Source organism: Microtus oregoni, unplaced genomic scaffold, assembly GCF_018167655.1.
Source record: "Microtus oregoni isolate MIOR12 unplaced genomic scaffold, Mior012 000038F_ref0000394, whole genome shotgun sequence".
NCBI classification, from domain to species: domain Eukaryota; kingdom Metazoa; phylum Chordata; class Mammalia; order Rodentia; family Cricetidae; genus Microtus; species Microtus oregoni.
In genome coordinates this window covers 20,615,458-20,759,636 of record NW_024543097.1, presented here as the reverse complement: position 1 = coordinate 20,759,636, position 144,179 = coordinate 20,615,458, and the positions used below count along the sequence as shown (strand labels likewise).

At 35.5% G+C, this 144,179-nt stretch overlaps 1 protein-coding gene across 1 annotated transcript; it reads right to left on the bottom strand.

Moving 5' to 3' along the window:
- Positions 1-40,044: 40,044 nt before the first annotated feature.
- St8sia4 (ST8 alpha-N-acetyl-neuraminide alpha-2,8-sialyltransferase 4) lies at positions 40,045-138,626 on the bottom strand. The gene is given in 6 exon segments (XM_041632005.1): positions 40,045-44,294; positions 88,349-88,642; positions 122,849-123,106; positions 132,030-132,161; positions 138,200-138,401; positions 138,404-138,626. Coding segments are annotated over 6 exon segments (1,362 nt in total). The 5' UTR covers positions 138,597-138,626; the 3' UTR covers positions 40,045-44,011.
- Between the last annotated feature and the right edge of the window lie 5,553 nt (positions 138,627-144,179).

Below are 144,179 nucleotides of genomic sequence, written 5' to 3'. Positions count from 1 at the left end.
TTGTGATATTTAAATTACTGCTACCTGAGAAGATAGAGAGAGAGAGAGAGAGAGAGAGAGAGAGAGAGAGAGAGAGAAATATTGTGTGTCAGAGACTATATCTATCCTAATTGTAAATAATAAAGAAATAAAGAGTTTACCTTCAGTAAAACATTTCTAAATTACCTACACAGATTAAAACATATATTGTAAGAAAACAATTGGGGCATTAAGCTAAATAATAACTAATTGTATTCCTTAAAGATTTAATTGTCTATGCCATTTAAAATGTTAAAAATATATTAAGTTGACATTTGTGGGTTTTTTTTTTTTTTTTGGTGGGGAGAGACAAATATTATTTTAAAAGGGATTGTTACATAAGTGCCTTTCTAGTTCCGTCTTTCCCCGCACAGCTCTAAGCTGCTTCCAGTGCCAAGTGGAACTAAGAGCAGACATCCTTTGAGGAAGAATCTCACCTTTAAAATAGAGAGATTTTTATATTATGGTTTAAGGTTTATGCATATCAAAAGGAGCTCTCAGGGTGTGTGATAAATTCTTGACATCCAGAATACTCACAGAATCTCTTGTCATTTACAGCTCAAAGCTGCTGCCTGGGGAGGAATGTTTGATAGATAACTCACAGTTTTTAAGATACAAGGTTTTACTCTGCAAAGATGTTGATTAAAACTTTAACATGAAGTTGATAACTTCCTAAAAGTATCTTATACTGCTACAGGGGGAATAATCAAGAAAATCCAAAGCATGCTTTAACCAATTGTTTTCAAGGAGACTGACATTTAAGGGAAGTCTTGAGAGAAATGTGCAACACATTTTAATATCTATAGAAACATATTTTTTCTAGCCACAGAAATATACTTTATTCTCAACCCTCATCTTTTGCTGGATGTTTCTCTGATGATAACAGGCCTAGGCACCGGTCTATGAATATAACAAATTATCATTACTAATTATTTCATTGCCTCTTTCTTCCTCCTCTCTCCCTCCCTCCTTCCCTTCCCTCACATTGCTCAGTCATTCTAAAGGCGGGTGGGGGGAAGGGTTGAAGAATCATAGAAATAAAACCAGAAATCAATGCAGAAGGCCATTATTGGGCTGAAAGTATAAATTTTAATATTCCATTCAAATTTTTGTGACTGCCAATATTTCTTAAATGAGGTTGGAGACAGGAACAGACTGTTACAAAAGATTTCATAGTAAAATGGTTGATATATTTAGCTCATATATTTAGTTAAGTCCTTTCTCACTGCCTTCCAAACCATTGGGAATGAATTCCTCTAAAACATGCAAAAAAAAAAAGTCAAAGTTTTTCTTTTAGTTGATTAAAATCTCTGCCTTATGTTTCAAACATTTTAGATAAGAAGGATATAGTCTGGGAAAAGAAAAACCGGTAGCTATCAATACATGATTCCTGTTGAACTTGGCCGATCTAACAATTAGTCCTCTTCATACTTTACATAATTTTCTGTTGCACAGCTAGATAAGTCAATTATTCTCCTTTCTGTTCTTCACCCACTCAGTAAATATAACAGTTTGTGTTTTGTAATTGTCATTTTGACTCATGTGTCAGTCTTAGATTACTTTAATTAGCAGAGGTGAATTCTGTCTATTTCTCAGCCTGAAAGCATATTTGCTCTTTGTTGGCCTATGCTTCATAATTTCATCTACTTAGTTCAGTCATTGTTGAACAAAATACAGAATCTATATGAGAGCTGCAAAATTCAGGATATGGCTCAGAAACTTAGGAGTGTTACTCAGAAACTCATATCTACCCTGGGACCTATGTGGTCTTGTAGGATGCCCCGTTAGAATCTTATGACATCTCTTTGTCTAAGTGTTTAAACTCTTAAAATAACACATTGTGGACAGTTTTCCCAAATTATACATAACATTAAAAAAATAAACGCAAAGTAATGGTCATAATCTCAGAATGGTTCAAGGCTGCATCAAACATGTGCTTGACTCTAATTTTAATTATTTTGGGGAAATAAATCATTTACAGAAAAGAATTCTTACAGACTCTTCACTTACTTCAGTACCAAGATGAACTCTCACCTTTTGCAAAATTTATGAAAAGGAGAACTGTTGCTGGCTCTGAGCAATGCTCCCTGCTCTGAGCGCCTGACACTGGCAGCTCACAGCGATACTTCACACAGCCGGCAAAGGATCTTGCCTAGAGCAATATTTAATGCAGAATCCTGAATCTGTCCAAAAATCTGATTTTAAAATATATGGTCATTATTATTTTTTATTAACAAAATAGACAAGGGGGGGTAAAAATCATTTTTGTTCAACCATTGTGTGTGAGGCATATGTGTGTGATGCATGTTATCTCAATTGAGTGTGTCAATACTTAGCTTTGTTTCAAAACATAATAACGTTTACATAGGAAGAAGTAGAGCAATTCGCTCCTAAGAGTCACAGTGAGAACCCTAGAGTTGAGGGTCAAGTTGGCTTCGTGTGCACAAATCTGAAAATTGCTTGGGACATGTGTTTGAATCCAGGGGCCTCTGGTGGGATAGTGCATGAGAGAACTCCAAATGGCAAGAATAATCTGAGAGTCCAGGTGGATCTCGCAGCTCAGATTCTTTTGTGCTTAGGACACTGTTTTCTCTTTCCCCAAGACCCTAGCACTATGAGCAACACAGTTCTGTGCACTGATAGGAAGAACTCTATTTCACAGTTTAAAAATTGTGACTGGTGTTTTAGAAATCACTGTTCACCTTCAGAACTGATTAGGTAGTATTCCAATCAAGTCAAAGAGAAACTTGATTTTGTATTTTAACTAATAGCCTCATCCTTGTTCCCAAACTGTGATATTCATAACCTTGGCTCCAGTGTCACATACTGCTTTCTGTGTTTTCAATTTGTGGGCCACCCATTCCTAACTATTGCCACAACCTGTCTGTCACTACGAACACTTTCACTTATCCAGCATCTTCCCGACAGGCTGAGAAGATGAGGAGTCTGAGGTTCTTCCTATCACCCCCTTACCCTCTGCTCAAACAGTATAAAAGTGCTAGTTCTAGTTCATGGACTTGGTGAGCTCCCAATAGATCAGTTCCACTGTCACACTGGGTGAGTGCACCCCTCGTGGTCCTGATTTCCTTGCCCATGTTCTCCATCCTTCTGCTCCTCAATTTGGATCTTAATCTGTTATAGAGTTTGAAGTCAGGGATGGTAATGCCTCCAGAAGATCCTTTATTGTATAAGATTGTTTTGGCTATCCTGGGTTTTTTGTTTTTCCATATAAAGTTGATTAATGTCCTCTCAAGATCTGTGAAGAATTTTGATGAGATTTTAATGGGGATTGCATTGAATCTATAAATTGGCCTTGGTAGAATTGCCATTTTTACTATGTTGATCCTCCCAATCCAAGAGCAAGGGAGATCCTTCCATTTTCTGGTGTCCTCCTCAATTTCTTTCTTCAAAGACGTAAAGTTCTTGTCAAATAGATCCTTCACTTCCTTGGTTAGAGTTACCCCAAGATATTTTATGCTATTTGTGGCTAACATGAAAGGTGATGCTTCTCTGATTTCCCTCTCTGCTTCCTTGTCCTTTGTGTATAAGAGGGCAACTGATTTTTTGGAATTGATGTTGTATTCTGCCACGCTACTAAAGGTGTTTATCAGCTGTAGGAGTTCTTTGCTGAAGTTTTTGGGGTCGCTTATGTACACTATCATATTATCTGCAAATAATGAAAGTTTAACTTCTTCCTTTCCAATTCGAATTCCTTTGATCCCCTTATGTTGGCTTATTGCTATTGCTAGAACTTCAAGCACTATATTGAAGAGGTATGGAGAGAGTGGACAGCCTTGTCGTGTTTCTGATTTTAGCGGGATGGCTTTGAGTTTCTCTCCATTTAATTTGATGTTAGCTGTTGGTTTGCTGTGGATAGCTTTTATTATATTTAGGTATGACCCTTGTATCCCTAATCTCTCTAAGACCTTTATCATGAAGGGATGATGAATTTTGTCAAATGCTTTTTCAGCATCTAATGAAATGATCATATGGTTTTCTTCTTTCAGTTTATTTATATGATGGATTACATTGATAGATTTTCATATGTTGAACCAGCCCTGCATCCCTGGGATGAAGCCTACTTGGTCATAATGGATAATTTTTCTAATGTGTTCCTGAATTCGGTTTGCCAGTATTTTATTGAGGATTTTCGCATCGATGTTCATGAGTGAGATTGGCCTGTAATTCTCTTTCTTGGTTGAGTTTTTGTGTGGTTTTGGTATCAGGGTAACTGTAGCTTCATAAAAGGAATTTGGCAATGACTTTTCTGTTTCTATATTGTGAAATACATTAAGGAGTATAGGTATTAGTTCTTCTTGGAAGTTCTGGTAGATTTCTGCATTGAAACCATCTGGACCTGGGCTTTTTTTGCTAGGGAGGTTTTTTATAACAACTTCTAATTCTTTGCAACTAACAGGTCCTGGTCTAACTTTGGTATATGATACTTATCTAAAAAAGTGTCCATTTCTTTAACATTTTCCAATTTTGTGGCATACAGGCTTTTGTAGTAACATCTAATGATTTTCTGAATTTCCTCTGTGTCTGTGGTTATGTCCCCCTTTTCATTTCTGATCTTATTAATTTGCGTATTTTCTCTCTGCCGTTTGATTAGTTTGGATAGGGGTTTATCAATCTTGCTGATTTTCTCCAAGAACCAGCTTTTTGTTTCATTGATTCTTTGGATTGTTTTCTGTGTTTCTATTTTGTTGATTTCAGCCCTTAGTTTGATTATTTCCAGTCTTCTACTCCTCCTGGGTGAGTCTGCTTCTTTTTTTTCTAGAGCTTTCAGGTGGGCTGTTAAGTCTCCAATATGTGCTTTCTCTGTTTTCTTTAAGTGGGCACTTAGTGCTATGAACTTTTCTCTTAGCACTGCTTTCATAGTGAACCATAGGTTTGAGTATGTTGAGTTTTTATTTTCGTTGAATTCAAGAAAGACTTTAATTTCTTTCTCTATTTCTTCCTTGATCCAGGTGTGGTTCAGTAGTTGACTGTCCAGTTTCCATGAGTTCGTAGGCTTTCTGGGGGTAGCATTGTTGTTGAATTCTAACTTTAATCCATGGTGATATGATAAGATACAGGTGGTTACTGATATTTTTTTGTAACTCTGTGAGTTTGCTTTGTGACCTTGATCTACCTTGGTTTTCTATCTGACATAGAGGTTTATTCACCTCTCTACAGGATAAATAACATGCCACACTAATCACTGGTCCAAGATCACTGATTTTCCTTTATTGTTTCTTGATCTTTCTTGAGTAGAGACATTCATCATACGAAGAATATGACATACTAATCGTGTTTCTATCTTTGTAATCTATCACAGAGATGGGCAAAGATGATCAGTAAACAATATTTTAGCGTGAAAATATGCATATATACTAAATTGTAATCTTGGGTTACTAGCCATTTTAGTTGTTAATATTGAAACTTCCTAGGGTTTATCAAATTATTTGAATTTGTGATTTTTTCTGAAATTAAAGACAATGAATAATTCATTAAAAATTCTATCTGACTTAAAAAGTGACACACCTGTAGCAAGTGATATTCCAAGCCCCAGGGATGAAACCTTACTTTAACATAAATTGCCTCTGGTAGTGGATAAATTCTGAAAAATAAATTTTAAATGGACAGCATAAGGACAAGAAAATTTTAGCTCACATGTAGACTACTATTTTGGCAGAGCGTAAGGCATAAGGTTTTGATCTGAAGCAATGCAAAAGCATTTGATAATAATGAAAGTTTAAAAGGGAGAAAAATAAGACACAATAATGAAATAGGAAAAAATTGTTTAACACTAGGGAGATCTAGAGCAATGCTATCTGATGGTGTAGAGAGATTATTAAAAAAATACCAGGTACTGGTGGCACATGCCTTTAATCGCAGTACTCAGGAGGCTGAGGCAGGCTGATCTCTGTGAGTTCGAGGCCAGCCTGGGTACAAGAGCTAGTTCCAGGACAGGCTCCAAAGCTACAAAGAAACCCTGTCTCGAAAAACCAAAAAAAAAAAAAAGTTTCTTAAAAACAAATAAGTAAATGAAGACAGAAACATGAGAAAATATTAAGCAGAGTAGAATTCCTTAGACTCAGCATTCATGCTTAAAGATCTTTACAACTGAACATGTGTATAAAAATAACCTCTCCTCTCCAAAATCTTGTTTATATGACTAATTGAAGTTTTATAGGAATAAATGTGACTGTTTACAGATCATTTAATGCCTGTTGGTTTTCATGATGTAGCTATGGCAATATAATATCTATGGAGAGGTATTCAGATACTAGGATTCATCTCACTTTCCCACACAGAAAAACTTAATGTGATTTCCTATGATAGTTATACTTTCTGTTACAATATGACTCTACATTCTAAAGTAAATAGATGGCATATATTTGAATGTTTGATTTATCAAGTAAGGTAAATTATTATTATTTCACAAGTCCCTAATTTGAGTTGCATTTTAGCAACTTTATTTGAAAAGCATGGGTGTTTTGGGGTAAAGTTAACAGAGAAAGTAGCCAACTAGGCTGGGGCCAACAAAACATTTGTTCCTAAAAGAAAAAAAATACTGGGACCTATTTGAGTTTTTTCTTCATTTAAATTATAATTTAGCAATACAAATGCCCATTAATATAATATTTATAGATAAACTATAAGGTAATTTTCTATAAATCATTAGAAATATAAAAATGAGTGCTAGAATTATAGCTTTTATCCATAGTTTAATCATCTATATGTCCAAGAAAGCAAGAACTAATTAAGATTCGTTTGTCTAGGTCACAAGTTGAGCAGAAGTGACCAGGGGAGTCATTTGATATTTATTAAGGTAGGAAGTTTTCTTAATTCATGCTACAACATTGGAAACAATATGGTAGCAATTTTGACTTTCATATCATAGAAAGGATGAGGGAAAGTAAGATTGCAAGATCTGTTGTTTTAAAAGTTTTAAAGCCCACAGTTATTCATAAGGTCTTTACTATAAATATTAAATAAAAAGAGAAATCTATTAGCTTTAACAAAAAGATGGGCTAAATCCAAACAGATTACTTCACAAATACAATTTATCTTATGTATCCAAAGAACGAAGGTAATTTCTTTAGATGAACTCTTCTTCTCTTAGGAGTTTTCTTTAATTGTTTCTGGTTTGATAGATAGCAACAAATGCAAAAAAAAAAAAAAACAATGCTAACAGCGGTTTATGAGAACTTCTTATAACCACAAAACAGTAATACAGCTTAAAAGGGAAGCTGGACCATAGCCATTTTATTAGCAGGTAATGCACTCTACTATTAAAAACATATCTAATAATTTGCCAAGATATATTTATTCGCCTTTAAAATTTGATGTTCCAGTACTTTCAGAACTTCAGGGCTTGTGAATTCAGTTAAGCAATAGTCTACATTAAATACTTTATACAAAACTGTGTACTAGGTAAATGTCAGTTAAGAGGACACTAAAACTTGACAGCTGGCCCCTCATGGGTCACAGTCTAGCGTGAAAGAAAGAAGTTAAGAGCAATTAACCATAAAGTAAGACATGCTGTATTAAGTACTGTGTTATGGATACAATGTGGCAAGAGGGTGGAAAAGAAGGAGGAATTCATTCTAAAGAAGAGAGAATTTACTGGGAGCAGTTTCTTTATTATATTTTTTCTCTTTCATTTTGCAAGCCCATTTTTTTTTAAAGTCACACTGTAATAAGTATAAGCACCAGATATCTCAGAAATACTGGAGAAGTCCTGTGTTTATGCCCATGGTGAGGCCTGAGTAGCACATGCGCTAGGATTAGAATACTGGCAGAGGGTAGGTTGAGGCTGAATGGCGGCACAGAGGTTAGATCGCGAACATTGGATATTACTAGAGGGAGTTTTCCCTGTGTCCTCTATGTAATGGGCACCAGCAAAAGGATTCTAAATGTGGAATGGTACAATCTAGCCTGAGCATGGGAAGGGGGCTTGCAGAGAAATAAAAGATTTCACAGAACAAGACATCAATCTGAAAAGATCAAGTAAAATATTATTAACACTTCAGTAAAATGTCATGCAGTGTTGTCAAAGCAATAAAAGAAGAGAACAAATTTAACAAATCAACAACTATGACTGACTGGCAGGGGGTGAGCTAGAGTCAAGGAAGAACAACGGAACTAGATTCTGTGAACGAAAAATATCCATTGAGAAGATCTAGGAAGTCAACGAAATACACCCAGCCTCACGAATGGAACCTGCTTGAAATCCTATGAAGGGAATGTCCATGGATTAGAAATAATGGAGTCTATCAATTATTTGTGAGTGACTGAACATTAGAAGCAGTGTGGGAGCAATATATTAAACTAAAAATGCCTGTAATCTATTACCAGGAATTTACACATAAGTGGTTAGGCTCTATCATGAATTGATCTGTCTGTCTCACATTGCTCTGTTTTCCTTCCTATCTATCATCTAGTTGCTTCAGTGATCCCAATCTGCAGCCAGATTCAACATCTCTAAAAGATGTTCTATCCTTTAGAGACTACTTTAATAGTCAATGTGATTGTGTTTCCTTTGCAAGGTTTCTGCACCTTGGCAGATCATTCTGCTGTCTCCACATGCTCTGGATCTCACCTCCACTCCCCCTTTTGACTGTTCTTCTTGTTTGTTTGTTATACAGAAAGATTATCAGTGCCAAAAGATCGGAATACTTGCTGTTAGATTTTGTCTTCTAAATGTAACAGGGATGTTGGACCTATGTAATCTGAAAACTGGGGTTACCTTCTCAATAGCGCCAGTTGACATGCCAATATGAAAGGGAAATTTTCCCAAGGCTCAAACTCCTAGATGAAGAGCTACAGGCAGTCACTGGTTGCTTAGAAAGATGAAATCAGCCTTCTCTTGGTAAGAGCTCCTGGTAGGTATCCAATCTCAAGTGGTCAACCCTAAACACATACAAATAAACCAAGATTAAATTGCATTCATATGTGTATGAGTGTGTGGAGTGTGTGTGTGTGTGTGTGTGTGTGTGTGTGTTTGTGTGTGAATTATAATTATAGAAGAAGATGTCATAATTTTTTTTACAGTAACAGGCATAAGAAGAATAGAAGTTTATGGTCATGTATGAACCTCTCAAAAATTTTTTAAATGGAATCAAAACAAATGGAAATAACAGGAGCAGATAATTCTGCTAATAATATTACATTCTTAGTAGTCACGTTCTATTTCTTTGTATTTCACTTCCTCGATAAAATACAGTTTTAATTAGCCTCTGTGTTAAAATAGGATTAAATAAGAATGACTATGAAATAGCATATTCAACTATTGTGTGGATTGATTACTGTGCTGGAGTGGACATTACCTTGGATATCTAGTGAACAGATATCTAATTATCATGAAAAGAATTAAGCTTAGGATGCAGATGCTTAGTAACACATTTGTCAGCTGTGAGTAGGCCTGTCATGTGATTTTCATTAAAATATATTGGAATATTAGTGAATCCCAGCTCGCTTAGGGATGGTAGAGGAACTGGTAACAACATATTGTAAGGCATATCCTAAAGGACTTTTTGTAATTAGTTGATAATTTTGAAGCAGAAGCAGGCACCACAATAGCATTAACAAACATCCTAGACATCTGAGCAGTCTCCTATCCTGCCCTGGTCCACACCAGGTAACTTACTCAACTGTAAAGCAGAGGTATTTGCTTACTGTCTAAACTCATCAAAAAGCTTAGCAGACCAGCAAATGACAACAATAAACATTTAACCATCCCTGAAACAAGAAATCAGAGTTTTCTACGTGTATGCATGCTTAAGTTAGGAGAGATGGCAGTCAATGAGTTTAAAGAAAAAAAGTATATATAAGGAAATAGCAAGACAGCTATTGGGAATCTTTCTCAAGGCAGAGGGGGTAATGAGCTCAGTGACTGGCATAGGAAGGGAAGTTGTAGCTTCTAGAGGCCCTAGAAGCTAATAATAACTGACAACCTTTAGTACAATTATCCTAGTGGTCCCAGAATCTAATAATAGCCGGCAACCTGTAGGACAATTAACTTAATGTGGCGTCTGGCTACTTGGAGGAGAAGTTGCCGGTGTTTCCTCAGGAGGCTTCCATGGTGGGCTTCTTTTGAGAATATCTCTCAGAAGTGAGTCATCTGGGTTCTACTTCTCTCCTTGGAAAGAGTTCCTAAGATCTCTTTCCTCACATGCTGAGGTCAGAGCTTTGCTGAGCGGACCCAGAGGACCTGAGAATTGTGGGACGGGAGAGATGCCCCACTCGCATGGGACGGAAGGGTATCCTCGGCTTCTCCACATTCTTAGTTCTGCTCAGACTTCAATTATTTACCGGAGGAAATCCAAAATCATGCATTTTAGCCCTTGATTAAAGAGAGGATAATGGTTTGTTAGAAAAGCCAGCTGCAGAGATTCCATGTGAACGTGGCGGCGGCTGCGCTGAAAGGTTTTGATTTGGCTAATCACTGAGGTCTTGCTCGAATGCTAACTAAGGAGCCCAAGCAGAACAAATTCATTCCTGATGAAGTCTAGCGGCCGACAACGTGGAATAATTTGAATCACTGACCTGTGAAATTTGATCAGGATGGAATTAAATGACTCCCGAAGTGAGCTGGCAAGTCAGTTTTAACCAAGAAAAGGCAGCTTAACCTGTGAAGGCCATCTTCTTCTGCATTCTCATCAGGTCTCTGCTCTCCGGGGCAATTTCCAGGCCCACATCATGAACTCAGGCCTCTTTGAAGTTAGGCTAGAAGACATGTCCTAGCGCTCTCATTCAAATTATGACACATATATGACTATATCATTTACAATATGTCTACCACTTTCTACGGTTCTCTTACGTTAGATCTGCTCTTCAGCATTGATTAGGATCTAATTAGGTCTAATTTGTGTGAAATATAATTTCTTCTCATTTCACCTAGACTTTACATCCTTGGTATTTTAAAGGGTATGAAGTACACACAGAAGAAAAGCTGGAAAACCACACAAAACTATCATCAGCCCAACATTGAACTACACTAAACCCAGTACAGAAGTTCTCAGTGCTGTTCTAATGAAATATATTGAATCATTCATGGCTGTTCTTTTAGTTTATGGGTAAGACAAGCAGTTTATCATTCTGACGACAGGGGAGGGTGGAATAAAGAAAATCAACACAAAGTAGAAACTTCTAAAATATCACATCACTACTTGTTGAGGTGTGATTTATACCACAATGGTGAAATACTTTTTCCATGGAAGAAAAAATTAGAAATTGTTATTTGAATATTTTGTCACTGCAAGTGGGATTTCTGAAAGGAAATGTTAATGTCACCTTCTACTGCATTGCTTCTTAGAAAGTAGTCATGATAGGTGGGGAAGTTTTGTGAGAATAATATATAGTGAAGAAATAGATGAAATTTAGATAACTTATGTGGTCATGCATAAGACGTGATGACGGTAGCTGTTTCCAAAGAAAATATGTAGTAAGGAGAACATTAGCATGGAAAATAAAACATATTATTGAATTTTAGAGAAATGAAGGAAATAAGAGCTGGGCATGGAAATGTATAACTTTAATCCCAGAACTCAAGAGGCAAACGCAATCAAATCTCTGCCAGGCAAATATGTCTACATAGAGAGTTCCAAGTCAGCCAAGGTTGAGAAGAAAACCAATGTCTCAAAATTTAAACTAAATATTTAAAAGAAAAAGGAATGAAAAAAAATCCTAAGATGTATGTGGTGATTTGAGAGAAAAGGCCACCAAGGGGAGTGGAACTACTAGGATGTATAGCCTTGCAGAGTAGGTGTCCTCTTGTTGGAGAAAGTGTGTCACTGTGAAGGCGGGCTTTGAGGTCTTAGAAATGGCCAAGCCACGCCCACTCAGACAGACTACTTCCTGTTGCCTGTAAGTCAAGATGTAAGAACTCTCAGCTCCTTCTCTAGTATCATATCTGCCTGCATGCTGCCTTGCTTCCCACCATGACGATACTGGCCTAAACCTAGGAAACTGCCACAATGAAATGCTTTCCTTTATAAGAACTGCCATGGTCATGGTGTCTCTTCACAGCAATAAAAACCCTAACAATGGCATTGTATAGATCAATAAAGATCATCTAAAAACTGAATTATTAAAATATTTGGCTTTTCAACAAACATAATATTATATATTGTTTATTTATATAAATGCTACCAATGCTTGAAAACAAAGGTAATGATACCATTTGATCTTGGACTCAAGCCCTGGATGTGTTCTATTAGTATGAATTCACCTTCACATCTAGTCATTTATACAACAAAACAGTAAACACTCTAATCCTAATATTAAAAACATTCTTCAAGTTCAAATAGATATCCTTTGAAACTGAGCTTATTCTAAACTATCTCAAAATCTTCTAGGCTGGAATGAGTTCAGCAAGTTTCATCAGGTAATAATATTTCCAATAATAAGCTCAAGATGAGGAAAAAATGCAATTAATGTGAAATAATCACTGCTGCAAAATGTAAAAAAAAAAAATACTAAACAGATTAGCTCATTCCATGGCTTAATCTAATTTATACTGTATTCTTTTAAATTTTGTTTTCCCTTGAAGAAGAGATGGCAAAAGAAAAGTGAAGAAAAGCAAGCCTTTTTATTAATTTCAATTCTATGATATCATAATGGGCAACACAAAAAAAATTCATCTGGGCAGTGGTTGCCATGCCTTTAATTCCAGCATTTGGGAAACAGAGGCAGGTGAATCTCTGTGAGTTCAAGGTCAGCCTTGTCTACAAAGCAAGTGCCAGGACAGGTTCCAAAGTTACACAGAGATCCTGTCTCAAAAAAAAAGCACATTTTCAGCTTTAGATATAACCTGTGTAAGAAGAAACATCATTAGAAAACTAATAAATTCTTGTGATAACAAACAATATATATTTGATGAATATATAGCCATTTTTATATTTTTTTGCAAACTGGCAAAAAAACGCAATTGTCTCCAGGTTTGAAATATGTGTGTGATTCTTGAAGAGTATGAATATGTTCCTCTTTATTTTCTGCACAGCCTTTGTTACTGAAACTCTGACTTCAGTATCCATGAACTTACATTTTCTTAGCTTCTCTGCTGACTTCTACCTTTATTCTCTTTCCCAGGTCTACACCACACTTCTGCTGCTTATACACAGTCAATTACCGGGCTTTATTTTCTCTGATGCTTTCATCTTCATACCTTCTACATACACACACAACTTGAAATTTTTCTTTTAATTTGAAGACATCACTCATCCTTTTATTCTTTCTTTCTAAATATTGGCAGATAGTCTACCAGTGGCTACTCCACTCTCCAGAAAAAAAACTAATTATTTTGTTTGGTTGGTTTTTGTTTGCTTTAATTTTTTTGTATGTTTTATAGAAAATAAACTGTTCTTTTCAATATACATACTAATCCAAGTTCCCACCCTCATTCCAATACACATGTCATCCCACCCCACTCTCTCCCAATCCTCAGAGAGGGTAAGGCACATTGTTTTGTGGAAGGTCCAAGGCCTTCCCTATTATATCTAGGCTGAGCAATATATCCAGGAAATCTGGGACACCATGAAAAGATCAAACCTGAGAATAATAGGGGTAGAAGAAGGAGAAGCACTTCAGCTCAAAGACACAGAAAATATATTCAACAAAATCATGGAAAAAAATTTTCCCAATCTAAAGAAGGATATCTGTATGATAGTACAAGAAGCTTACAGAACACCAAATAGACTAGATCAAAAAAGAATCTGTCTCCATGCCATATAATAATCAAAATGCAAAACATACAGAATAAAGAAAGAATAGTAAGAGCTGCAGAGGAAAAAGGTCAAGTAACATATAAAGGTAGACCTATCAGAATTACTCCTGACTACCCAATGGAAACCATGAAAACCAGAAGGTCCTGGACAGTTGTGCTGCAGATATTAAGAGACCACAGATGCTAGTCCAGACTACTATCCCCAGCAATGCTTTCAATCACCATTGATGGAGAAAACAAGATATTCTTTACAAAAACAGATTTAAACAAAACACATCCACACACCCAGCCCTAAAGACATCACTAGGAAGAAAACCCCAGTTCCAGGAAGCTGACTGCACCCACAAAACCATAGGCAACTGATAAACCACACACACACCAGCAAACCCCAAAGAAGGGAAACACGCAAACACTACTACTAAAAAATAACTGGAATTAACAACCACTGGTCATTAATATCTTTTAACATCAATGGACTCAATTCACATGTAAAAAGACACAGACTTACACAGGCTAAAAGAATGGATACCAAAACAGGATTCACTCTTCTACTATACAAGAAACACACCTCAACCTCAAAGATAGACAGTACCTCAGAGTAAAGCGTTGGGAAAAGGTTTTCCAATCAACTGGAACTAAGAAACAAGCAGGTGTAGCTATCCTAATATCTAACAAAATAGATTTTAAAGAAAGCTAGGTCTACCTTCCCTGTCATTTCTTTAGCATTGAATGTCCCTATGTTTTCAAATAAAAATTACATTCCTTACCATACCATATACTTATATGATGTAATACTTTAGCCTCTACCTTATTCACATCACTTGAGACTGAATAATGTATTTTCTTTTTTTTTCTTTTTTTATTGAGAAAAGGAGAAAAAAAAAACAAGTTTCCACCTCCTCCCAGCCTCCCATTTCCCTCCCCCTCCTCCCACCCTACGCCCCCTCCTCGAACTTGCTTTAAAAATTTCCATCCTTGGATGGCCTAAGTCACTTGACTGGAAATGAATAAGTATATTGGTGTAGGAGGTCCTTCTGTTTGTGTGTTTCTTACATTGGTTAATTAATAATGAAACTGCTTTGCCTGATAGGGAAGAACTTAGGTAGGTGGAGAACATAGAACTGAATTATGGGAGGAAGAAAGCAAAGTGAGAAAACCGCCAGGTCAGACATGCTGAAACTTTCCTGGTAAGCCATAACCTTGTGGTGAACACAGATTAATAGTAATTGGTTAAATCAAGATATGAGAGTTAGCCAATAGGAGGCTAAAGCTAATGGCCAAGCAGTGTTTTAGTTAATAGAGTTTCTGTGTAATTATTTCAGGTGTAAGCTAGTCAGGCAGCCAGAACAAGTGGCCCTGCTCCCTGTAAGAATATATTGATATATTACACTGACCATAGTCCTACATTAATGTCACATAGTTACAGCCATTCAAGCTAGCATATGATAAAATTATTGACTTTTTGCTCCTTTAACCCAGTCTGCACACAGTTTCCAAAACAAACACACAGACTTTATTTTTGCTTCACATACAAAGTCACTGCAATCTGCTCATGACTAATGACTTAGCACACCTTCCATGTCTTTCCTAACACACAGCTTTCTATTTTCCTTGTGTATGTTTTTCTATTCTGCTATCATGACTGCAATTAGAATGTATCTTTACTGTCGGTCTCTTTATGTATGTGCAATTCTCTTCTCTTTTAAAATTCTAAGATTTGATTGGATTCTGGTTCACACTCTCCTGTGATCACTACTTGCCCTCAGTTTTTAGTTTCTAAGGAACAGCGTAATGGTAAGCACACGTGCCCTGTTTACCAGCAATTAACTCAAAACAGGAAGCACATAATGAAGAATGTAGCATGAATAATAAAAACCCAGAGACAGATATGGGGATTCAACCTGAAGATCAGAAAAAAAAAAAAAAAAGCAGCCAGTCAGACCGAAATGTCGATCCTGCCTCCACGAATCCTCAGAAAGAAACTGAGCTGGGACCTGTCTCTTCCTGTCTTATATTCTTCTTCAGTGCTGAAATTAAAGGTGTGTACCACTATCACCTGGCCTCTATGTCTAACTAGTGTGGCTACTGGGATTAAAGGTGTGTGCCACCACTGCCTGATCTGCAAGACTGACCAGTGTGACTGCTTTACTTTATTTATTAAATACATTAAAGTTTTATTTACTAAAACACAAAGGAAATATCACTGAACAAAGGAAAGAGGAAGGAAGGGAAGAAGGAAGGAAAAAAGAAGGAAGTGAGAGTGGGAGGAAGGGAGAGATGAAGAGGGAGTGAAGGAGTTGAGGTTAAGGAAAGGGATAGGTAAGAATAGAGTTACCTCAAGTTTCTTTAATAGCTGGTAATTATCTCAGAATTGGATCAATGTAACTTAAATTGTATCATTACCTATAGTACCACCCCTTCAATCTTCAGTGGCGCTTCTCAAAATATTATTACTCCCATAATAATAATCTAGTGCTTTTTTTCTTCTCTATTGGAATTAAAAATTCCTTTTGTCAGAGACCATTGATTCATTCACTCAATATTGTGCCATACTCTAGGGTCTAGGAATAATGTTGACATCTCAAGTTTCACATCAATTGCTTCCAGTATAAAACACACAAGATATAAGATGTTAGTATTTATTTATAACCCAAGGGTATGTTCTATTTTTTATTCTAACACAATTAATAATGCCCTCAGATACATAAATTCATAAATTCAGCTACAGGAATTTTGTAAAAGTAAACTTTCAGTTGTTTATGTTATAATGCAGGTTCAGGAGATATTAAAAAACCCTTCCAAAGAAAAATCCACATAAAATATTCAGAGGTACAGCCAGTTTTTAGTATTCTGTAACCTATCATATAAAGTTTAAAATGGATAGCATGTTTAACAGTACACATCATAGAAAGTCACACACTAGTTCAGAAACAAATCAGACACACGTCAGTAATAGTGGGATAAGAGGCATGTTTTTTTTTTTGTGAATGAAAGAGAGGGAACTGAATGGCACAAATGTTCCCAAAAAGCTACCTTTCTGAAGCTTGAAAAAGCACTGTAAAAATGTAAGATTTCCTACTGGGTGTTCTGAAAGCTCTTTCCCTAGTATATGCATAGTTTGGAGAGAAGAGACAGGTCAATCAATATGTATGATATCAGAGGAGGAGATCATTAAGTCTAGCTAGAGTACTTGGTATAGCTCAGATTGTGGAACTGCAAAACTTCCTGAGAAGTATCTCTAGTAGATAAGTCATCCATGCTTCAGAAGGTTTCATTACTCAACAAAAACATTCAGAGCAGGCAAAACAGTCAGAGCAACACAATGTTAGAGGAATCAGGAGTGCTGTGTTCATCAATCTGTTCCCAGACAGCTGCTTAAGTGATCTGTCTATTGGGGCCATGGCTGTGTTGATTATACCGTCTATATATAGCCTTACTATCTCTACCTTTCTTTCTCCTATACACTGTTACTGTTGCTGAGAAGGAAGTATCCCAAAAGGTAGCAGTGATGCTTGTGAGTGTCAGGACAGTCAGGAAATGTCTGGGCTCTTGTCCACTGGTTCCCACTACAGCATGATTTCTTTTGTGTCACCATGCCAATCATATGAGAAAGAAAGGCTCAGTCATGGCAAAAAATAAAAATACAGACTTTGCACATTAAGTCAGCCTCTACCTCAAACATTTAAAGACGGGCCCAGGAAATGAGAATTCCTTTAGAGACCACACATCCAAAATACTTTCCCTAGCCTGGCCCTATTTAGACTCCCAGAGACTTAGTGAGCCAGAATTTCTCTTTGCTGTCTGCCTTCTAGTGATTTCTGCTGACATTGAAGTTCCTTTATTTCACTTCTTCTCTTAGTGACTCCTGATTCTAGCTATGTCTGCAACTATCAACAGTATGGTCCTTGGAATATCTTATAGTGAGGACTTATTGAGAACACAGTGATGGGGGAGAGTCTTCTGTTTTGTGTTAATTTCATTGGTTAAATAAAGAAACTGCCTTGGCCTTTTGATAGGACAGAAAAATTAGGTAGGCGGAGTAAACAGAACAGAATGCTGGGAGAAAGAAGCCGAGTCAGGCAGTCACCATGATTCTCCCACTCCAGACAGATGCAGGTTAAGATCTTTCCTGGTAAGCCACACCTCGTGGGGCTACCCACAGTATTAGAAATGGGTTAAAGCAAGATCTGAGAGCTAGTCAGTAAGAAGCTAAAGCTAATGGGCCAAGCAGTGTTTAAAAGAATACAGTTTCCATGTAATTATTTCAGGCATAAGCTAGCCATGTGGGATGGCTGGAACGCAGCCCCACTGCTCCAACTACTACAACACAGTTATCTCAGCTAGTGCCACTGTGACAGTCAAATGTCATTCTTTGAGTATATCAAAACGCTAAAATATTAATACCTCCAAAGAGAGGGATTGATATTTTGGTTCAAGTGAAATGGACTCCTGTACTTTGATATTTCCAACTCATACAACATAATTTCCCTCTCGTTTTCGGTTTTTAATTGTTTCTTATTTGTATTTCTTATTCGGTCTTCACCAAATTATCTAAACTGAAGATTTATTTTTACATACCTACTTAGTTAATCGTTTCTTACTAAGTTTCAAATAATAATTTAATAGTGAGCTTATTCGTTTTAATCCTCTGTATTATCAATGATTGGGCAGATATTACCAGTAAAACCTATTGCCAGAAATTTAATCCTATATCATTATTACAATAATTATTTCTAATGAGGAGTTCAGTGGATTATCACACATTAATTTTACTCACAATTCACATTACCTTTGTGTTAAATATTTTTAAGTGTTGGAAAAATATTAGCTTCTGGCATCTCAGGAAACATGTCAGCTTTTGGTTGACCCTTCTGTGGTAGCTACACCCTGAGCATGGGATTGAACCTTTTAACCTAATTATGTGATAAAAGCTTTCTGGGAACAGAATCACTCCATCCCTAAGGCATTACTAAGCAGTTTGCTCTCAGATGCATCCTGTGTTGAAGCTACATTTTCTTCACTAAAATCGCCCATTGAAGCCGTAAGTCTCTGATGCTCTGAGGTTTATGGTTGAAATGGTTGATGGCATTTTGCAGCTCAGTGTGTTTTTGTACATTGCAACCTTTGTCATGTTGTAACTTCACATGAAGGGACCAGATGGAGAGTATGTTGACCTCTGCTGTATTCTCAAAAATGATCAAAACAGTTCTCTCTGTGAGAATCGCATCTTGAATTTTCTAATTCTACTCAACTAAGCTACCATATGCGACACACTTCCCAATTACCTTTAGACTTGCAAAAACGCATCGCCAGTCGAGAACTAGCAGTAAGAAAAATGTGGTGTATGAAAAGAAATCTTTTTCACACTGCCCCTTGTTATTATGTTATAAAAACCCAGGCTTAAAATAGATTGAAGTAGATTTATCTTTTAATGAAAATCGCCGAGAGTTTGAAGTTAAATTTCTTATCTTCTTCTCATGCTTCCAGTGCAGAGTTGACCTTGCAGTACCATCCCAATGAGAACTACCGTGGCTTTTTGGACTGACTTACTTCACAAGCTGTACTTGAAAGAGAAACTGAAGCTAGCATGCCTCCTTTAAGGTTGCATTGTCTGGAGCTGTGCATGTTGGCTTTTGCAGAAGTCAGAGGGCAGGAAAGGTCAGGCAGAATGTGTAGGGAAATAAATTTTAAAAAGTAAGTTCCTAGGACAAAGCTAGGTGACTGGCCTGGCAAGCTCATGGGTCCATCTGAGCTACTTATGCGGGTCCTTAGTTGATATTCTCACTTCCAGGTACTCTCTGAAATCTACAGATTGGGTTTGTTTATGCAATTGACTTCATTATTCTCACTGCGTAAATACAGCCAAGCAGTGATGCAGCAGAACTCACAGAAACATGAATTCTCAGCATGCAAGTAGTATATAAACATTTCTTTGTTTTCATAGCAGGCTTGAGACACGTGAGTTGATCTCTCAGAACCTGGAAGCGACACGAGTAATTTCAAAACAAGATTCTCAGTTTAGAGTCTTATTCCACTCCCTCCTCTTCTTCTTCTCCTTCCTCCTCCTTTTCCCCCTCTTCCTCCTGGTCCTCCTCTTCCTCCTGATCTTTCTCTTTCTCCTCATCCTCCTCTACGTCCTCCTCCTCCACCAGTGAGGCAATGATAATTGAACCTTTCTTTTTCTTTGTTTTTGATTCATTTTTGTATGTATTTCAAAATCCATAAAAGAGAGAAGAGCTGGTGTTAGAAAAAAAAACAATGTGTTAGCAAGAAGTAAAAGGCAAAACAATTAAATTAAAGAATATGTTCAGCTAGCATTTTATAAACATATGTAAAAGACCACACAGGGAAAATACAGTAATGAGAATTTAATGTCAAAATGATTGTAATTTTATGCCTAAATAGACTCAACACAACCAAGAAATATGTTCACTTTAATTAAAAACAGAGGCATTTTAGGAGCTTTCTCCAAAATTTCATAGACCCTGAAACAAATCCCTTTCTAAGAACAGTACTTGATGAAGAAACATGAACCCCAAAGCAGCAATGATGCTCTTTGAAGCAAGGGATAAGGGTTGTCTTGGATCTTCCCTCTTCACAAAGGTAGAAAATAATTGTAAGTATATTATACAGTTCTTCATATACTGGAGGCCACATGCAACAGGCTAAGAAAGTTGATTGCCAATAACTTAGGGAAGCACGTTTTATAGTTACTCAAATGAAAGTCTTTCTGAAATTCTGCCACATAGTTTTTAAGGATTTTGTAGAACAGTGAAGGAAACTGTGATGTTTTGAATAAGAAATGTTCCCCATACTTTCATGCATTTGAACACTTGTTCCCTACATGGTGGCACTATTTCAGGAGTTGGGGCCTTGTTGCAGAAAATATGCCACTCGAAGCAGACTGAGAATCTAAAAACTCTTGCCCTTTTTATTTCACTGTCTATGCTCTGTGTTTGCAGTTCAAGATGTGAGCTCTCCTACTGCTGTCCCAGCTACCATGTTGGCCACTTGCTCCCTCATAGTCTCTACCACCGTGGACTCTGTCCCTCTGGACCATATGGCCAATAAACTCTTTCTTCTGTATGTTACCTTGCTCATAGCAGTTTAACACAGCAACGGGAAAGTGAATAATACAAAAACAGACTTGCTTAGATATGCTTATGCAAGACTTGCTTATTATATTAAGGTCTTCTCATTATCACTACTTCCTGCATTAGTTTCTAAGTGCTTTACAAAAAAAGTTAGAGGTCATAGGATTTTGCTAAAGCTACATAGTACTACAAGTAGATGAACCTCAAAAATATTGTAATATTAATTGAAACATATAATATGCTTGATCAATTCCACCCCATTCCTTCCCTTCCAATTATTTTTCCAATTATCCAATTATTAGTCCCTTACCATATTTCCCTTTTAAACTTCATGTGTTGTCTTTCCTTCTTTAATAGTCACTGAGCTTGTTTTGTTTTATTTTTCCTTTCAAAAAAATATTATTTTTGATTGAAATAGAATTATATCTGTTTCCACCCTCTCTTTCTTCCTTTTGACTCTTCCCAGCATTTATTATTCAGAGAATACTAAACAGGCAGGAAAAGCCATAGAAACCAAAATATTATGAAGTATTCTGGATAATAGTTTTTGCTAGAATTGGTTGTATACATGAGCAGAAGACTGACAATATCCATGGACATGCTAATTCATGTAGAAGATGGCAATTTCATGAGGTTCTACTCATAAACAGAGAACTAAAGGCACCTACTTCTTGCTGGGAGATTCTTATTTGTTCATCTATTTTCGTCTGTTTATTTCCATTGAGTTCATTTAGTATTTCATATTTGTGCATGGCTGTGGAGTCATCATCTAGAACATGGGTAACACTCCTCCATTGCTTGTGGGAATGCAAACTTGTACAACCACTCTGGAAATCAGTATGACAGTTTCTAAAAAAATGGTAATCAACCTACCTCAGGACCCAGCAATACTGCTCTTTGGCATATACTCAAATGATGCTCAATCACACTACAAGGATTTTTGTTCAATTATGTTCATAGCAGCATTATTTGTAATAACCAGAACCTGTCAACTGAAGAATTAATAAAGAAAATGTGGTATATTTACTCAATGGAGTACTACTCAGTGGTACAAAAAAAATTGAAATCCTGAAATTTTCATACAAATAGATGGAACTAGAAAAAAGCATTCTGAGTCAGGTAAGCCTGACCCAGAAATATAAACTTATAAACAATCGAATCTAATCGAAGACCCCGATTTTGATTCACACACCTATGAACACCTAATTTTTGACAAAGAAGCTACAATTATAGAGTGGAATAAAGAAAGCATCTTCAGCAAATGTTGCTGGTATAACTGGATGTTCACATGTAAAAAAAATAGATCCATATTTATCCATGCACAAAACTTAAGTCCAAATGGATCAAGGACCTCAACATAAATCCAGCCACACTTAGTCTCACTGAAGAGAAAGTGGAAAGTAAACTTGAAGGTGTGGGCATAGGAAGACCATTTTCTAAATATAACACCAACACAGACACTAAGGGCAACAATTAATAAATGGGCACTCCTGAAATTGAGAAGTTCCTGTACGGCACAGGACATAATCACTAAGACAGTACACTGAATGGGAAAAGATCTTCATTAACCTACCTTGGACATTGAATTCTTAACCATTGAGTCATCTCTCCAGGTCAAGATTATTTTACCATCAAATATGGATCACTTTTGTCTCTTGTTGGAAGTTTTCACCTGATACTTATTGTACATGATGTACCATAACAATTTTGCTCTTATCTGCAATTTTCATAAAAAGAAGTCATCCTCTTTACTTTCCACCTGGAGGTATTTTTGAAGCTATGCTGAACACATTGTAGACATTCTAAGGCTTTGTGTTGTATTTTCTTTTATATTTTAATCTAAAAACTGTACATATTTTAGTGTGAAATTTTAATCAGTTTTCATTTAGTAGAATTATTGATCAAAATTTATTAGTTAATTGCTTTTTTATTGTTTACGTATACCCTTTATACTTCTTCTTTTTTATCTTTGTAATTACTTTATTTCCTGTAGTACTCTTTTGATCCATTGCTCTTTATAATCAGAGTATAATTCATTTTATAGCAAACATGAACGTCACTTGAAGTATTCTAAAAATATGGCACTTTTAAATGATAACAATCTAACTTCGTTTTATATAATATCTCTAGTTTTTTAGATTCCCCTTCATAAATTAGATTCTACATATCATAGCATTTTATATTAAAAGTTTCTTCAATAAATCATAACTATGTTGGTTTTACTTTTTGATGTTTTACTATCATGTTGGGGGACATGTATGACTTCATAATTATTGTGTGCCACACAGAGTTTAAAATACAGAATATAGTTAAATTAATAATTGTAGAGTATTCTGGGTTTGACTGTATGCTTGGTGGTAAATATCATGTTTCTGAATGCTTTTATGTACGTAATTATTATCCTTTTTTTTCCTTTATTTTCAGGATTCCCTTACGCATTGCTTGTAATGTGAATTTAGTAGTAATAAATCTTGCTTATCCTACATGTCATTGCCACTTAAATTACTTTATATCATGAAATTATATTTATAAATGTTCCTGTTTGAAATGTTTTATTTTCTTCATATTAGTCAAATGTATGGAATCCTTTCATCATACACCCTTTAAAACTAAAATAATCAAATTAAAACTCAAAAATATATTAACCACAATGATCAGAGCAGGCACTGAACATTTTGTATTTATACACCTGCAGAATCATATATCATCCTGATCAAATTTAATCTGCCTCTGTTATTCCCTTCAGAAGATCTAGAAAGGGATTACTTACTTCTATGTGTTATATGTCTAATTTTAGGAAAGAAAGAAGAGAGAATAAAGTTGAATAATTGTTATTTTGCCTTATTTGTGTAATGATCTAAATCTCTGCAAAACCAGAAAGCATGTGACATATTGTTGTTTCTATAAAAGCTTTTACATGATAAGCAAAACCAACTTCATGGCACCCTAAAAGTGTTAAGGATACTGGTCACCGAGAAAGCATCTCGTAATCTTGCATGAAAAGCATTAATGCATGGGAAAATAAATCAGTTCAATTATAACATAAAAGTATGTTTGTAATCACCTGGCAAATGAGTTTTAATTGAAAATTTTTTATAAATTTCTTAAGGGAATATTCAATGTTGCAGTAAATTTCAATGTATAAAATCAAAAAACTCTACTCATAAATAAAGGATTTACAGAGTTAAACGTAAACCACATAACTACCATTTCAATCAATTTGTCAGTGGCCAAAATTAAGGCTTGAATTTTATGGTAATCCTAATCCTTGATTTAATTTTTTTTCTCTCAGAACTATTATATTTTTTCAATGTGTGATAGATACTGAAATTCAATATGTAGTTCAATGAATAAACCCAAACTTTCTCTTCTAAGGGAATTAGACATAAGTAAACTATTATTAATGTGACTAGTACAGTAATGAATATTGGGGAATAGTGGGATAAAATGAGAGGGGGTAGTTTAACTTCAATATAATGTTGAAAATCTTACTAAGGAGGACATATTTGATCAAAGTACAGAAGATAAAGACATGAACCATGGAGACCTTCAGGGGTGGTACTAAGGAAGACAATAGATATTCAAGGGCCCTTTGGCAGAATCCTGACTTTTGGAAAGAGTATTTTGGAAGCCAGTGTGTTGCAGTGAGATAAAAATCAGTATGTGAGAAGCTCAGGTCTTGCATGACTTTGGTTAGGAGTGACACTGTATAAGTGACTTAAGTAACCCAATCCACGAATCTGTAGATTTCATTTCATGTCACAGTAACTCATTGGAGAGGTTTACTTTTCAGCATGAACTCAAAACAAGGGCAAATCCTGGAACTTCAGTTTGCCTCTTGAGCAGTGAAGAAGAATGTAGGGTCGTATTTTGTCATAAAACTTTATATATTGCCAATACACACGAAGCAGATAAAAAACAATGGCGATAAAGTGCTGTAGTTGAGTGGTAAACTATTCTAAAATGCCTAGATGTGATTTTCATCATGAAAATTCTCTCGAGAAGTTTAAGTGTGCAGAAGGCTGATAAGCACAGTGGAAAGCTGAATATGGGAGCCCAATGCCTTATCAGCAGTTCTTAATCTCAGCCCAGATCTTTAGGAAAACCTTCAGGCCAAGGAATAAAATACCCTTTGACAGTAAAACTCAGAACAAGGAGTCTAGACCTACCAATTTTCTGAGCTCTGGGAGTGTGCATTTCAGGACAAATGCCCATGTCCTATTGCTGCCAAAAGCAGAATTTGCTTCAAAGGAAGTCCATGATAGTAATTTCAGAGGCAATTATATGTTCTAATCTTTTGTAGGCTATTATGATTCAACATGCATACAAATACATGCAGAGATACACACTAAAAATGGAAGTAGTTTAATTTAAAATACACTGTGAAATGTTATGTTCTTTTCAGCATTGCCTGGGTATCATGCTCAGATCCTCATTACTTAAGACAATTATTTATCATATTTAATAATTGAGTCTTTAAATGAATAAACACATAGTATTTCCAGCTTTGATTATATGTTAGAGAAAATATCTACTTATAAGGACTCAAAAATTTGATAATACATCTTGTTAACATTAGTTTGATTTCCTCTTTCAAGGTGCAAGTTTTCCTGGTTATATTTGCAGATAATTTCTATTATCAATCTATTTGTATAACTTTGATTAAATTTTAGTTGTGGGAGTTGGCACTATTGAAAGTAGACTGAATGAAATATTCAAGTCATTTGTCTTGGGAATAAAGATGAGGTAGAGACGTTTTGGCCAAAACTACTTCATGATTAATAGTCAATATATTTTCACATTATTATTAAATCTAAAACAAAATAAACAATATATAATGATAAACTTCAAATGTTCATTATCATTTACTATCATTTTTAGGTAAAATTAAGAAAAATCAAAAACTTCAGTTATGTCATTACCAATATTAAACCTCACTCTCTTTTCAGAGATGTATAATTTCTAAAATATGTGAGCTTTGGAGTTGATGATGAAATAAATCATTCACCTAAAAGTATCAAGCATTCACCTTATTCTATATGGTTTAATAACTGGCATTTTAGTCACAAAACTTGTCCTCACAAAATATGGTTTATATATCTAAACTATGCGCAGGATTATGAATCAGACAGATAACTGTTAACAATAGGTCTGGACAACATGGTGGGAGAAGAAAAGGTGTTGATCCTGGAAGTAATACTCAATTGCCATGTACGTCAGCTAGACTATATGCTGGGAGTGGGTATCTGGAAGGATGTTTTAACTTAAAGAATTTAACCAGAGGCAATAGTGAGATTGTGGAACACTAAAGATCTTAAGTGAACTATGGACAGTACATAATGCTCAGATGTGATGAAATTCAGAACAGGTAACTGTGGAGTACTGGGAATGTATGAGAAGGGAGGTCCCCTGTCCCTCCTTGAAAAAGATCATAAACCTTTAAGGAGCCTTACAGTTTTTCCTCTCTAGAAGCAGGCCATGAGTTTCTAATTGAAAGGAATATTTTCTATTCTCAGACATCTTATCTTTCAAAATATTATGATGAATAAAATAATAATCTGAAAAACTGTGTTGACCAAGTTTCTCCTGTACTCTTTGTAATTACTTGTTGATGCTTCTCCATGATTGACCATTCACTCGTCACCAAACCTAAGCATGAAATTCAGTTTTCTTTATTTATCTGAGTCTTCATTTCTAAAGGCTACTATGTCACATGACATATTAAATATACTTAATGCATGTTCTCTTATTAATCTGCCTTTGTTGCAAGGTTCTCAGGTACAAATCTGCTTAAGGGAAGCAAAAAGCAACTTATTCCCTTATAGCTTATAAAGTTAGGCACCAAGAAACACAATTAAAGAGACCAAAACAAGTTTCTGAGAAGTGATGGACACGGAGTAACATAAAACTACATTTAGATCTATAATAGCTATCATTTAATACAGTCAGGGTCCTTGTCACTGTGCTTGTATTTATCCTTAAGATAGCCAGTTTCCTTTGGAACAAATAGATTTCAATTCTTGCAGGGAGAAAAAAAAATGCTTACCTAGAGTTTCAACCTATAATTAACAGAACTTTTTTTCCTTGAGATGTGCAGGTGCGTAAACGGAATTCGTTTTGACCCACGCAGAGAGATGGGTGTCACATCTGGAAAACTGGTAGCAGGGTGTCACCAGAGAAACATTCTCTAATTTGAGTATTCCAACAGAAATATATTTTGAAAAGGTTTATTCATGGACTAGAATATCAAATAATAATTTAAGAATATGAGCATTCATAGATTACCATGCAGAAAGATAATTATAAGAGAAATATCCAATAGTATATGATGAGTCATAATTCTGTTTTTATTCACTGTAAAAACATGTAAAATAAACCACATATAATTGAAAAAATACAAATATGCTATTTAATACCAAAGAAAATTGAGGGCTCGAAATTCTACCATGTTTTAATTACATGTTAATATTTCTACATTGTATTGGCTAAGTCATTATAGTTTTATATCTAGTTCTTTCAATGCATTATAAAACTTTTCTCAACATTAGCATTATATTCTACAAATTATTGAATCTCAGCCTTGTCAAATACTACACGTTTTGATAGTATTACTTTCTGAGGTCACAGAGGAAGCAGTTGGAGCTAGGAATTTTCGTCCCCAGTTGGTGCTCTGTGGAGGTTAAAGAATCTTTGTAAAGTAGAGCCTGTGGGAGGAGGGACACACTGGGCTGCGTTTGAGAGTTGATAGCCTTGCTGTGCCTCTGGTTTCTTCTCTGCTTTCAGCCTGTGGATGAAGATACGATTGCTTTGCTAGCTTTCTTCTCTGGCTGTCTGATGTCGTGTCACCTCTGCCTTCACGAACTATTTATCTGGAACAATAATCCCAAGTTAATCCTTATTTCTATAAATTGCTTTTGTCAGGTTATTTTACCATGGGAAAATGAGTGAAAAAGCTGATTTCAAGGCAGACCTGTGGTCTGTTTCTGTCACTTGCTTATGCATATCTTGGTTATATGTAGTGAAGGTGCTCCTAAGCTACCTAAGAGATCTATGTAGTTCTTAAAACGTGCTGCCCTTAGTTAACATGAATGTACTTCAGAAAAAAGACACAAATTCAATATTTGGGAAGTTAATTCCCTATGTATTCGATATGTATTTTTTTCACTTCCAGGACCTAAATTTGATGAAGAAATCTCCTTTGTTAGAAAGTTTTACCTTTTTAAAGAATTGATCTGTTATATAGGTAACTAAGTAATTAGCCTGATCCACACATTTTTGCCACTTTGATAAACATATATATACACATATTCACACATACACACATAATCATTTGTAAGTATATTCTATATACACATAATATATAACATCTATCTACATATAATCACCTACATAGCAGTTAGATCAGTTTTTTAAACAGGCAAATTTTCTAACAAAGGTGATTGTTTTTATGAAAATTAGGTCCTGGAAGGTAAAATTATACATGTATGATTTTATGTTTTATATATATTATATGAAATATATATTATATACAAAATATATTAATATATATAATGTGTGTTAATTGAGGTTATTTTGTTGTTGATTTTTAGTGGTATTTTTTGTGTCTCAGCTGTATTTTGTACTTTAACAAGAAAGGCTTTGTATTTCTTTGCACAGTCTCCTTGTTATATTTGTTATCTTTCTTAATATATTAATTCCTGTATTTTCCTTAAGTTTATGATGTTGGATATGAAAAATTTAGACTTCTTATATCATGGGATATTTTTCTTTTTCCCTTAGTTGTGGAGGATAGTTCTGCTGGGTATTTTAATCTATGTTGGCATCATGGTGTCTAGAAGTTGGAATGTATTGCTCCTGGCAACTCTGTCTTTCAAAGTCACTTCCACTGACAAATTATTCTCTATTGTGATGGGGTTTCTTTTATGTGTAACTTCTTGTGTGTTCTTTCTTTTTCTTAAGGCTTTGTTCTGGATACTTATTGTTTTAATCAGAATATACTTTGTGCTTTTCTTGCAAAATCTTGTCTATTGTTTGCTCTGCATGTTTTTTGTGTCTGTGAGGTTGTGTCTTTACCTCAGCTTGGAAAATTTTTCTTTTATATTCTTGTTGACTATCAGGTCTATGTCATTGCCTTTTGTTTGTTTTCTTTCCTTGATGTCTTTACTTTAAAGGTTTGGGCTATCATAGTTTCCCATATGTTCTTTTCCTGTGTTCATTTTTAAAATTTCATCTCTTGCTTATTTGTTCTAGAACCTGTGTCTCTGAGACTTCTATAGTTTAGTTGATCTATTCTACTTGTAAGACTTACCTCTAAATTTTTCAGTTATGTTGTTGGACATTTAATTCCATCGTCATTTCAATAGGAGTTCCCTTCAACCCTCTATCTCTTCATTGAATTCCATTCTCAAATCCTAAGTTAATCTTTGTCATTATTATCCACTTTAAGTTTGTACTTTCTTGGGCATCACTCGGATATTTATTTTTCTTAAATTCTTTCTCCTTAGTTACATTAAGTGTGTGTGTGTGTGTGTGTGTGTGTATGTGTGCTTTCTGAAAATCCCTTGATTTTTTTCATGAGGTTATGACTGTTCTTCTAATTCCTTATTCTGGGATTAATTTAGGTAATTTTTATTGGCAAATATGTCTATGGTACTGGCATGTTTTGGAAAGAAGACACTATTCTGATAATTGACATTGTATTTTTCCCATGAGAAGTTAACATGTGAATTTTTTATTAGTTCTAAGTTTGATATAGATGCAACAGTTTGGAGCAAAAGATAGGATGTGTATGTAATTTGAGAGCAGAATTTGCAAATGGTGTAGGTGGAATTAAGTCAGGTGGATAGAAAGGACTGGGCTGGTATACAGGGTGTGTGCCTTCCTCCAATCATGGAGACATAGGTGGAAAGCCTTGATGTGTCATGAGGTAGGAGGCCATCTGTTAGGTAGAGGCAGTGTATGTCCTGGTACAAGCCTAGAGAAAGCTTTCCGGGCAGACAGGGGAGACCAGACTAGGTCTGGACACTGGATATGGTACTGAGGTTAGATATGGCATTTGGGGAGGGTAAATGGAGGGGAGCTCAGACAGACTCACCTGGTTTGACATAAAAGGATGTATAGGATCTGGATGGATGGAGAGGTTGGATGTGGTGTGGGAGGGGCTTGTTTATCTGGTCAGGCGGAGTGAGTTTTGGTGGAAACCTAGAAGCTCCTTTCAGGACAAGCAGGGGTGATAGTACTAGGCAAAGGACACTGGATAGGGTACCCATGCTGGATCTGGTGACTTGGGGAAGGTCAGGTAAACTCACAAGGCTAGTTCCTGGAGAAGTAAGTGCAGAATTTTGGGATGTGGGGAAGTTGGATGGGGCATCACAGGACTCTATGAATAAATTTTTTTTAACAGGTCAATTCCAGTTTATGCCTAGAGATATTTGTGTATCACGTACTAAGAACAATGAAATGGAGCCTCTTTCCTGTTAATTAACATTCTTTTGAATTTCATTTCTCATCTACCTACAGCACCAATTGTAATCTAGATTCTTTCGAAGCAGGCATTGCAATCGAGTTTAATGCTAGCTTGATGGGGCAATAATGCCAGTGAACTATAAAAGGAAGAAGAACGACTAGACAGAAAGGAGTTCCACACTCTAATGGAGGTTTCAGCTAATATCACGAAGATATAAAGGAGCTCAAAATGTATGGAGTCTACTTAAATTAGCTTACATTGACACTGATATAGAGATTACATATTTTAGTCTCAAGCTATTACTGAGTCTGGGAGGTCCTGATATTTGGCAAGACATCTCTCTCCAGGTGAGACAAATCTTAAATCACTGACAAATGTACCAGTCCTCTACGATGACAGTTAAGTGGTCCTATTTTCCTCCTAAGGTTCACAGTCACATTAGTCATACTAATTTTTTCTTCTAAATGCTTAGTGCAATGATGAACCATCATCCTTGGTTCAGCTACCTACCTCTCTCTCTCTCTCTCTCTCTCTCTCTCTCTCTCCCTTACATCAAAATTTCTATCAAAAACAATTGATGCCAAACTTCTGTTGTGCATCTACTATCTAACCACATCTCTCCTCAGTTACCAACAGTCCTAACTTCTGTGTGAATAGCACCTCTTAAGTGGAGTGGGTACAAGAGTTTTCAAGAGGTCTCACTGGTTTCAAATTTGCTCAACATTGTGGTACCTCAATATTTGTGAGGGCTTATCTTGATTGTCCACTGAACATGTGTGGAAGGAATAGAATTATTGCCTCCATAATATTTGCTTGTCTGCATGAGCGTGTTACATATTCTTGATTTCTTATTTTTTTTTTATTTTTTTTTATTTTTTTTTTTCTATTTGATTTAGGAGGCTCCAGTCCACTCTGGGCAATACTATCCCTAGGTATAGGTGGAACTGAGCTGTATAAGAAAGTAGATTGACATGATTTGGGGAATAAGCCAGTAAGCAATGTTTCCGTATGGTTCCTGCATTCATTTATTGCTTGAGTTCTTCCCTTGGTTTTCTTGGTGATGAACTGTTATTTAAAAATATTTGGTTAAATAAGCCTTTTCATCTCCAAGCTGCTTTTGATCAGAGTGTTTGATCATAGCAGCAGGGCACAGAGTAGAACAGCATATTATTTAAAGCACTTATTTTCTTCACAAGAAATTAAAAAAAGGGAAAAGAATGAGAAAGGAAAAAAAGAAACAAGTGAGATTCCCAGTGTAACCTAATTATTGCTATGTTTGAACAGGTAATATCAGGCTTCTCTCTATCTTCCCACCCAATTGCCCCGTTCTTAATTTAACACCTCATTATTGTTGCCATTCTTTGTTCTGTTCTCACTACTCGGTACTGTTGGTACCGCTTACTGGTACTTTTCCATAATTCACTGTTCTCTCTTTCTCTCCAGTCATCTGACTACCAGCTACTCATCTTTGTGCAGTATCTACTAAGATCAGATAGAAATGTCTTCATTGATAGTTTTAGTTTACTAATTTACAGTCTCCTGTGCTCTCTCTTCATAAACAATGAACAAAGTTTCCTTGTTCTTATTAATAAAGACACTTATTTTATTTATGAACTCCTATGCTGGCGAGGAGGGAACTATGGATAGGTCAAACAGTGAAGGTTCCCTCTTTACTCCAGATGCTGAATGGTCAAACTGCCAATGCCTCTAATCTGTGTCTGGTTCCCGAAGATGATACAAATACAAACTCAACAACTTAGATGTATGATGGAATGAGGGAAAGTGGATTATATTGAACCATTCATGTTGGAGGAGGTAATAATTAAACCTTATCAGAACTTATGATTCTGAATGACAATTTTATATATGAACATAATGCAACTGCAGGTTTATCATGCAAGTGCTTATAAAACCTCCAACTCATTGGAAAATGGTTCTATATTTTATTTGCTAACATAAATGGACAGTTTCTTCCAAGCAGGGAGAGGCAAAAGGGTATATTACCTCTGCTGTGGAAAACATTTCTCTCTTAATCAACAAAAAGTGTGCTAGCCTAATGTAATGAAATGAAGTCCTAACTGCTCGGCGGAATGATAGATCATGGTCAAAACATTATGCATGCTTACAAGGATGTGCTTTTCAGTTTGAATAAGCATTTTACGATCAGCCTCAATATCTAGTTTCAGTCTTACAAAGTGGATAAAAGTACTGTTTACTTATCTTCTGGCTACTTTTGATAATTTCCGGAAGTTCGTTTCTTGCCTTCACAATTCAAACACTATTAGATTGAATGGTCTGATATTTTTTCAAGACACACAATAAATATCTCGCTGAAGTTAAATCTAAGATTGCAGCTTCATTAAACTGTGTTTCTTCATGACGGTGAGCCATTAGTCAAGGAAAAAGAGTTCTCATCCTGGCGGAGGTCAGTGACACCGATGGTAACAAGAAGACAGTTTACATTGTGAAATGCTTAGAGGGGAGAGTAAGACTGAATCCCAGAAGGTTCATTTAGTATCTCTTGGTGACTCGTTCCAGAAATAAATCTTAGTTCACAGTTGCGGTAATCGATGTCTAGAAAATTAAAATACAGTAACTGGTCAGACTCTTGAAGAAGTGTGAGATCTCAAGTGTGTGAGAAAAAAAACAGGGTGAATAGTAACACATTCAAGATGGTTTGTCGATAATGGGTTTATCATTTTTAAAGAACCATCTTTAGTGTTCTGTTAGTTTGACATGCTTGTACCAATTTAGAAAGTTGGTTATTAGATTAGATTTGGTAGAAAGAACAAACCTATTGAAAAAAATGCCTTAAATTTATCATTCGGGAGCCTGAATACTGTTTCCTTTCCCCTGACTCACCTGAGATCCAGAAACTGTCTTAACAAACATAAAAGAGTAGATGGTAAGAACCTCTTAAAATTTACACTGGCAAAAAGGCAATTGAGATATTTAAGGGATTATCAAAAAATATCTAATAGAGGGTGTAGTCTGATGAACAATTTGTTGTCTCATTCCTTGCATCAAAATCTTATTACAAATCTCCTTCACTTATTCAAGTAAGACTGAATCCCAGTACACAGAATCAGACAATTTAAAACATTTATTTATGTGGACTTTATCTCATATCTCTCAGCTTTTCCTACCTCTTCATTTTATATTTTAAGGGACATTTGTCAATTAAACTATCTTCCTATAAAATCTTTCATGCTATATTTTAAGTGGAACCTAAAAAATAGAAGCTTATTTATTTATTTGTACACTTTTAATACATTTTATCTTATTTGATTTTGCTCTGGGTGTTCCTTAATCTTTCAAACTTTACAAACCTTTTAGAACTGATAAGATCATTAAAGGGAAAATATATAGCTCATTTAAATCAATAAAAAATCAATAAAGGTATATAAATAGAAAAAGGAAAAAGATTAGTGTGGTCTTCTACACACTTTAGAGAACATATGTAAGAACATTTACATAAGAGAAAGAAACATTGCTTTCCAAGCCAAAATTAATAATCAATTACTCCTATTCTATATTCTGAGAGTTTGGAATGGTGGATTTTAAAGCTCAGTGTCTTTATAAAATACCACTTTAAAATTACACAAGAATAATTAAAAAATATAAATTTTGTTGGTAGGAACCAATAATTTTTTTAACGGTACATTGTTTCAAGTTGGTAGCATAAAATATATACTAAAGTGGTTATGTTGAAACTTGAATAATGGATAATTTCAGTAATGTTAATTATTTTGATGGTAATTCCTTGTTTTACATTGGACTTTGATTTTATTTAAACTTAAAATTCAAAAATTAATTTAGGAAAGTAAAGTGAGGATGGAATATGTATTTTTTTTTTATAAAGAGAGATTCAGTCAGATTGCAGTTCTTTAAACTAGTAGCTATTTCTTTTCCAAACTCTACCACTTATAATAATGGAAAAACATCCACTATTTTCTTCTGTGTTAACAAAATATCTTTTATCCTTTCTCTAGGATCTTGGCTTCTGCCCTGGGTATCTCAAGCTTCAGAGGATGTGCAATGCATCTTTCCCAGAAACTCTGGTCTTGCTATACTAGTCTTAGATTGTTTCTGAAGGTTCTTAGTTTCTTGATTTCTCAAATCAACTGCCATACTGTTGATGATCAGTATTCTATGTTTCTTGTTATTTCAACAACTAAACTAAAGTACACATACAAAACTGTTATTATGCCTTTATTGATGTAATCCACACTTACTGAATGCTTGTTATATTGACTTAACCCTCACTGAAACAGCACTGGTCAGGAAATACAACTAATGCTTAAGAGAGCATCTCAGAGTGTTATTATACCATAATTGCTGAATCAATATAATAATTCTGTAGATTAAGTAGTTTTTAAATTTTTATGGAATGAAGATTTGCAAATACATGCATTGAAAATTAGTTGATAACTCTTAGAATGAATATATGTTAACAGAGTCTGTAGAATAAAATAATGCCCAGAAAAATATCTAGCTTTTTGATACCCTAGAGAAAATAAAATTTAGAATTATTAATACAGACAAGTGTTAGACTATCACAGAAAAACACAAACATGACTTAGACTACTAACACACAAAAATATAAAGAATCATTTTCTTTGAGCTAGGATTTATATTTTGAAGATATTAGTAAATAAGATCTTAAAGTTAGCATAAAATTTTATTAAAACAAAACAGCAATAATAGACCTCGACATAAAGGGAAAAACTTTATACAAATTTCAACATACTTGTGCCTGATGAATATCACGTGAACAAGCCTACATCAGCCCTGTTACTGTTCTAAGCCTATGAGTCAAGGATCTGTTTGTATAGAAGGGCCTATGTCCAAGCATAAAGATTAATTAACACAGAAGCCAGCCCTGAACAGTACTGATGGTAGTGATTTTTCCTGGAAAACATCTGCTCCCAGCTGAGTGTGTTTGTATCTAGGCAGCACTAGCAGATGTGCTTAGATTCAACCCATCTGTGTGGTGTTGAGAGCCTGGGGCTGAGGAAGCAGCGCTGAACAGAAACTGGAGAGTGAGCGTACTGGTACTGTAAAACACTAAATTGTAGAAAATGCAAATTAGCACCTAATAGAAACCTAATCTGTCCTGCAATAATACTGTTGCCTTAAGAGTTGTGATATGTGTATATAAGTTAGCATGAGCAATAGTTGAGAAACAATGCTTAATAATGGGATTCTTCATAAACGGGACTCAGTCAGGAACAGTTGGTATTTTTCATTTTGTTCTTTTAAAATTTGAAAATGGATTCTTTTCTTATGCAATATATCCTGTTTCTAGTTCTCCCTCCTTCTACTCCTCCCAGTTACTCCTCACTTGCCCACCCCTCCAGGTCCATTCCTTTTCTTTCCATAATTAGAAAAGAACAAAATTATAAGAGATAAAAACCAAACATGACAAAACAAAATATAGTAATATGAAATAAAAACTATCATATCAAAATTGAACATGATAGTCCAATTGGAGGAAGAGTTCCAAAAGAAGGCACAAGAGTCAGAGATCCACTTTTTCTCATAGTTGGGAGTCCCATAAAACTGCTAAGCTATCAAATAAAATATATACTCAGAGGACCTGGTGTAGACCCATGTAGGACCCGTGTTTGCTGCTGCAGGCTCTGAGAGATCATATACATCTTACTTAGTTCATTCAGAGGGTCCTTGTTCTCCTGGTGTCCTCCATCCTTTCTGGTTTTTCCAATCTTTCTGTTTCCTCTTCCATGGGATAATCTGAGCTCTAAGGGGAGGAATTTGATGGATAGCTCTCATTTAGGCTATCTTTCTGCCAAGACTATCTTTTTGACTGTGGGTCTTTGCATCTGTTCTCATCTGCTACCAGAGAATGCCTCTCTAATGATGACTGCATAAGGCACTGATCTATGAGTATAGCAGAATATCACTAGGAGTCATTCTATCGATAATTTTGTGTATTTGGTTTTGCATAGATCTCGGGGCTACGTAGTCTCTGGTTCTTAGTTACCCAAGCATTGTCTGTCTTGAGTCTTGAATTCCCTCTTGTGCAGTGTGTCTCAAATCAAATCAGACATTGACTGATAACTTCCATAAGTTTTGTGCCACCATTTCCCTAGCATACTTTTCAGCAGGACAGATTTTTAGGTCAAAGGTTTTGTGTTTGGCCCGGTGCCCACATTTCTCTCTCAGTAGCCTGTAGAGCAAAGTATCAATTTTTGTGATTGTTATTGTGTTTTTTTTATTAGTTTGTTTTGTTATGTTCAATAAATGAGAATAATTTATCTTACAAATATAATTCAGATAATAAATTAAAACATTATTAAGAGAAATGCCTGGTTTTTGAGAAAGCAAAACACTAAGTTAACTTGTGGCTAGATGATAATTTGGAGTGTAAAGCATTTCCTGAGAAAGTAGGAGTTTACAGACTTGATACACAGAATACTTGTTAAGAAGTTGTGCATGATAAACCTGCATTTGTACTTTCAAATCTGGGGAGACATAAACAGGAAGATTCCTGGGACTCTGTGGTGATACAGTCTAGCTTAATTTTTGAGCCCAACTTGGTGAGATCCTCCATCTCAAAAAAGCAGAGCATAGCCATGATAAATGACGCCTGGAGTTATCCGTTGGACCCCATACTTATGTACACACACTTGTACATACATACGCATGCATCTATACCCAAACAAATGTACACACATGTTTTTTCTTGCATTAAAATTTCATGGTTGATGTTATAAAAATAATTTCAAAGCTAATATAAATTATTAAATATTATCTGACTTCTGAAACTAAAAAATACAGTTTTCTGTATTGTAAGATACCAGTTCTTTTACTGTGTTACCAATTCAAATTTTTCTGAGTTTTCTTGGAGAATTACAGCATATTCATTCATAGAATTGGATTTGGAGAAACATATCATGAATTTCTTTAGCTTAATGAATACTTTAGAAATTTAATATTGGTGATTGTGCCAGAAATCAGCAAACTATCAGAAATCTGTAATCTGAGAGCAAAGAAATAAATTAGCTGTAATCATACCAGCATTCAATATTTTCATTGAAATTAGACATATTGAATATTTGAGTGACTATTATCTTACATTTCTTAGAATTGAAAGTAGCCTTATGTCTATTAGCTGATGAGTGGGAAATCAAAGTTGGTATTTGTAAAATTTGATATTATTGAAGTATTAAGAAAAATAAAATTATGAAATTCAGAGTCAAAGGTATAAAAATGGGATAAAAAAAGATTCTTTTCTTCCTACAGTCAGGTCCTACAGACCCAGAAGGATATGTATTTATTTATCATTTGCTGATGTTAACTTGGAATCTTCAGATATGTGTGTCAGTGGGAATTAGTAAGGAATTACAAAAGCAAAGGATTTTCAAGGAATGGAAGATAGAATGTACTAGCACAAATAAAACAAAGGAAAGAATTAGAGAGGGATCGTTGAATTTGGTTCAAGGGATAGAAGGCCAGTTAAGAAGAGGACTGGAAGGAGACACAAATAGCGCAAAGGATTTTTGGGAAAGTCATCAGTTAATCTACTACTGTAGAGTTTCCAAATATATTTATGTGTGTGGGGGGGTTGGTATTACTTTAAGTGGAGTTTCCCTTAATTGGGGTGAATATGCTGAATACTATAAACGAACAGATAAAAACCTCAGATTACAGGCTCAATATAATGAATATGTTGACTCTTTTGGAGTTGTCCATTGAGGTTCCAAGAACTCCAAACATCATAGATTATAGACCTTTGGTCAAGTTCTGCAAATGCAATAGAAGAACATATCACTGAAACCTCAAATATTTGAGTCAGAGAACATGCAAAATCTAAGCTTGTGCTGATCTGGGCACTTCATGTCAATCCTCTACTTCCCTATCCATAAAATTTAACATGCTTTCATTCTCACTCATCAAGTCTAATTTGTACTGATGGCATTTTCTTGGAGGTGTGGCTTTCCATTGAACCATGCTCGACTTATGAGGGGCTAGACCTTTAGAGGAAACTGATTCTCCCTCAGCCAGCAGCTACCAGTCAAGAGTTGCTTGCCTTGGAGTAGGACTTTGGGGTAACATAGTGTCTAAATACTGAACTTTGGTCTAGCTTGAACTTGCACGGATCTTAAGCTTGATGCCATAATTACTAAGAGTTAATATGAGCGGCTGCCATGCTGTGTCAGAAGCATCTGTTTTCTTGTAGTCGTGCACTGCCTCAGGCTCTAAGATTCCTTTCCCGTCCTCTGACACAATGACCCCGATGCTTTAGAATGAATGACTGTGACACAGATGTCCTATTTATGCCTGAATATTCTGCAGCCTCTTCCTCGCAGCACATTGACTAGTTGACGGTCTCTATATAGATCACTGTGTATTGTAGAAAAACAATTTCTAACAAAGGACATGACTGCTAGTGATGTAAAAAGCTTTGCTGAGGAGAGGAAAGAAACAAGAGTCAAGAGAGAGAGTAGACTGTGGAGTCAGTGAGTTCAAGTCCTGGTTCTCTTACTTTTGAGTACTAGATGACATCGCATAACTATTTAAAAATATATGTCAAATTTGAATATTTGTAGTACCTATGTCTTATACTTTTTCTTCAAGTTCTGTCCACTTAATATGTATAAACTAGTTGGAACAGTATTTTGTTTGACTAGTGGGCAATTTAAGTACTATTAATATAAGATAGATGAAAGACAAATTGGCCAAATAACTGGTAAGATACTATAAGTGTTTATTTAGTCTGTTTTTCAGTGTAAGTATAATCCATTGCAAATTAGTTTAGGTTTTTCTTTAGCTTCCTAGTTCCTCAGAGTATATATCATATTATAATGCTGTATTTTCCTGTGTGCATACTGAAGCTTGGTGAGGGCATGCTGTTCAGTCACTTGCAAAGCTAAACAACATACGAAATAGAGTGATGATATGCTGGCTAGCCACAATTTCAGACACTCAAATCTATTTTAAATTAAAACACACATTAATATTTGACTGTAAAAGTAGTACTTTTTCCAGCATGATGTGCTTTGACCATATCTCAGGAGCACATAGAATAAACATTATTTATGATACTGGAAAATAAATTTAAGTACAAAAGCATCCAGAACAAATAAAGTGACCTCTCAGCTTATCAAGCATCTCTTATGATTCCTTGATGGAGTCCTGCAAAGATTCAAAATTGTAGAATGTTGAAAGGGAAGTCATAAAATTACTTCTAAAGTGTTTTACAGAAAAGAGAGGCTATGTTTGAAAACATAAATTTGAAAGTTATTGAAAGGTATGGAAAATGCTTTAAGTAACTAGTCCTTCCAAATCATCTTCAGGAAGTCAATAAGCAAAGGGTCGCGATTTGTAGATGAATTCACAAATCAGCAGGTGGCCCTAGAAACTGTTGTATGTTCAAGTCAAGGAGCACACTAGCCATGGACATTAAACCACACAGCTATATTTGCTAGTGCAAGTGTAAACCCGAAAGAAATTGCAGTGATCTGTGTTGTGAAATGTTCCAGAGTCAAAACCACACACAAAGTATTCCACCCCCAAACTGTTAAGGACTTCCCAATATTAATGTTGGTATGGCAATTACTCATATATCCATGAATATTTTTTAAAACAAATGTTTAGATCAATAATTGATCAGTAAGGCTGAGATGGAGAGGTTCTAAGCAGTAGTAAAGACTTCATAAAATCAGCCACCTAAACATTGGCATGTGAAGGGAAATCGAAGGCGCAGATAACAAAGATTAGAGGAAAAATTGAAAAAAAAGTAATTTAATTTATTTTACAATTGTACAAATGCTAAAGCAAGAATAGATAATCACTATACACAAATGACAGGGAACAGTGTTGAACAGGATACCTACCGAAGAAGCTTTATCTTCCCATTCCACGGATGGTATAAGAAAGACTCAGTAGCAACGATCCTATGCAGCAGAGCTATCTGTAAACACATTTTTCCTTCCTGCTATATACATTTAAAACGCTTGTGCTTTCAGCTACACAAAGAAACAGGATTTCTTAAAAGGTGCTACGTATTGGAGAAACACATGGCCTAGACCCACAATCAGAAAAAATTGCAATTTAAATACATTGCCAGCTTGAAGATATTTTTTTTTCTTTACTTTTGTTTGGAGAGATTTGAACATACTAGTCTCTTTACTATTACTCTAGGAAAGAACATATAATTTAGCTATAAAGTAGGTCTTCCTTAAAGCAGAGTAGTAAATGAAGTCTCAGAAGAACTTCTCTTTTTAAAGTGGGTCATGATCTCCAGGGAAGATCACAGTGCAGACCCTGAAGATATGTATAACACACATCAAGTTGTGCACATATTACAGACTCAGTGTGTACACACAGATATACATATATAACATGGTATATATGCATCACACATGTCTATTTGTACTATATAGATATATTTATAGCACGTATATAATAAAATATCTATTTCTAGAAGGGTTGTATTTGGAGTTTGTTTATCAAATACAAACAATGACCTTTACCTGTTTTTATTAAAACCTTGGTATATTGACAACATTTAATGGGTAAACTTCCAACTTTGTAGAGATAACAGCTAACTATACACAACGTTTCCCATCCCCCTTCCAAAACTATAGATAGTCCTGACAGGTATCACATGAAAACAACTCTGGGAACCAAATATCACATAATGTGTGTTATGAATAAAGTGGCACAACTAGAAAGAAAAAAATCACTGCTCACTCCTTCTTCAGTAGTAGCTGAGGAACTTGTATGTACACTACCCTCGGCACTTCTTAAATAAAGCATTTCTGTAAGCATATATGTAGAAGTTTTCAACAGCAATCCATATACAGTTCATATGATGTACAATGCATGAAGACATTCGAATGCCCAGCACTTTCCCCCAGAAAGAAATTCTTCCACGGTAGTTTCGTTATTCCCATGGGCTGCATCACTGGATTGGCCCTGATCATCTGTTACTGATTCACATTTTCTTCCAGCAACTTGCTATTAAGTACAGATCATACTGAATAATAATAAGAAGAATATTTCTGTGGTCTCTTCATGTCAATAGCACAGTAGCAACCATGTGACCTCAATGACTGCGATATATCACAGTCATTTGCCTAGGCCTTCCCAGGTGCATGACTAAATCATGAAAAAGGAAAGAAAACATTAAAGCTGTGGGCATATCATATAAAGGAAAACACAGATACTTCAAGTATATACTTATAATTTGATTTTGTTATGATCCCTCAGGCCATCGTGTGTGTGATATTGTAACTCTTTTCCTCGCTTGAACTATTAGCCTTCATCGCTCTCTGCCTTTTCCCTGTAAGAAGGCCGTGATGGGGACCGAAGTGTGAGGGCGAATGCAAAGGTGTATGTTAGAGAAGAAGTGCTCTCACGCGGCATTTCCACTGTGAGCACTAAATACCTTCAAATGAATCCGCTCTTCTGCATTGAAAGTTCCCTGAGATGAACAAAAGTAGTTTTCTTTCAAATCTGAAGCCCTTTGGATGCTGAACATTTTCCTAACTGGGCAAGCGTTTAGAGAACACAAAGTGTGGGTGAAGAATCCATGTGAAGACGTTGAAAAGGCACTACCCAATGTGGCTAAGGGATGAACAGCAATGTAGGGAATGGTGGATGGTGTGGTGTGTTTACTGGGGACTGAATGTTGTTTAATCATATATTTCTTCTTTCTGAAACTGCAGTCAAAAGGCTATGTTGCTGCTTTCAAATACATACTTTGAATAAGTGCCAAGTTGGTATATCCTTGTTAAATTAGACTTGTGACTTCTAGATTTCTATGGAATTCATGTTACGTGCTGCTGGGAATACTTATCTGCACAGAGTTCAAAGTAAATTTTATGTTACCCACTTTTCAATTGTCAAATAAATTAGACTTTCAATAGGCATTCATATAACATGTATCTAATACTTTCAAATTTTCAAGTAGATAAGGATTTTAATGACAAAAGCATGTTGAGATTATCCATAGTTTTTAAAAATCTTCCATATGCACTCAGTTTTGTTTTGTGATAGATATACAGATTCTCAGAAAATGTTCTTTTTATCCTGAGATTCTGCAGATTTTTAAAAGCAATAAAAGCTATTATTAAAAATATTGGTAACTGCAGTACTGTGACAATTCTTTTCCATAGTATGGATACATATATGTATACTATATACGTACATTTCCCCTACTCTCTTCATTCATTTTGAGATTGCCTGTCCTACAAAAAAACAAAACATTCACAGTTTTCATACTATTTCTGCTTTCTTCAGAGTGCCTTCCCCAAGAAACGAGAAGTCATATGAAGTTGCTGTGGGCCAAAGCAGAAGTGAGACCGTAGCTTCTGCTTTCAGAAGAAACAGAAAACGGGCCCACCGGTCACTTCAGTCACGTATCTAATCATTCTAAATTACCCCATGAATAACTTTATGTTTTTTTAAAATGAAGTAATAATGGAACTGTACTTAACTGCAAAAAAATAATAATCCTTGCCGATTGAATTCATTTTAAGTGCACAATGCTGATATATTATTATTAAACTGCTTTGAATTAACCATCTCTTCTGAAAACAAATCTCAATTAGTCATGTTACTTTGTAGAGAGAAATCTTAAAATTGTGTTAAGTGGTGCACATTGATCTTAGCATCTGAATAACCAGGATGATATCTCAGAACTAGTAGTAACATCTCAGCTATACCAACCCAACATTTATTCTACAGGGCAATGTGTTTCCACGAAGATATTAGAAAATATCAAAGGTATAAATTAAAAGGATTTGAATTTGAAATTTTTTAAATACTTAGAGCCAAGTTTTATAGCAACGATGTGATCATTTTAATAATATATCCCTTTAATGTAAGGAAAATGGCATACTGTGTAGGAACATGGTTTAATCTTTGGTACCAAGAGCAACTTTGCAATTTTTAAAATATCACTCCTTCACAATAGTTTACTATTATTGAGTGCTATATTTTGGCTGGTACCTGCCACACCATTGATACATAATCCAGAGATTTATAGCTGTGCAAAACAAAACAAATAAACAAAAATTTGGTGTGATTCCTGCTTAAAAAGCAAAAGAATTTTAAAAAGGACTGTTTGATGTTTATTTTCCCCATCTATCTGTGTTTCCCACTTCTATACCTCAAATAAATTTCTAAGCACCCTATACCCCAACCAAAATAAGTTTCAGAAGACAAACACAAACACAAGCAGAACCTAAACACGATCATCATTCTCAGTGTCCTGACTAAAAGTTCCCTCCAGTTTCTTCATCTCATGGATTTCATTCTTTGAACTCGTTCCTTCTTCGATGTGGTGAGTAAGGATGCTTTAATTTCCCAAGCGCCGAGTCGTCTCCATGGTTCCGCTTCCAGTGTGCTTGGCATTACAGTGGCTGCTCCACAGTGATGAACGTATTCGCTTTGTTAATTAATGATGAGTGTACTGTTGGATCTTGTAAACACTACTGAAAATACATTCAAACTGTATTCTTCGTGGAAGTGGCACTTACAAGGACCCTTGCAGTCAGAATATTTGCTAGCTAGAGCACTTTGCAGGTATGTCATCAGCTGGTGGTGGGTTCACACGGACTTCCATTTCAGTTATTCAGTCAGTTGGTGGAGGCAGAAACCCAGCCTTGTTTTGGATCCTGTTTCTAAATCTCCAGAAGCATCTTTAGAAAAAAGTTTGCATCCAGGTTTTACCCTTCAAAATGTGCTTTATTGCTTCATGCACTTCCCCGTGGTCAGTTTTAGCGCGCCCCTGTTGTGCAGCACATTCAATGTTTTAAATTCTAGTGGCATTCGGTGAGGACTGGCGTTGGAAAAGTATCTATATTTTAAGTCGTCATAGTAATGGTATTTGACAGCTTTTCCATTCAAATCCTTAGGGAAGGGCCAGAAGCCATACAGGTGAATTTCATCACAGAATCTGGTAGCCAGTGTGTACATAAGGAGGCCTGTGCTGGGTCTCTTGATAGGAACTTTGTTGGTCAGCCAGTAACTAGGGGAAACAAAAACAAAAGTAAAACAGAAGAAAATGTACAGTGGCATATAATATATTCTATAGAAATTACAGCCTATAGCAAACAAAATGCACATTTGTCAATAAACTTTTCAGTGATTAATGCAAGTAGTGTTTATGTACTTAGAAAAATTTATACTTTTATGGGTTTTTTTTGGTATTTATTATCTAACAGATTTTTGAGTCCATAAAAACAGCCAGAAGACTAAAAACATAGGTTATTTCTGTTCTATAATACCCAGTTCTAGATTGATTAGGGATAAACATTTATTCAATATTCAGAGTAGAATCTTCCAAGAAAGGTATAAGTATCACTGCAGAGGCACAGCATTAAGGACCCAACTTTGACTGTCAGCAGTCACATTAAGGCCTGGGATGGTATGCAGAGATAGGTGGATCTAGAGTGTCACCTGTCACCTTGTCAATCCTGATTGGTGAGCCACGGGGCCCAGAAGTCCAGCTAGAGACATATTAAGAAGAAGAAGGAAGGGAAAGAGGGAGAGATGGAGAACGGGAAAAAAGATGTACAGACAGACAGACACATACTCACGCACAGGCACAAACAGAGAAAGAGAGGGGGAAGGGACATTCTTGAGAAGCAGCACCCAAACTGACCTTCCGCTTCAAACATACACATGAACAGCCTCAAACACACAAAAAGAGCCAAATGTACGGTTAACTGACTTTTTCAACTCCAGTCATAAAACCGTATTTTAATCATGAATATTTCTTTACCTCAAACACACATACACAAACACACACACACACACACACACAGAGAGACATGAGCAATAAAAAATAAATCTAATTTTATAATAAACTAATAAAGAATTCATTCTTTATATAATTTATACTTTCAAATTTTTTATTGATAAAATATGTTCCCAGACAACTTCTGTTTACTCCTACCCCACCTTTTTATTTCCTGCCACTTCTGCCACCTATTATTCCTTCCTATAGGTCCCTTCCCACATTCCTGCCTTTTTGTTTTATTTTGTCACCCTTGGTTTTTAACCAGGACTGCTGTGGGACCATAGTTTCTTTTTAAATAGGTAAATGCATCTCTACATTGAACATTTTTCATAACATTAACTGGTAACCACAATAAAATGCTTCAGAATGTTCAGATCCATTGTCAAATTTTGCTGGCCGTAAACCCTGCAAATCCGCAGTTAACCATCACCTTTAGTAGGAAGGGAGTTTCCAACGCTCTGGGCACACTCATTTCCTTAAAGAAAATGGTGTCATGAGAAAAACAACCAAAAGGGGAAGAGTGTGACTGTCCTGTTACTTTAAACTGGTTTTGCTTAAAAAACAGTATACTTAATATATGTATGTTTTTAATTATTGTCTTCACTATCATCTCAAACTTTGAGAAATATCCCTGCTTTCCAAATGTGAAGAGGTAATTTTAGATACTGCCCATTGTTTCTCTTACCGTGTTACCTTTGGATTTTATGCATTATCTTCTCCTTTTAGAAGTTTTTATTTAATTTTAAAAGTATTATGAGTGTGTTCATTTGTTGTTTTGTTTTGTTTGTTTGTTTTTTGCTTGATTTGCCTGCATGTATGTCTGAGTATTACATGTATTGCATACATGTTTAGTGTCAGTGGAGGCCAGGAAAGGGCATCTGAACCCCAGAAGCTAGGTTACAGACCGGTGTATGCAACCAGGTGAGTGCTGACAATTGAACACAGGTCCTCCTGAGGAGTGGCCCATGCTCTTGACCATGGAGCCATCTGCCTGGGTCTCTTTGCAGACAATTTAATGAAATGGTTCATAGAAGTTCAAATAAATTTTGAGTACTGACTATGAAAACAATCAAAAGAAATTAAATGCTATTTTATCCCAACAGCTTATCAACATAATTGCTTTCAAAATTGACCCAAAACATGCAAAACAGGGAAGACATATCAGTCTTGTTAGTGTCTTGACTTTCCTACTTTTTACTATTTATTTCAAGTATGATTGGTGTGATGGTCAATCATCAGCTCCAACTTACTGCACTTCAAATCCCCGAGGACACTGCTCCAACCCTTTCTGGTCTGTTTGTGAGCATTTCTGGAGCAGACTTCCTAAGTCTGGAGAACTCATACCTCAGCTGGTACTGCGCCATGGGCTAGCAATCCACAGAGAATAACGGGGAAAGGAGAAGATGAGCAGATCTCACGCTTTTCCCTTTCTCTGCTTCCTGAAACCTCATGCCATGAACTGATTTGCCAAGTCTTCCCTACCATGGTGGACCCCTGAAACCATAACTCAAATGAATCTCCCCTTCTTTAACTTGTTAGATTATGCTGACTGAAAAATCGATATAATTGGTCTTACACTTTCTGCTGTTTCTTTGGTGGTGGCATTTAACTCAGGGCCTTAAATGTGGAAGGAGACTATTTTAGCACAACACCCAGTTCATAGAAATTTATGCTTTTTTTAGGTTTTTTTTCATTTGATAAATGCCAACTCTAAACATTTTGAGATATGTAAAATGTGTTGCAAAGTTATATCATTACAGCTGTGCATCCCTGTTTTCAAAATATATGAGTTATAAATATTTTTTAAAGGCAGACTATCTGGATCCTCTTTTGATCAAATAGTAGATAACCAAGTAAAACTCATAGCCTATGTGTTGTTAAATTCATTCAGGAACCAGAGTGAATCTGCTATTAAACCTTAATGTGACCCTTTAAGGAGGCTGGTTATGAGTCTCTGTGTGTTCTAGTAAAGCAGAGGTTTTACACATGGTATGATTATCACAGGAAAGTTTAGATGATTTGAGAATCGTCACAGTGGTGAGGTAGTGAAATTGGTAGTTTTGAAAAGATGCCTGTGTTATTTACAACTGCCGAAGTGAAGCTTAGCAAAGCCAATGCAAAGTCAATCTGAGCAAAAATATTCCCATCAATGGTACTGATTGCAAATGTTTGGCACTACAATAAAAGTTCTACGGAATCATTTCTAAAGTGAAAACTGTATTACCAGCAGGAAATAATGTAGTAGTTTACTATTTTTGAGAATTCATGTCCTTCTTATCAATAAATATGTTCTATTTTATAATTCATAAGAAATCCTGGAAGTTCTTTAACTATTTTTGGGCAAAAATATATGAGAAAAACTATAAGCCACATGATTGTTAAGTGCAATGTCAGCAGGAAATGCTGAAAGAAAATTATCTACCTAAATGGTTCAAAACAGGGTTAGAGGTATATGAACATCCGAAAATTTTTAACCCAAGGATTTCTTAGTAGGACACTACAGAATATAATTGAAATTGTAGCAAAGAATCCTAAAAGTGTGTTTTATCTGGAAATAGTTTTGGAAACTTGTAATCCAAATAAATTAATTTATGCAGTTAACAATGTAGACTTAATAATTTAGCATTAGCAATGCTAATAGAGAAGCAACTTCATTAGTAAGGCCTGGCTTCCTAATGAAGGCACAGCTATGTCTCTATTTCCTGTCAATTATAAATAGAATAGCAATGAACATGGATGAAGAGCAATGAAGCAGGTATTTATATAGTAAGATGGACAATCCTTTGGCTATAATTCCCCAAAGTGCTGTAACTGAATCATGTGGTAGTTCTATTTCTGGGTTCTTTTCAGCAACCTTCATATCACACTGAGGTCTATAGAGGTTGTAGCAGTTTTCACTAGCACTGAATGACTGTTCCTTTTCCCTCACATCCATGCCATCCTCTGTCCTCATTCAGGGTTTTGATTCATAGCTTTTCATCTTAGTCATTAGGAAAGATGAATTTTCAATGTGGTTTTAGTTTTGATTTTTGTGAAGACTAAAAATTTTGAACACATCAAATTTTTTAGCAGTCTGTATTTCATCTTTTAAAACTCTCTGTTTAGTTCTATGCCCCATTTGTAACTGGATTGTTTCTTTTCTTGATGATTAGTTATTTATAGTCTAGACGCTAACCCTATGTCAGATGTATAAATGATAGTGCTTTCTCCCATTCTGTAGGCTGCCTCTTCACTCAACTGATGGCCTCCAGAGAGAACTAACGAAACAGGAAGGGTTGGTTAAAGAATATGTGGACTGGGAGAACCAGGCAGAGGAGGACATATGGAATGGATAAATAGGTAGAAAAGGAAATATGGGACAGATAAACTAATACTAAAGAATTATTTTAAGTGATATGAAAATCTAATGTTATAAAAGCTTCCTATAATACATATATAAAATAGACTGAGAGAATGAAATAGTCCTCTAGTGTGATGACAGTACCCCTATAGACACAATAGGCCAAGAAATGAAAAGCCCAAGGTGAAGGAGTGGGTTACATTCTGGAATTTCTGACTAACGTGGAAGTGGTTCACGTACCCCCAATATTACAGGTCACTGCCATTGTTCTCCACAACCCGCCATAAATTTATAGTAAAGCACAACTTCTGAAGACCAGTGATGGAACCCAACGATATAAAACAGTTGTTTCCTTAAAGCCTAACCCTACTAGCTAACTTTCACAGTGCTCTAATGAACTCCATTCACTACCAGAGGGGAATGGTAATTGTCAGCCTTACTAAGCTGTGAATCCTAGGAGTTATAATAGCAAGCATCCTGAAAAGACATGCCCAACAAGGCAATAATGACAAAATTGTTATGGGAGTATCCAATCAGTTCTTCCTAATTGGATTTAATGTCTGCTTCACAAGATCAAAATTCATACGTGGAACCATTATTGGTGCCCAAGACCCATGATGAGATAAATCATAGATCATCAGAAGGAACTTATTATTATTTTGCCATAGAGACACAGTATTGAACTAATTCATAGACTATTGCTATACTTATAGATAAGTACCTCTTAAGCTGCATCGGAAATTCTGCTGTTGTTTTGACCCCATGCCTAAAACCTGTGCAATCTCAAGGCAGATAAAATTCCACCATGGTGGAAGGGAGGTTGGCAAGAATTCTCACCCCCAAATGATAAACTATTGGCAGCTGCTGATAGCACAAATTGGACCCAAATTGTTTTTTGTTTGTTTGTTTCTGTTTTTGTTTGTTTTTAAATGAGGGCAAAATTTGGGTGATCACGAAAAGAGGTGAGTAGGCTCAGAATACAAAAAATAAAGTTCTCAAAGATTTACCAAAATAAGTTTAATTTTTAAATGCCAGACACACATTTAGATTCTACTGGCATACATACTTGTAATGAATATGAAAAGCAGAAGATTCCTGCCAACTAATTACCACAGTGATATCTGAAAATTTCGAGACTAATACCCTTTCTTTTCCCATCACAAATGTCTTCCCTTGAAGACAGCAGCCACTCTAGCTGTACAGATCTAGGAACTGGAAGAAAGCATTACCTCCAGCTGTCCTCCTTCTGGGTAGAATTAGATGGCCATCTGTACTGTGGTTTTATATCCACTAATTAATAGTCCTACTCAGTGCCTAGCTCTTCCATACATTTTGTCACACAGGTGATCCTTTAGGCTAAATGACCCTATGTGAAATTTCCTACCACTTTCTGAAAGGATTTAAAGACCCTATTTTATTTAGGTGGATTTTTTTTTGTTTGTTTTGTTTTGTTTTGTTGTTCGAAACAAGGTTTCCCTGTAGCTTTGAAGCCTGTCCTGGAACTCCCTTGGTAGACCAGGCTGGCCTCGAACTCACAGATATCCGCCTGTCTCTGCCTCCCAAGTGCTGGGATTACAGGAGTGCGCCACCACTGCCCGGCTTTAGGTGGATTTCTTAAGGCTGACCTCTGGACCACTATGGTCATTCAGTCCATGATGGTTACCTCTCTTACTTTTACTGTTCCCTATCTCTCCTAATGAAGCTTTTCTCCATCTTTGAAAGGATGCTTCTCCAATCATTTAAGAAAACATTCACAGCTCTGATATAACGTACTGTAACTTTCTAAAGATCTCATACCTCAAACTGTGTACAGGGCAAGCTCATCCAGAAGGGTAAGATTGTGATAGCACCTCTCTGGAAACAACCAACATGCTGCTCTACTATTTCCTAATTTGGGAAACAGACTGACAAGTGCAGTTGTAAAATCCTTCAATTTACTTGAAAAAGAATAAACTCAGAGCTCCTCACCTAAGCATCCCAGGGAAAATAAAAACAAAACAAAACCAAAAATGAAAAGCCCACATTTGCATATGTACTTGGCTCTTTGTGTAGAATAGAAGACAATGGGCTACTTTATTGTTGTGCATTTGTATATAAATATTAACCTTATCAAGCCTATCGAGCATTCCAGTACTTGCAACAATCCTGATAAGAAAACTATCTAAGTAAATAATGAAGTCTACGGTAACAGGTCTGTGAAATTAAAAAAGAATCAGAATCTTAGATAAATGCATATATTAAGTACCATAGAAATCTAACGGCATGCTTGAAACTGTATGGATCAATCTAAATTACTGATTTACTACTTCTGCAGAAGTTAACTTTGTTCCAGAAAGAACAAGCAGGGACATTCTTTAACTCTGTTTGCATAGTCAGCTAGATAATATCTGTCAACTTTGCAATCCATACCCCAAGTACTCCTTTTAAAATCACAGCCATGAGGTGGTAGTGACACATGCCTTTAGTCCCAGCCATGAGGTGATGGTGCACACCTTTAATCCCAGCCCTTGGCAAAGGCAGGTAGATCTCCCTGAGCTCAAGAAAAGCCTAGTCTACAAAGAAATTTCCAGAACAGCCAAGGTGGCTATATACAAAAACCCTGTCTTGACAAAACAAAATGAACAAATAAAATAAGTAAACGAAATCACTCCTGATGTATTTATCCACAAATACACATGCTGACATCTAAAAGCAACTTTCTTCCTTCCTCCCTTCTGTTTCTTCGCTTTGCTTTTCTATTACAATGTAAAGCAAATATGTTTTATTACTGCTGAGCAAAAATTTCATAAGAAAGTTAAATATAACTTCTACATTCTTTCTAAGTAGAAAAACTGTTATAGGTACAGTATAATCCATATAAACATGCCTCATCACTGTTCCATACATAAAATGTCACTTCTTACAAACCAGAGAGCTTACGACTCTTCATCCAATACAGTATTCACATTCTTCAAGCAAACTAAAATCTGGAATACTACAGAAGACCACATATACATGATTATAAAATCCATTTCCATCAATCCAGGAAGAAGCTGCTTCACCTGTCTGGAATCCAGTTAATATTTAGCATGTTGTAAAGAGACAGTAAATGTGAATGAATACAACATGGTGATTTGTACATAGTGAACAATATTTGTTGCCTCTCAAGATGGCACAAAGGAAGCTGTTCTACAATATAATGTACAAAACATCTTGCTTAGAAATTATCTCTTAGAATTACATATTATCCAAACAATTGTGATGATGTCACTTCACTTCAATGCACACGTTTTTTATTCCAAGGACCATGAACATTTTGTTCTGTGCCTTAGGATTTGCTTGCTCTATTAATTCCCACTGCAGATTAAAATATTTTTCATGAAATTGTGATAAATATCTTAAATATGTTTCTATCTAACCATTTAGTTATTTCCTTTTTCAAACATAACATCCCAAGTCAATGTGTATGATTGATGAATTATTTTGATTTTAAAATGGGTAGCTTTAGATTTTTACATGGTAATTATATCAAATAATAATCACCCGATAAATGAAAATATTCGCTAACTTCAAAAAACGACAATTTCAAAAAAGAAAAAAAATGTGTTGTTCAATTTTACTTTTTAGTGCTTGCCTTCAGCAAATTAGCAAGTTATGAGTAAGAATTTGATTTTGTACTTAAATAAAGAATTTTAAGCATTTTGATATAATAGAGAATAACCTAAAATTCTGTATAATTTTGAAACTATTAGAACTAAGTTCACTATATTTTTCAGGATTATAAGGCGGCTTGTGTTGCCCCCAAAATTACAGTTAATAATAAATCCCTTAAAAAAAGAAGCAAATGTTCCTGCCTTGCCTCAATGAGAACGATTGAGTCTAGTGTGGATTAATCCTTATTCTTCACCTATGTGGCCGGAATGCATAGATCCTAAACCTGCTTCTACTGCGAGGAAACAAGGGGACAGAAAGGGGGTTTAGCATGATTTACAAAGTTAAGAAAAATTGATCAGAGGTACCAAAATACTATTCTATAGAGTATTTAGAGGAATAGAGACTGCGCTACACTCTCCACATTGGAGTTTCTGAAATTTTTTTTTTTTTTTTTTTTTTTTTATTTTAATTTATTTATTTATTAAGAATTTCTGCCTCGTCCCCACAACCGCTTCCCGTTTCCCTCCCCCTCCCCCGATCAAGTCCCCCCCCCCCCCTCATCTGCTCGAAGAGCAATCAGGGTTCCCTGACCTGTGGGAAGCCCAAGGACTGCCCACCTCTATCCAGGTCTCTTAAGGTGAGCATTCAAACTGCCTAGGCTCCCACAAAGCCAGTACGTGCAGTAGGATCAAAAACCCACTGCAATTGTTCTTGAGTTCTCAGTATTCCTCATTGTCCGCTATGTTCAGCTAGTCTGGATTTATCCCATGCTTTTTCAGACCTAGGCCAGCTGGCCTTGGTGAGATCCCAATAGAACATCCCCATTGTCTTAGTGTGTGGGTGCACCCCTCGTGGTCCTGAGTTCCTTGCTCGTGCTCCGTCTCCTTCTGCTCCTGATTTGGACCTTGAGATTTCTGTCCGGTGCTCCCGTGTGGGTCTCTGTCTCTGTCTCCTTTCATCGCCTGATGAAGGTTAATATTCCTGAGGATGCCTATGTGTTTGTCTTTGGATTCACCTTATTTAGCTTCTCTAGGAACATGAATTATAGGCTCAATGTCCTTTATTTATGGCTAGAAACCAAATATGAGTGAGTACATCCCATGTTCCTCTTTTTGGGTCTGGCTTACCTCACTCAGGATAGTGTTTTCTATTTCCATCCATTTGTATGCAAAATTCAAGAAGTCCTTGTTTTTTACTGCTGAGTAATACTCTAATATGTATATATTATTAGAGTTTCTGAAATTTTAAACAGCTTTTATTTCACAGAAGGGGCCTCTCAGGCTTAGGGAATTAGGAAAGGCTAAATAAGGAATGTAGCTCCTGTAGAAGGAAGGTGGTGTAGCCTGAACTTCTTTTGCATTTACAATGACCTCAATTTCAAATAGCAAGGACCCGGATTCCCCAGATTCTCTAGATCATTCAACTTGGGATAGAATTGATGGAGAAAATGAAAATAAGGCATTATGGTGACTATCAGGTTAATTTTGGCAGTGCTCTGGTTTATACATGGAGTTGTTGTAAATTGCATCAATAGTAAATAGAACCCAACTTTATCAGTGTGCCCTCTCATGTTAGAAGGTGAGTTTCTAGTTGGGCAGTGGTGGCCTCTGCCTTTAATCCCAGCACTCAGGAGACAGAAGCTGGTGGATTTCTGAGAGTTCAAGGCCAGTCTGGTCTAAAGAGATAGTTCCAGAACAGGCTCCAAAGCTACGGAGATACCCTGTTTCAAAAAACCAAAATAAATAAATAAACAAATAAATAATAAAGGTGACTTTCTGATTTAAGTATGTTAATATTTATTCAACCACACTGTGACTATGAAAAGCATTGTCATTGTACCAGAGGGTAAGAATTTAACAGTGGATCTGAATAATACGTATTAAAATATTTTCAAATTTTTGTTAAAATGAAAGGACACATTTTTAATTTCTAGAAGTCACAAATTAGTGCCATTTCTTTTGTGTCCTTTCTATGCAAGTTTTTTTTTTTTCGGAAGAAGGATTTTATTTTAAAAATGAAATATTTTTGTATAGAAGCCCTTCGCATAATTTAGAAAAAGTTGATCAAACTTTAGAAGCATAATTCAAAGCAAACATAAGGCACTCATGGGATGAGAAAGCATAACGACATGCTTGAGGCTCAAAGTCTCTACCTAATCTTCAAGTAGAGTAGCTCAGAATAATGACGCCAACAAACAGTGTATCCTATGGAATAATCTCTCTTCTATATTCCATGTGGTCTAAGTATGTTATGGAATGTCCTTCTGTATATGTGTTGCTTTTATTGGTTAATGAATAAAGAAGCTGCTTCAGCCTATGACAGGGAAGAATAGAGCTAGGTGGGAAAACTAAACTGAATGCTGGGAGAAAGTAGGCGGAGTCAGGGAGATGCTATGTAGCCACAAGAAGAGAAAGAAGCCCATGTACCGGTACCCATAAACCATTAGCTTTGTGGTAAAATATAAAATAATAGAAATGGATTAATTTAAGATGTAATAGTTAGCTAGAAATATACATAAGCTATTGGCCAAGGAATGTTGTAATTAATACAGTTTCTGTGTGATTATATTAGGTCTGGGTGGCGGGGAAACAAATGAACATTCTCTGTCTACATTAGTCCATGAGTTTGAGTGTAAACGCAGTGTTAAGAAATTCTAGATCAGATTATATAGTGTTGCATTTTCTCTTGTGCCTCACGGTTTATTAATAAATGATTATATTAACTATTGGAATTTCATTTCATACTCAGGTTTAAACTGCTACCTGATATTCACAATATCTCATGGTGAATTCTGCTGTACATGAAAGGCTATCATGAGAGATTAAATTCATGGCTCCAGAAGAAAATATGTCCTGTCTGATCTGTTCAGTTGACAAGTTGGCTATGTGTATGCTGTTGAAGATTAAGAGGAGAAGCTCAAAGGGAAGAAAAAGCCACTGCTGTCTTGTATGTTGTCAGTATTTATGGTGGAAATATTACTCAGGTTATTTATGTTAAGATAACCTCCTAATATCATTAAATATTTAACTGGAATGACATGGTTCAATCAGCTCTCAACAACACAGTTCAACTTCAGTATATGTTTGCAATACAAGTGCAAGATAAAAATACTTCTCAATACACACAACACTATTAAGCTTAAAATCTGCATTTCAATAGTAATTAAACAATGTACAAGGATTTCTAAAAAAAAAAAATAAACTGTTTCCTTACTTCTCAAGAAAGGAATGGATGTAGAGTATGTTTTATGCTCCTAAAGAGGAACTAACTATGTATGGCCACTTTCCTAAACAAGTATAATTCCAAACTACATTCTAAATACTGATCCTTATATGCACAATTAGTGTAGCTTTTATCTGTCACATAGGAAGACTTCTTGTCACATCATACAGAGACTATTACAGAAATCCACAACTAAAAAATGCAGAAAAAATTGGCCAGGGTGTACCTAGTCCTCAATGTTATATTCACAGCACAACATCTACATCTGAGGCTCAGTAACACATAGGCATCCTCAGGAATATTAACCTTCATCAGGCGATGAAAGGAGACAGAGACAGAGACCCACACGGGAGCACCGGACAGAAATCTCAAGGTCCAAATCAGGAGCAGAAGGAGACGGAGCACGAGCAAGGAACTCAGGACCACGAGGGGTGCACCCACACACTAAGACAATGGGGATGTTCTATTGGGATCTCACCAAGGCCAGCTGGCCTAGGTCTGAAAAAGCATGGGATAAATCCGGACTAGCTGAACACAGCGGACAATGAGGAATACTAAGAATTCAAGAACAATTGCAGTGGGTTTTTGATCCTACTGCACGTACTGGCTTTGTGGGAGCCTAGGCAGTTTGAATGCTCACCTTAGGAGACCTGGATAGAGGTGGGCAGTCCTTGGGCTTCCCACAGGTCAGGGAACCCTGATTGCTCTTCGAGCAGATGAGGGGGGGGGGGACTTGATCGGGGGAGGGGGAGGGAAATGGGAAGCGGTTGTGGGGACGAGGCAGAAATCCTTAATAAATAAATAAATTTAAAAAATTAAAAAAAAAAAGATCATAGAATGATAGATCAAGACATTTGCTGTAAAATTATACCTTCTATAAATGACAGGGAAGTTGCACCCAGAAGTCTCAACAACATGGCCATGTGAAGAGGACCTGAATGTTGACACAAGCTTATATATAACTTGAACAGGGGGAATTCACAGGGCCCCAACTGTAGATGAATATTTATAGACAATCAACAGCTGCTGTGATTGGGGAGAACTAATCTTCACCAGGGATGAGACCTCTTAGTTGTTAAATACCAAGTGGTCAGCCCTAAAAACATATACAGACATGCAACACTAAACAAACTCAGCAGGTTTTTACACATACACACACAATACACTAATACAATATTATATATATTAGTAGTATGTACATTTATATAATAGAGAGGATTAACTTGATAAAGAGTGCTTGGGAGGGAGTGGTGGCAGGGGTAATGATCTAAAGGTATGCTATATGACACTTCAAACATTAACAACAAAATATCCAGGACTATCTATATATCAAAATTCTGAAAGTAATAATAATGAATTTACTCACAGCAACATGAATGGCTCAGATCATTACGTCTTGATAGACATGAATGAAGGGGAGTTTTAAAAAGCAGTTATCTATAGACAGTTTTCAATTGTACTTAAAATCTTTTAGGGTATCTTAAAGATAATACTTGAAATTTGAAACTAGTAGATGGAATCTATAACACTATTTAGAAAGATGTCATACAATAAAACCGTAAGTTTTACAAGCCCTTTACTTTAATCCAATTTTCATCTGGGAAAAACTGAGTACGTAATTGAAACCGTACAATGAGGAAGTGCTGACATATAAGAAGTGAAATAGTGGACAGAAATGGGACTGTCATTTGAATCATGAGGGAAGAGCAAAATAAGGTTAATGCTAAAGTCTCTTCTCAGTGACATTTATGGGATCACTATTGATAAGCAAAAGTCATGAAAGCCTTGTATTTTTCTCTGAAGGCTGAAAAGAAGGAAAACACAGCAACTTATCTTGGGACCTGAAATGCAAGCAAAAACAAACAAACAAACAAAAACCAAAAAGGGGGAGGTATTTGTCAGGAGTTAAGCCACCCACGTATTTAGTAACATTAGGTAATGGGAAATGGATAAAAGGGATTATGCAAATGTTTCCTTCACATTAACATTTAGCTCAAGAAACAACTCAGCCCTCAGAAGGGCTTTCCCAAAGAGAGCCAACTTTACAATGAAAACAGAGTAAACAACTCTTAATGGCTTGTGGTTTCTTTTTGACTGCACTGGACTGTGTACAAATGAGCCAACACAGTAAGTTGGGTGACATTAAGCTCCTGGCAGGAGCTGAGCTGAAACCTATTTCAAAAAGAATAAGGACCAACAAATGTGACCCTTACTCCTTTCAATGTTGCATAATTCTTACCAGCAAAGTTCATACGTTCTTTAAGGTTTCCCCAACTTTAAAGCTTCCTGTCTAAAAAGGCTCAGTTTAAGCATAATTCTCTATTTTTATACTTTCCATACAGGATTACAAGATGACAGCAATGCTCACTTAGGCAACTTTGCTGTCCTTTGCATTAATGTATCTATAAAGGACTATCTAGGAATGTATTGATGGAGAAAGGGTTTCTGTTGAGAGAAAATCCCATGAAGGAGGAACCATGTGGCCATGCCAGCAGTGCAGGCCTTGACATCCGATGCATACTGCAAAGATACGTAAATCTCTGAGAATGTTATTGCTTCACATTCTACTCTGCAAGATGCATGAAGGGAATCAGCTAGCAGTATTTTACCACTGAAGTTTTGCCAGGTTGTAAGACAGCATCCAACAGCTTTGTTCTGTCACATGTTAATTAAAGTACTTTTTCATGTCATTTGCACACCGTCAGTGCTGAGGTGCCAGCCTCGTGGAATCAGCACCCCCTTCCACATTCCTTTCCACTCTGTTAGGTGGAGTCGCTTCATTTACAAGCCGCACATTGTTATAGCTCGTGAAGAGTCAAACCTTGCTATATAGAAATTTGAAAAGCATGTTCCTGTGAAGAAAGGAAACAATAAGAATTGTAGCTGAAAAGATAATTGCTACATAGCATAGGCTGTCTTTTGCTATGGAAAGCCACAAAGTAAAAATAGAGCTATAAAGTCAGGCACTTCTGTGATGAACTGTATACTTGGTATACTCTCATTGTGAGGTTTGTCATAACAGTGGGGTAAAGTATATTATTGAAAGGCAAAAGTTGAATACCTTCACCACCATATAAAGAAAATTAAGTGACTCAGACTAAAATTTAAGATTTCAAACACTAAAACATTTTGAAATTATTTTTAAATGTTTTTATTGTGTGTGTGTGTGTGTGTGTGTGTGTGTGTGTGTGTGTGTGTATTCAGGTGAGTACAGGCATCAATGGAGAACATAAAAGGGCAACTGATCAAGAGAAAATAGATAAATGGAAAAAACTCACAAAATATAAAAAAAAGCTAAATCACACATCTGGTGATGAACTTTTATCTAAAATACTTAAATATTATCAGCAACTCATAATGAAACATGAAACAAATTAAAAAATGAATAAGATCCAAATGGATAATTTTCAAAGGAAGATATACTAATGGCCAATGTGGGCATGAAAATGTTTTGTGTCTCTCTCATCGAGGGAATTCTCGTGGAAAACTAAAGAGATAGTAAGTATGATGATGATGGAGTGCCTTTGTCCATTGGTGGCAGAAAAGTAAAGGAGTCAAGTCCTTTGGGAAGCAGTTTAGAAGTTTCTGAAAAGATTAAACTGCACTGCTACAATATGTAGCAACTGCATTCCATAGTATATGCTTACCAAAATTTGTTCCTTAACCTGAACCTTCTTCTGATGGAAGCCCTACTTCAGATTCCATGTCAATCCTCACAGAGTCTAGCTTCAGCACATATTTCCCAAAACAACAGTGTGTCTCCCTTAGTAAAATTTCCTTCTTCAATATGCTCCTTTGCTATGAAATACCATTTGTCCCTTGCTATATTCAGAAGTCAGCTTACTTATGTTTAAATTTATTTTTCATCTGTTTTAAAACACACTGAATAAAGTCTATTTACTGTTATTTTTAGTCTTCTCTTGAAAGACTGAGAATTAAAAAAAAACAACTATGTGTCCAAAAATTGTTTACTTTAATGGTCCCAAAATAGATGCAACTCACATTTCATGAATAGACAAAGTGTTATATGTTCCACAAGAGAACATGATCTGCCACTTAAAATGAAATGGTGATCCGTGCCATAACATAAACCAATCTTTAAAACAAATATGGTAAGTGAAAGATGGCAGTTACAATGAAAGCACTTGACATATGAATCCATTTAAATGAAAAGTACAGGGTGCTGCAGTTCTTTTAAACAGAAAATTAATTACAGATGGCCATCAACTGATGTTGGAAGCACACAGGATTTGTGGGGAATGGCTAAGGATACATAAAGACTTTATTTGGGGTGATGAAAACATCCTAAAGTCAGTTGTGATGATGGTAAAGTAATCATATCAAAATAAAAACCATTTGATTTTATAGTTTAAATGTGTTAGTAAACTAAATCCAGAAGAAAGCTGAAAAGCTGTTATAATAAAAAAGGTACCACCGAGTGGTCATAGCTGAAGGTTCTGTATCAAACACAGTACTTTCTCCCAGTGTCACAAAATGGTCTGCTGCACTCAAGAACTGCATGGAAAATATAATCCTAAAGATACAGAACTATAATATTTTTATAATGAAAGTTGTATAACTATCAGTACAGTAATCATGTACATGTCTATAAATTGTAGCCAGAGTTCTATGAGTCATGTTTCTCAGACTGAGAGTTTAAAAAGCAAAAAACTCAAAAACAAGAGTGAAGTTTAGTATTGATGGCACATACCTGGTAACACTGGACTTGGGATATGAAGGTGAGAGGTTCTTAAGTTCAGGTCAACCTGTACTACATAGGAAGACTCAGTAACTAGTAAAGAGGGGGGTGATGAAAAAAATGTCCATTTTCTTGAATAAATGGGAAGGTTTTGTTTTGTAGCTTTCCTAAGGGGGTCACAACATGTTTCCTTGGCCAGCTTGGAACTTGGGGTCCTCCTGTTTCTGGATTTCTGGTACGATAGGTCAGCTTCACATTTAACTTTGGCAGTTGGATTGCAATGAAAATCAACCTAAGGCAACCCTTAAATGAGGCCCTTATTCCTGGATTTCAGATTCGTGACTTTATGAGGGGTAAATATTTTACTCCAGGAAGGCAAAAGGAACTGAACCCTATACTACGAATCATAATCCAGTGAATTATGAACTTATAGACAAGTGAAATACAATATGCTGTATTTCTATAACTGCATTATGAAGGTTCAACCACATTAAGTCCATGCACACATAACCCCTAATTTTAAGTCTGAGTTGAGTTTAGCTCCTGTTTTTGTTTAGAACTTTTGATGAATCCTTGTCTATATTATACAACTAGAGCTTGAAAATCTGGCAAAACAAAGCAAAATAAATGATCAAACAAAAAGTCTATTGTTTGCTTCTTTGAAATTTGCGAAATTTTTTAAAAACTTGGGAAAAAAGTCGTGAGATAGCCATCCATCTTCACTGTGAACTATCCTATTTAACTTAATGCGCCAATCATGAAATCCATGGGGATTTAAATCACTAAGAAAACCACAATCTTCATACAATTTGATTCCTTTTAGCTATACGGATACAGTAAAAATTCAGTGTAGAGAGTCACAAACTTCTTTTCAACAGACACTTTGAATAAGAATATAAGCTGATGGAGAAAATTAGCTTAGATCTCATAACAATAAAAACTTGAAAAGGGTGAAACAAGGCTCTCTTCACAAAGACAATGTGAGTGAAATGGTCTTTTGTTATGATTACTCAAGAGGAATATTTCCATGATAAAGCATCTCTAATCCTTTGTTTAAGATTGATTTTACATGGGGAAAAGGATCTGAAGACAGGCAACATGGAGGTGTTTCTTTATAAGGACTATGCACAATATTTTTGACTATCTTTGTCTCTGTTACTAGATCATGGAATATGGTTTTGTATGCTGTCTCAAATTCCTTGTATAAAATCCTATAATGTACAGAATATGTATCATGTACAGAAAACAGTAGATGAATCCTGGTTGTGAAAGGACTCAGAAAATGTTTTTGACTACCACTTAAATATTAAAGGTGAGAAAAGTCTAAAATATTAACAAACCACACATTGAAGCTATAATACTGTTACTTAATTCATATATCTAAAATGTCTCCATGGTTATTATAAGATCCATTACTGACAGAAATGATAAATGATTCACCACTAATGAAAATCCTTAAAATTTGTGGGAATTCCAAGAATTATCCAGAGTCCTTAAGTTATGAAGCTATAATAGAGAGATGGCTCTGATTAAACTCTGTGGGTCACAATATAAATAAATATGATATGAATAAAATATAGAAAGGAGACTGGTAGTAAAACGGATGATAGGGAAGAAGACAAGAGAGGATGGGGTAAAGAATAATCAAAGTCATTATATACGTGTATAAAATCTTGAAAAAAAATAAATGTCATCATTTAAAAAGGTTTTCCTTTTCTGTTATAATGACTGTGAATTAGAGAAAACTCAAGAACTCATCTTGGATTTGATGTTGAACCTATATAAATTAACAGAACCTAAGGGATAAAAGGCCAGGAAATGAATTTCTTTGTGTGGATTAATTTGTAAAACACACAGAAAGTATTTCTTAACATGGCTGTATTCACAAGAGACTGGGGTCTGGGGCGGTAATGTTGAAGATGAGAACATATCCAGCATGTTCAAGGCCCTGGGCTAAACCCACAAACAAAAGGCACATAGATGATCTCATAAAATACTATTATTTCTCTGATATCATGTCAACAAAACTGCCTGTATTTACAGAGCTGTAGTCTATCTGAAGGAACTTTGAAGGGTACAGAAAAATCTAAAATTTGTATATATGCTTTATATAAAGAACATGGGACCACATTGTAACACTACATGGCATTCTATCAGCTGTGGCTGAAGTCTGCCAATATCTTTTTTTTTTCTTTTTCCTTTTTTCTTTTGACGCTTAAATGTAAATTTAAGAACTGAGTATATATCCCAGTGTTGAGAAACATTACTGCTCTACAAATAAGAACTCTACATAAGTTTCAATCTTTAGTTGATTCATAAAAACAAGCTGGTATATAAAGAGGAAAAATACAAATTGCTTACATCTGTTCAAAATAAAATATAATTCCTTATCTGCCAAGGTTGATGGTTAAGTCTTCTAGGGGATATGATACATGCTCAAGCAAAGTGATTCACAGTGCAGTAGGAAATGGTATGTAAAGTTTTAAGGTTATTCCATGGTTCATGGAAGTTTGCACCTAGTTTGAGATACACAATCTATGTCAGTACACACACAAGCTATATGCACTTACCACTGAACAATGGTTCGTGGCAAAGTTCAATATGCTGTTAAGTCAATTAGTTAACCAACGACTTCAAGAGTTTCTGAGATGGAGATATAAAATGAATGTTTATATGACAACATAAAGGACATGCCATTCAAACTGGTAAAATAAATAAAGGTAAAATACACATCTTAAGCAATGTCTTCCAGATGCAAAAGAACTGATGCACATGTGAACTGTCAGAGACTGTGGCATCATGTACAGGGCTTGAACAGGTCCAAGCCAAATAGGGTTCCAGCCCTGAGAAGGGAAGTGAACTTTAGTTCGCATCTTTAACAAAGGAGGTATTTCAGACTGATAACTGTTCACAAAGTGAAAATCAGTTTTTCCCAATGGAATCTCGCTAGATTAGAAACCACACTGAAGAGAGCACCCTTGCCTAGCAGTAGATGACCAACATGTGTGTGTGCATGCACACACACACACACACACACACACACACACACACGTACACACGAGAGAAAGAGAGAGAAAGAATAATGAATAAACAAAAAACATTAAATAGACCAAAATGAGCTTGATAGAAAGGAATGGATACAAAATCTTTCTATTAAATACGAAGGTCTAAATAGTGGGTCCTGGAGAAGATGACTCGGCAGTTAAAATTACTGGTTACTTTTCCTGAGGATGGAAATATGATTCCCAACACTCAGATGGTGGCTCATAATCTTCCATAACCTTAGTCTCAAGGGACCTAACACCTCCTATTGACCTCTATGGGAACTGTTTACATGTAGTACAGGCACACATGCAGGCAAAACAAACATAGGACTATAGTGCTTTTTTTAAAAAAGTTTAAAATATTAAATACAAACAGTGAAAAACTCCTTTTCCACTGAATTGACTCCGAAGTTCTGCAACTCTTTTGTGTAGGTTGATGAAAAAACAGTGTTAACTTCAGAACTTAAATATGCATATCATCAGATGCTCCCCCTCCCTTTCAAATGAGGACTAAGAAAAATCTACTCCCATAAAGTGCCTGGCAATTGGACAGAAAAGGTCCTGGGGTCAGCTCCACTCATCTGCATATCTAATAAACAGCATCCTGTAGGAAAAATGTCACAGTCGAGTTATCTTGCTCTCTGCACTTGTATTCATCCCACAACGGGAAGAGTTTTGAGTGTTTTTCTCTGGGGACATATGTATCTGTGTGACAGCTGCAACTGCCACAATATGCTGAAGAGGCTCAAGTTGACAGGTCACATCCTGGCTCTCACGTTCTGAATGGCAGCTGGGAGATGCCAGAGGGTTTTCGCACAGTGGGGCAGTTCGGCATCTTGTTTCCATCTATTACAGTTCTCTTGGCCTTAGAAACAAAATGTGTTTGTACACATGACTGTAAGAAGCCCAGATCATATCCTTATCACTCTACTTCTGCTCTGAGTACCAGTGACATTCTAGGCAGAAATAACTACACCTCTACAAACACAGCACTGTGCCTTTCAGGATCACCGTGCCCTCTGCTTTACTTGACCACTGTTTACTGATGCCAGAAACAGGGTCAGCACTGTGCATACAGCAGTTACAGAGGATGAATGCTGGTTAGGAGCACAAGCTTCAGACAAAAATCTCTATATACAATTATGACTGTCTGTTTGTGTGTGTTGGTGTGAGTGTATTGTGCATTTATGTGCATGTGTATGTGTGTGAGTGAATGCATGTGTACGTGCATAAAACACTAATACAGCTATCCTTTGAACGTTTATATTACCGATGTCTCTAGTGTACAAGGGTATTCATAAGTACACAGACAGGGCAGACACATACATAGCCAAGCATAAAATAATCAACTTAAAAAAGAGTTAGGAGATAATTTCTACAGAAGATTTAATATATTATTATAATTAAATTTTAAATTTAATTATAGCCAAATTTTGCATATTTTAATATAAATATCCTTGATTTTTCTTTACTGAGGTCATAACTCTATCAAGTATTTTATTAACTGCTTGTAAAAGTTAGGCCTGATGATAGTTTATGCCTTAAAGTTTAAATTTATAATGTTCAAAATAAATCTATATATAGATATTTAGCTTGTATTTAATATCCACTGATGATTCTCTTCATAAGTATTCAATAAATGAAGATTGTTGAATAGTCCTGAAGAAATATGTAATAGATAAAGACACTTTCTCACAAGTATGTCAAGCTAATTTCAATGACGGGGGCCCACATTAAGATGAAAAGAGAGAATCAACAGCAGGAAGCTGTCCTCTGACCTTTATGTGTGTGCTATGGACACACATACAGCAATAATAAATAGATTCATTTTGAAAAAGATTACTAATTTATAACAGCATTTAATAACAATATCATTATATTAATCTACATAAGTAATTTTGGAAATAATTTTATTTTCACTTATTCATCTAGTTGCCAATCAATTACTTAGATTTGAGACTTTTTATTTGACAAGTACTCTTCTGCCAAATAAACAAAGACCAGGACAAACGGAGTTCATAGCCAAGGCTGTCTCATCAGTGAGATTTCTGTAAGCTGTCGGGCATGGACAGAGAAAAGACTGTATGTTGTGCTTCAGTGTGCCAATAGTAACACCCTCCAGAAGGCAGCTAGAATAATGTGAGCATTACAGCTTAAGAAATAAAGCACTTTTTTAAGTTACCCACTTCCTCTCGTGGGTTTTTCATCTGTTGCCTTGTGGTTACTGGACCTCAATTCTTCTCCTCTTAATAGCAGACTCATAAAACCCGTTGTTACAACATTTAAATAACAAGTGTACCAATAACAAGTGTATGGTTGTTGGGGCTTGTGGGTCACAGTCCTATGATACAGACAGATGGCTCTTCACCATTTCCAATCATCTTGATCCTATGTCATCGTCCATACTCATTTCTTTTCCCTCTATGTTTTCTTTCCTCACTTGTTATTGCCCCATTGCAGCTGTAGGCCAGTCTAGCTAAATTGTCCCTATAAATTCATGTCTGATCAAGACTCTTGGAATCCAAATAAAAGGTTGTATTTAAAGAACTTTCTCTGTGGAACTGTTGGTCTAAATTGTTCACCCTATTTTTTCGAGCAGTTAGGAATTTATAAACAGGTTGTAGAATATTAGGAAGCAGAGGATGGGTGAAGGATAAAAACGGTGGGGTATAGTGTGACTAGAGTGTATTATAATCATGTACAAAATTTCCAAAAATAAATTAATATTAAAAAAGGAAAAATATGGACATGTCATTATTGTCCCACTTCTAAAGAAGATAACGTATGTATGTATCCTTAATCATATTTTACCTAATGGTCAATGATCAAGAAAGATTTTTTATCAATAAAATTATATATTAATAATAAAAATTAGGACATAAAGAATCCATAGATTTATGTCAAAAATATATGACTGTATTATTCATACCCGGAACCAAAACTGTATTTGAAACAGCGACTCTGGGAAATACTTCGGAACAGTTTTTCTTTGAATTCTGCAGAAGATCCTATTTAGTTTAAATTCTTTTGAAATACTGTTTTAAAAGACACTGAAGGAAAAACAAATAATTAAATGCACTGTGTTTATTTAGACTTAATGCGGGAGCTTGGACAAACATCCGTCCATGCTTTAGGTTTCATCTACTTTCCCATTGATTCTCTATGAACCAGTCATTCTTTGTAGGGTCTGGTAAGACACCACAGTCCTTGTAATTATCACTGAAATATAAAGGAGTGTATCTAGGGCATATGCCCGAGGGAAGCCTTCCTAAAACCTACAAAAAAAAAAAAAAGATTGAAGATATTTCAGTATCACAGATGCATCCTATTGAAGATATTTCTGTATCACAGATGTTTCATTTTCAAACATGCTTTAGACAACAGAAACTGAAATAAAAATTAGAAAGATTTCCTGTCTCCATCAATGAAATAAAGGAAGGAAATCATTCTTGTTTTCAGGGTTTGATGATCTTTTTCAGTTTTGAAGGTTTTGAACTAAAAATGTGTTCTGGAATTCTAACTACCCCACATACCTTTAACTAACACCGTACCCCCTGTATTTTCCTTCTGTTTATGTTTTTATTTGTCATATGTAGATCATCAATGATTTTTGCAAAGCTAAACAAATCACCCAATAAATATTTTTATAGGCTCCAGTTACCCAATAATAATATGGGAATCTTTTTAAAAGCACAGCTCTGATCTTGTTACTTCTAGCTCAAATATCTTTAATCGCTAATTTTCCATTTTTAAAAAGAATAAAGCTCCCTGATTAGCAAATGGAAATCTTATAGTAGACAAACTGGTAGATGTTCTCATTGTTCTTGTTTCAACTTCTAAATGTTTTGATGTTTTCATTCATCCTCCCCCATGTCAAGGCTCATTCATGCTTTCATCCTGTATTAGTGAATTACAGCCTGATCTCCAGGTTCCTAAAGGCCACCTTTTAAAGAAAAACTTGATTTGCCCTATTGAAACTAATTCTTCTGTTTATATGATTTTGTGGCATTTAATCTGTAGACCCCATTGTACTATAAATTTAAGGTGACTGCAATGAAACCTGTGTACTCTTATCATATGCTTGTTTCAATTTGTCTGTCTTCCATGAGTATTATATATTATTAGTTATATACATAGCATTGAGTACAAAGTTTTTCAGCAAGTTAAGTCAGAGTTGAGAGCAATGTATCTTTATATCTTTGGTTTCTAGCACAGAACCTTGAATACCGAAGACAATGTTGCTAAAGTCAACTGAATGACAAATTGTGTTGCTAACTTCTGATTCATGAAGCATGCAGGATTTTACTTATTTGCTTTTTGCTTATTGAATTATTTTATTGATTAAAAGTTGGTATCTATCACAATTTTAATTGCTGTTTTGTGTTAGAAAAGGAAGCCTACTATAATGAATTTATTTTGTATTTAAGTGCCTTTCTAAAACTTTCATACTGAAAATATTGACTATATATGACAATAATAAAGTATTATGTTACAAAATTATCTTAGGTGTCATATATCCTCTTTTGTCTGCCTAGATGTACAAAGTACCCAGTTACTAATTATAACATGCCAATAACTTCATATCTATTTGTAGATAGAATTTAATTAATTGTACAAACATTATTTGTCCTTAGGTTATCATGTGCTGTTAGTCACTTGCTCACAGAACTATGAGATATTATCACGGTCAAATATCATTAGCTATTTATTTTGAAAAGTAATTGGCTTTTTTCTCAAAAGAAAATAAATTATGTTATACTTATATAAATATAGTCCAATTAACAGAAACACACACCAGATAAACTATTGCTATTTTAATTTTCAAATAAATGTGGTCACTTGAAAATTGAAAACATTCCATTTTGCAAATGATAAACATTTAGCAAACATCTTTTTATAGTATAGTGTTACTACTGGGAGTTGAGATTAGTTTTTCACTAATTTACTTGAAGTCATGGCAATTCTCATCAAAAATTGGCTATCAGTCATGGAAAAGATTTAAGTTGAAATTCAAGATTAAACCAAGCCATAATTGATACTGTGATTAACAATAAATATTGCAGAAAACAACTTGTGTAGAAACTGTCATGACTCACCAACACATCACATAGTCATCGAATCTGCCAAGTTTAAAATGGATGCATTCTTTTGGGAAATATTAGGTCAATTTATCTATTATGAACATTTACCAGAGTGGAAAAATAAACATCAGTTGTATGTTTTGAATCCAAATTGAGAGAGATACAGAAATAAAACAGAAAACAAACACAGACATCCCTCTTCTTTCTGAAACCAAGGCAGTTCAAAAGGTATACTCATTAGGTCTTCCAATCAAGGTCCTCTATATTGATTGCAAGGCACTGTGCTAGAAATCAACAATTGAATTTACTGAATCTATTCCAATGACATTTTAATTTGTGCTAAGTCTTCCTTCATAGTCAGTGTGCTCTAGAAATTCTTCCCAGTAACTTGATATCTAACTTGGTGTTGATCTCAGCAAGCCCTTTGCAGTAGGGACTCTAATAGGTGCATATCAGAAATCTGAAGATTGATGAAAGAGAGGACAGTCTGAAGTCATTGAGTTGCCAAAATGTGAACTAAGAATTCCCCCAGAGTCTGTGCCCTACACAACTGTGGAACTAGATGTCTCTGCATTAATATTAATATAACCGTGTTATTTTCGGTGCATTGTATTATTTAAAAAAATCAAATACTTAATTCTTTTAATGTAAGGTGCGATAAGTTCTAATTGCAGAATTTTGTGGTATTCTGAGATTACTTATCAAATACATTGTCCTAAATGATAAGAAATAAAGCTAGCAATAGATATGCTTCTCAAAACCTAAAGCAATAAAGTACTTTCAAAATCAAACATCGAAAAGGTTAAGTAACTAGTTTTCCTTACTAAGTGTAGCCTGGGCTTTATTAAATTTCACATTTCTATGATCAATGTGAAATCTGATATTTATATACTAAAATTGCCAAATCAAAGGTCTTATTGTGAATCTTCAAGAGGAGCAACTAATACTTAGAAATAAAAATAATTTAAGCTATTGATTTGAACTATGTATAATTAGAAAAACATTTAAGAAGGTGACTTCATTTCTAGTTTGTATTTTTGCTTAGATTTGACGTAGTATGTTTCTACTCTGAAAAGGATAAAATGCATCAGAGCAAATTGCTCCTGTTTTATGCTGACATTAAAGGGAAACCTTTGCAGACTCACTTTACAGTTTAGAGGTAAAAATACCCCCAGGTCACTCACTATCATTATTGACTTGACTCACAGAAGTTCTAAAGAAAGCTTGGGAATTTTCTCATTAGTGATAACACACACACACACACACACACACACACACACACACACACACACAAATAGGGTCTGAGAGAAAGCAAGATTCTGAGAATTGATTCCACTACCCACTTATGAGATCAAAATCAGTCAAAGACGACATGAGGAAAAAGTAAAAGGAACTGTTTTGCAAAGAAAGAGGGAGGGAGAGTGAGAAGGAAGAGAAACAGCCTATAGGCAAGAACACTGAAACTTTGTTCATAAGAGTCTTTATAAATGTTTTCCAGAAATATGCAACCAAACAATATTCTAGTTTGTACCTTATTCGTGGTTTAATAGATCAGTTTCAAATTTGGCTTCATAGACAAATCTAGGACACTGGCATGTAAATTCTAACTCTTATGTCTTTGCCTTTTCTCCTACACTGTGGAATCCAGAGACAAAGTCCTAACCCTTTCTAAATCATGGCCATGGCAGCTGGGATTGAGCAATAATTTTATTTTGTGGATGAGAAATTGTCAACAAAAAAACATGGCATTTAACAACTGCTCAAAGTACATATGCGCTGGGCGATGGTGGCGCACGCCTTTAATCCCAGCACTCGGGAGGCAGAGGCAGGCGGATCTCTGTGAGTTCGAGACCAGCCTGGTCTACAAGAGCTAGTTCCAGGACAGGCTCCAAAACCACAGAGAAACCCTGTCTCGAAAAAAAAAAAAGTACATATGCACACACACACACACACACACACACACACCTCTTTCATTTTGTAAATATTTCCATAGACAATATGTCAAATAAATCAAGATTTGACGAGTCTTGCTAACAGTAGCAACCTGTTACTATCATTTCCACGGCCACCAACAAGCCCTACCTTTTTTACTTCTCCTAAATCTCATTCTACAGTTTTCAATTATCACCTGGCTTATTGTTAACAGACAGTTCATTAATAGGAATAATGCACATTATTCATCTGTCTGTAACCTTTAATATTTCAGCAACACAAGGTTAATCTGCTAATAAAAAGGTGATGAACGTTAGATGTAAGGGATGCCATGGATAGTATTACCCAAATATGAAACAGCCAATGTTATTAGCATAGTCCTGGAAAATAATACTTCAGACAAAAATTAATTAATCATATTTTGTTTTAAGATTAGAACTGAACAATTTGATAAAAGGGTAGGAGCCATTGCAGGAGTCAGAGGATTCAGAGAGGATAGGAGAAGTTAAGTGATACGGTGTGTTAATGGCTTAAATCCCACAAAATATTAAATTAAACAGCTAATAAAATAGGGATGATAAATAAAGAAAATAGGAGTGATATTGAGCTATCTTTGATTTTAAATATTACAGAAAAGAATATGGTTCTAATTCACTTTTTTATGAATAATTTCAATGTGGAATAAGGAAGAAATGCTATTCAATACACAATTTAAAAGTTCCATGAGCAGATGAGAGCCATAATTAAACACCACAGTGAAACCATTATTTATTTTCTCCTAAAAATGTTTACCATATGTATCACTTCCTTCTGGAATTGGAGCTTATAAAATTATCATTAAAGGTCTTAACTTAGAAATAGAGTTAGATGAATATTGCCTAACTTGTACAGTAATTGTAATATATATATGCAAGAAGTAAGTGTTTACATGTGCAAACTATGCTATAAATATTTGTCATTTTAATATGTATTATTATTAGTTGAAACATATTTCCTTTTATAGAATTTTAATGCAAATTATTTTTCTTTCAATATACTTAGGTGCAAGCAAAGAAAATGATTTTATTTTCTCAGGTAATTTGTAGCCATATTTATTACTATATCTGATGCCATACTAAGTCCTTAAGAAATTAAAATTTTCAACTATGTAGGTAAATTTGCATCTTGTGAAAATTAATGACGTCACAACAACCATGCTTTCAGAATAAAATATAAAAACATATCCAAAAATATCATCTCTCAAATGTTTACAGTGGAATAATTATAATCTGAACTCCGTGTTTAAGGATGGTTATGAATCCTAAGATTTTTATAGCTTATAAATTATTTAATTATTTCTAACAAACACTGTAAGATTTGAAAGCTATTCAAAAGCATGTACCTAGGACAAGCTCAACAGTAGAGGGAAAATATTTAAGTACCTTTTCTTTAATCAATAGCACTTAAAATCTCCTCTTTAAGGGTTATTACATAAAAACTCCATTATGTATGCTTATATTTGATTATCTTAATAAAATAAAAGACAGGCATTAAGTATAAGTGACTAAGTTTTCATTCCCAGACATCATTTGGCCAGTGCTTTCGTGCTAGCCAGTCTAAACTATGATGACAGACATAATAAAAGGAAAATATACTACTACATGAAATAGACATTTCCAGTAGAGTGCCCAGCATTAGAAATATTTCATTTAGTAACAACATACATTGGTGGACTCAATTTGGCTTCTCCAACGCCACTCAAGACTCTGCTTGACATTGATATCTATTCTGGTCCTCCTGTTTGCCTTCATTCATTCATAAAGCAGCTGTCAAATTATTGGTAATTTGCAAACTGTTTGGTATTTTGTACTTAACGTTAAACCAGATATGCTGAGCGTTTGAAGTATGAAGATGAGCTAATATTATAAATTCAGATATTTCTATTTCTGCAGAGAGCTCATTGTTGAACAGTCACTGTCACACATTGCTTGAAATAAAATTCAATGGATGAATGATGATGACTAATTTTATGTAACCCATTTACCATCATGTTTATTGACTGCAGTTTATTAATTGAAACTTACAGTTTTTCTATATAAGAAGTAGATGATGCCTAACTTTCTGTAAACTGTTTAAATTCATGTTTCCTACATTTGTGTCCAAATAGATGTACTATAGACATAGATGTGTTCTTTTTAAATTGATTTTATTGAGCTATACTTTTTTTTTCCTGCTCCCCTCAGTTCCTCTCCCCTCCCCTTCAACCCTCTCCCATGGTGTTCATGCTCCCAATTTAATCATGAGATCTTGTCTTTTTCTACTTCCTACGTAGATTAGATCTATGTATGTCTCTCTTAGGATCCTCATTGTTATCTAGGTAAAAAGTCACCCACTATCCTAAGGACAACTCGATGACATCTTTTTAAAAAAAGGCATTATTACAGTACATATAAAGTCTTTTTTCCTCTTAAGAGCATGTGAATTAATTACTGTATATATTTATAACTCATTATAAAATACCAAAATAATCAAATGCAAGGCTAAAGAATTGGGAAAAACCGGAGAACTGGCTGAGCGACTCAGTTGGTATTACAATGGGCCAGGAAGTCGTGTACACAAACACCAAAAAAATATCTTGGAATTTATTATTTTATCCTGTCTCACTGGTGTCATGAAGATATTCTTATTTTATTAGACTACCTAGAAATTGACATTTCTGTTAAAACTACAGGTTTCTCTAATGTCAATAAATTCATTTTAAATATCTGTGTTGCTAAATGTCTATAAATGTAATTAAATTGTTAACTATTAATGTGTTGTTCTATAAGTAGAAAAAGCAACAGAAATGTCAGTATAAAGTTTCTATGCTTCAGTGAAGGAGACTATATCTTAAACTGCTATCAGATAGATATATAGTGAGTAGACACTGAATAATATATTTTTAAAGTCTTGATCAGGACTAATACCTACACCATAATTCAAGTCTAAGCACCTGTTTCTTATATAGATACATTAGTGGCAAAAACAAAGAATTCAAATTAAGCACTAAACTAAAAATTCCATCAGTAAAAGAATTTCCTTACAAAAAATGTACTTAGCTTCACAGAACTTGAAAATAAAGATTATTTTTTGCATGTTTCAAAAACTCAGCTCCAAGTTACTGACTTAGATGCTCAAATTGTGGTTATATACAATACATTCTCTAGAAAGTTCCTCAATTATAAAATGATGAATATTTGCTTTCAACAGAATACTATATATTTGCAAGAGAAAATAAAATTGTCAGTATGAACAAATATCAACAAATCAAGAAAGGCGATAGTTTCCTTATTCAATACCATAAATATTCAATTCTCTATAAAAACCATTCAACAGGAAAATCACCTAAATTATGTTAAGGCATATTCCCACCAACAGAAAATATTTATATACTCCCATAAATCTTGACTGACTAACAACGTATAAGAATTGCTATAAAGTTAATGTATAAAATTTATTTGTTCTCTGGCCAAGAACACATGGTAGCCTTCCTTAGTTTGTCTTAAATTTCATTTACAGAAAAATATTGAAAATGTGGATGGTTTGAGCTTTACAAATAGTACATCACGCCATCCATCAGATCTCTAAAAGAGTGCTTGATTTCACTCTGCAGACGTCAGCTGAAAGTGAGCAGATAAATGAACTTGGATTTAATGAAACGCTTCGGAATGCAGTGATCAAAAGTTTGCTATTTCTTTTACAGTTGGAAAAAATAACCATTGAAATTCTATTTTAGAATTAATTGAAAACTTGGGCGTGTAGTTTGACAGTTTATTTAGTTATTTCTTCTTGACTATAAAAAATTACTTTTTAAATCTGTGTCCAAGAAGCAAACTCAAGTCATAGGCAGATTTAAAACTAGTGTAACTCATATAAATAAAGATGCATTAACTTTTTAAATATTATTTTAACATGATACAAAGTATTTGTATCAATGGTATTATATGAAAAAATAAAGAGGAATGATAGAATGGACAATGGCTGTCATGCTAATATAATGCTATATTGTTATGTAAAGGGCTTGGTACATATAGACCTAGTCCTTTAAACAGAAACTCTGGCAATGCCATTGAATGAGCGTTTGTTGATGGTGAGTCAGGTAAAAAACCTGGTAATTGAAATAAGAGATTTAATTATATTATCTCAGATTTATTTTTAAAACTCCATATAAATTTATTAGCTATGCAAATGATTTTGTTATAAAGAAACTATATATTTTCAACTTATCTATAAGTTTAAAACTACCCATTGTCTATACCGAGCTTTCATGCTGTTATCATTTTGTATTTATTCTTAGCAATGAATACAACTCATTTAATACCTAAAATAAAATATTGTCTTTGAGTGTGCTCAGATAGTCAAATAGTTATGCATTTTTCTTACCTGATATAATATTTTAAGACATTTTAACTTGTTTTGTGGAGAATAGTACTTATTTCAGGGCTCTTATAAGCTAAATTTGAAGTAGAAATAGAGTATGATTTTTCTGACTGTGTACCCACCATGATTGATCATACGCATGTGATCAATCCTTAAGTTTTCTTAGGGCCAATGATGGGGGAATTTGAAAGGTTACAAAGCTAGTTTTCAATGTATGGTTATAATAAATAACAAGCTATAGGAATGTGCCCTAATATCATGAACATTAGTCAGCTAGGAAGTCCCATCTCAAAAGGTTGAGATCATTCAGAAGGTAGCAAAATTCCCCCAAGCAATTCATGTCATTATGAGTCAAAGTGGTGTTCTAATACAAATTTCTGGAGAGGTTTCTGGATGGCAACACAACACACTCCCCAATCTTGGAAGCATCAGCTTATAATAAATGTTTGTCTAAATAGATTCTATTCAGTTATCTTGGAAATTTTTCAGAACACTGGGAACTATGTTACTTCAGGGAGTAAAGCCCTAACCTTTGTGAGTGTTCTCATTATATAAATCCCAGAGAATTCAACAAAGGAAAATAGTTTATCCAGTTTTCCTCTTTATGATGACATCTGCATGTGCTATTCAGGAAGCTCCCTTCCCTTGGCGTTGACAATGTTTCTCCTTATCACACTCTGTAACAGCGGGAAATACAAGTATATATTTCCTGTGTGCCCAAAGTTAAATGAGAAAACCAGAATGGGGACATATCAAACCTACCATGCATCACAGTTGATAGAAAAGAGGCATTCATGAATCTGTCTTGGCCTTATTTATTTTAGCTAGAATTATTTTTAAAGATGCTCCTTATTTCAGTAGTTGTGTAATTGTTCTTATTGTCTTATTACTCTTTGCACCATAGACTTTAACACATAGAATTATAGAGCTTGGATCATGGACATTTTAGTAAATTTGGAATTTTAGTAATATGTCTAGTATTTAGTACACTATTATTGGTATTATTATTGGTATTATAATTGGTATTATTGGTATTATATTATATTATTATTGGTATTATAATTACTTAAAATTTTGGTATTATTGGTATTATATTATATTATTACTGGTATTATAATTACTTAAAATTTTGGTTTATACTGCTGTCTACCCTTTAATTCCAGAAACTCTTCTGTGACCCTCTGACCACAGCCCTAAGGATGTAACTCAAGTCCTTGCCTTCCCCACATCTGCTCTGCCAGTTGGCAATTCTGTCACTTCTGAAAGCACATAAATTTGTTTTCCTACTTGCAACTAGAGACTATTCAAAGCTCCTTACCAAAGAAGACATCTACATCTTCTTGGGAAAGGAATGACCATGCTGTATAGCTGGCCTGTTTATTTTCAAAATATATGAATGTTTGGAACTCAAGAAATTCTAAGTATTATTCTGCTGCAGTAAATTTTCTTAAAGAAGATGTATTTCGTGTTTTAAGAGTCTGTACATTATAGGAATATTTTTGGGAATATAGTCTGTGTCAGTTACTTCCCATAAAATAAAAATCTGAGCAAACTTTCTGGTATAGGAATGTTTCCTAGAAAAGAAAAAAATAAAAAAAAATATGTCACATCAACAAATTAAAAAAGAAAATAATGTTAGCAGTGTTGATTCTTGCTGGTGGGACTTTTCTTAACGATTATTCATGGTGGGTAGTTGGTTTCAGCATACACCAGTTAACTCCACAAATCTCTAAAAGAAGAATTATTCTTAACAAATAGAAATTAAAGATTAAGAGTTTTTCCTCAAACATTTATGATTTCTACACAACGGTTTCAAGCACCGATGAAAAACAGATACTTTTGGTGCAAAATCAGTGTGTTGTATAAAAATATTTTCTATGTTCCCATGCGATTTTAGTATGCTTGCAGAATTCTGCTGAGAGCAGTAAGATCATCAATGGAATACAATGTTGATTAAAAATTTCATGCAACAAATCATCCTACTTTAAGTAAAATAAACTTGAAAAAAGAAAAATATGTTATTCTCTAGACTAAAATTGGAAAAAGTTAATAGTAGTAGAAAATGTTAATTGGTAGGTAGCATCAACCCTCTAGTTCTGAATGCTGAACTATAACCAGTTAGTGTTTTAGTTATTCACAGTTATTCACATTTGCAGTTTGAGCAAGTACATTTTGAATCTTTAATGACATTATTTGAGTCAAAACTCAGTGTTAGGTATTAATGTTTAAATAGTTCTCTAAAGTGTCATTAAAATTCACTGCCTAAATGTGAACTAAGCAAGGAGACACTAGCAAACATGGCGATCAGAACAGGGAAAAATCTCAGGAGGTCTCAACTCTACAAAAGGAACTGCAGGCAACTGAGGAAAGTTGGCAACAGCATAGGTAGCCCTCTCCAGGGAGGAAGCACTCTAACTGATTGTCCAATAACAAATGTTTTTCCCTGTAAACATACAGGTAATTTTATATGGGCTCAGTAGGTTTATTTATGAATATATATGCATACACAAATGCATATATGCATGTCATAGCATTAATGAAGAAAGGCTGTGACTTTGAAGGAGTGTAGAGGAGGATATTTGGGGTTATTTAAAGGGAAGAAAGAGAATGGAAACATGATTAAAGTAGAATCTCAAAAACAAACAAACAAAAGTATTGTTATGATGACCAAGGAATCACTGTCCATAAAATTGATTAATGAAAATCGGTTCCAACAAATTCTTAATTACTTCGTGACACTATCTCTTTCCACCTTTATGTTCTGCAGAAGAGGGAATGGATCCTTGTGCCGATGTCACATCTACAACAATGACAAAGAGCAATTTATCTCTATAGCAGCATGCTTCAAGCAACACAGTCTGCTTCCATTATGAAAACAATCTGACCTTGACAGTGAAGGTCTATACTCTCTGAAACAAAAGCAGTCTACGTTCATAAGAACTGACTAGCAAGAGTGATACAGTTGGCCTAGACATTACATAACAGTCCGCTGGAGTCACCCACATGGTCTTTCTGGGACAGTATGGAGGATAGAAGTTGAAACGGGCTTTGTACTTGACAGTTTAGATCACTGGCATTTGATTGATGCTCTCATCATAAATAAAATTCTTAACAATGGGAATAAAGCTAGTTAATGCTATGGCTGTGTTGAAGCCTCCTGTGGACATAAAATGCAGCATGTGTTTGCTTAGTTTCTCTGAACAGAGGTGTGATTTATCACCTACGTGCTTTTGGAATTGAGTCCCATTGTGTTGCCTTTGACACAGTTGTGTGAGGTGGACAGTGTCAGAGTTATTATGAGGAACGGGAATCTGAAGTGCTTGGACCTCATCTTCTTACCCCACAAGCCACACAAACACAGACACAAAGCCTTGGCGATTATTTTTCTTTTACTCTAACAATTTAATTACTCTTCCCTAGAATAATTGATAAGCTGTTTACATTTCTCTATACAAATAGCTCATTTTCTAATATTGGTCATATATTTTAAGGTACTAATTTCATAATTGAGACTAAAAGCCTTCCGAGCTACATATAAGCAAAATATTTTTAGGGTTAGAAATCCATTTCATATAAAGAGTTTCCACCATGTTATACAATATTTACTTTACCAACAAATATTCACAAGGTGATATCAGAAGAGAAGAATTTTACTATTTTTCTTCTCTGTGTTTTAAGATGCCTGTTTGTTTTCTAATGAGAAAAAAAAGGATGTAGATTTGGGCGGACAGGAAAGTTAGGAGGATCTGGAAGAGTTGGAGGAGTGAAAAAAATCTGAATATAATGTATGAAAACTAGTTTTTCAATAAAAATAATTTTGGTTCATGACATGGTCAGAACTTCAATTTATATCTTGAGAATTATAGCTTGGAGCTATTGACAATGCAAGCTCTATAATATCAGTAACAATAATAAAAATGGTTGATCATGATCAGTCTCCCAGGAATACCCCTAAAACCTACTATTATCCAGCTCAACCGCAGCTAACCCACTTCAGAAACAGAACAAATTATAACCTTCTCTTAGTGTTAAAGGATAAACCAGGGTCTGGGGCAGAGGGGGCAAGGACCCTGTCACTGAGCCACCTCCTAAACTGACACTTTCAAAAGACTTGTATGTTCGATTCAATCGGCTTTTTTTTTTAAATTTATTTATTTATTAAAGATTTCTGTCTCTTCCCAGCCACCGCCTCCCATTTCCCTCCCCCTCCCCCAAATAAGTCCCCCCCCCCTCAGCCCGAAAAGCAATCAGGGTTCCCTGTCCTGTGGGAAGTCCAAGGAACCCCCCACCTCCATCCAGGTCTAGTAAGTTGAGCATCCAAACTGCCTAGGCTCCCACAAAGCCAGTACGTGCAGTAGGATAAAAAACTTAGGTAGTGTGTGCACATATTTGCTGTGTAAGCACACTGCTTGAAGTACATAACTGATGATTAAATGTGCATTATCAATGATCCAAATAAACCAAATATCCATTTCCTTATATATAAATTAGACTATCTTAGTGCAGATTAGTTCAATTTCAATTAGTATATAATGTTCTATTTTCATCCTGAAAGTTCAGAGAAACAAAGGAGTTTCTGGGGTTAGTTGTGAACTGGGTACCCTAACTAGAAGAGTGAACCCTATAAAGACAAAGATAGACTGGTTTGCTTTTTAAAGAGAGACAGAAAGAAATGACGGGAGTTAGATGAGCCTTCTCATCTAACTGAAACGGGTTGAGGGGATGGGAAACCACAATCACTATATTTATGCTTTTTTTTTCAATTAAAAAGGAAGAACAAACTGTAAAAATTGAGAAACACAGAATAAAAGTCATTGTAATGAATATAGCTTATGAACCAAATGCATCAGCTTCCCGTAGCTTTTCTATGTACATGTACATATATATGTATATATAATATACACTTCTGCTGTGATTACTAAATTGCAGCATGGCATTTGAAAAATTATTAAAATCAGAGGTTTTTTTCCCATGCTAAAATGTTTAGAGAAATTTTGGAAAGTATCACATTCATAAAATACCATTTTAAATATTAAATTAATAGATTAAATAAATTGCTTAAAAATAAAATGTTTAAAAAGACACTGGTAGATAATATGGAAAAGAAAAATAAGTAACTAAATTATATTACTCAGTTGCTTTTCTCAGACCATAAGGCAAATTTGTAGTGGTTAGTCTTCAGGTTCTAATTAATATAATCCAGTTGCTATTTTTAAAAATTATGTATATATTTTATTTTTGAAATTACAATATAATTATATCTTTTCACCCTTTCTTTACTCCCTTCAAATTCTTCCATCTATGCCTCTTGCTGCCTTACTATGTTACAAATTTATGACCTCTTTTTCTATGATTGTTGCTGTGTGTGTGTTTGCTGTCATGAAAAGTAGGAACACATTTTAACAACATACAAGAGAGAAGTATATGACTTGTGAGAAGAATACAGAGAAACACTACTCAAGACATTTTTGGAAAAAGGAAACAGAGACAGGACCTACATGAAACTTGAACTTTTAAACTGAGATTGAGAAAGAAAACACAAACTGTACGCAGACCACAGGGAGAACGCCTGTCCAGGAAGTAACCCAGTAACCCACATTTTAAAACATGTCCTTAGCATTTCGATCACTTTGAATCCACTCATGTGAAAATCTTTAGTTATGAGGCACCTACATGGTCATATTTCTTAGTATAGTGTAAATAATGAAAGCCGCAAGGAAACAATATTGTGACTAAAGTTTAATTCATTGGCAAAATGATGCTGCCTCGGGTAGCTCATCTGAATATTCTCAGAGAAAGAGAGAGAAATACTGTTTCAGAAAAAAGTTGCCTTCAATTTGAAACAACTACTATGCTTCATTGTCTTGCTAATCAAAAAGATTAAACTGGGGCACATGTTTTTTTTTTTTTTTTTTTTTTTTTTGATTTTTCGAGACAAGGTTTCTATGTGGTTTTGGAGCCTGTCCTGGAACTAGCTCTTGTAGACCAGGCTGGTCTCGAACTCACAGAGATCCGCCTGCCTCTGCCTCCCGAGTGCTGGGATTAAAGGCGTGCGCCACCACCGCCCGGCTCTGGGGGGCACATGTTTTATAGAGAAATATTGCAGTTGTATTGCACATAGGTAAAAATAGAAGCCATATGGGAATGTTTGAGAACAAGCTGAAATCAAAACAATTAAGCCATCTTCTGAAATTCCTTGTAATAAATATTTTTTCCTTTTCCAAATCTTTCCATTTTGTCTTTTTAAAACACGACTTTGAGTTTATTCAGTACTCCGACCCAATTTGTTTGAATGACTGTGACAGACGCAATTTCCTCAAGTGTACCTAGGAGATATTTCTGCCTATGCTTGATTGGACACTCTGCTGGGATCTGGCCTGAATCACAATTCTGAAGGCTAGTGGTGCACACATGAAATTTTCCCGAGAGAAATACCTTACATTTACACAGCACTTGATCTGTCTTTGCACACGATTATGTAGGCAGATTTCCGCATCTGAATGACAAACTCAATAACTGAAATTTTAAATTTGTATTGTGTCATTAGTAAAATTGAAAAAAAATGCTTCATTCTATAAGGCATGCGGAATTTTTGTTGTTGTTGTTAAGATCTATAATTGTCACAGGATCTAGCACACCAAGTACTCTACAGTTTCCTTCCCTTTATAGAAACATTTCTGTGTCAAAGTAGAAGTCTACCACACAGAGATACCTCCTGTAGAGAGAAGAGAGCAGAACTTATCCATGTTTAGTTCCTTCTAACTTAATGTATCTCTCCTACCTTAGTTAAGAATCATGCTCCTGTGGCATCTGTAAAGTAATAATACATACAAGTGCTTTTAAGAGTAGATGACAAGAGAATGCATCAACTGCTCAGCAAATTTCTGGAAACTTTAGCTCAAAACAGCCTACTTCACCATAATTTTATTTGAAGGATAATGTAAAACAAGAAATAATGATGCTATCCACACAACTGTAGATGAGTTAGGATATTATGCTCTATGATGAATGGAAGAAACAATGAGACATTTAGTCACTTGAATAACTAATGCAGAAGAATATGTTTTCAACTCAAGGTGAAATTACTAGAATAAGTTCAAAAATACACATCAAATAACAACATACTTATAAAGTAGGGGATTTTTGTTATATATCTGATAATGACAACGTGTAATTTCTGAGAACTGGAAGACATTCCTGGTTTCATTTGAGTCAGGGATATATCGAGACTAAGGGGATTCACTGTATGTTCAAAGTGTGGTCTGTGTGACTGTTTGTTTAGGTGGAAACACATTTTGTTCCCAGTACAGCCTTATTGGGAAGCACAATTCATCAAGCTGAAGCTCCTTCTACCTCCGTTTTCCCAGTGCTGTGATTATAGGCCATATTAAACCCTGGAACTCCATCTCATGTGTGAATCGATAACCAAGAGCATGAATGGAGTAAAACAGATAATCACTTTTCTGTTACATAAACTACAATTAATGCCTGAAATATTAACATATTATATGCACTTGCTAGTATATATTCATATACTTACTAGCATACCAAGTAAGCGATGCCAATATACATAAATGTATATACGATCACATAGAGAATATACATGTTTGTGCTATTGCCACCTTATCTTTTACCTGTACATTTATTTTGTGATCATTATATTAAATTTTAAACACTTTGTGGACTTCCAAATATAACATTAGTTTTTGCATTTTCTAAAAAAATAAAAGTGCAAATTAATTATTTAATATACTACTTAGTAAAATGTGTAATGAAAGTTGTACTAGTATACAAGCTTTCTGTGTATATATTATATATAAATAATGTATGGGAAGATAAAGGAATGTGTATTTAGTACATATACATGCTTATTGCCTTTTAATATCTATGTAAGCAACAAATAGAATATACTTAATGATTTTTAAGAAATTTATATTTATTAAAATTAAAAAAAACTGTACTTTTATAGGAGTACACAAAAGGACTAAATCCAGCATCAACATGTCAATTTATCTGTTTGCCTGCCTATCTATCTATCTATCTATCTATCTATCTATCTACCTATCTATCTAATTTCTATTTACCCACCTATCCATCTATTCATCCATCTATCTACAAATCTATTTACACATCTACCTACTTACTTGTTTATTCATCGATTCATGCATCTATATATTAACTTTTATATGCATGCACACAAACACAACTTTGTATACATGTATATGTGTATAAATACATCTCTTTAACTGTGAGGAAGAAATATTTAGCTGAGTAGTAATTGTTTTAAAGTGTATAGACATGATTTTTATTCCAAAATGTACTTTATACTTTAAAAGTGAATATTTATGAAGGCTGGGTCTGCTTTCATAGTAAACAAAAAAAAAATTCAGTTAGTTTTTAAGAGGCTGTAGACAAGAAACACCTAAGAATATTTAAGAAAACTTAGCACAAAAGTGAGCATGACATGAGAGTTTTACACATCATGTATGCATAAATTTATAGTTTTGAATCAATAAAATTCAGACGGCAAAGAAATGTAATTGTTATTAATGTCTTAATGTCTATACTCATTGTTTAATGGTTAGAAAATATGGCACGTTTACACAATGGAGTACTACACAGCAGAAAAAAATAATGCTTTCTTAAAATTTTCAGGAAATGTACGGATCTAGAAGACATAATATTGACTGAGGTAACCCAGACCAAAATATGTACTCACTCATAAGTGACTTTTAGACACAAAGCAAAGAAAAACAGCCTACAATTCACAACCCCAGAGAACCTAGACAACAAAGAGGACCCTAAGAGAAACATACATGGATCTAATCTACATGGGAAGTAGAAAAAGACAAGTTCTCCTGAGTAAATTGGGAGTGTAGGAATCATAGGAGAGAGTACAAGGGGATGGGGGACGAAGGGAGGTCAGGTGGAATTCCCCTCTGTATGCTATGAATATGTTTTATTGCCATTGGTTAATACTAAACTGCTTTTGGCCAATGGCTTCACAGAATATAGCAAGGCTGAAAGAAATATATAGAGAGAATGGGTGGAGTTAAGGAGATGCCATGTAGCTGCCAAACCTCACTGGTAGGTTTCAACCTTGTGATGATGCACAGATTAATAGACATAGGTTATTTTAAGATATAAGAGTTATCTAGCAATACACTTAAGAGATTGACCAAGCAGTGTTTTAATTAATACAGTTTCTGTGTGATTATTTTGGGTCTAGGAGACTGGGAAACAAACAAGTGGCCTCCTACTATAGGGAGGGGAGTGGAGAAAAATATAGAGCTCTATAAAGACAATAAAAAATAAATAAATCTGAGATTTTAAACCTGTAAATAGTTTTATCCCAAATTAGCATTGCAAATTCCTTACTAATAAAAGTCCTCAAAAATTTTTGCCTCAGCTGAATGTGTCAGGCTTTGCTGATTTCTTGTGGGAGACCTTACCTTTTCTGAGGTGTGGATGGATGAAAGGGGAAAACTGGGGGGAGGTGTGGCAGAGTGAGAGGAGGGAAAAAGGGGCAACTGTGGTTGATATGTAAAAATGAATAAATTTTTTTTAAATGGGGAAAATTCTAACAAAGAAAAAAATCGATAAAAGTTAAATTAAAATTTTTACAAAAATCTAAAATAGTCTGCAAAGAATAGGATCAGCAGACCCAGGGAAAACAGGGAGAGCATGAGAACAAGGCCACTGAATCAACTTAATGGGACTCTTGGGGGCTCACTGAGATCAGTAAACCTGTAGGGGCCTGATCTAGGTCCTCTGCTGAGTAGTTTGGTGTTCTTGTGAGATTCCTAACAGTGTAATTGGGGGTTAACTCTGACTTTTGCATGCATATGGGATCCTTTCCCTCTTACTGGGTTGCTTTGTCCAGCCTTTGATATGATGGTATGTGCCTGGTATTATTGTTAACATATTATGCCATGTATATTGATGTCTCTGGGAGGTTTGCTCTTTTTGCAGAAGAGACCAGCTGATGAGGGGGTGGATCTGAGGGAGAGTGGAGGTGTGGAGGAGAGACTGGCGTCAGGAGTTAGGGGAAACTATGATCAGGATGAAATACATACGAGAAGAAAAAAAAAGGATACTAAGGAAATTTCATTCAAAAATGTACAATGACTTTAAAAGACATTAAGCAAATTTTATCTCACTATTCAGCATGTACATATAAACTGCTATATATACAACACTATGTTCCCTGGGTAGTGGCAATGAAGAAAAGTTGGCAATTGACCAACCCAGCTACCACCCAGCCAAAGAACCAGGGTTTTGAGTCGGCCCACCCCAAGATCCACAGAATCTATGAACTGTTGGAGCATGTGAAGGGCATTAACCTAGAAATCCAAAAGAGCAGGATCTCAATGACACAGGACAACAGAATATCCGAAAAGAGACCCAGTTAGAGCCCATTAGCAGTGGCGTACCAGAAACAAGAAGCCTCAAGCTCCACCAATGACTCAAAAATGCTTGTGACTAAGGATGAATGGATGGGATGTGAGAGAACAAGGAGAGATGTGGGACCCAATGCATGATGTGAAATCCACAAAGAATCAATAAAAGTTAGAAAAACAGTAGGATAATCATGAAGCTCATGAAGCATAGATTTTGTACTATTTCCTAGGACTTTCAAAAATAGACAAAATAAACCCATTCTGTAAGTTAATAAATGATGATTAAGCCTTTATAATGAAATTTCTGAATTCAGTGATGTGTGGGCGTTTTATAGTCAATTTTTCATATTCTTGCTCCATATTCTGGTAACCATTAGATTTTAATCCCAAATATTCGTTCATCTACTAGGTTACCTTTTGCTATTTTACAAGACTTCTCTATTTTTTTCTCTGGTTTCATTTCATATGACTTTCAAAGATAGGTCATACATTACAATAAAACCTAAGACTTTCCTGAACTTGGGGGTTGTTAATTTATTTTTTTAGTTCCAAAAAAAAAAAAAAACAAAACTAAATTAAGTCAGAGTTTAAAGTCAGTAGTTTCATTATTTTCAGATAACATAGTCTGACTGTATGATAACTTCCAATTGATCCTTATATTCAGGGACCCTGATACCCTTCACTACATCAACATTCTGTTTTTAACTGCAGCACTCAGAAAAGCCATCGTGTTTCAGCCAGCATCATAGTGATACTCTATGGAAACTGTGTGTTCTGCTCCCTTAACCTTTCATCAGTCAGTCAACACCAGTAACCAATAGAGGACCTGAAACTATTTCGTTAAACTGTTTAACCACAGGTTTTCAGATGAAAAAGCCAGTAGGGCTTACCGCTCTAAATATGTAAAAACTTATCTGTTAGATTTTGATCTTGTTAATTTCAGATAAGTCTTGTTTTATCATTGCCTTTTAATCTTGTTTTACCAGTGTTTACAATTTATTATTCTCTTTTAGGATTCCAGCTACACAGAACATGTTGAAATGACACGGCACACTGCCTGTAATGTTAGTTTTATAACTCCTTATATGCCTTTGCTTTTTGATACACCATGTCTACAACTTTCAATCTCATTTGAAAGATGACTGGCTACCCCAGAACTATTTTTTATGCATACCACCTTTCAGGATTCCATCTCTTTACCTTAGAGGAAGGTACATAGTTATATGAGTAAGAATGTCATAATACACCTTCTAGCAAAGTCAAGAATCAATCCGGATAAAACTACAGAAAACATGGTGACCACAGTTTAACACGTCACACATTATGGCTATCGGATTTATCTCAAAGCTCTTTGTATTACAGCACTTACTAATTATTGAAATGGTTTTCCAAAATATTTATGTGAGAAATATAAATAAGCTGAAACATAAAATATTGACAACTGAAGGAAAAATAATTGATTTTTTTTTTACACTTTACAAGGTGAAATAAATATAACTGTTGACTTGGTTACTATAAAGGCAAGGCAGGCAATTCACTTGAGTGTCCCAGGAGCTAGTTGCCTACCTAGGAGGGAGCAGATGCTTTCAAGCACAAAAAGAAAACAAAATAAGACATGAAAATATCTATAAATCTTTCATTAATATTTTGTTAAGTATATTTGTTTCTAACTGGTTAATAACTTCAACTGTACAGTTGAAGTTTCAATTTCATGACTTGTTTTGGTATTTAACTGCAGAATATTAGCTAGAATCTAGTGAACATATATCAGTTGACATATTAAATTTGTTTTATGTTTGTTCTAATCAGGAGTTGAGTATGTGGTTTCCAGTCCTAATCATCTATCTCTGGAGAATATATGTCTAAAATTAGAAAGAAACCTATTTTTAAGAACAATGTGATACTCAGCACTGGTATGAGTTTTTAACATAATGCATTCAAATTGTAATCTCTGTTTGGAATATATCATTCTTTCAGTCAAATTTTATTAAAAGGATATTGATCATTTAGAAATAAATGCTGATTTAATTATAATCTAAATGAATATATATATATATGTATATATATATATGAAACTTGTCATCAAACATAGTAATGAATATTGAATAATTTGATCCAATTATAACATTTAATTGTGAAGAGGATAGTACCACGTAAAGATTTCTGGAGGCTTAAATGGGAAATGGTAAACATTTTCAGGGAAAGGTTTCAATAATAAAACAAAACAAAAAACTTGAGAATAGTTCCTATTATACAAAGAAACTATTTTAACTCTGGACTTGGATCATTTGTTTTTCTTTTAGGAATTCTATTCCTGTATTTATTTGTTCTCCTAAACCTGGTATTTATGTCCCCATCCACCATGACCAACCTATATCTTTTTTTCCTGTGAGTAAATTAATTAAAATATCTATTCATATGCAGGATGTGACATCCCACATTCAGAAATAATATTGTATTTCACGCATAATAAAGGTGATTCCCTGCTAGCAAATTCCCAACTTACTTTCCCAGCCTGTGCTTCAGTATTCACAATGGGCTCTCTCTCTCTCTCTCTCTCTCTCTCTCTCTCTCTCTCTCTCTCCCTCTTCCCTCTCCCCTTTCCTCTCTCCCCTCTCCCTCTCCCTCCTCTCCTCCAAATCCCATGTTATTTGTCTCACCAGTCTGACTTTTATCCACCAATCCGTTCTTTATTAATCATTACAATTATTATTCTCTTTTTAAATCTAGTCAAATAATAAGTCTGCGTTTTAAGCTTTTGCGAACTTGAGGAAGAAATTACACATCCCTGCCAGTATGCTCTGCTACAATGTCACTGAAACATCCTATGCCTGTGGGTCCCCCATACAGCCTCTGCATTTACCAATGTTTTCTTCATATTTACATGTACAGTATTTAATACTTAAGACACACCCATAAAGAAACAGAAATATTTATCGTGAGTCAACTTATTTAACACACTTACTGTGTGAATAATACCACTGACCTTTCTGTCATTTCTGATTTTTAAGTAATGGATTATTCCTTATATAATTTTCGTGATGAATTCATTTTCTTAAAAGGGAAATGGTACCCTCATTCGTAAAACTGGCAAGTGTGATACTAGTGTGGAGCATGAAGATGGTCTCGGTTAAAAACTCCTGTCTTCCTGATTGTCCTCTTCCATGTAGATAGTTGCTTTCTTAACAAACCTAACACTTGTTTGTGCATCGCATTGCCTAGTAGACATTTAGCATGTCATCAGTTTTACCGCCAATTCTTATTACCCTCAGTCACAGGAAGAAATAAAAATCGGTACTTTGTTCATGAGCAGGCATCATTGTCAAATTCAACAATGTGCGTTTCCAATGCGAGAGAAAAAACAACTAAGTACACAAATAAAATTCATATTTGAAAATATAGAAAGCACTATAAGATAATGAAAATGTGTTTACTGTGGAGGTCTTACTGATGCTCCTTCCTGGCTAGAGAAAATCTTTAGTTACACGTTCCATTGTGCCAAGGACAGACTGGTCCTTTCCAGCCACTTACCCTCTGACAGCATGGATCAGTCTCAGTGATGGATAGGCAGTTCGCACTTTCAGCTTATTCTTAAGGATTAATGCATTAACCCATTCCACGTGCTTCTCTCCTCCTTTGACCATGAAAGCAGGAATCCAAAGGACACTGTCATTCAGCATGGAAAGTCTACGCACAAATTTCTCTCTGTCACTCTCATTCCGAAAACCTCCAAATGCTCTTTGCACAACTGATGGATTCATGGTAATAAAATCTGATTTAGTCCCCACATCCGCAGCAAACTCCACCACGGGCGCTAGATTACACCTGAGGAAAAATTAATGGAAAAACGAAAAATAAATACGAAAAATTCACTCGTAAAATGATGTGAATGAAAAGAATGAGGAACTAGCATGTTTCTTATCAATAAGCATATCAAAGCAAAACAAAAATCTTCCCAAATCTGCCTGGCAAAATTACATATTCAATCAATCAACAAAATATTAGAAATATTACTTTCAATAAAGAAGTTAACTCCCAGCAGAGCTCCAGTTCATCTAACCTGTTAAGAGGGTTTTTTTTTTTTTTTTTTTTTGTCTTCACAAATCTGTATAACAGGAGTTCATAATCAATGAATTTATAAGGATAAATCTACGAGGGCTTTGTTATTACGCAGCAGGAAATCTAAGCGATATGTTGTTCACGTAAAGAAAACATAATATACTTTCTGGTCGGCTCTGTCCTGTTTGTCGGGCTTGAGTCTTTTCCACACCTTTATAATTATTGCTGAGTAATTTTGACTTTTTAACACTCTGTGGTAAGGGAGTCTATACAATTTGTGTAATACTGTCCATTGCCTTCTATAGACCTCTATATTGAATAAAATAACAAAATAAAATTATGTTTTTCAGTCCGACGTCCCGAGATTTTAGATGTGTAGGAGAAATTCCCTCTCTAATCCTTCTGAGGGTACCCTGTAGATTCTTTCATTCCAGGGCCTTCTGCATCCCTGGGTTCATATCAAGGAAAGAAATAGGATATGAGTTTCTGATTTTTACCATGAAATCAAGATGCTTTAAAAAGAACCTACACCTAACTTTATTCATGCAGCATGATCTCACTCTCATATTGAAAGACAATGTAGGAAAGTATCTTCAATACATGCCCAACTGTTTGTGATACTGTATTGAATATTTCATATTAATCACGAATCAAGAGACCCTTAATACACTTATTTTAGCTTGGTGGTAAGCATGCTTCAATTAGTATGTAACACTTAAATTTTCCTCAAACAAGGCTTTTTTATTCTGTAAAAGTAAAATGTCTTTCAAATGCATTCCATCTATGCATTCATGAAAGCACACCTGCCTATATCTAAAATACAGCTTCACCCTTTTTTTGTCAATCCCTCAAAAGAATGAATATAGATCTTATAGTTCATTAGTTTTACTAAATTCTTTATTTCTCTTCCATGAATGTACACATCAATTAAATTCCAAAAAACTTAAATTTTAATTTAAATGGAAATTGTGTATCCTACTATAGAAACATTGTCTTAGATATAAGTCTATATCTCTCTTAGTTAACATATGTTATTTCATAGATCTCTTACAACTTTATCTATAACAATAGATATTTTATATCTCACACTATTAGGTAAAGTCTTTATTTTCTAGGGTGAGCTATTAAAAGGGGAAAGGAAAAATATTGACATTTAATATTTGCATATTAGAAAGTAAAGGTAATATTTTAACATATATCTATATGCATATGCATGCTGTGTCATATAATAGAGATTTTACCTTTTCTTAGTCCGTGTCACTAATTTACTAACTGTAAATCACTTCTTTTATAATGTAGACAGTCAGAATAGGAAAGCCCTGAATGGCTGATGCACTCAGAAAAGCAGAAAATTCCAGGATGGTGTACAAAAGAATAGAAAGTATATTTCACCTAATACTCTAATGTGAACCATTGTCAAAAAAATCTGTTATGAGAATCATGGCATACTTAAGATCTAACACCTCATATTATTTGTTTGAATTTACTGGGTAACAGGATCTCCATGTAGCCCATTTTTTCCTCAAACACCTATAGATAGTTTTAGCCTTATATGTCTACAGTCTAAAGGGTAACCATGCGCTCCAGATTCTTCTGCCCCCACCTTTCAACTGCTAAGACATCAAGTGTGCACAGAAACATCTGAAATATTCACACCTGCATCACACCAATATTTTAAATATCTAACATGTTAATCAATCTGATCATAATTTGAGTTTGGATCGTGTAGGGAAAAGGCTATTCTAAGGGTTATTATTATAGATGATACCTCGAGTAACTTGCAAGATCACAAATTAACAGTAAAGCTGACAAGATCCTGTCAAGATAGATGACATCATACATATCTTACTGCTAAAAAAAGAAATAAAAACCACCCACAAAACCTCAGCAGATGATTTCTCTTTCTAGATAGCATCTATACTTCATGATACCAATAATATAAAAATAATCGGGAACAATTCTGCTGAAGAGAGAGAAAGTTTTTATTGCTGAATCATCTGCTGAGTGAGAAAGAGTTATGATTATTATGTTTATATTCCCTAATAATCCCATAACTCCTCAGCATGCACTATTTAACATGAACTAAACACAGTTCTGACACACAACTGTGTGGGCATGTACGTGATAAATGAACATCATATTTAAGTACATATAAATTCTTACCCATAGACCCATAGATTAATGTGTCTCTCAGCCCTCATTGGGGAAGCCTCAATGTGAAGTAGACAGTCATTAACACAGAGACCCACATTGGGACAAGACACCCAGAATAAGGAATTGTGGTATGCTTAGTCCTAAATGGATCATATATGTCACACCCCTCCCTTCAAGCCTTAAGGATCATTTTGGAAGAGGAAAGACTATAAGGTCTAGAGACGATGCTGATACAGTAAAGCAGATGCAATATGAAGTTACAGGAATTTTAACAGCATGAATAAACTCTATGAAAGCTTAAGCCAGATCAAATCCCATGTGGAGAGGAAGAGTGGGAACAAATTCCTACCTCAGGAGCTATTGCCAATTGATAGCTGCTGGGGGGTGGGGTGGTTAGTTCTTTTAAGAGTATGGCACTTCCTAAGTCTACTGCCCTGCAGTGGAAGACCACATATCCAAGGATGTATGAGGAGCACGAACTGGACTTGATGGGTGGAAATAAAGAACACAAGGTTGGACAGGCACTGAAGGAGGATTGGACCTGTGAGGAGTGGAGAGGGGTCTGAATGATCAAAATTATTGTTCAAAATTCTCAAAGGACTAATAAATAATAAAAATTAAAATTTGGCAGAACCTTAAGATAAGAAGAGCTAAAAAGAAATTCAACAATTAGAGATCAGTACTAACTGAAGACATTTTTAACTTTGGAAGCATAAAGACTCCTCTATAAAGCTTTTGTTTGTTTGCTTGTTTGAGAATAGGGTTGATCTTAAAGAAAAAACAACATGCTTAATGCAAAAAAGTGAAGTTCAATGGATGATGATGACATAAAGAACATTGTATCTCCTATGAAGGTCAAAGCTGTATCTATAAATTCTCACTAGCTTGACTGCCAAAGGGCATTTCGACCTGCTAACGTGGGTGGAAGAGAGTTTATCCACACAGAAAGAGCTATAGAAATGCAGAGTAGGAAAAAGTGTTCTCTGAAAAGAAGCACTTCAGTTGGTAATCCAGTTACAAATAGTGAGCTCTGAACACATACATATGAGTATGCATTATACAGTCTGAGAAGGTTATATGAAGGAATTTATGTGCATATACATATATGCAGATAAAAATTAACAAATAAAATGGGTTATAGGATATGGAAGAAAAATATGGAGGGTTTTATGTGAAGGTTTGGAGAGTGGAAAGGAAAGGGTAAAATGATGCCAAATATTATAATCCCAAAAATAAAATTACAAAAAGAACAACTGGAGATGGTAGAATAAAAAATAAACTTAACCATGGTATTCTAACAGCTTGAGCATAGACCAATCAGGCTTCAAGAAGAATGGTAGTAAATATAGTGAAAATTAGAAGACAAAAAGATACACCATAAAATGTAGCTTACGTTGGCTATAAAAGGCCATTTTGCCACTGTTGTGGAAGTGAGTAGCCTGTTTCCCCCTCCCCACCCCCACTGGAAATAATGAATAGAACCATGATGACTACATGTAGCTGGCAAATTACTATACACATAAGCCAGATATCTAGTCATATAATTAGGTGAACATCACATATTCAAGTAAAATATTTAACAAACCACTATAGTGAACCAGCAGTTCTTCCCTGCAGCAGTGCAGATAACTAGTTAGCCTAGGTGCTGAAAGCAGCAATGTTGCTGATAAAGCAAACTGTAATTGTTTCTCAATACAAAGTTTCATCCTTTCTAAATATCTTCTTTGAAAGTGAAGAATGTGGGGTTAAACAGAGTGCCTCAAACAGTCAGGAAGTGCTGTTTGGTTACTCAGTTTCTTCTTAACATTGTGAGACAGAGGTGGCCAATTTCAGAATGATAGATCTTTATAAGCCAAACTAGTGTGAAAATATGAGCAGTTATAGCGATGAGTTCCTTTGTCTTTAATCAAATTAATTCTGTATTTTCAAATTATTCTTAACAAATAAAAAATTTAAAAATGCACAAACTTGGAAGCCTTGGCAAGCTTATTCTTAACTTATAAATTCTGTAATTCCAGATTATTGACAGCATTTGCAGGAATGAGATGGATCCAACTATATTGCAGTATTGAACTTTCTTCTGTGACCCCATACTGTAAATGATTGTTTTTCTATAATGCTCATGTGAAGTGAAAGTGCTTCTATTTTTCAAGGCTATATAAATTATCTTATAATCCACAAAGAAAGTAATAATTGCTGCATGTATGAATCCTAAAGGATCATGGCACTCCCGAGCAAGAAATTACTTATTGGATTTATCATCATTTTCAAAAATTCTCTTATATTATGTTTCTATATTCTAAATAAATAGAATATCTCTCATTCATTCATTCGTTGAGAACTCACTGTTCAAACATAGCACTATGTTCAAAATGCTTCCCTAGCTGTTTTAATGGTCATGTTGTTCTTCAAGGATCTTATTAATCCTAAATATAATGTGGACAGATATTATCATTACTGTCAGCAAAAACTTGATCATTCAGTTATTCACTGTTTATTCACTCAAGTGTTTTTCTTTTCAAATTTATACTACATATATACTTATTCACTGAAGACTCTTAGCTGAAACATGACTTTCTGTGTATCTGGACGGTGTTAGTTAAATACTTACACAAGGTATATTAGATTAAAAGAAGTGGTTCTGAGTGGGTTGTATTAAGTATTTTCCATATCCGTGGTTACTATTCAAACAAGCTCCATATATGTATGTATGTATTGCTATGGCCAAATCCACCTACTTTTCTTTGAGTTAACATTAATCTCTCAGCCACAGCTAGTGTTAGTATTTGTCAAACCATATCTATCCTATAAAGGAAGTTTTCAAGATATCTTCAATCTTCTATCTTAGTTCTCAACTTGAAGAGTCAAACAGAGGGACAGAGAAAGTCTTCCACCTGTCATATTTTAGACTTTATGTTGATCTTGATACTGTTGATAAAATTGGAATATATGACTTGCCAGCCAACTCAATTTTCTGGGATGAAGTTCTGAGGCTCCATATAGACGTAATACCAATCAAATGAAATGCATGAAAGCTTTTGAAGTAAATAATTATCATGCATTAGTAAAAATATCAAAAACCATCTGATAAAACTTTTTATTTTCTTTTTCATATGAAACAGAAATCCACCTACATGCAGGTATTTCTATCTGAAAACAAGGTGTAAGAAACAAAACTGGAAAGTCATTTGCTTGTCACAGGGCAGGGTGCCTTGTCCTGTCTTAGGACTGGAGGGGAGAGGGGGAGTGTGTGAGGGAGTGGAAGAACGGGAGGGAGTGGGAATTTGGACTAGTATTTTTTTTAAGTAAAAAATAGTAATTAAAAAAAAGAAGAAACAAGAAATATATGCATTTTTCATAAGGTGTTCCTATACAAATATACAAACACACGGAGATAACTGCCACATGTGAATGTTGTTATTGATACAGGAATTGATGGAATCCTCAACTGGATATAAATGCAGAGATGTCACCTCATGAAAACACCGATGAGTAAAGACATAAGAATTTTAAGAATTTTTTTTTTTTTTACAAACTCAGGTAATCTTTTGCATTACTAGAAAATGTGGAGTGAATAGTGGTCTTCAATGTCTAAAGAAATCCCATTCTAAAATGGAAGTTTTATGCACAAAGAAACCTTTTAGACTGCCGTTCTTGTACTTCAGTTAGACAAAGATGGAAATGTCAGAAGTGCTACAACCACAAGGATATTCTAGAATGAACAATTTAAGAACCACCTATGAGTGAGTACATATGATAATTGTCTTTCTGTGTCACTCAAAATAATATTGTCTAGCTCCTTCCCTTTTCCTGTAAAAATTCAAGATGTCATTATTTTTTCCTGCTCTGTAGTACTCCATTATGTAAATGTACCACATTTTCTTTATCCATTCTTCAGTCAATTGGCATTTAGGTTGTTTCCCGGTCTGGCTTTAATTTAAGTCAAATAAAATGTTAAACACGTCTGATATTTGCCCAGGTTTGTGTTAAACTTGAAGAATAAGCAGGCAGTCAGCATCATTTTTGTTTTCATCTACCTCAACCAGTATACTCTAACTCAAACCTATGTGGCTGATGATAAACTATTTTAAGTTTAACTGTTCTCTTTTATGTTTTCTCTCTTTGTAGATTCTCAGTTTAGAAACAGAAAACACCCATGAAATTGTATATGTATGTGTGCCTATATATACACATATATTCCATTTTGAATAGAAAAAAAATATTATTTAGTAAGCAAGAAGCAAGTTTAAAGGTTCATTGACATGCCTAATTGTACATAAAAATGAAAGTACAGATTGAAATATAATAATCAGGAAACCAAAGCTGTCACACTGAAACTTAATAACTCATGTATGATGAGCAATTTATTGTGATTATAAAAACTATTTATGGACCCTGATCATGTGCCAGAAATTTTATTATCTTTGCATATAGTATAGTGTGATTCTAAAATAGTCACATAATAGAGACACCTGTGTTAAACATTTGCATTGACATAAAAACTGAATCAAAGAAAAACTGTCCAAGATTTCACGTCCTATAACAAGAACAGGCAAATTTGAAGCTCATGCTCTTTCCACTGTTCTTAGGAAATAGGCAAGTTCTAGAGAGAATTTGGTCACAAGTTGTGTTACAAGTGATTTTGAGAATGACTATGATCTCCATCACACTACTGATTCCAAGTGTATTGACTAAAGAGGAGTTCTATTTTCCTCACTCTTCTATGTACTCCTTCCCAAAAATCAGGTGATTTTTCAATAAGAGTTGGCTTAGGTGAGTGGGATGTGTTAATCTTATTATAAAATTTAATGTAAAAACATACATAACAAAATAATTATATTTCTATTCATCTCCTGCAAAATTCTATCATACTAAAGTCATGATTATTATTTAACAAGTACAGGAAAAGTAATTGATGAAAGAACAGTGAATTAGTTTTGGAATACATGTATTTCTCTGATGACAGATAATAAAAATGTCAAAATACTCTATAAAATATTTTTAATAAGTGTATGAGTAATAAATACAAAATGTTCACATCATCTGGGACTCAAAGGAAGGCACTTAAACAAGACAAACTATCCAAAATTTTAGATAAGGAAAAAAAAACAGATTCCTTCTTATTATATTAACATTATTAACTTTAGCACGCCAATAGACAAGATTTGGAGATCAGGACACCATCATAGAATGTTTCCTTGCAAATTCACAGTTTTAATCAAACTCAAGCTACATATTTATCAACTTTCTCTTTAGGTTCTGGTTAATATTTAGTGGTGTGGCTAATTCAAGTCAGTATTTGTTTTTCAAGAAAGATTCAAATAAGGGGGATGGGGAAGATTGAAATACAGCAATAAACAGGGGGGACAAAGTGGGGTAGACACCACATGGACAATGATTGGCAAGAATTATTTTCCTTAACTAAAACCTGATTGCTTAGTAATCAAAGATTGTGTACTAAGCAGTATTGGAGACAAGGAAAAGGTGACTTCCATTTCCTCTGTGTCGTTTTATATTTATAGATGAAAATTCTGAAATGTCAACTGACCGCAGAACTCAAATTAGGGCACTACTCATCTGGTTCACAACCTAGTCCTCATTACCTCAGATTCTCAAGGTATAAACTCAGGGAATATTTAAGCTTCCATCCCTCACTTACTAATAGTCATAAGCACACATAACTGCAAGACAATATGTAACAACAAAATACCAAACTGTTAGAATACTTTTCCTAGAAAGTAAGCAACACTTAAATCATCTTTAATGAAGTTGGCTTCCTAGGATGTCTGTGTTTTATAATTCAAGGCTGTCCTTTTTTTTTCTTTCCTTCTACTCTCACCTCTTCTGTTTGTGGAAAGCAGTTAGAAACCAACTCTAAGTAACTTAAATGGGGAGTTCTTTCTCGAATGGATAATAAAATTGCCATAGCTTATTTAGATCTGTTAAGTCTCCAAAAGTCTCCTGCCAGAGCACTTATAGACATTTGGAACTCTCACTGTACTCAAGACTTCCTCTCATTGTTTAAGGCCACAAATAAGAACATCTGTTTAGATCGCTTGGTCACATGGCCCTTCCGTTGTTGTCAGGTACAGAATTAAATAACTGCTTTGTTTTCATTTGACAACTGACAGCAGGCCCTTTACTGTGTGAGTAGACCTATTCCAGATAAGAAGATTGGTAAGTCAGACTTCAAGCAGTTCCAGAGAGCAACGAATGTCCAAATGGTCACTCAGAATCCATATGCAGTGGCTACCAGTTTCTAGAGATTTAGTACCAATCAAGTACATGCCTTGCCCCTTAAGTGAGCCCAGTGACGAGTCCTAGCCGTCCAATTTGCACAATGAGAAAAATTGTCACCTATCATGCCTTTTGCATGAACTCCTGACTCCTACTGAACTCCTCCGGGGCTGCCTTTGAAACCCTTCAGATATGCATGTACACAGGAAAACACTGTCTGTAGAGTTCTCTTCACCCCTCTGAATCATTTCCTATTTCCTAACTCTTACTCCTGCTGCCCCGACAAGAGCAACATCTTAGAGATTTCTCATAATTTTTCCTCTTTCTACTCGTTTGGCCTCTGATGGCGTGTTCTTTCCTATTCCTCCATACCCTTTCTTTTTACTCAGCACTGTTCCACCTTGGCTACATCTTGCCTATATTTTTCCTAAAACTTCAGTAAGTTTGTAATTTTTAATTTCATCTTTCTCTCATCTTTTGCTAACATTTACTATTTGTGATCATTCTCATTTGCAAGGCTTCACATAAGTGAGACTTTAATACTTATATTCCAGAATTTATTTCAGATTTTTTTTTATAAATGACAATTTGATTAGTTAAGATTAAACATTCATTGGCAGGAGTGGACCTTCAGAAGCAAGTCTCAAATCATAGGGTAAGCAAATATCACCCTTGGACAAGGAGCTAGCTGTCTTGCTTTCATTTGAGACAATAGTAACAGTCACTCTCTCTCTCTTTCTCTCCCTCTCTCTCTATCTCTCTCTCATTATCAAACTGTTTGCTATGTCAGTTTTAGCATTAGACTATGTATTCCTCAGATCATATCTACTTTCTTTCTTTGTGTCATTCATGTTTACCAGTAGTGAAGTACATAATTTGCTAAAAAAAAAAAAAAAAAAAAAAGACAGGTAGTTAAATAGCTTGCCTTGAGTGTATGAGATTCTGAGGTTCATTCGTAAACCCACATGAAAATACCAAGTGTAGTAGTACACATATATGACTATGTGATGTAGAGGCAAAAACATGGGATCTCTGGGGCTTACAAATCAACCAGTCTAGCCAATTCAGTGTGCCTCAGTCCAATGAGAAGCCCTAAAGGAAAGGGGTAGTATTTTTGAGGATGCCATTTCAGTTTGTGCTCTGATTTTCATGAACACTTGAACACAATTGCACACAAACAAACACAAAAATGTGCACACATGTATACATACTCATATACCATATTTGACTAAGTATATGGAAATATTTGGTATCCATAAATTCTAAAATTCATTGCAAACACTCAAATATAATTGCAAACATACACATACACAGAACTATAAACATTGAATTTCTCATAAACACAACAAAGTACAAAAGTAACATGATCATAAATCCACTTCCCTGAGGAGCAAGCTGGGTCACACAGGGCTTCTGAGTAGGCCTTGGTCATTTGTCTCAGAGCCAGAGCAGCAGAGCTGTCAAAGTATCTAATCTATGCTAAAATATGTTTAATATTTGAAGTAAATAATTAATTAAATACATAGTTATAAAAACGTATGTTCAATTTTATGCTCCTTGTTATCAGTGTAGAGATCTACCATTATGATAATGAATATGACCTTTTTATTCCACCATTTTCATAAATCTCTAAACACTATCATATGACTAACTTTTTGTCTTTTCACAAATGTGAACACACACACACACACACACACACACACACACACACACACCCAAGGCCAGCTTTAACTTGAATCATTATAGCTATTATATTCCCTGATATTACATATAGTCTTAAGACAAAGTGTATCTGCTAAACTCATTTTAAATAAAATGATAGTCTTGGATTTTATAAAGGTTTTAAGAGAAAAATGTTAGTATTTCACTGTCTTTGCCTTAAAAATTTATTCATATTTATTTTAAATCAAACACTGCACCTGGATTTTTGCCTGATTCTCAAACTCTGGGGTTCCTACAGATATATAAGCTAAACAATAAAGGTCGCCTAACTCCACCCCCCGCCAAACACACACACACTGAGATGTCTTTGCTATATATGATTTATTTAACACTGGGTCCTGGAAACTCAATATAATTCTCAGAAGATTCAGACAGTCTCTACTCTCTAAGCCTCTAGGACACTATCAGGTTAAGCGTGTAAGCATAGACATTTCACGTTCTTATGCCAGAAGAAGGAAAGAACAACCGCACATCCATTGCATCATTCTTATTCCAATAGCATATGGTGTAGGTCTTGTCAACAGTCACACGTTAACATGACTGAAAGACCTCTATCCCTCCCATATTGTTCTTGCTCTTCCTATCTCATTTTTTACAAACTTCTCAAAATTCCATGAAAAAAAAAAACTTCCCTGAATACATTCTGCCATCTCTAGTTCTATTGATATCTTCTTGGGTGAGGTACCACCACATTTCGTTGAACTCTTATTGCAATTAGTTTCTAATTAATTTCATTAAATAAACTAGATTCATTGGTGAGTCATGAATTAATTTGGGGTCATGAATGAGCAAGTTTGGAAAACTGGGAGAATACAGGAGATTAGGATTAAAAAAATGAGAGTATTCACATCACATACTTTATGAAAATTTTGTGTAATCATTTTAATTACTGCTCATGTGTCCAAATACAGCAATTGCAGTGGTAGGAGTGACAGCAGGGGTAAATAATGATGTAAAATGCATTATTTATTATTCACCATTTTAAAAAGTTATTCAAAGTCGTTGCTCGCAAGGCCTTTCCATCTGTATTCAGCTTTTGCAGGGGTATTCTGCGGTAAAATGCACATTTTATCATGCTGTTCTCGCAACTCAAAATTGAAATGGCTGCAGCCAAGATTCTAACAGTGGCTTTCATTACAGACCTCCGATTTCCCAGAGATTTCTTGTATATGCACTTTCTATACCTTATACTCTAGTGGCATTACCTGACACATGGACCATACAGTTTCTACCACTCTATGAATGCCAATGTGTACATGAACCATTAACTTGAAAATGTCCTGTGGTTTTTTTTTCTTAAATAAAAGGTAATACCCATTTACAGTGTTTTAGAAAAAATTGATAGCATTAATTTATTGGCCTACTCTGAAGTATTTATTTATAATGATAAATATAGTAAATTATGTAGAAGAAATATGTTCAATGAATTAGGAAAAGAACAGAAAATGATGACCATTATCTGATGTACTTTGTATGTGAATGTGTTCATTGAACAATCCACAAATACTCATCTTGAAATTTCAGAGGTACTATGTTCCAAACCATAAAAAATGGGCTATTGAACTGAACAAAGAATTTTCAACTGAAGAAGTTCAAATGGCCAAAAGACACTTAAGGTCATGCTCAACCTCCTTAGCAATCTAGGAGATGCAAGTCAAAACAATTTTGAGATACCATCTTACACCTGTCAGAATGGCTAAAATCAAAAACACCAATGACAGCCTATTCTGGAGAGGTTGTGGAGTAAAGGGAACACTCATCCATTGTTGGTGGGAATGCAAACTTGTGCAATCACTTTGGAAATCAGTGTGGTGGTTTCTCAGGAAACTGGGAGTCAGGATCCAGAAATTCCACTTTTGGGAATATACCCAAGAGATACCCAATCATACTACAAAAGCATGTGTTCAGCTACGTTCATGGCAGCACTAGTTGTAATAGCCAGAACCTGGAAGCAACCTAGGCGCCCCTCCATAGAAGAATGGATAAAGAAGGTTTGGCACATATATACCTTAGAGTTCTACTCAGGGGTAAAAAGTAATGACATCTTGAATTTTGCATACAAATAGATGGAAATAGAAAATACTTTACCGAGTGAGATAACCCAGACCCAAAAAGATGAATATGGTATGTACTGACTCGTAAGTGGATTCTAGCCACAAACAAAGGAAATTGAGCCTATAGTTCACGGTCCTAGAGTAGCTAAATAAGAAAGTGAACCCAAAGAAATACATATAGTTATCCTCCTGGATATTGGAAGTAGACAAGATCGCCAGGCAATCTTGGAATCCCAACAAGGTGGTAACATTGTTTTCTTTGTCCTTCTCAACACAATGCCAAAGATACATGTTTTTTCTCAAACAATGAGTCTAGGAAAAACTATCTATTTTATAAGAAGTATGCCAGCAGGTGGGGTGGGGGTGAGTTGGGAGGAAGGGAAGATGGGGAGAAAGAAGGGAGAAGGGGAGAATGGGGAGAGCTTGGGGGAATGGGATAATTGAGATGGATGAAGGGTGGATATGGGAGCAGGGAAGAAGATATCTTAATTAAGGGAGCCTTTTTATGGTTGGCTAGAGTCGTGGCTGTAGAGGGGTTCCCAGGTGTCCAAGGGGATTTCCCCAACAAGGTCTGTGGGCAGCAGAGAAGAGGGTGCCTAAACTGGCCTTCTCCCACACATTGATGAATGTCTTGCATATCACCATAGAACCTTCATCTGGCAAGGGATGGAGATAGAGACAGAGACCCACATTGGAGCACTGGTACTGAGCTCCCAAAGCGCAGATGAAGAGCAGAAGGAGGAAGAAGATGAGCAAGGAAGTCAGGACCACGAGGGGTGCACCCACCACTGAGACAATGGGGCTGATGTATTGGGAGCTCACCAAAGCCAGCTAGACTGTGACTGAAAAAGCAAGGGATAAAACCGGACTCTCTGAATATGGCGAGCAATGAGGGCTGATGAGAAGCCAAGGACAATGGCACTGGGTTTTGATCCTACTTCATGTTCTGGCTTTGTGGGAGCCTAGCCAGTTTGGATGTTCACCTTCATAGACCAGGATGGAGGAGGGAGGACCTTGGACTTTCCACAGGGCAGGGAACCCTGACTGCTCTATGGACTGGAGAAGGAGGGGGAGAGGAGTTTGGGGGAGGGGGAGAAGGATGGGAGGAGGGGGAGGGAAATGGGAGGCTGGGAGGAGGCGGATACTTTTTTTTTCCTTTTCTCAATAAAAAAAATTTAAAAAAAGATTACTTTTATTACTTCTTTTAAAATTTATTTATTTATTAAGGATTTCTGCCTCCTCCCCGCCACCGCCTCCCATTTCCCTCCCCTCCCCCTATCAAGTCCCTCTCCCTCATCAGCTGGAAGAGCAATCAGGGTTCCCTGACCTGTGGGAAGTCCAAGGACCGCCCACCTCCATCCAGGTTTAGTAAGGTGAGCATCCAAACTGCCTAGGCTCCCCCAAAGCCAGTACGTGTAGTAGGATTCTCGAAAAACCAAAAAAACAAAACAAAACAAAACAAAAAAAAAAGAAAAACAAAACCATGGCCATTATTCTTGAGTTCTCAGTAGTCCTCATTGTCCCCTATGTTCAGCAAGTCCGGTTTTATCCCATGCTTTTTCAGACCCAGGCCAGTTGGCCTTGGTGAGTTCCCGATAGAACATCCCCATTGTCTCAGTGTGTGGGTGCACCCCTCGTGGTCCTGAGTTCCTTGCTCGTGCTCTCTCTCCTTCTGCTCCTGATTTGGACCTTGAGATTTCTGTCCGGTGCTCCAATGTGGGTCTCTGTCTCTGTCTCCTTTCATCGCCTGATGAAGGTTAATATTCATGAGGATGCCTATGTGTTTGTCTTTGGATTCACCTTCTTATTTAGCTTCTCTAGGATCGCGAATTATAAGCTCAATGTCCTTTATTTATGGCTAGAAACCAAATATGAGTGAGTACATCCCATGCTCCTCTTTTTGGGTCTGGCTTACCTCACTCAGGATAGTGTTTTCTATTTCCATCCATTTGTACGCAAAATTCAAGAAGTCCTTGTTTTTTACTGCTGAGTAATTCTCTAATATGTATATATTCCATACTTTCTTCATCCATTCTTCCATTTGAATGACACGAAGATATATATGTTTGCATGTGGGTATAGCAGACGCATGCAGGGTCCCTGGAGATCAGGGTTCTCAGAGCTCCTGGAACTTCAGCTATAGACAACAGTGAGCAACGTGACATGGATACTGTATCCTGAACTCAGATCCCCAGGAAGAGAAGCAAGTGCTGTTAACCATAGTACCATCTCTCTAGCCTGAGATTCATACTTCCTTTTGTTTCCACTGTGTATTCCTGTGCTGTGCAGCCAGAGCCGAGGAAAGCACAAAGAGGAGCTCAGAAGTCAGGTTAAAATAGTCCAACATTCTCCTAAAAGAGCCTAGCAGCTGGAATTGTTTGACTTAGAACAAGAAATAAGGTCTGGCAGACCAATGTGCCTATTTGAAGTGACAAATTGTTTCTATACGTGTGTGCAGGATCATTCAAAGCAAGTTGGGGAAACTGTGAGGATGCTGAGGGTTAATCGAGGCTTTCCCACAAAATAAAGCAAAACAGAAACTCTAAACCAAAATTCATTCTTAATAAGAGTTGGCCTCAAGTATTGCCAAACACAGTCTAGGTGTGATGATACGTAGAAAATAAACTGTAGTGTTTAAAGTAAGTCTAAATTTCAGGATTACGCTTTAATTAAACTGCAACAGGTAAAATTTATTCTTTTAAAAGGTGAAAGTACAAATTATCACTTACTCAGTAAAGCTTGTGCTGTGCCAAAGAGCACATGTAATCTTGAAATATGGTAAATGTCTATTATATAAGAAATTGTCCAAGACATGGAAATCTTCTTGGCATATGAATAAAGAGGTGATAAAGAGTTTCAATATAAAGGACACCAAATTAAGTATTCCTAATAGGTATAGTTTTCCTAAGCTGCATATAAAGCATTGCATCTTAGGAGTCTAAGAAAATAGAAAGAGACCAAAGCATGTATTTACAAAGTTAAAATTACATTAGTTTTGTGATGTCAATGCTTTTAATCATCAAAACTAAAAGCATTAAAAAAGTGTATGTATTTGACAATACTTCATTAGCATGGCATGTATGAAGCACAGCAAGCAAGGGAAACTGAGAGCTTGTAAAATCAATATCCTTAATTTATAAATGAGAGCAAGTAGATCATGAAATGTAAGTAATTTGTTTAAATGTCATTTTTTCCTTTTTCTATCAGAATCACCATCAAGTATGGAACTCTCATTTTTATAATGGATTCTCCTGCCTCATTTCCTATAATCTTCAATTCTTATTTCAATTATTGGGGTCATGGTATTCTTTTATTATTCCTCTAGATATATGACTCTTCCTTTTAAATCTAAACTCCAAATGCAACATACCTTTGTCTTTACCTGTATAATAGTGGTACAGTGATCTAGAACTGGATACCCAGAGGATGTTAGGTAATAGTTCATTCAACAAATAAAACATCGCTGAATCAATGTAACAAATTAATGAAATAATTGCCTATATTTTAAACTCAAGTATTTTAATATGTTAGCAATATTGAAAAATAATTCTGAAATTCAAATTTCAAATTTTTATTGAATCATTGTACAAAATTTAATTCCTTTCATTTTTCAGATATCTATGTTTTTGACTCATGACTTCATTGTTTAGTCTGATCATATATGTAAGGCACTGAACACAGGGGTATCAATTATTACTTCATATAAGATTGTAAATCTGTGAACTATCTAGATCTTAAAAATCATAAATATGATGAAGAATTAGTAGTAAAGTTTTAATAAGCAGGAAAGATGTCCTCCCATTGACATTCAAATCTTAGAAACTGGATTTAGCCTATGTTCTGAATCAAAAGCACTGAATCTAAAACTTATCTCTCAACATTACAAGTTTCAATGGTTGTCAGTAATTTAATAATACATTTTTACCTCACAAAAAATAAAAACAATCATACAGTGTCCATAACAGTGCTATAATCCAAGGGTGAATACATAAAATAGTAGTTCATGAAATATTAAATGTTCAATATTTAATTACAAAGAAGTTCTTTCGACTGGATAAATGAATGGTTCAGCAATTAAGAAACTTGCTATTTTTCCTGAGGTCAAGTTCAGTTCCCAGCATCAATGCTAGGTGCTCACAAACATCCATATCTCCTGTAATTACACCTGTAATTCCTGAAGGACTCAATGCTTTCTGACCCCTGCTGCTAGCCCCCCGCCCCACAAACACACACATACACATACACGTATGTTCCTACCCCTCACCCTCCCATAGACATATACTTAAATAGAACATAATTCTTAGCAAAAGAAACAGAGCTCAATCTTTCTCTGAAAGTACACTATTCATATATTTAATTGAACTTTTCTATTAAAATTAGTATTGTTATAATTTTTAAAGCTGAATCCATATTCGTTGAATGGAGGTCCATGTATTTATTTTATATGCTCATACACACACACACACACACACACACACACACACAAACACACACACACACACATGAAGCCATGAAAACTTTGAAATCATTCTACCCAAAAGAAGGAAGTTATGTTTTCAAACATAATCTTCTTGTAAATGCTGTTAAAAATAATCACTGTTAACATTTGGCATCATGATGGCTATTAATTCATACTTTATGTTTCTAGTAACAGATGAGTCGATTGGCATTTCAATACAGCATTTTGTCATTCCAGGAATTTTGATGGTTGCTAGTAAAGTGGCAGATACAGGAACTCGGTTATACCCCCCCAAGAAAAGTGTTAGGGTCTTTTCCCTAGAGCCATCCTGAGTAATGATGACGTAGAGCTACTACTCTTTCTTTCAGTAATCCTAACAGCTACTTGGTTCTTCTTTGCACACTTCCTATAATCTATGCATTCTCTAGAACCTGATCTCATCACACTAACAGTCCTCTCTGTGAATCATTAAATGTTAGGCTTGTTTTTCTTCAGCTAAACAGATGTGCTCATCTCTTGATTTTACAGCTTAGCCAGCTGACTGGCATTCCTCAGAAGGAAATCAACAATTTCTGAACCAAAAACCATTTCAGAGAGCCCAGCAATGAGTGTTGGTTTCACAACTTCATTGATGAAAAGAATTTGGTCTATAAACTGTGATAACTAGAGGGTAAAAATTCCCAACAATGTAAGTCCACTGGCCTTGTTCCAAAGACATCCATGAATTCATAGGAAGTACAGTCACAGGGTTTAAGAGCCGCAGAGGGGTACAAGAGACCGTTGAGCTCAGTTTCCTCATTAGGCAAATCAGCTGGAGAAAATGAATCCCAAGGTGTATTGTATCATTTGCTCAAAGTTAAATGGCATTTAAGTGCCATGCCAACAGTAGAATCCTGAGTCCCTTATTGTCAAATGACTGCCTTTCAACTGTTATTTCCCAGGAGTGGGCATCCCACATAGCGCAAAGGGACAGTTAACTGCAAATGCTAGCATTTTCTGTGTTCATAGCCATAGCTGGGCTGCTTACAACACAACTGAACTACACATTACTCCTGAATCATCAGAAGAATATTATATATTTATTGAATAATTGTTCTTAATAACTACATTGTACTACATTTGTACTAGAAACCTTTATTTTCTTCTAAATACAGACAGAATTATTAGACACAAATTATTTCTTCAATGTACTTGAAAATATCTGTGATATGGTTTGAATGAAGGTTAAATTAAAGAGGTAGTCCCTGAATACTTGATTTAAAATTTTGTATCGTTTTGATTAAGATGATAAGGCACTTAATGTAGTAACTCTTGAGTTTCCTGGTTACTTGTCTTAAAGATACTCAAACATATCTTTTGTTCATAGTAAGAACTTAATTAAAAGAAGTTCTCATAGTATAGACCATAGACCATAAAAATCTATTCAGCCATATACATTTCAGCTTCGTGGTTTTTACTTTGGATTTCCTTGATTTAAAAAAAAAATAGAGTCTTAATGTACACCTGAGAATTCTTGGTACCTTTGAAAGAGATCAGACATTAAAATGGGATTCTCCCTTTGCCCTTCATGGTGTCCCTGAAAGTTAGAATATAACTTAGAGATGTCCTTAGTTTCATAATAAACATTCGGTTAATTCTTCTCAATCAGGAACAACACTGATTTATCTTTACCAGTGAAGTTCTACGTGTTTTCACATTTTTCTGTGTTAGGAATATTGTTAGAATTTGAGTTGGAAAGAAGTATGTGTGGTTCTTCTGTCTAGTCTCTGAGCACTTACAAGAAGGCCCTAAACTTCTTGTTCTGTGAAGAAATGCAGAAGATTAACCTATGTATGAAGCACCTTGGAATTTTCAGCTAGAATAAATTCACATTCTCCATGATTGGGTTTAATATATCATAAAGATATCGAGCCTTTTCTTAGAGTTGCATACTCATCTTACCATTTGTGTTTTTCTCATTATGCAAATTCACAGTATTTCTACATTATTTTTTTTTGCTTGTCCTCAGTTTATCATCCCTACATCTTTCTCTTAGTTTCTCTTTCCTCTTGGAAGTTTGCAGACTGTCTTCAGCATTACAGTTTGAGCATCCCTCATGTGAACATACAAAGCCTACGTGCTAGTATCTGGAAGCTTTCTGACATTATCATGATGTTGCTAGTGATGAGTCAGAGTCAAAATGCTATGCTCTACCACTTCACTAAAAATACCTTCAGGCAATGTCGAAAAGGAGTATGTGAGACATAAGTGTCTATGATTAGACAGGATCCAGCCATGTAAATACTGCATATGTGCAAATATCCTTAAATATGAGAAAAAATGAATGTAATGGCAGACTCAGTATTAATCATTACTGTATGATAATTCATACTTATCCTGAATCAATTTTATTTCCTTTTCATTAATCTATTGTTTTAAACATCTTATTGAGCCTGACATTTATTCCTACAATTCTTCAGCTGAATGTCTTCCCAGAACTTGTGCAAAATTAATCTCAATCTTCGTAGGTCCTTTCACTTTGTATAACATGTCCCACCTCCTTTTTCAGTCTTACTAACTCTCATTAACCAATGTACTCTTGTATTGACACACACAAAAATTATTCACCATGTCCATGGATGTTAACAAAGATCACATAATTTTGCTTGTTCCCCTTATATATTTACCTCTTTACAATTAAACTCAGACACACCCAACTTCAACAAACCTTTCCAACTGGACAGTGGTACCTCCTCTACTTTTTCTCATCACGGTTGTGTACTGTGAGAACTCTCTTATACATTTTGTTCCACACCATTGCTTCATGAGCTACAGTCCTTCCCTATACTCTAGTAAGTTCAACAGAAGAGATTTCTTCTCTGAACTACTTCAGGATAACTCAGGTGAATGACAGAAAGTTATTACAAAAAACTTCAAATTATGTACTCAAAATTTTGTGTTTAACTTTGAATCAAAAAATTTAAGTATAGCATTCATGTACTAGAGACTTAACAGGTGACTGTTTAACTTTACATGAAAATTGACACCATATTTTTAAATCTATGGGAAGAATAAGGAACTGGTCATTTGGTGGCACTTTGTGTAAGAAAAAAAAACAAAATAAAACAAACAAATATAAGAACCTCTCTGTTATGCCATGCTGTCCCAGCACAATTTTCTCTCTTCTTCTGTGCTCTGACCTAAAATTCAAGTTTGCTTCCTCTAGACACCCTTACTGAAAATTTTTTTCGTAACCACTTTTTATAGCGTTATCACTCCATTTATAGATACTTATTTCTAGAATTTTAAATCTATTTCTTTTTGTTTAAACAAACCAAGACTCCAGTGGGTATTTCTTGAGATATTTGAAAATGTCAGGTAATAATTAACATCACATGATTATTCTTCAACAGATATGTCAAAACTTGACATTTCCTTTGGCATGTAATATTCCTTATGAACCCAAACTGAAAGCAACCCAAACTCTTATGTTATCTTATGACCCTGGAAAACACTTGTATTTTGTTATTACTGGAACTTCTACTTCTCTTTTCCACCTAGAGAATGATTAATTATATAAGTGTCCAGTGATTTCTTGATTGTTTTTGTGCAAAGTAACAAGGCTTTTGTGGTTAGGCAATTGTTTCCATTTGGCAGGATTTCTACAATGGGAAAGGACATGTAAATGAACATAAATATTTTAGGGCCTTGGAAGGCATCATCAATTTGATTTTTGGTCAAGTTCTATCTATTTACATTTCTGGATTTTTTTTTCACTGAAATAAGAATATGAGTGAAGCTTTTCACTATGTACTAATTTTTAACATTATAGATGTTATATATATATTATATATATTAGTAAACATGTTTTAAATAGATTTAATATTTTTCATTTTCATTTTGATTATTATTTTTTATTTGAAGTGTCCCTTTGTCTTAGAACTAACATAATTACAAAAACGAATATATTCATATCATGCAGCAATCCACAATAGACTTCCTATTTAGCATTGTTAAAATTTAGAATCGTTGATCATAATGAAATTGAAGTCTGAGTTGTACACAGGACATGGATTTTTTAATTAAACATAATTTTATGGATGTTATGTTAAACATAATTAATTAACTATAATTAAATGTAATTAGTTAAATATAATTTTATGTAGCTAAAACATACAAAGGTAATTATTTTAAAGCTGTAAAATTCTATTAGAATTAAATTATGAAAAATATGTTAAGCAAAAAATAATGTAAAATAAAATGGCCAAATCTTTTTAAGACATGGCCTTGTCTCTGAAACACAAATTGTTATTTGAATTTATACAAATGCTAAACATTCTCTTCATTTTCTGGACTGCCTCTCTGTTACACATTTTGTGGGTTTTAATTGCCATTAAGAAATGTGTGAGCACCTGAGGAAGAATTAAAGCTATCCTTTGCAATAACAAGGAAACTTTGTTTCTTCTAGCAAATAGTCTTTTATTTAAGTTTTATTTTTATAAATGATAGCATGCAGTAAAGGTCAGTTGTGTGATTTAATGTTTGTCATAAACTACACACCGGGGGAAAGTCAAAATGTTTTATTCTCAAGGGAATCTGATTCTTCCATATTTCATCTCTTTCTTGGGTGAAACATCCCTCTTCTTAGACAGACAGGCCATCTTTACCATATTACATCACATTCCCCAGGACATCTATACCTTCATGACATTTAAATCTGTTTTTAGCTATTTGTATTCTATAGATACTCCTGTCTACTAAAGCCGTGTTCCTTTGCCCTTTCAGATGAAATTCTTTCATAGCTTACTCCATCTCATCCAGATTCTCTTACCCAGTGTCAACTTTATATGTATTTGATAAATTTAGGTAATGAATGTGTGATTTATATTGGACAATAAGACTTTTCAAGTGTAGTCATTGAGTTTCCATGCTCGGCAAGATATTCGCATATTCGTTTTATACAAACATATATATATATATATATATATATGTGTGTGTGTGTGTGTGTGTGTGTGTGTATGTATATGTATATGTGAATATACATGCATATGTGAAATAATCAGGCTGGTGGGACAGCTCAGTGGATTAGAGGATTACTAGCTGTTTCTTCCAGGGAAACAACATTTGATTCTCAGGACTCCTATAGAAGCTCACAGAAAACTGTAACACAGTTCTAAGGTTTCTGAAACCCTATTCTGTTCTTCAGTGGTACCAAGTACAAACAGTGTACAAATATATATGCAGGCAGAACACACAGAGACATAAATTAAAAATAATAACATTTTAAACATTTTATATATATTATTTATTATATTATATATATTATTATATATATTATTTATATATATTATTTCCCTGTTCATTATTTTTACTTTAGATCTCATGATTATTTTACTGAATATAGATGATAATATAGGAAGGCCTAATTACTAATTTCGAAACTCAATATTGTAATACTTGTATATAAACATATTTTAAGAAAAACTCAATTGGAGATTCAAAGCTCTACAGCCAACTACCGGGCTCAGCTCCTGGAGTCCAGTTGAAGCAAGAGAGGAGGGATTATATGAGCAAGGTGTGTGGGGTCTAGATTATGATAGGGAAAACCACAGAGACAACTGACCTGAGATAGTGGGAGCTATGGACTCTGGACTGACAGTTGGGAAGTTTGCATGGGACCAATCTAGGCCCTTGAATGTGGGTGACAGTTGCATGGCTTCGTCTGTTCTTGGGGACTCCTGGCAGTATGACCTGGATTTATCCCTGGTGCACAAACTGACTTTTTGGAGCTAATTTTCTATGGTGGGATACCTTGGTAAGCCTTGATGCATCGGGGAGGGGCTTGGCCCTATCTCCTACCTCAACTTGACATACCAGGCATTGTTAACTCCTCATGGGAGGTTTTACCTTTTCAAAGGAGTGAATGGGGGCTGTGACAGGGAGATACAGAAAACAGGAGGTGGGGAGGGATGGGAATTGGAGTTGCTATGTAAAATAAATTTTAAAAAATAAAATAAAAAATGATTACACCAACACAAAAAAAGGAAAATTTGATCAAATTTACACGTTTTCCTTATTGGTCTTTTAGTCATTTAAACAATGTAAAATTCAGTGCACCAGTCTGGTTACTAGACCATAAATGCATAAGCTGGAGACAGAAATATGTTTAGCTCCAACTTCCCTATGGCACACCGTAAGAACCACCGGAACACATAATAACACACATTCTGACTCCGTAGGCCTGACTCAAGTTTGAGATTTCAGTTTTGTAAGGAGCATCTGGTTGGTGCTGGAATCCTGACCTACAATGTAGATCAAGTATTTTGTATCTCTGAACCTCCCTTGTTTTTTAAAGTAATCTATTCCTTAACAATGCAATTTGAAGCCTACAACAAAGGTAGAGGCGACTAAAGGAAAAAAGAGTACAATAAGAGAAAGTGATTTAGGCTAAAGATAAGAAAAAAGGTAGAATGGATAAAAGCAAGATTAATAAGGAATAAAATGACAAAATTAAGCAGAAACAGTTACTCAGAATCCATGGTAAGAGTGTTTCAGCGCGAAGGGAACAACTTCTGTACTCACATCAGGGATACAGCAGTTGCAGCATTTTTATTTTACAATGCACTTTTGGTAGACATAAAAGGTGGTAAAGTACCCTACAGAAGAAGTTGTATTGGACTTCAGGAAAATTCAAATCACTTTAAAGATTTTGATGAGTTTTTTTTTTTTTTTGAAAGCCCCAAAATAACTTTAACCACTTCATCGGCTTGAACATGTTAACTCCATGGCTCCAAAGTGGGGGAAATGGAATGGAAATGGTACTATAAATAAACGGCAAAGGTTGGCTTCTAACCCTGCTTTTCATAGAGTGAAATGTAAGTGGAATTTTCTGCTATAAACTAAATTGAAAAGAATTGCACAGAATTTATTTACATACATAAGTATTCAGAGTGTCTTCGACAGCACTTCAGTCAGGGTTTGGGAGGGAGAGATTATGATTCTGTGATTGTGTGACTAGCTAAGTTGCCCATTGTCCATAGAGAGAAAGCATCTAAGGTTCTGAAGTAGGAAACACAGGTCCATGAAGGCTGAAAACTGGAATGAGTGTGGTATAAGCAACTCTAACCCCAACAATTAGGTCCTGGAGGAAGTGGGATCAGAGATTAAGGATTTCCTCAGAGGCAGAATATGTCTGAGGCCAGTCTAGCTCTTGTCTCATGAAGACAAAAACTAGAAATGTAAGAATAGACACTTTATTCAGTATCACTGAAAATAAAATTAATTATACTCAAAAAGTCATATATCTACCTACAATATCTTAAAAATTAGATGATAGCACAAACACTAAAATAACTTTATGTTTTAACTTAATGAAGGTTTCTGTTATTTCTAGTTATTTGTGTCGTGCCAAAATTACATCCAATTGAATTAGATTTGGCTCTGAAACACTGAAAACTTCATCAATATTTATAGAGAGAGGTTCAAAGTGTGTTCCCCTGTTATACTTTGCACATAGCCTAAACCATGCTGTTTGGGCTCAAGCTAAATTGTGCATACCACTTTGCAAAGGTGACTGTCTCCTAATAGTGTGACTAATTCTGTAGCTGTATGCATGTTTGCTCTATTCTGGTTGGTTTGACCTAGTTCATGGTACGATAGGAACATCAAATATTATCAATGGTTACCAAAAACAAGTGATTAAGATAACTAACGGTTTCTCATCTATCTAGCCTTTAAACTTACCTTGTAGTATCTAATAAACTACGTTAAATTCTAAGGCTGAATAACTATATTCAATAATAGAGCTACTATTTATTTCTCTAGAACGTTTTATAAGTCTTTCTCCATTCTTGGCTATAACTGACATGGAAAACTACTCATTCACCAGGTATCTACAGAGATTGTTGCCTCAGTGACTCTTTCTGACCTTTGCAGCCTCAGTCTCCTGTAAAAAGGATTCTATAATGAGATCTGCTTTAGACTGGACCATGGTATCACATATCAAGTATTACTTGAGACTAAGTACTATCATGATTTATTAGTGTTTTTCTAAAATAAACTAGTGTTTTCTTGTATAACAGATTACTTTGTATAGGTACAAAAGTAATATAAAATTGAACTGTTCTAATTAACAATTTTATGCAATGTGAAGAACAGTTTAATGTAAATTTTATAAAATTATTTCTAGCCACCAAGTATAGTAACACACACCTTTGGAAGGCAGAGGCTGGCACATCTCTGTGAGTTCGAGGCCAGCCTAATCTACAATGCAAGGAATTTGCACAGAGAAACCCTGTCTCAGAAAAACAAAACAAACAAAATAAAAAACCACAATAAAAATGTTACTTCCAAGCATGCTAAATATAATGATATTTTGAATATTAAGAGACAGAAATATTTCAGGTTTTACAATTTTAATATGACATATTTCTTTTTTATGTTTGCACACAGTGCTGTTATTGATGCTAAGAGTATAGGTAGACTCAGAAAAGTCAATATTTGTGATGTTTCATTTTAATAAAAAAAGCTGAAAGGCCCCAAATTAAACCCTGTGTACTTAACAATATCAGAGACACAAATGTTTCTTGAACAATAGAAGCGGTTATCCTCAAGAGAAAAAAAATATTAGATATGAAAATCATACATAGAGCTGAATTCTTTTGTATAGATCACAGTCTGTGCCTACAACACCAGTGTAGAATCTGGTATGCAAAAATAATAACTTACTGCAGTTTAAATAAAGGACATTGAAACTGAACACAATTTCCTTGAATCTTTCAAGAATAAGCTTCTGTGATAAATAGCTGAAATAATATTTCATTCTATGCTTTTATTTGTTCATATTATTAAGCAGGAGGAGGTGGATGTGGTTCATAACTGGTATATAAGTGCCAGATTAAAATAATCAGTTTGTCCTCCTGCCCAAAATGACAAAATAGCCAATGCCAATGGGTCCCATTATTCCCTCAGCCATCTCTATCAGAGGAGATGTCGGGGCAAGATTGTTTCAACTTGAAGCGGGGGCTGACTTTTTTTGTCTTAAGATTTCTTTGATGAAACATCAGATCTGCTACATAAGGAATCGTGTACAGGTATATACATGAGGTATATACATGAAAAAACATTAGTCATTGTGCAGTTGACAGTATTTCTTATTTATGGTTTTAGAAATGCTTATTTAATTTCTCTTTGCTTTTTATATAAATACACATAGTTATAAAACTTTTATATAGGAAATGCTTGAATATTTAGTCACTCAATGAGAATAAAAAACATTATTGGGTTAAGAGCCTCTGGCTAGACATGTTGCAAGCGCAAGGAGGGATTACAAATATTATGCTACTAAATGGATATAGTACTAAGCTGAATCCTAGCGAATTATTGCTGTACCCATGGATTCATAGATACATACAGCTCTCAACTATCATCTGAGATACTTCTGCGTGCAGTAGATGGTGATCAATACAGTAACTCACAACTAGACAAGGTGCTGGGAGTGAGAGACAGAATGCTCATTCCCCAAGGGAACACATGTAACACACCACACCACCAAGACTTGGGAATCATTGTGGATGAGGGAGTATAAAGACTGCAAAAAGTCTTTGTGGTGGATGAGTCCAATGAAACATTATCTTCTGTATACCTCAGGGAAGCCGTACATATGAATTCACCGTGGTTCTGGAAGCATGCAAAAAAACTGGTGCAGTCTGAAGCTAGAAAAATTCCAGAATTGAAAGGAAAGTTGGACTTACAATCCAACCCTTACACCTCAAGCTATTAAAAGCTTAGATACTAGGAAAGGGAGAGGCAGTTATCTTTAAGTGTATAGTCTCTAAGTGTATAAGACTATGTGCTCTAGTAGAAGGGCACACATCCAAGAATATTTGGGTAGGACAAATCAGTCCTAAAGAATTTTTTTAAAGGCACTAATTTGGGTGGGCCTGGGAGTGGTAGGGAGGGTTGAATATGCTCAAACCATGAGGGAAACTCTCAGTAGCTTTTCCCACTCTTATATTTCAACTTTTACTTTGATACCGCAGGCATCATATCTTGATATGATCATAGGTTTCTCTTGTCTAATATCTATCTGAAACGATCTTTAATACAATTGATTGATAAATTGTACAAATTAGTGCTGTGAGTGTCATATGCATGGGGAAAAGAATGTGCTTCAATGTGTTCCATGCTTATAAAATGACTTGGGTGTTTTCTTGTGCTTATCTCAAAATTTATGGGGACAATAAGATTTGTAGTCCTTATAAGTAAATAGCCAAGACAAGAGACTTATACCATTTACACTCCCCTAGCTTTCTTCCAAAAGGAAACTACTTGGAGCAAAAGATTGCCATTTGCATGTTGTAGTATGCATAATGCTGCATAGCCTAGATAAATGTCAACTTACTTCTTACTATGACTGTAATAAATGAATAAAAATGTGGTTGATGCCAAATAATGATCTATCATTAAAAAGTTTTATTATCTTTAAAGTGAGAGGTCAAGTTAAACATACTACTTAGACAAATTCAATCTTGTGAATTCACTACACTAGTTGGTGCCCTATAAAAGCAGACTAGACATAATTCATCTCTCCCCCGACAAACCCTTTATCCACTAAGGCAAGTGGGATACAAATAAACAAGCTGGAAGCATAGGTTACTCAAGAAACCATTCAAATTATAGCCTGTGTATATTTGCAGGTGTATAATGTATCTTTAAGTAGATCAGATATCTGAAACAATACAAATGTTCTAGTCAGCTCAAAATAAATATAGAAGTATTTCAAGAAAGAGTGCAATTTTCAATAAACTCTAAATAAATATGTTTTCTGACCCTTTAATGGAAAGAATACCATTACTACACAAAGAAACAATAATAGAAATTCACAGGTACTTGTGAAGGAAAAGTGATGTGGGAGTGTCATATATCAATCTGTTGATTTCATTGGTTAAGCAATAAAGAAACTGCTAGGCCCATTTGATAGGCCCACCCTTAGGTGGGTGGAGTAAACAGAACGAAAGGCTGGTAGAAAGAAGCTGAGTCAGAGAGTCGCCATGATTCTCCCACTCCAGACAGACAGAGGTTAAGATCATTCCTGGTAAGCCAGCTGGTGGGCTACAGCAGATTATTAGAAATGGGCTAGTCCAGGTGCGAGAGCTAGCCTAGAAGAGGCTAGATAGAAATGGGCCAAGTGGTGTTTAAAAGAATACAGTGTCCGTGTAATTATTTCGGGGCATAAGCTAAAGCTAGCCATGTGGGCGGCTGGGTGCCGGGGATGCAGCCCCGCCGCTCCTACTACTACAGAGTGGCACACAACGTGCTAATGAATTCCATGTAATGATACGATGTTATGGAGGATAAGAACTTTGGGGCACGTATTACTATCAAGATTTGTTGGTGTTCAAGAATCAAATTAGAATTTAGTTTCCTGGAGATAATTACCATCATCAGGACATCTAAAAGTTACCCCAAAATGACTGGGGAAAAATGAGGTAAATACACTCAGTAAAAGAGAGAAATGTAAAAAACAACTCATAATATAATATAGACTGAACCCTTTCAAAAGGGTAGTGTCATTCTTTGATTACTAGAAGTATCACCATCTCAATCTTTGGCCTGTGTGCTATGCTGTGTATTTAAACTATTATGTTTCACATCTTCCACCTACCTAATACAAATCAGTATCCTCAGGGTAGATTCAATTTATTTTCATCATGTTCTAGGGGAAAATATTTATACCTCTGACATCATTTCTCATTTTCATTTTCATATATATATATGTATATATATATATAGAAAAAAATCAACAAAGAACTACTGTAAACACTAGGAGAACCCACTTCTTCATTCACAGTACCAGACACAATAAACGTGCACTACTTTGATTGCTATTATATGCCGGAGAATTGTTCTCATTAATAATATTCAGGACTTTGCATCACATACCCCTTGGTGGCAATCTTTATTCACAAGTGACAATGATTTATTTCTCTCATATTATTTTTGCTTACTTTTATAGTTTTATTTTATTTTTTTCTTGTTTGGAGTGATGAATTTTAATTGATTATCCAACTTTGGCAAAATCAGATGTTATTTAATGGTAAACAGATACTAATGTTTTATCTGTTCTTTCATTCAAAAAATGACTATTTTTAGTCCCTGAATATTTAAGAAAAATTCCAAATATGTCCATTCAACTATCCTGTACCGTACAGGAAATGATCACTCAACAAATGCCTAATAAAAACCAAAAGAATGAATTGAACTGCTACTGAATAAAAGGCATTTCTTCAACTAATTAAGAAGCTTTCTAAAATGGACATAGTTAAATTGAATCTTGAAAAATGAGGTGTTTTTTTATCTCTTGGGAAAACAGAAAATCCTGACAAGATTTACATAAAATACACTAAATTGAAACACATCCATTTCTATTCTTTTAAAGTAAAGAAAATGTTCAAAAAGGCAAAAAATTGTCATTAAGATGTTTCTTAGCAAAGAAAAATATAGAGCTCAATAAAAATCAATAAAAAATATTTACAATAAAAACAACCAAAAAGGATGTTTTTTTACTTCCTTTCTAAACCTGCCTTGTTTCCTATATAACAAAGATAAAAGTTATATACCTTATCATTATGAAATTTTTATTAAATACTTAGTAAACATAGGTTCATATAGTATAAAGAGGTTTCAAAAGTTCTAGAGCTAAGGGTATTGACCAGCTTCAAACACCCAAAGAGCAGTCAATTATTTCTTGTTGACAGCCTGTTTAAAACCTTTGTTCAGTGTTAACTTAATAGATGCTTGGCTTGTACATCCCAAAAGATTTGGCCCAGTTTATCGTGTTAAAATATTTTGTGACATTAAGGGAATAATATAACAGAAATGAGATCAACTTAGGAAAATAAATTAGTTATGAAAAGACTTCAAATATTCACATACACATTAGCCTCTTTCTTGTAGACTAGCTATAGGCTGGAGAACACTTAATTTATGCTATTTCAACTCATTACAAATTTGTTTTGTAAGTCACACGTTATAAATTTTTAACGAGAAATAATTTTACTGTAAGTTCGAAAATGTTTTCATGGGAAGAAAGAGTCAGTCAGCAGAGGTTTTCATGCACTTATTTGTGACTAACAAAGTTAAAATGATGACAAGAGATACAAGCCCCATGACCGTTTACCCTTGAAAGACACAACTTACATAGACAGAGGTTCACTCTTGCATGTGGATAAGAAGACTATCAATAAAGCAGAAAATTGATAGTGGGTTTTTTTTATAGTGTATAGATATTATACAGGCGTATAGTCGGCCCAAGTGATATAACTTCATTTAAGTTTATATTCATGTGTGTGTGTGTGTGTATACATACATATAAACATATGTCTATGTTTATGTTTTTATTGTTTTTGGATCATCTCTCAGTAGTTGAAGGACTCTATTGATGTTCACACTCAGTCATAGGGCATGAGACTTGAAAGACTTGGCTGGATCTAACCTGAAAATCTTTTTTCTGCAATCTAGTTTTCTTGGTACCAGAAAGTACTATGCAAGCTGCCAAGAAAGACAAGCAAGATAATCCTATCCATATGAATCAAAATAATGATTATCATAGCGAGGTATCGTAAAGTATAGTAGTGATATTCAAATGTTGGTGGTAACTAACAGCTGTCTAACTGGACTTATCAAACATCAACAGTATGAAAATCACACCGGAAAATAGAAACTTGGCCAACACCCTAGTCTAGTGAAGTCATGGATCTCCAAAGAGAACCTATATAGTACTGCTTTGTTAGACTAGCAGCATTTCTTACTGCACTCTGAATGGTATCTATATGGGTAACCATGTGAAATTTCAGCTTTCTTCCCTCATCAAAGAAGAGCATTACAGAAAACCACAACTGATTTTTTTTAATATCACAGATACAGAACTCTGATATTACAGAGATAAATGGGTTGTGGGAGTTCAGTTCCATTGGATATGTCTACAACATGGGAACAGAAAGATTGTAAGCGGCAGAGGGAAAAGGCTGTTGTTATTTTGTCTACTAGCAATGACAGGAATGCTATACCTCTGACACCTCCAATGTGGCTAACGACATAATCCTGAACATTTACAATATTAGTAAACACGCTAACATGAGAAGAGGAAAATCTCACTAGGTCCACCCGCAGAAAAGGACTATAGGCAACATAATGACTACTGAAAGAGAGAATTAGCCTCTCCTGGGTATGAACTCTCAATTGGTTATCCAAAACAAAGTGGTGAGCCCTGGAAACATATGCACACAGCAATAAAAATGAACTTGATTGGCGGTATGTATGTACTTATGTATGTATATGCAAAAATAATAACAAGGGGCCATCAGTTTCAGAGGGGTGGGGAGGCATGGAAAGAGGTGGAGGGAGGAGACATCACAGAGCTTAAAAGGAGAACAAGGAAGGTGGAAGTGATGTCATTATATCTTAATTAGAAAATTATAAAGTTGAGCACAGCAGCACATGTCATTAATCTCAACCCTTGGGAGGCAAAGCCAGGCAGATCTCTGAATTTGAGGCTAGCAGAACTCATAGAATGTGTTCCACGACAGCCAGGACTACACAGAGGAATCCTGTCTTGGAAACAAACAGACAAACAAGCAAACAAAAGGCAAAACAACAAAAATTAAAACTTTAAAAAATAGATAAGTAAAAAATGTAAATTTAATCAAAACAAAAAGGAAGATATATATGTATATATACATATATATTTAAATTTAAGCATCAAAGGCAAAGAAGCAGAGACGATTAGAATAGTAATAATGTTTCAGATGCTGCAGTTAAGGTGGAGTCTAGCTTCAGAATAAAGGAGAAAGCATGAAGCTAAGGAGATCATTTAAGGACTAATTTCTCAACAAAAAAAGGATGGTAGCAGGCTGATGATGCCATATCTTTCCATTTGAAAATATTGTCTTTGAAAATTGCTGATATGTTGACAGTGCAGTGCTAAGGGTGATGAAGGAACAAGGCTACTTTATGATAAATATAATTTTTCCATGTACATTTGCCACACAACGGAATTTGAAGCTGAAATAATAATACATTAGTATGTGTGCATGTAATATACAATTGATGCTCAATAACATTCTGTGGCATATATCTACATGTAATAATTTATAATTTAGTCCATCTAGATCCTTTCTCTGGGAGAGAAAGCAACTGGAAACCTCCAGGAAGAGAAGCCATTAGTCAGTGAACTATTTCCATCTCACTGTCAAAGTTTTTAAAGTAGTTTCATACAATTATTGTTAGCTACTGAAGCAATGAATGTTGCCTTTTAATCTTTGCAGGTGAAAGCAGAATACCTGTGAATTCATAAGTAGACAAAACAATCATCTGCTATCCATACAAGATTGGAGGGTCAAATATAGCTGGATTCAAATGGGTTCTCATGGAGGATGTATGACCACATTTTTTTTTATTGTTTGTCTTTTGGGTGAGAGGCAACTCTGTTCCAGACAATAAAATAAGTCCCCACATACACCTGCCAATCATTATGACGCAAGTCAATGATAATGAAGACACAGACTATAGGTTTCAAATATGAAAATATCATACTAGATATTACCAGAGTTTGCTTTCCTTAGAAATGTTCAAAATATATTTGATGGTTAGCGATCTGAAACAGAATATATTAATTGTAAGTCTAAAAGTTAGATGCAAAGTTAAGTGCCCAAGTCATTAAAGGCAGAAAAGAGACAATACTAGCCAGACCCCTGCTTCTCAACATTTACCTAGGCAGAGTAGCATTGTGATTTAAATTCTACTTGCCCATAGTAGAACAGTCTGGGAATTGATGTTGCCTATTGCTCCTCTAGACTAAGAAAGAAAATTTTGTCTCTACAAAACACAGACATCAAGATTCTTAGAGTGAAAATTCTAATCATTAGCTGATCAGATCCTAGGGCTCTGCAAACATACAAGCTGTTGCAAGAGAATGAGACTGGAACAAAGATTGACAATTTCTAGGTAATGCAAAAAAATGAAAATGAAAAGCTGTGGTTTGTAGTAACAATAGTCACCAAATGATCAAAGATGGTAGGGATCTGTTTATTGAAGGAATATTACAATATTAAGATACCAGTATTTTTAATTAGATTAATAATAATAATTTAAAAATTACAGTCAATGTTAGTTGGTAACAAAGCCAAGAAAGGAAGTGTCACCAATGAACTGATATAAAGGCCACCAATACGGATTACAGCCCCTGTCACATGGAAAACAATATTCTTATCAGCATCCAAAATAGGAGCGAATCTATCAGCTTAATCAGCCTGTAATGTTTATGTTCCAAGGAGGAGGAACAAGAAGTGAGTCCTATTTGGTGCAACTACCTTCAGGATTAGTCCCATGTTGAAATCTACTTCTGCATGTTGCAATACTTTCTAACACAGGCTGGTACTTTCACTGCCTTATCTTACCTGCCCTGTAAATGTATGGGTGTGAGAGTGTTTAGAATCCTTATATTTTCTTCACAATCACATGCCATGTAGACACCAGTGTTTAAAGCTACCGTGGACACTCTTTACCTTCGCATTGTATATATATATATATATATATATATATATATATATATATATATATATACATATTTTTTTTCACATAAGTTTTATTCACTCAACCTAAGGATATAAGACATGACAAAAACTGTACAGATGCTAGAACTGAATAAAATTGCTTAACATCTTCAGATATGATCACTTGTTTAATTCTTTAAGTTAATAAAAAGTTAACCAAACACATGATTTGTCAGATATGTTGATCACTAATGAACAACAAATGAGGGTGTTCAATTACGTGAGAAAGCTAAACTTAAAAACATATCATTTCAATAGCACAAATAAAGAACAATAAAGACAATTTGACACAGGACAGTAGATACAAACTCACTAACTTAGCTTTTTTTTGTAACTGATAACTAATTATTAATAAAAATAGCAAAATTAATTTATGTCTTTGACAACACTACATAATAATCTTCATTCCACAAATTAAGTTATATGAAAAGGATGACTGAAAGAAGAGCTATAAGAAACTAATGTTTGTCTCTGTATGTAATAATATAATCAACATAATCATTGCCTCTGTCTTTAAACTCTGTTGTGAAATGCTACTCCAAGGTAATCAACTTTTCTTCCAATGATACAGTAATTAAATTTCTAAACCAAAATAAAGGGTTGTTTGTAAACAGCACTGCAAAGGATATGATACATAAATGGTAGACTTATCAATAATTCCTAATGTTAATATGAATTTCAAACAGGTCCTACAGGATTCTAAGTAAAAGGTTGTTACCATACTTAGAGTCTCACAAAACAGAAGGATGCTCACCTTATTACAAAATTGTGACTGTCAATCTCCTTGCCACATTCACTGTCTAGCAGAATGCCAGAATTTCCAACAACAGCACAGGTCTTAAACCTGCGGTTTTTCATTGGGGAAACTTCAGGCAGGAGGCTGTGCAGATCATGTGAAATATTTAGTGTCCGGCGTCTGTCCAGCACATAGTGTATGACATCACCAGGCTTAAAACTGCTCTTGACCACAGAGACATCACGTTCCGCATCTAAGAAACGGAGAATGTTCTTCCTATATTTGGAATGCAAGCAAAGTTTTATATTAAGAATTGCATATCTACCTGATGGGGCTATTTAGACAAAGCATGCACAATATAAACTGGTAGCTGCTACTGTTAAATCTTCAGGTGGTATTTAAATCAAGTAGATATTATCAGAAACGCATTTTTTTAAAATACCGTGTAGGGAGTTTAGAAAAATTCTGTACGTAGATATAGTATATACTTATATATCATCAAAAGTGAAGAAATCACTCCATTCATTGAAAATACACTTAAATATAATTCATTAAATAAATACAATTAGTACAGTTGGGTTTTGTACCAGTAGATACTTGGTTAGTGTTTTCAATTATCTAGAGTCTTTGCTTTTATTTAATATTGTCCTGTGAATTGAATAGCAATACTTGGCATAATTTTGAATTAGATTATAGACAGAAATACTAAATCATTGAGAATCTCCACAAAATACTTTTACCAAAATGGTACATTAAATCTGTCTGTAAGTTTTTATTTATGCTTAAAAGTCCAAGAAGTAAGATGGTTTAGGTACAGAAAGTCCTGAACAGACAGAGCATTAATTTGATGTGGAAATTGTGTTTATGTGTGTGTGTGTGTGTTTGTGCACATGCACAACACACCCTAGATAAGTAAGAACCTTTCTAAGTTTTTAAGTGTACATCTAGTTGTTTTGGCTATTGAGTTGATCTTTTCATATTGGATGTGAATGCATCTAATGGAGGAAAGTACAAGAGAAACAACTGTAACTCAGCTCATCACTGTATTTTAAAGCCCATATTTTCATTTTTAAAATGTATCCCATCCTATAGCTATGCTACAAGCTAATGATAAGATATAAGATGCTGTGCAAATATAAATATGTGCATATTCTAAGTCAGTAACAGAAAATGCAAAACTAGACAGAACTGACGGGAGGGCAGGTGAAGTGGAGCATAAGATAAAAATGTACCTGGTAAAGTGGTTGGTCTTTTAAACTTTGGAAGTTGAATGTTGTACACAATAAATTGATTGCTCATAGAAAACTGCTTTGAAAGTATTTAATTTTGTTAATTAAGATGCAAAATAGGAGAATCATACATAAAATAGCCAAGTGGCAATCAGTGAGGCAAAGGAATTTATCTATTGGAAGGGCGAACAGTCCAAAATGTGATGTTCTGCTGTTTGCAGTTCCCATATTTGACTGCACCCTGATTGGTAAGGAATGAGAGCATAAATCATAGTTGTCCACACAAGAGTGATAAAATTATATTTCTATGTAAACCTGTAGATTTGAATGATGCAAACAGGTATGGGTGAACAAATCATGGAATGCAGGACTATATTAGAATATATATTTAGAGCTCTTTTTATTGAGCTCTAAATTTTTCTCTATTCCCCTCTTTGCCTGCCTCCTCGCCGTCCACCTTCTCCCAAGGTCCCCATGCTCCTATTTTACTCAGGAGATCTCATCTTTTTCTACTACTTATATAGATTAGATCTATGTATGTCTCTCTTAGGGTCCTCATGGTTCTCTAGGTTCTCTGGGATTAGAATTTGTGGGCTGGTTTTCTTTACATTTAAAAACCACTTATGAGTGAGTACATTTGATAATTGTCTTTCTTGGTCTGGGTTATCTCACTCAAAATGATGTTTTCTGTACCCATCCATTTGACTGCAAAATAACAAATAGCATAATATATCTTGGAGTAACTATAACCAAACAAGTGGAAGACTCGTATGACAAGAACTTTAAATCTTTGTAGAAAGAAATTGAAGAAGACACTAGAAAGTGGAAAGATCTCCCATGCTCTTGGGTAGGTAGATTTAACATAGAAAAAATGGCAGTCTTACCAAAAGCAATCTACAGATTCAAGGCAAAATCCCAGCAAAATTCTTCACAGACTTCAAAAGAATGGTATTCAACTTCATATGGAAAAGCAAACAAACCAGGATAGCCAAAACAATTCTGTACAATAAAAGAACTTCTAAAGGCATCAAAATTTCTGACTTCAAATTTTACTACAGAGCTACAGTACTGAATACAGCCTGGTATTGACATAAGAACAGACAGGAGGAACAATGGAACTGAATCAAAGACCTGGATATTAATCTACACACTTTTGAACACCTGATCTTTGACAAAGAAGCAACAAATATCAAATGGAAAAAAAAGCATATTTAACAAATGGTGCTGGCATAACTGGATATCAACATATAGAAAATCGACCTATATCTATCACCATGAACAAAACTCAAGTCCAAATGAATCAAAGACCTCAAAATGAAGCCAGCCACACTGAATCTCATAGAAAAGAAAGTGGGAAGTGTACTTGAATTCATTGGCACAGGAGACCATTTTCTAAATATAACCCCAATAGCACAGACACTGAGAGAAACAATTAAAAAATGGGACCTCCTAAAACTGAAACACTTCTGTAAAGCAAAGGACGTGGTCAACAAGACAAAATGACAGCCTACAGAATGGGAAAAGATCTTCACTAACCCCGCATCAGACAGAGGTCTGATCTCCAAAATATACAAAGAACTCAAGAAATTGGTCATTAAAAGAACAAATAATCCAATAAAAAAATGGAGTACAGACCTAAACAGAGAACTCTCAACAGAGGAATCTAAAATGACTGAAAAACACATGAGGAAATGTTCAACATCTTTAGTAATCAGAGAAATGCAAATCCAAACAAATGTGAGATTCCATCTTACACCTGTAATAATGACCAAGATCAAAAACACTGATGACAACTTATGCTGGAGAGGTTGTGGGGTAAAGGGAACATTCCTGTATTGCTGGTGGGAATGCAAGATATTACAGCCCCTTTGGATGTCAGTGTGGCAATTTCTCAGAAAATTAGGAAACAACCTTCCTCAAGACCCAGCAATACCACTTTTGGGTATATATCCAAAAGATGCTCAACTATGACACAGGACATATGCTCAATTATGTTTATAACAGCATTGTTTGTCATAGCCAGAACCTGGAAACAACTTAAATGCCCTTTGACTGAAGAATGGATAAGGAAAATGTGGTACATTTACACAATGGAGTACTACACAGCAGAAAAAAATAGATTAATTTTTTTTCTTTTTTGGTTTTTTAGAGACAGGGTTTCTCTGTGGTTTTGGAGCCTATCCTGGAACTAGCTCTTGTAGACCAGGCTGGTCTTGAACTCACAGAGATCCGCCTGCCTTTGCCTCCCGAGTGCTGGGATTAAAGGCATGCGCCACCACTGCCTGGCTAGATTAGAGTAATTTTTAAAGCATAAAAAGGGATCTTCGGAAGAATTCATTCATGTTTGTAACTAACATCAAGGAAATAGACCAAGATGTACTAGCTTTTGAAGAAATTATTTAGACAAAAGCTTAGGAACATGGCATACAAAAGTCCAAGATTTTTTTTAACTGAACAGCAGCCAAAAGACAATCAGAGAAAAACAATATTAAAATGTGCAAAGTAGATGTTATTTACCAATGTGCTCTAAATGGAAGCTTTCAATTCCAAAGGGATAAAAGTCAGTGCCTGGTAGAAATATGTATGATAGAGACATATTTTTCTTCTGTACTAATATTGTCTATGCGCTATGACACTGGGTAAGTTTCATTATTAAGAACCAAACATTATAAGAATCTAGTTATTCTCCACAAATGTAGCCCCTACTATCAGAAGTGGCACCACAAAAAAAAAAAATATCTATACACATTTATTAACCACCACTGGATTGCCTGAGAGGACATAGGAAGGGAGCGTTATCTGTATTTTCACACATCTTTTCATTGGCTGTGAAGAAGGTTGTCTTGGAAATAAAGACTGCACGGATGTGGTTTAATCATCGAAGTGGGTGATGCTGCCATTTCCCTTTGAAGAGACCAAAAATGGGTGGCTGCAGATGCATTTAAAGATTGTGCTCCACAGTAACGTCTCTGGCAGCTTCAGATGAGATGATCAGAGTCTCAGGTATAAAAGACGTTTCCGTAGCTTAGAAATCCAGAAGGGAAACTCCCTTTCATAGCATCAAACTGTTACAGTTCCACGCATGTGAACAGACAAAGAGGGACTTTCCAAAATTGATTTCTTTTCTGGCTAATAGAAAATTAGAAGCAGATTAATTTCAAAATGTGTCATCAGATGCCCAAGTAAGCAATACACATGGACTTTAATTACTCTTAGGGAAAATATTTAAAAGGTGTTTTAAATGTTTGAACAAAATTTACTGATGCTTAGGTTGGCTAACTTTGGAGAGACAATGTCAGTCAGTGACATATCAGATCCTAAGGACAGTACACGTTTAAAGTTGTGTATTCTTCTAATGCTGGGTTATATGCTTAGCAAGCATTTGTTTTTACAAAGCAGTAGTTAAAAAAAAGCAAAGTACCTTTAAAAGCCATAAAAATTCCAAATCATATAGACCAATTAAAATTAAAAATAGAAAAAGCTTTTAGATAAGATTTAAAGCCTTCTGAATGCAGAATGTGCTATTTTAAAATGGAAAATTAAAAGGAAAAGATTTTGGATGACTTTAAATGATTTTTGGTATGTTTTGCTTTTTATACATTTTTATACATTTAATTCTTACTTTAAGGCTGAAATTATGCATAGGAAGTTATTGGAGATAAGATGGTTGGTAGAAGTGCACAATATGCTGACAATAATTATGGATGAACAATATTGTGGCCTAGAAGCACAAAGCTCCTTTGAAACCAGTGGGAAATGGTTAGTTTCTTCTCATTTTTAGAAAAGGCTAAAACCATCTTTATCAGATTTTAGATGCAATGAGACATAAGAATTCTCATGGATTTACTATATGTAGTGGTCACAGACTGTATATATTGAGGGAGAAATATTTAATTAGTTGAGAGTCCCTGAAAACAGGAAGTGTACTTCTTAGAATAAATTGAAAAAACTTTTAGGTTTTGTCAGAAAGACATAAATGGTTTACTTTAGAACATAATATGAATTTAATTTTGCTCAAAAGCAGAGTAAGCAAAATTGCTTCCGAAATAAACGGAAACCCAGCTTAAACTCTAAAGTTACAGACTCACAAATCAGCAAAAACTTATATTGTACATGAACCAAAACTTTGCAAACTTTCTTGCTATGTGTTCAAGCCACTACAGTTATTTAAAGACAGGGATTGTGTCTGACTTAAAAGAACAAAGGCAGGAGATTACTCAGATCTCCAACTGTCATTTGGTCATTCTAATTCAGACATTCAGACCTTCAAAGGTCTTTAGTTAAGCCAACACCTACTCACGGTGGCTGTTTTAATAGAAACTGGAAAAAAAATTGAAAATGCGTTTCATTTTCAGTGAGACTGAAATCTTAGTCACAAAAACCATTTTTTTTTTCCAGCCAAAGCTGGCTTAAACCAAAAGGTTGGTGAACTGTTAAACTGACAGGAAAGATCCTACACAGAAACTTCTCAACTGCAGTTTCAAATGTAACATCCCTTTCCATGCCGCTCATCAGTTGTCAGAGCAGCTGCAGAGGCCCAGGGGACTAATTTACTACATACTGTTTTCATCTGTGAAGTGTTAAATATAGCTAACCCCCCATCACATGCCATTCTCTCTTCTCTGTACATTTTGTCAACAATACGTGTTGTAGCAACTGAAATTCCACTGGAGCTACATTGAGGCACCAGAAAGCACTGAGTGCCATTCCTTACAGCAAGGAAACGTTAAGTGGAAAATCAAATTACCTTCTGTGTATAAACACACATACATCATAATGAAATTGATATCAATTTGTTACAGTGCATAGAAAAAAGGAGAGAGGAGAATCAGTGTTAGAACTTAGAAATTGGTGAGTACATGGTTTTGCCTGTAAAAGGAAAGATATCCCTACAAGACTAATCTGTCTAAAAGCTATCTTCCGAAGCCATTTGCCTCAAAGGTCTAAAAGAACAAAGTCCCTTTATTACTTAGTAATTCAGAACTTAGAAACATGTTACGGGGGGATGTTTTAGTACCAAAAAGAATATCCTAAGCAATCACACAAAATCAAAACTAAAATCACTCCAATATATTGAAGACATTGGTTATACACTTTAGCATTTCACACTTAGCTATAAATTTGGTAAAACTGGATGATGACAACTTACAATTTCTGTTAATTTACATCAAATAAATATCGCCTACTCCAGAAAAGAATACTCTACATTTAGTACTTAAATAGTATCATCTGCAATTTTTCCATTAAAAGACTGGCTCAGCAAAGCTCTGAATTGGAATGCCAACTCTGGCTACATGAGCTTCTTAGGCCACAATTAACATTCTCATCACTGGTTGATCACAGTCCATATGCGACTGTTGTATGTGGTGCTTATCTAGAAAAGAAATCTATAAATGTAACAGCAAGTTATTTTACAGAACTAAACACACAAATGTGCGCTTCTGCTGAGTTGAGCTGTCTTAAATGATTAAGGACTATGACAAATTAAAATAGCTCACTAATTATTGGTTGGGCTGTTTTGGGAGAGTAACTGAGTTCACTCATTTCTACACCTTTATTTAGCATTTGCACTTCTTAGTGCTTTGTATTTTTAATATATGAAAACTGAGAAAAGGAAAAAAGAAACAAAATATGTAAAATAGGTCAGGAGAAAATGCTGAGAAGAAGCTGACATTATTAAAAGCCTTATTCACAAGTAAGGAAGCTGAAATGGGTCACTTCCGAAGACAATGATATAAACAAACTATTGTTGATACAGCAAAGCCTTAGAATGTGGTAGGCACTTTGGTTGTAAATATGCTCGTAAAGTTCATGGACTCCTTAAACCTTGAGTCTTCAGAGCACAAGAAACTCCAATCTCCTTGGACAATTTTCTACCATACAATTGTCTGGTAGGTCAACACCTGATGTGTTAATGAAAGCTGCAGACCAACGGGATGAAGGACTGAACACTAGAAACAATTTATACCCCCAAAATATAGGGAAGGCTCCTATACAATTATTGAGCACTTTAATGTAAATTAACAATTTATTAGAAATGTCATTAGATCATTATAAATAAAATCGTAATTTTGAGGAAAACTAAAAAAACCTTAAAACACAATTCAACTATTTAAGACAAAACTAATTATAGGTTTTGGACCAATCATAGCATTCAAAGTAGAATATTTGTAAAACTTGAAACTTTGACAGTATCCAACTACCCTGTCACAGATGGGTTTATTAGCAACAGACTTGTAAAATCTAAGTCAAACAACAAGATGTTGTTTTCATATGCTAAATCTTTTATTACAGGTGCCAAACTGATTAATACACATTAGGTATTGCTGTTAGAAGCAACTGTGATTTTTACGAACTGTTTGCACATTCTGCAATAATGAACTTACAAATTATTACTTCCATGCAAATTTCTATGTATTAGTCAATATTTGTTCACTGTTGCATTGTTTACCTCTTTGACTGTTAAGAGAAAAAAATATGAGCATAGCAAGTACTAGCTTTTCATTCACATTATCAGCTATTAACTGAAAAAGCTCACCTTCAAAACTGCAATTGCAGCCTTCATTCATTTATAAAGTTTCAACAGAGGACTCACAATAGTCAGTTTATATTTAACACCTTAAAACTGGCTACCTTAGTAAAAAGTAAAATGTAAAATATAGGTCCCATAATATATATATATATATAATCTATTTATTAAAAATGCATGTACTGAAGTATTAATTATAGAGGTGTATTTTTCATTTAATACACTTTTTAGATTTTCATGGAAATGACACATTTTAAGCATGGCTATGCATGTTGGTTAAACTAATGCAATTTTGTTTTGTATAACTCTTTATGGCTTTCTTTTACATCCTCTATGTAGCATTACCTAAAGGTCTCCTTTCTTGCCAGATAATTTTTCTTTGGAGTCATGATTTTAAATAACTTTTCTTTTTAATCATTTTTTTCTTTTCTCTTACAATCAACTTCTGAGACTTAATGTAATGCTCCTCATTCCTAATAATTATTTCATTGCTAACTTATATTAGATTCCAATGCAGAGCTACCTATGGGAGACACCAAAAGAGATACTACTCTATAGGTATTACAAGATGACAAAAATGCCAAGCTGATGAATAGATGAGACCCTCACTTTTTAATCAGTCAGTATTTCATCAATGAATAATTAGCGTTTTGCAAAAAAACACTGAAAACTGATGATTTTATGTATATGGATATGTTCTCTAAAGCTTCTTGAGTTCCTAATTACCAAAATGTTCTAGTTTAGGCATACCAACCATAGCAATGGTGCAATGAAATTATAAGGGAAAAAATGAGATTCTTACTTCCTCCATGCATAGGAATGTCTAGCCCAATTCTCTCATTAACTTTGGGTTGAAATAAAAGAGAGTGAAATGGATATAAGGAGTCATTGGAGTTTGCTTCAATAGTTAATGCTTGCTTAAAATGTGAGTCTGGTAAAGAATAAGTCAGAACTTCAGAAAGTTTATTTGCTGATTTTATACCCTTTTTCACATGAAATTATACAGGCATGAACACTGAATAAATCAAACCAATCTATACTTAAAACAATAGGAATCAAGGAACCTCTGTTCCATGCAGTTAAATGTCAAACCAGAATGAAGTCTCAAAAAAGAAAAGTTATGAAAATGATTTTTAAAATGAATGTCCGTCCTGATCAATTGAGTAAAAACAGGCTAAAGGTTAGTACTTTGCTCAATATTTTATTCTACTGATAATAAGATAGTATATTTGAAAGTCCATCATCCTTGAAAATTTGACTATGCAAAGATTTTATTTCTTGGTTCCACATTCTTCCATGAGGAACATTAAATATAACTGATTCACTTTTTCATTAAGGATTCATACTTAAGCCATAAATCAAGTGTCCAATATAAGTTTGCCAAACCCAACATATTTAAGATCATGATGTGAAATTTGGGGGGCTTATTAAAGAAACTCACCTTATCTCCAGGACTAAGGAAGAATTGATTTTCCAGCCTTGTACAGAATGTTGGAAGATGGTTGAGCCAGCCTTCCGAATGATTTTATCAGAGCTGTTGACAAGCGACCTGCTCAAACACAATTCACCATCTCTGAAAGAAAACAAAGAGGCAAGCTGTGTGAGAATTAGAAGCACTTTGCATAAGTGTCATCATACACAATTATATTTACATTAGTGATAAAAGATTGTATATTATTTTCACAAGTTAGAAGGGAGGAGAAGCATGAGGGGGGATATTCTAGAAATTAAGTGATGGATATTATCCCAGCAAACTTCTACATAATATTTTAGAACAGAATCTGTCTTTCATATAAGACAGACCTCAGGACATTTGAAGAAAAACAATTCCCATCAAAGCTACAATGCCATCTAGCCCCACACCCACTGCCTACATAATAAGCAGTGTGATATTTGGTCAATGACTCTGTAAGCCTAGGACTTTGGCCACCAAGATTCATTTTGTTTCAGAGAAGGTAAAGGTAAAGTTTCATATAAAAGTACTGAAAATACTTTTTACTGAGGACTACAGAGAAAATCTTATGCATAGCAGATCTGTCCATGTTCTTTTTTTTTTTTTTTTTTTTTTTTTTTTTTTTTTTTTTTTTTTTTTGGTTTTTCAAGACAGGGTCTCTCTGTGGTTTTGGAGCCTGTCCTGGAACTAGCTCTTGTAGACCAGGCTGGTCTCGAACTCACAGAGATCCGCCTGCCTCTGCCTCCCGAGTGCTGGGATTAAAGGCGTGCGCCACCACCGCCCGGCTGTCCATGTTCTTGATAGCATGCAGTGTTTGCTCTGTATTCTTGTGTCTTACCTTAGCCTTATGGCAAACAGCAATAAGATTATTTAATAAGCGATGACTGTGGAGATTGTGCATTTTCTCTCTAACAAAGTAACTTTTCAAACATTGTTGAAGTGCCGATTTAAAAAGAATTGTTTTCTAACATCATAAGGATGAGATTCCCAGGAGACAGAGAAGAAAACTCATTCTGTTCGTAATCTAGTGCTGTTGTATTGTTGTAAAAGTAACCACCTCTATTAATTAATGTTCTCTAGTAAATAGTTTACCATGTGAACTGGTGATTTTTAGGGTTTTGGTGGTGTTACAATGGCGATAGACAGTGTTTTGTTTTGTTTTGTTTTGACCTGTAGAACTAAGCAGTTCACCTTTGAAAAGATATTTGTCTTTCTGATTCTTATAAATGATTCAGAAAATTAGAAGGACATTCACTATTGCAGAGGAAGAAAAAGCTTAGCTCTTTTAATATTTGTACTGGTTATTTACTGTAACTACGAAACAATTTTTTTTTGCCTCTCAATAGCATTACTAAAAAGCAACCTGACTGTTAAAATCACAAAGTCTGAATGTGTGTATATTGCCTAGATAATTTTCCCTACCAATAGAAACATAGCCTTTAACAGCTGTTGGAGAATTCTCAAACTGGACGCTTGTTGTTTGTTTCTTGCTTTGCATTATTTTGTTAATACGTAGTTTTAATTTAAAGCAACCCACTGTGCTGTTTTTGAAATCATGAAAGCCACTCCTTCTGAAATTTGGAACTCTATAAAAATTAATATTTTACACAGTTCTACTGATGAAAATGACACATTTGCATGTCTGTGCAAGGATAATGATAATCATTTTGCAGGGGTCACTTAGGATGTTAGGAAACAGAGTATATTTTTACTAAGCAGTGATCCAGTCATTAATTTTCATATTATACTTTTAGTGATAATAATTACATGTTAGTGAAAATGTGGATGTGCACAAAAGTTAACCTTAGTACTTTGGCATGCACCTTTAAGGAGGCATAAATTATCATTATTTTCGTGGGAAGAGACAAGGATCTTCACTCCATTAATAGCTGTAAATTTTTCTTTTTTCTACTACAGATTGCAAAGATTAGGATAATAATTTTCCAACCAATATGTTTTCATAGAAGTAAAATTGCACATGAGATTGAATTTTTAGAATTTATGTCTTATTATGGCACTTAATCGCGGGTGTATTTCTACCTGTTCAGTGGTTTTCATAATGATATAGTTGGTTCTATGGAGCCTTATCAGAACTTCTAAAATCAAAATTCAAACAGCAATTTTTAAAACGTAAAAGTCTGCTTTCTGTGGACACTATGCCACCACAGCGCCTCACTGCTTGAACTGCTTCTGTTACCTTGGTGATTGGCCACATATCAGGTTTTTGTCATTGGAAAGAACCTTGAAGGGAAATGGGTGGGTACAAGTCCTCAAACTTCTCTTTTACGCTGAGAAGAGTCATCTGAGCCTAGAGAGCATACTTTTTCTTTTTTTCTGCAAAGCTAGACAGGTCCCAAGAGATGTTTTTGCACATGATGTTGGTTTCGCTCTGTCTTAGTGCAGACTACCTGCCCATGAACTCAAGGCATGATGATGGATATTGCCACCCACTGGTTGCTTCTCTTTCTAGTTTGGACATGTCTTCTGAACAGCTGCCCTGGAAACATTTTTTGTTTGCACAGAGATATCTCCCAAACATCCAACATGCAATTTTAAAAGGGAAGAGACTAAAGATGTCAAAGAAATTACTCAGTTCTAAAGATTGTAATTTTCCAATATTCCTGTTTATTGTGCTGCAAAAAGTGGACAAAGATGATACTATATAACATCCACGGTTAAGGGATGCTCTTATTTTTGTCACTTAATATCTACAAATCTTTGGTTGGTGTCTTCTCCTTGATATGAGTTTTCAGACTTTGCAAATCTTTATTTCTTCAGTGCTGATATACAGGACAAAGGTGGTTAAATATGCTTTTGGATATTAGGTCTCTACAGCCAAGTGCCATCCCACTGAAGCGCCTAATGACTACTTATCTTTGGAATGAATGTGACTAGATTAAGCTTCCTCATTATTTTAAACTTCTAAAAGTAATATCAAACTAAGTTTAAATCCAAGCAGCGGGTATTTCCACATTTTATTCCTAGAGTGTCAAATAAATAAAGGTAAGATATAGTGTAGTGTAATTAGAAAGATAATGTATGGTGTAAAGTGGAAACCACGGAATGCTGATTTCCAAAACCACCATCTACCTTTAAACACATCGAAACTCACTTGCCCTATGCATAGTCTAAGTACCAGTGTTTAACTTTCCTCTCAGCTTTATGAATGCCAGAAGTCAAAACTGTTGATAATTTAGTAATCTAATGTAAGCAGACTTAAGGGGGGGGGGGGAGATGTGCAATGACCAAGTATGCTTAAGTCTTATTTTAGACAGCCAAGCAAGTTCTGGGGAATCTAATCCAAACAGACACCTCTACACCATTTAACTTTGTCACACTTGCGAATTCCTTCCTCATGTGCATGTATTGCATGTGGACATCTGCAAAGCCATTTCCAATGTATTCTGACAAACATAGAAAAAGTGGGAAAGTGGGACAAAGAGTGAGGCCGCACTGATTGCTTGGGGTCTGCTACAGGAGGAAGGGCTGAACAGACACTGCCTTGCTGGGAAATTCTTATGGGGACGGACGGGGACATTGACTATGAACCCAGAGGAACGTAAGGTTAAAGGACTAGGTTGACACTACGGCCCACCTGCACGGCATGCAGTGCCCCCCAAAGGCTGTGCACTGCCTCTGTGACTTCACTTCTAAATGAAGCCCCTTGGCTCTCTAAGTCACCTCAAAAGTGGTCTCTCTCTCATAAGCTTGCAGGGAGAAGAGAGATGAGTTAGCTGAGAGTCAGCTGTTCCACCAGAGGCAGGGCTGGGGAGTTGAAAGAAAAGCATGTGCTTTTCTCCCATAATGTTTCATTCTGGAGGAAAGGGGAACGAATGTCCAGAGACAACAGCTTCCCTGCACTGCTCCTGACAACACTGGCTCCACCTTGTGCTACTGAGTCTGGAACTCCTGGGAGTCAGAATTCCTCCAGCACGTGTGTGTGTGGGGGGGGGGGGGGGAAGGGGGATCTCCATAACCAGACCCCCGTTTTGTTCTGAAAGGACTGCAGTTGCCGGCTTTATTTAAAGAGGAGGAGCTTTGAGCGTGAATTTTTTGTTTGACTGTCACAAAAGGTTCACTCCTTTCACAAACGATGCACCCTCCGATCCGTTTCCTTTTATCCTGCTCTGGCTTGCTAGTTCTCTGAGAGGAAAGGCTAGACACGAGGCACACCTCTCTTCCTGTTTTGTTAACTCAAGTGACTGCCTCAGTCTTTTTCAAATGATCTGGGACCAAAGAGGGCAAAGGGTGCAGGCCAAGGCTTAGTAGAGCTACCCAGCCACGGTGCGGGGGCTGGAGGTTCCCCACCTCCGTTTAGTGCCTCCCAGAGCTGCGCCCACCCGCCAAAGGTTTCCAGAAAAAGGCCACAGAAGACGTGTCACTGTGAAACGCGGAACGTCCTGAATCTGTTATTCCCCCCCCCCCCCCCCCCCCAGGGCACTGGGGTGCATGCCTTCTCCCAGGAGGCAGTTTACCCAAGCTAGGAAATGATTCCTTCCTAGTATTTGGAGACCCTGCTCGTCGCCACGCCCACTCCTGCTCACCAGGGTCTCAAACCACTGGAGTCCTGGGGAGGCTTGGATGCTTTGTCTAGGCTGGGGCTCATCTTCCGAACCCATCAGTTCAGAAGGGAACAAAGAGCCTCTACTCACAAGCCCCAGCCTCCGCCTCTCCCAGGAATTCCCACGCGTGAGTTCACCACCTTCAAGACCCCTTCCTTTGTCTGCCTGGCAAAAACAGGTCTGCTGGGGATGCCCACACCCCTCCCAATTTTTTCTTTCCCACCATTGACGTGGATTTTCAAACCACCCACTTCTGTGTAAACGACCTCACATGGGTCTTTTATTTATTTATTTATTTATTTATTTATTTATTTATTTTCTTTTCTCTGATACAGACCTTGAATAGGTTTGCTGAAGCATAAGGACCATTCAGCCTCCTCCTTATTAGCTTTCCTTTCTCCTACAGTCCCCTTTGAATGTGGTACTGTTAGGCTAGCTTTGTACAGACTGGCAAGTCCTTCCGCGAGGATACACCTGCGTCTTGCTCACTTAAATGCGACTGATTACTCATAGAGGAGCAGGGATATTAAGAAAAGAGCTGCGTAAAGTTTCACAGTATGTGTGTTACCAGCCCCGTGTCCCCGCGCAAACAAAAATGGCAAGCATCCTTCTTCGTTTTAAAAATGTCAGAGACAATTTAAAAACAGAAGGAAATCTCAGTCAGGGCAGTTTCTTTCCGACTGCGGAAACCTCCGGGCTAGGAAGGATTTCCGAAACAGGACTTTTAACAGAGTTGACAAGGAGGATCATATCCTCAGAAAAAAGCTTCCAAGTCAGTCAGAGACACGAAGTTACAAGGAGGTCTGCTCCCCAGAGACTTCAAAGGCTGAGAGGCCAGATGAGAGAGGAAGGAAGTGTGATATTTACAGAACTTAATGGGGCGGAGATTTTGAACACATCTTGACAAACTCAAGAAAGAGAAAACAGACTGTGAAGGCATAGTGCCCTTCTAAAACAGAAACCACGAAACTCAGGAGTTTTATCCGTGGAGAAGCAAGTAAGGTATCATCCTTATTGGCCCTGTAATTGCTAATTAAAAAAAGAAAGAAAGAAGCCAGATCTCACAGGCGCCTCCCACCACCACCAAAATCAAAAACAAACAAACAAGGAAGAGTAAAGAAGAGCCATTTCCTCTTCTGTGAACTTAAACTTCTGCCTTTCGAGAAAGCCGCTTTTTATAGTATTTTCCTAGACTGGCAGGACACAGAAGGGAGGAAAGACAAGGACTCAATGAGTAAAGACATCTCCTGAGTTCCGCTCAAACATTAAAATGACAAGGGCACACGTTCTTTGTTGACACTTCTGCAGTGACTTCTTTGGCAAGCGGCACCCTGTGCCAATATATCTGTCACCACCACCACCATCACCACCACCACCACCACCACTACCGCACAGGACAGGACAAGTTAAACTCATACAGGAAACAGCATGGAACCCCTTATCTCCACACACACACACACCTCCAAAGAGCCATTGTTATTTAATTCATGGCACTAGCCATAAAGAAGCTCAAACCAACACACACAGCTATCCAAACATCACTCTGTGCCCATTTCACCATGGCTTGACTGTGTCATATCCTGAACACGCATTTACCCGATGAGTTGCGTCTCCTGGTGCTCCTCAGTTCTTGCTATTTCTTTTGTCTTATAAAAGATCAGAAGTAGACTTATAGTGCAGATGGTCCACCGTTTTCTAATGGAGCGCATCTTGGGTGCCCGGGAAAGTCCTGGTTGCCCCAGCTCCGGCACCTTCTCCTGGTATAAAGGCTCCGTTTTGGGGAAATAAGCGAGGGGAGAAATCTGAAAATTGCGAAGGGAGCGTGGAGCCGAGATCCCAGAATCAGGTCGCTAGGATGTTCTGCGGTGGAGCTCTCTGGGCTCCCCAGCGCTGCCCAGCGTCCTGCCGCGCAGTTTGCACTAGCCAGGCCAGGGTCGCTAGGCGCCGTCTCCCCGGGGCTCAGGTTTCTTTTCAAATGTGACACCTTGTGCATAGGAGGTGGCGGTCGCTTCTGCAGCTGGGCTGGGGGCGTCACTGGCCCTTTCCTCGCCGTAACAGGGAACTGATAAGCAAGGCCAGCCAATCACCGGGCTGAGGGGGCGGAGGCTGCTGTTGCCTTGCGTTGCTGGCGGCAGCTAGGAGAGTAACGTCGTGGGCTCGGTCTGCACTATGCCGGGGGAGGAAGCTCACTGTCGCACGCGCGCGCGTTCTCGCGCACATACTCAAAAAACCAGAGACACACACAGACACACTCCTACCGTTTCCTAGGACGCCTAAACGACAACACGGATCCACGAGCGTCCGGACTATCTGACTACATCAATGTAAAGAGAGTGTCGGATCTGAGAAAGAAGAGACACTCATCCCACCGGAGGAATGCCATGGATAGGACTAGGGGTGGGATGAGAAAGGAGCCTGTTACGGAAAGCGTGTTTGCTAAACATACATGATCGCACTAGCGAATAAACCTGTCCGATGTAGAGTGACATCCAGCAGGGAAGTAGAAGGAGGACGTTCATTATTTTAGTGCACAGCTCTGTCTGGAAAATACAAATATACACGGGAGTCAATGAGCTGGTCTCGGCCAGAATGGGTGTGTAATGAGGATCCCAGCTCGAGGTTTACGGTAAGCCAGTGAAGTCAGAGGTGGCCTTATGAACGTTACGGGTATTTATGTGACCCTCTCGTTGTCATTTGGAAACTACTCACGAAGAAGCGTAGGGAAGTCCACTGCCATTTAAACTTAACTGCAGAGAACCAGGATTCAGAGAAAAAGCAGCGACCTCTGGACTGGACTCAGGCACACCCACAAACATTCTCAGTCCAAGAGACCAAGAACGGAAGGGTTGAACGCAGGACCGGCAGACACGTCTTGAAAATCGAACTCAAGTGTTTTGGCCACTGATTTTCACCCCTCCTCCCATTTTCCTTATCCCTATTGTATTGTGCAGCTGGCGCGCTTTCTGAGTTTCGTGTGTGTGAGCACCTCTCCTTCCTAGTTTCCGGCACATCCACGTGAGCTGACTACAGGGGCTTATCACACGTACCATCTGCACTCTTCCTCAACTGGAGACAGAGCCTGGAAGCCAGACTCCTTCCTATCTGTGTGCCTTAGCCCCTAGATCCCTGAGGCTCTGACGTCTGAATTCCTGCTCCTTAAGACTGAGCATTGCCACTGGTAGTCCTTTAGGCAAGCCATTAAGTTTACACTTTTCTCATCAGGAAACGATGAGGCCCACCACCAGGACTTGGCCATTCTTGGACTGGAGGAGGAATTCTGAGTAACTCCTGGGGAAGCAAGAAATGGAAACACATCACTCTCTTTCTTAAATTCTGGGGTTCCAGAAGTTCAGAGATAGAGTTTGCCCAGCTGCCGAAGTTTATAAATAACATGAGAAAGCTTACTGTAAGACCTGGGCTCCTGGCTGATGCATGTCAGTCCCTATTTGAGGTTTACTAAATTAAAAATCTCTCAAATTTTGAGAGCCTAATCTCACCAACACAGCCAAGCAAAGGGCTGACTCTAAGAAAGCACCAAGGAGCAAGTCATTATGAGCCTTTATTGACACTATAAGTGGCCTGCCAGGAGCCTTCCTAGTTTATTGATGTCTAGGCAAATCCTGCTTGCCTTAATGCATTTTTGTTACTTAGACTTCTCAACTAGCAGCAGGGAGAAGCATAAAAGAGTTTCTTATTTGAGTTAAAGGAAAGGTATTGTGGGGATTTGTCTATGTAGCAATAAAAAAAAAAAACACTACAAAATAAAAAAAAAACTTCTGTTTATTGAAAGGCAAATTATTTTTACATGAATATGTGACTAAACTTTTTCTATATTAATTCATTTTTCACATAAAAACCCATTTAAAATCTTTTATTTCTTGTTTTTTTATATGTTGCCCTTTTGTTATTTCCATACAAAAGAAGCAAATATAATGTGTCCAATCAAGAAAGACCTTGACTTTAGCTAGAATGCACAACCATAAATTTAGTTTACAAATCAGCAAAAGTCTATCATTGTTTTCAGTTCATCATCATTCTTTGGCTAGCATAATTTATTTCATATTCTTTTGCATTCATTGCCATGGTTTGTAGCCAAGCATGGATGTTTTTTATTTTGTTTTGTTTTGTTTTGCAGTGGACAACAAGTACTATTACTTAATCTTCAATTCGTAATAGCTAATTTGAATGTCCCATGAGAGGACATGTTCGTTTTTAAGAACCATTTTAATTGCTTAAGGTACACATTTTAATTATCTATAGACCCTTGTTTCAGCCTAGGAGTTCTGTGGTTCTTGCTCTTACTACTTTTTATTACATAGCACTTTGAGATGTTAAAAATATACAGAAGCACTACCCCATCCGCATTTTGGTATATCCTACTCTATTACCTGGCTTTTTACTTTTTTTTAAAAAAAAATGTCTTTTTGCTTTGATTCTCTGGTTGAATATGATGACTGGTCCTGCCTGATGGGAAGAGAGTGTGTGTCAGACCAATGTTCGTCAGTACAGCTTTCTTTGTGAATAGGGGAACTTCACTGGGTGATTGTTTGAGTCACTACCTCTAAAAATATCATTAATGGTTATAATTTTTAAGTGTGCCTTTTCAATCTTCTTTCTTGCTCCTGGGCTAGTCTACTTTTCATTTCTTCTTTTATGAACTTTTCCCCTCACATTTCCCAACTGAAAAAAAAAGAATTAATTTCTTTTCTATGTACTTCCTTTTCACATAATTCTCAATACATCATATTAAAATCTAAAGAAAAAATTATAACACAAAATTTCAAGACCAAAAGATCTATTTCTTTTGAAATCTGAATATATATTCTTATGACTTCTTTATCAATTCATAATGAATAGCTTTGGAAAAAATCGTGTGATGGTTTATACAATGTCGAATTACATTTCATTGTTTTTAAGAAAATAAATTTCGTAAACAAAAGGACATTTTAATGGATTTTACAATATGATTTGTATACCCTAATAAAAATAATATTATGGTTATTATTAGCTGGCATGATATTGGTGGTATAGTATGCAAAAGACTTGCTCTCCTGAAAAGTGTGTTGAAATTAAATATATGCATTTACCTGTATCTACTCATCACATATACACGCGCACACACACACACACACACACAAACACACACGCATTGCATTCCCTATAGTACTTTTTTCCAAAAAATAAGCTAAAATTTTTAGCCAGACTCAGAGCAGTAAGAAGACCCAACTGGTAAATGTATTCACCTAGTTTCAACAAAGGAGTTGGATCCTGGGGATCCACACAAAAGATGTAGAGAATAAATTTCTGCTGGTGGTCCTCTGACCTCCACAATGGCATGTACACACACACACACACACACACACACACAACATAATACATATTACAATTAAGAAAAAACAGACTCTCCTATTCTTAGAGTGACAATATTGTGGAGTTGATTAGCAATTGTCTTCTCTCATTATTTATACCTTTTGTTTATTCCAGAACTTTTATTTCCCACTTTTATTTACTGAAGTTGGATTGGTTCACATTTAAATGTACAAAGCAACCAATTTTATTAAAGATTACAGAGTTTAGGCTTGGCCTGCTATTGTACTAAGATTCTGAAAATCTCAATTTTTGAAAAGTAAGAAATTGGACAAATGAAAAAATCTTTCTGATAAAAAAGTTTGAATTTCAAGCATAGAAATGCCTGATCCATCAGTAAAGGAATACTGCTGGTGAAGATGGATCAATAGACACTCATTGGAGGGAGCCTTTGAGAATAAGAGAAAAATAATGAGTCCATTTTACGTCTGACCTATAACTCCCCCACATAAAATAAATAATTGATCTTTCCTCTCTATTACCACAATCATAATTCCCTATATCCCACTTGAAAATCTGTCAATAGCTATAGATATCATATGTATTGTGGTTAGGCACATCATTCTCACATCCATCATTTATGTGCTTATGATGATTTATATTAGCTGTAATAACAATCCTACTATTAAACAAGCATTATAAAATTGAGTCGCTATACAAGGAATATAAAAATATCATGACTTTTAATGTATGACCTAAATGTACAATTATTTATTTCTCCAAAACATGCTTTAGAATATGATGTAAATATGGTGGATTTATTCACTTTTAATCTTCTTGACAAAAGATTACATCTACAGTGAATTCTTAAAAATGAATGCTCATTGTAACATTATATGTAAAGTATTATTAAAATTGCCCCAGAACTGACAAAGATGTCAGAGTGTATATGATCAGCGGCATGGAACCTACATGTTTGCACCAGGGGGTTTTGCAAATGAAGGTTCTTATTTAATACATGCTGAAGTCTCTTGAAAGAGGAAATCAATGTCAGAAGTATCAGCAAACTGCTCCCTAGACAGTATTATAAGCTAAAAGAAACAGCATTCTGTATAAAAAGGGATTGATAAGAAACAAATTTCTGATATGTTTTCGTGAAACCTGAGGAAAGAAAATTTAACGAAGACTTGTAGCGTTGTTTGTGTCCTTGGAGCCTAACATTGATTTTAAGGAGAACTCCCACTGTGGGTTTGGGAACACAGCATTCATTGTTAACAGGTTCCAGTCACAGGAAACATACATCTTTGTGATCAAGCAGTGCTGATAACTGTCAGTTAATTTTGAAAAGAGAGTGGATATGTTCCCTAACAGGGCAATAAAACTCCTAATAATAAAAGAAAAACTACCAAGTTTAAGGTAGAAAACCAGAAAACAGAGAACTTCATTCATAAAATAAAAAATTCAGTAAAGTCTCAGTTTTAATGGAAAGCTAGAGAAATTAAGAGGACAAAAGCAACTTGAATTTCTGAGGTACAAGAATAAATGAGGAGGTAAATTGAAGTAAAATCAAATTTGTTACAGGTGAGAAAGTAAAGCAACACAGAGACATTTTGGGTCACCAGAAATGAGGGCAGGAGAAAGGACAGACAGTGCAAAAGACAGCTGGTTACTAAGAGTAAGTGTGTAAGTAGGTGATGGAAGTAGAGGAGGTGGAGGGGAACACCAGTGGTGGCGCTGCCATGGAAAATCGAAAGGATGCTCTCTTTACGCTTGGCCATAGCCTGCCTAATGGGTCTCCCCAAAAAGCCCCTCAGAATTGGGGGCTTCTGGAGAAGGAAAAAATTCTTCAAATGGATGATGACAAACTAGTTGATTTATCTTCAATATCACAACAAATGGACAAAGATACTCATTTAGCAACCATGGATTGCAGAGTATTGCTTCCTTAACTCGTATTACTGTGAAATTCAAATAGTTTATTTATTCATATATTCTCTTTACATAGCAAAGGTGTCACCCAAAGTATCAATTCAAGATTAGTAATGAAAACCTGCAATGTGTACTTGGTGTTAAAATACTTTATTGTAATTATTTTCTTTCTTTTTTGGGTTTTTTTTTGTTTTTGTTTTTTTTTTTGTTTGTTTGTTTGTTTGTTTTTTTTTTTTTTTTTTTTTTTGGTTTTCGAGACAGGGTTTCTCCGTAGCTTTTGGTTCCTGTTCTGGAACTAGCTCTTGTAGACCAGGCTGGCCTCGAACTCACAGAGATCTGC